General features: G+C 50.4%; 3 protein-coding genes and 1 pseudogene across 10 annotated transcripts; 3 read left to right on the top strand and 1 right to left on the bottom strand.

The window, feature by feature from the left end:
* The first annotated feature begins 2,133 nt into the window (after nt 1–2,133).
* Nucleotides 2,134–73,813, top strand: Abcc8 (ATP binding cassette subfamily C member 8). 7 transcript variants are annotated; one of them, XM_052762547.1, is made up of 39 exons: nt 2,135–2,348; nt 3,607–3,748; nt 7,811–7,932; nt 11,875–12,041; nt 14,560–14,802; nt 15,562–15,750; nt 23,146–23,310; nt 25,849–26,004; nt 28,697–28,831; nt 29,097–29,259; nt 39,420–39,460; nt 40,870–41,015; nt 42,044–42,149; nt 42,285–42,401; nt 42,755–42,830; nt 43,441–43,546; nt 53,046–53,075; nt 54,702–54,740; nt 55,637–55,735; nt 56,659–56,743; nt 57,431–57,511; nt 58,957–59,094; nt 60,382–60,507; nt 61,399–61,498; nt 62,074–62,315; nt 62,415–62,581; nt 63,576–63,645; nt 64,094–64,251; nt 66,061–66,153; nt 69,119–69,221; nt 69,919–70,032; nt 70,311–70,431; nt 70,535–70,665; nt 71,034–71,112; nt 71,313–71,421; nt 71,682–71,785; nt 72,445–72,578; nt 72,850–72,912; nt 73,580–73,813. In XM_052762547.1, the coding sequence occupies exons 1-39, from the start codon at nt 2,201–2,203 to the stop codon at nt 73,715–73,717; spliced, it is 4,746 nt and encodes a 1,581-aa protein (XP_052618507.1). In that variant the 5' UTR covers nt 2,135–2,200; the 3' UTR covers nt 73,718–73,813. The 7 variants fall into 7 exon arrangements, 6 of the variants coding, with proteins under 6 accessions (XP_052618508.1, XP_052618507.1, XP_052618506.1 ...); XM_052762546.1 differs by having other exon boundaries at nt 53,043–53,075; XM_052762548.1 differs by lacking the exon at nt 28,697–28,831 and having other exon boundaries at nt 2,134–2,348; nt 53,043–53,075.
* A 3,826-nt stretch (nt 73,814–77,639) lies between these two features.
* Nucleotides 77,640–85,926, top strand: Kcnj11 (potassium inwardly rectifying channel subfamily J member 11). 2 transcript variants are annotated; one of them, XM_052712289.1, is made up of 2 exons: nt 77,640–79,305; nt 82,920–85,926. In XM_052712289.1, the coding sequence occupies exon 1, from the start codon at nt 78,101–78,103 to the stop codon at nt 79,271–79,273; it is 1,173 nt and encodes a 390-aa protein (XP_052568249.1). In that variant the 5' UTR covers nt 77,640–78,100; the 3' UTR covers nt 79,274–79,305; nt 82,920–85,926. The 2 variants fall into 2 exon arrangements, with proteins under 2 accessions (XP_052568249.1, XP_052568247.1); XM_052712287.1 differs by lacking the exon at nt 82,920–85,926 and adding an exon at nt 82,628–82,913.
* A 3,679-nt stretch (nt 85,927–89,605) lies between these two features.
* On the top strand, nt 89,606–91,660 carry LOC128094117 (band 4.1-like protein 5; annotated as a pseudogene).
* Nucleotides 91,661–95,761: 4,101 nt separating this feature from the next.
* On the bottom strand, nt 95,762–104,033 carry LOC128125514 (natural cytotoxicity triggering receptor 3 ligand 1-like). Its single transcript, XM_052762980.1, has 6 exons — nt 103,694–104,033; nt 102,377–102,709; nt 100,952–101,296; nt 98,829–99,155; nt 96,605–96,695; nt 95,762–96,000 (listed from the first exon to the last, which is right to left on the bottom strand). The coding sequence occupies exons 2-6, from the start codon at nt 102,606–102,608 to the stop codon at nt 95,937–95,939; spliced, it is 1,059 nt and encodes a 352-aa protein (XP_052618940.1). The 5' UTR covers nt 102,609–102,709; nt 103,694–104,033; the 3' UTR covers nt 95,762–95,936.
* Between the last annotated feature and the right edge of the window lie 17,863 nt (nt 104,034–121,896).

Raw genomic sequence — 121,896 nt, 5'->3', positions numbered from 1 at the left:
CTTATGAGTGGTTATTAACCATGAAGTAAAGGATAACCATCTACAGACCCAGAGAAGCTAAGTAACGAGGAAGGCTCAAGGAGGGGATGCATGAATCCCACTGTGAAGTGGAAATAGAAAAGACATTGCCCGTGGATGGGGTGGTGGTGGTCTGAGTGGGGATTAGAACAGAGGGATCAGGTGGGGGAGGATGGAGGGAGAGAGTCCTGGGAGAGACAACTGGATTGAGGGAGGGCATCTCTGGGACAAGCTAGAAACCTAGTGTAATGGAAACTCTCAGGAATCTATATGAGAGTGACCCTAGCTAAGACTAGGGAGCCCATCTCCCACACTGCCTGGAGGGCCAGGACCCAGAGGCTGGATGGCCCAGAGACCTTGGTTAGAACCGAACATGACTGACAAAAAAAAAAAGTCAATGAAATGATTCCTAATGATATTCTTCTGTAATCATAGATTGGTGCCTACCCCAACTGCCATCAGAGAGGCTTCCTCCAGCAACTGATGGAAACAGATGCAGAGACTCACAGCCAAACATTAGGTGGAGCTCGGGGAATCCTTTTGAAGAGGGGAAGGATTGTAGGAGTCAGAGGGGTCAAAAACACCCAAGAAAACCCACAGAATCAATTAACCTGGCCTCCTAGGGGCTCACAGAGACTGAACTGCCAACCAGGGAGCCTGCATGACTGACCTAGGCCCTCTGCACATATGATACAGTTGTGTGGCTTGTTCTTGTGGGACTCCTAACAGTGGGAGCACGGGCTGTGTGACTCTGTTGTCTGCTTTGGGACCCTTTCCTCCTACTGGGTTGCCTCATCAGCCTTAATAGAAGAGGAGGTGCCTAGTCTTCCTGCAATTTGATCTGCCATGGCTGGTTGATATCCACGGGAGGCCTGCCCTTTTCTGAAGAAACAGAGGCGTGGAGGGGGGTAAAGAGAAGGGAGTTGGGAGGAACTGGGAGGAGGGGCAGGGACTGGGGTTGGGATGTAAAAAAGTAAGAAAATTTAAAAATAGGTATATTTCATAGGATTATAAAGATAAAAGATGAAGGCAGTTTTGCGTAATGTGTTTAGTACTTTGTAGTGTGTATTATGCATGTAAAATTGCCACTGTGTTTTGATGGGGGATTTTTTTTTCCAGGATGTCGGTTAGACACCCAAATCCATGGATGCTGAAGTCTCTTCTATAAAATAGCACTGTATTTGAATAAAACTTGTGAGTATATATATAATCACAAGGGCAGAGGAGCTGGATTTAAGGCTAGTTTCCCACTGGCTAGCAAGCAGATCTTGGGTCAGGGTGGAGCCCACAGAGACCCCAGCTTGTGCCTTGTTTTCATACTGACTCAAGGTCAGAGTCCGAGCTTGTTTCCCACCCTCACCCCAACAATAGGATTTTTTTGTCCAAAGGCGTGGTTACCAGATGTCTTGAGTACTGAAGAGGTGTTTACATTTGACTCTACTTCATTCATACCTTGAACCATGATGTCTTTGAAAGGGGGAGGTCTTTTTGCCCCCCTTGCTTTGGGTATATAAAGGCTGTGAGTAATAAACTCAGGAGTCTGTGGTACTGACCCAGAGCCCTCCCGAAGCTATCCTGTGTCGCTTTTTCTTCATCTACCTCTATATTTCATAGCTATCATTTCTCAATTCCACACACCAGCCCCCTTCAGAACCCTTCGATAGGACTCGACAGGTCAATCATGTAACCACCTTGTTTCATATTGGGGAAGATCTACAGGCTGTGAGGTTCCTCTGCGACCTCGCGCGCCCGACACTTGGAAAATTCCCAAGCACTCTCCTAAGTTCAAGTTGTTCACAGTTTCTCTGGACCGAAGCCGGTGCGGGCTTGTGCTACTCTGTTCCCATGGGGACCCCTCTGATCTCCGTACATCAATCGGAGCCTTGCTCGGGCAGATTTACTTTCGGGAATCCCAAATCCACGCACTCGGGGCTCACCCGGATCATCTTGGCTATGACTCCCACTCAGACCCCCCGGTGCCTGAGCACCCAGCGCACGTGCGCATTGGGTGAGACCCCACCCTCACCCCACCAGAGCAGCTGGCGGGGCGGGATGGGGCGGGGCCCCGCGGCAGGTGGGGGCGGGGCGGGGCGGGGCGGGCCGTGCAGGAGCGCTGGGAGCTGCGAGGCGGAGAGGCGCGGGAGGCGCGCGGAGCCCAGGCCGATCCCGTGCGCGCGCCGCCATGCCCTTGGCCTTCTGCGGCACCGAGAACCACTCGGCCGCCTACCGGGTGGACCAGGGCGTCCTCAACAACGGCTGCTTCGTGGACGCGCTCAACGTGGTGCCGCATGTCTTCCTGCTCTTCATCACCTTCCCCATCCTCTTCATCGGTGAGCGCGCGCCGCGGCGGAAGGCGGGAGGGCGCGCGGGGGAAGGGCGCGCGGCCGGGGGGGGGGATGCGCGGCCCCGGCGGTCCCGCACCGACTAGCTGGTCTCCCTAGGTCCTCTGCTCTGCGTCTCCACCCTTGTACCTTTCCCCCTCCCACCACCCCCATTCCTGAGCCCGCGCCAAACACGATGGGCACTCAACACTCTAGGGATCCCCAAGTTTGACCACCGTAAGGCCTGACCCGGGATGGGGCTCCGCACGATCGGGGAAGGTCGTGAGGGGGTTGGCCACACCCTCAGTGGCGCAGCGGCAGGAGCCGGGCCACCCCTTCCCTAGGCCCGCGCTGTCACCGCCACAGCTGGACTCAGACGGGAGCGCAGGCTGCAGCTGGGGAGGTTGGTGGTGAAGGCCCGCAAGCCCCGTGCTGTCCCAGCATGGCCGGACTGTGGGCAGAAACCTCTCCTGGGCTCGGGGTCTAGTGCACGCTGGGCTAGGAGATAGACTTTGGGTGCCGGTACCCCACCATCCCACAAAGCGTGAGTCTTCCGAGTGCAACTTCTCCAGGACTGTGGATCAGCTTGCACCGGATTTAGCAACCCCACCAGCGCACTTGCCAGAAAGTGGTCTACAAAGTTGGGCACAATCCTCTTCTCTCTGGTTCCCTTCTCTCCCAAGACCTTGACTTTCCCGGCCGATCAGCTCTGTTCACAGAGGCTATTAATGCAACTCCTCAACTGTTCATTTACTTTAATTAAGAGAAACAGCAAATCTTAAAAATTCTTTGGGGAAGAAAGTCGAGTGGCCATCAAACTGAATTAGTAAGAAGTTGCTGAACCGGGCTACCCTGGCAATCCCAGTTCTTGGGAGGTGGAGGCAGGGGGATCAGGGAGTTTAAGGTCATCCTCAGCTACATAGGAAGTTCAAGGCTGGTGTGGTCAACATTAGACCTTTTCTCAAACATAAAAAGCTGCTGTAGAAGGAAGTTGTTAGTTACTGACAAAGATAAATGATTAGCTAGAAATAGAAAGAAAATATGCAGTATATGCCCATGTGTGTATCGGAAATGAAACAGAATGGATAACCTGTCACACAAGAGGTCAGTGTGGCACCTGTTTAGGACGGTGCTGCGGGTCCTGGCTTTGTACTAAGACGTTAGTTGGTATGCTCAGCAGTGGGGAAGTAGGATTGGTATGCACTCACCCTGTCCCCACGGTGGACCTCCTCAGGTGGCCTTCCTACCTTCTGCATCTCTCCCGCAGGATGGGGCAGCCAGAGCTCCAAGGTGCACATTCACCACAGCACCTGGCTGCACTTCCCGGGGCACAACCTGCGCTGGGTCCTCACCTTCATCTTGCTCTTTGTCCTCGTGTGTGAGATCGCTGAGGGGATCCTGTCCGATGGGTAAGTGAGTGACTGAGGGCTGAGTGGATCTGCTCCACCAAGGAGACCCTGCCTGTGCCTGCTCCCACGCCTTACCCAAACCAGTACCATGGCTATTAGATCCCACAACCCTTTGCCTGGTGTGAACTGTGCCAGACCCTAGACACACACGAAACCCAGTCAGGAGGGTAAAGGGAATGCGGATTTCTGTACCAGTTTCCTGTAAACACCGTTCTAGAGCCTGTCAGGGTGCCCCAGCTGCTGTGGAAAATTCCTGGTCTTCCTCAAGTGACTGAAGTAAGTAAGAAGACAGTTAAGCATGTCACTTGTTCTTACTGAAGGCTTTTCCTCGGTTCTCATTCACTTACAAGATTCAGTCATGCATCTCTGGGCACTCCTGTTTGTCACATTCCAGTCCCGCTTGCCTCTACCCCCATTCTTCACCCCACACTCAACCCTTCCCCACCTCTCCTAGGGATCAGAGTGTATGCTCAAGTTTTGGTTTGCAAAGCTGTCAGAAAGACTCCGTGGATGTCTGGTGAGATCTTAGGTGTTGGTCCTTTTTGTATTCACAGGGCAGGGCACACAAAAGCTCTGCAGACATTTATTGAATCCCAGAAGGATAAATAAAATCATACCGCAAGGGCATGGTCTGGGAGGAGAGGAGAAGGCAGCATTAGACAGGTTCCCTGGTGGAGGGGGCTTTGGCGCTGAGCCCCGGAGGATGACAGGTATTGTGGCCATCAGAGGAAGGAGTTAAGGAGTGGGGAGACTATGGCACAGGAGCAAGAGGGACCAGGAACAGGTACGCTGGGCCTACGGCACAGGTGATCAGCATGATTTGGGCAGTCATGATTTGAGGCCCGGAGGAAAGCTGCGTGTGTGGAGATGGCCTTGGAACTGAGGCTAGCCATCAGGGGCAGGAGGAATGGAGAAGGCTAACGCAGTTGACATGTGGAAGGAGCCATGGGACTGAGGCTGAGAATCAGATCTGGGGCTCAAGAGGAGCGTTTGGATGGCAGACTGCCTGTCTGAGTTGGATATGACTCTCGGTTTTGAGCCCAAGAGAGACACCCTCAGCACAGCACTCCTGAGGGAGAGGCCAAGTGTGTGTTGGTCGAGTCAGAGGCAGACAAGTCGGAGGCTAGGTCAGGGATGACCGCAGTGGGAGATGCAGTGTGTCCCCATAAAGCGACAGAAGGGGATACGGGGCCGCCATCTTTAAGTCAGAACGGAGGAGTCAGTGAGCCTGAGGGACTGTTTCAGGAGCTGATGTCACAGTTGTGGGTGGACATTGGGCTGGAGCATCTGAGGTCTAGCTCATCTGAGCTGTAATTAGACAGTGTTCAACCCTGCAGCTGTCCCCAGGGGCAGGATTTCTGTCCTGCACCTCCTGCTCCTTAGTATCCATGCATCCAGATGTCCATACTAATGTCATGACTGGACTCCTGAAGGCCTTGGGTCCTACTGCTGATCGCAGCCTTCCAGACCAACAAGAAGGCATGCTTCTGCTTAAGTCGCCAGGGACCATTCTGTACCCCCTCCTCAGGACCCTTCCAAAGTGTCACTGAATACTGAGGAAAGGGACTTGTGAGCCCTTGGGTTATAATTGGCTGGGTGACAGGAAAATGCTCCACTGAAGAGGAGGGAGCCTTGGACAGTGCCAGCTGTGGGAACTGCATGTCACTCTGCCTTTCTGGACCTTGCCTTTTCTATCTATGAAATAAGTACTGGAGCCCTCACTTGCCTGTTTGGGGAGGGTGAAATGGGAAATGCACAGGGTCCAGAGCCCAGCCACAGAGCCTGGAGCAGAGGATGTATGCCCAGGACATGGGGATTGGAAGGAAGTAGCCCAGACACCCACTCTAGCTACTCTTTGCACCCCCACCATGCACCCCAGGCCCACTGCGTGTGTTTCCTCCAAGGCCTAAGGCATGTCTCTCGCTGGACACTGGGCTCCTGGTCTGTGGGGAGGACATCTCTGAGTCAGCAGGTGTGAGGAAGGGACAGATGGGTGAAGTCACAGACCTGCCCTGCGGCTCCCATTTCCCCACTGGCCTGTGGCATGTGGGGCCAGAGCTGGGTAAGACAACAGTCTTTAGCTGGGATCTGACTTAGGCTCAGCCACATTTAGTACTAACTGAGGCATCTTCAGTCTGTAGTGACGCTGCCTCCTCAGGGGCTTTTGCCTGTGCACGATCCTGTTAATTCAGAGCAGCCAAAGCACACAGGGTAATGAGAAGAGAGAGGAGGAAGCATATGGGGAGAGTGTTTCCCCAAATCACCAAACACCCGACAGATATAAAGAAAATTTGTACCCAATTTCTTTGCTATTTCATTCTGAATCACTCAGTAAAGCATTTAAGATCTATTATAACTGATACTGTGGCATAATTGTTCCAATTATAGTTAATATTAAATTCACTTCCACATTATTTCTAGTACAGAGACAAGAGTTCTGAGACCCCCTCTCCCCGGACAGTGATTGTCTGTCCTCTGCCCTTGGCCATTCGTACCTCCTCTCTTAGCAAGACCTTTTGCTGAGAATGTAAAGGCTGAAAGGACATCACTAAGCGCCTCATTTAACGAGAAATCTAGAAAATTACCTTTTCTGGTTGATTTTACAGTTTGGTAATCTGCAGGGACTCAGTCTTACTCCACCGTCTGCCACCCCTTCCTCATGAGCACAAAGTGGCTGCCCTGTGTCAAGTATCCCATAAGAAGGAAGGGGCAAGCTTGGAAAGGTGTGTTCCAGCCATGCCTCTTCCTTATGGGGGTCATGCTCTACAGACTTGATTTTAACACCTCAGTGGCCAGAATTGCGTGGCCACCCTCAGACCAACCCCTGGCAAAGGAGTATGGAATTGGTAGACCACTTAAGCTGGTCACCATCTATGTCTTAGGGGCTGGATAATTTGTGGTTCTTCGTCAAGCAGCAAGCGGAGGAGGCTGTTTGGTAAACAGCCCATGCTGCCTCCATGCCTGCACTTGGGCCCCTCCAGAGTCCCCAGACTCCTGGCGTGGTGCTCTTCTCCATATGGCGTGACTCCTCTGATAAACAAATATTTGTCCTTCAAAGCCCAACCTGGTTCCACACCCTCTGGGGAGCTTCCCCTGGTTGCCCACCCTCTCCTTTTCTCTCCCTCGGCCTTCAGGCCATCTGGAGCAGCCCTTCCGTGGACTGTTGAGTCAGATAGTATGGCTCTGGTCTTTGCCTGTGCTTAGCTTCTCCAGGGTAAGGGCACTTGGCCTGCTGGATCCAGCAGTAGTATAAGCAAGGACGTTACTGAGGCAGGAGGCTGAAATGGACCCTCTGGGGTGGAGAAGGTTCCAGCACTGCTGGTGTAGAATGAACAGGTTGGGCAGTGCTAGCGAGGTTGCTGGAGGCCCTGTTGCCTGGGCCTTGAGTGCTGCACTGGGCTAGGTCTTTCTGTTGCTGTCTGTAGGAAGAGCATGATCAGGAAAGCTAAGGCACCCCTCCACACTTCTTGGCTGAAGCTGAGGTCTGAGAGGAGACCCTGGCTCCAGGTGTGGATTGATTGTCACCGTACCCTCCTCCTGCCAGCACAGAGGCCTTTGTGAGTCAAAGCAGGAGGGCACCGTCTAGTAGTCTCTGCCCCCAGCCCAGAGGAGGAGGGCAAAGGCATGGTTTCAGGCATGTGACTTAGTCAATCTGTGCCTCAGTTCCCTTAGTTATAGAATAAAGTGACTGGGTGCCCACTTCGTGGGGGCTTCATTGAACAATTTTCTTTTCATCGGGTACTTAGATTCATGTTCAGCATGGGGCAGGTACTCAGCAAGCGTGGGTCGCCATCAGCATCATTAGTACAGTGCCTGCAGATACTGCCGGTGCTTACCTGTGTCACTCATGTTAAATGGGGCTGTTACTGAGTGAGTTGGAATGCACAGAATGTTTGGGATAGCATCTGGGAAGAACTACCAGCATATGGGCACCAGGCCGTGGTTATCCGAGGTCCTACTGTGTGCTGAGCAGTAAGCATAACAAGGCCTGTGCTGCTCTACTAGGTGCTGGCCACATCCACATCCTCTCTCTGATTTTCTCTCTTTCTTCTCCCATCACAGGGTGACAGAATCCCGCCACCTCCACTTGTACATGCCAGCTGGGATGGCGTTCATGGCTGCCGTCACCTCTGTGGTCTACTATCATAACATTGAGACCTCCAACTTCCCCAAGCTTTTGATCGGTAAGGATGGGGAGGGCCTTTCTTCCTTCAGCCAGCATTTACTGAGCACTCACTCAGGCTAGGAATCAGAAATAAAGAGAAGGTCTCTGCCTGCCTCCGTGGAGCTTGTGGTCTGGAGGAGGAGACAGACGGGCAGAGATGGTAAATTAACCAAGGAGCGGGTGCTGAGGATGCTGTGGGGGAAAGCAGGTTGGCTGCAGGGGGCAGAGTGGTGGGTGTGGTTGTCTGTGCAGGGTGCGCGGGGACACTCCAGGCAGAGTCAGCCTGCAGAGGTCGTCCGACCTGAACGTGCCTGGCAGTGAGGCCAGCACGGCCAAGCCCAGTGAGCAGGGCCACCTGTGGAAACCTGGACTCTGACCCCCAGGGGAAAGGTCACTGAGGTGGCCCCGAGGGGGAGGTAGGGGCAAGATGTGCATCAGGGTTTCAGGCGTGTTGGATTTGAGATGTCATTGGACTGTCAACTCCAGGGTCAAGTGTGCAGTTAGGTAAATCAGTTGGGTGTTTGGGGAAGGGTGGGGTGGCAGATGTGTTCAGCAGATGTGGGTTTATGGATGGCATTTAATGCCTGAGCCTGGATGAAGTCTCACGGGGAGCAGAGAAAGGCCTGTTGCTGGCTGACTCTTAGACACTCAGGAAGGAGTAACCGCTTGCAACTTCTGACATGAATGACTGGGGTTCCGGGCAGAAACAGCAGCCATGCTGCTTGCCCCTTACGGAGTGTGTAGCGTGGGCTGGGCTCTGTGCTCCACTGCCTCCCTGGTTTGTGTCACTAATGCCCACAGGAGCTCTGCTGGAGCTGGAGCTCCCCAATGTTGCCTGCAGATGTGAAACAGAAAGGTTTGAAACAGCACCAGCAAGCACTCATTGAGCGTTACTTACATGTCGAACTCCGTCCTGTCATATTAACTCAGTCCCATGGCAACCCTGTGAGGTGGTCCCATTGTTTCCCTCCACCACTCAGGGGTTGAGTGACTTGATCTGGTCTACCCAGCTACTCAGGGGGCATCACCAAGATCAAGCAGCTGAGCAGGCTTCTAGCTGCTTCTAAGGGTCCTCAAGCTGTGTTCTTGCCCCTAAAGTCTAAGTCTCGATCTGCCACTGTGTAGCCGACGGTCACCTGCAGTTGCAGTCTGTGGCCGGGCTGTGCCTCTGGTGGTGCCAGTAAGTCATTGAGACTCAAGAGTCACAGCCTGTAATAGACACTAGAATCTGGGGCTCTCTGTGCTCTGACAGGGACATGGCTGTCTTGTCTTCAGGCAGAGGACATTTTCCTAATATCTAGTCACAGGTCTGCCTTCCCATGGTAGATGTGATGCTCCATCGGGACCCTCCAGCTGTGTCCCTGCCCCAGGACTCCATGTGAATGAAGGAATATGCCTGGATTGGCATCCAGAAAGGTGGATGTTAGCTCCAAGCTTCAGAGAGCAGTGCCCTAGAGGACCCTCCCCATATAAGGAACCACCAGGGCCAGGCTAAGCAGAGTCTTGCAGATACTGCAGGCACCCGAAAGCTAGGATTTCCATTTTCCAGCAAGCACACGGTTCTGTCTTCCTAGCACAAATCACTATGGGTGTGTCCATACTTCCCAAGAAACCAGTGACTTCTCCACTTTCCTCAGCTCCCCCAGTTGGAGTTTTGCCCCCAGGAAAAGCTCTACAGCTCCAGAAATTTCTAGATCAGGCAAAAGGGGGTGCTGAGCTGTAGGGATAGAGGGCAGTTCATGGAAAAGCCAGCCCCCTTCGGAGGCCCGCATCCGGTCACAGGCCTGGAGTCCCACAAGAAGGTAAACCACGATACAGCTTAAACTATCCCATGAAATGTACTCCTGGGGCCCCAGAGGACACCAGAGAGAGACAAGAGAGGAGAATGGGCCTGCCAGAAAGGAGAGAAAGGTTTCAGGCCGAGCTGAGAGTGTGCACAGGTCCTGAGGAACAGAGACATAAATGGATCTGAGAAAGAACAGCTGGAGTGGGACGGCAGGAGGGATGGAGGCGGCATACAGGTATTGGTCCTTGCTCAGGACGGATGAGCAGTGGTATGCCTTTTGTCTTGGTTGTTGTTGTTACTGTCACTGCTACGTTGTTGCTTGTTCATTCTTATTTTTGTGACAAGGTCTCCCGATGTGGCCCTGACTGGCCTCAAACAAGGTTCTCTTGCCTCTTTTTGGGTTTTGTGTGTGTTGTATGTGTATAACATAGTATTGACCATGTTAGCCATGACATGTGCATTGCTGAGGGATTAAGAACATTTACACAGCCATGCAGCCAACACCACTGTCCATCTCCAGGACCTTCCACCTTCCCAAACCAAAGCGCTAAACTCAAGTCTCTGCCCCAGCAGGTGACCCTCTCATTCTGGACAAAAGATAGCCAATACACAGGAAATAACCCATACCAGGGGTGGCCTCCACCCGTAGATCCCCGTGGTCTGGAGACTAACACAGTGAGGGGCCGTCACCACAGTCCCGAGGGCCTTTCCCTCTCTCCTCTTGCCCACACTCAGTCCTGGCCACATGGTGAGGCCTGGTGTCTTGACCTGCTTCTCAGCCCACAACTAGGTCAAACAGATCTCATATTTTTCCCAAAGGGTGGCCGATGACTCGGGTGAAGGTCAGAGTGCGGGTCTCCTTTATCCACTGTGGCCTGGCTTGGGGGTGGGGGGCTGAAGCTGGCTTCACAGTAATATGACTCTCGGGACAAGGGGTGCTGGAGCTGCCCGCATCAACACCCTCTCGGGGCTACTTAACTAGCTGTGGTGGGGTTCGCTCTCACAAGCTCACAGTGACAAGTTGGCAGTTTAGGGGGAGGGTGAGAATTCAGGACAGAATCCACCCAGGGCTTCTGAAGCAGACTGCCCCAAATCTGAAATCCAGCCCTCATAAGAATGTCAACAGCTAATGCCCAAAGATCAGCCACGCTGCACACCAGGCTCCCTGTGCTAAATGCTTTCCACACACTGCTCCCTAACACCTTTGGGGGTGCTGTCACTGCCCCCCATGATGGATGAGGAAATTCAAGTCTAAGAGGGTTACAACTCCAGTGTGTTCGACCTTTTGACATTGCAATATGGTGTTGTCATCTACAAAATCTACACTTGAGGATTCTGCAGTGATTTACAAAACAAAAGCCATAGTGTTTAGGTAAGTTTGTGACTTTGTGTTGGGCTGCATTCACAGCTGTGAGTAAATCTGGGTGAGTCTGGCTTCAGGTCTCCACCTCTAATCACTGTACTGCACTGCCCCATGGTGCTAAACGTTGCTCTTTCTGTGTCCCCCATAGCCCCAGGCTTCCAGGCGAACACTACTGGGGTGCTGTGGGCTCTGGGCTGTGAGGATGGGAACCTGGATCCCCCTCACCTTCTAGCTATCACAAGCTGACGGTGAACATGCCTAATTCACTTCATCTCTATGGGCCTCAGTGTCCTTATCTAAATCAAACAGCCTGGATTGAATGATCGTTAAGATATTCCCAAACACATTGAGAAAATGTGTTTCAAGTGCCTGTAACTTAGTCAACTTGGAGAAGCTATTTTTCCTGTCCTCACTGTTCCTTGTCTGGCCTGTTGGACTCATGATATCAGTGTTTCTGAGCATGCCTGTCACAGTGTTGGAATGCCTGTTCTGAGTCTCAGAGGGACACTAGAGCCAGTTGTGGTGACTCACACTCGTAATCACAGTACTTGGGAAGAGGAGGCCAGAAAATTAGAAGTTCAAGGTCATTCTCAGATAACGTATGAGACTGTTTCAAGGGTCAGCCCATCGATTGGTTGATCACAGGGATAGTGTGATAGTCATACGTGCATACCCCCTTTATCAAAAATGTGTTTGAACATCCCCCCACGCCTCCTGAACATGCGTTCTGTCTTTTCCCACACGCTTGCGTGCTTGTGGAGGTGCACACGTGCCATGCTCAGGCATCCTCTCCTCCTCTCCGCCCTCCGCAGCTCTGCTCATCTACTGGACCTTGGCCTTCATCACTAAGACCATCAAGTTTGTCAAGTTCTACGACCACGCCATCGGCTTCTCTCAGCTACGCTTCTGCCTCACGGGGCTTCTGGTGATTCTGTATGGAATGTTGCTGCTTGTGGAGGTCAACGTCATCAGGGTGAGGGTAAGCAGGGAAGTGGGAAGTGTGGTGCTGACCCAGGTGTGCTTTGCCTGTGGGCGTTACCTGCCCTGGACAGGGCACTGGGACCATAGGTAGATTTCAGGGGAGCCGTTCCATCAGATCACAGCCCTCCACCCCGGGTGCCCAGAGAGAGGGGGAAGGACGAGGATGGGTTGACTCTCGGAGAGAAGAGGAAACATAAGGGACTGCTTTTCTCTGCTTTTGCTGGTGACGGGGACTCAGCAGAGCACTCATGAACGGGTAGAGCACAGGAATGAGTGCAGACCACTGCTCATGTGCCTTTTATGTTCTGTTTGGTTGGTGGTGCTTTGAGACAAGCTCTCACTATGTAGCCCAGGCTACCTTCGAACTTTCTATCCTCCTGCCTCAGCCTCCTGAGTGCCTGTGGAGGTGTGTCCTTTGCTTTGTCACCCTGTTTTCCTCCCCCCCTCTTGCTTCTCCACCTTAGAGTGGTACCTTCTCCTTGCCCTGACCCCATCCTCGCTTTCCCAGGTAACTCAAACGAACAGCCTACTTAACTCCCCATAGTATTTTTATTAATATGACATCGTCCACATCTATCTAAACAAATCCACTTAGTGGTTTCCCCTCAGCACACAGAAGCTAATGTGTTTTTCCCTTCAATATTTGCTTCATGAAAGTTGATCATAGTATATACTGTGTTACGTGTCATGCTCTTCTCGTCCAGTATTTCTTAGGACTCCCTCTGAGCTGCCTGAGATGCAAGTCCAGCCTCTTAGTGACTGCATAATATTCCACCATAGAGAAGGGCTGTAATTGGTGCAGCCATTGTTCAGTGGTGGACATTCACTTCACTACCGAATTCTTTTTCTTTTTTTTTTTTTTTTTTTTTTTTTTTTTTTTTGGTTTTTCGAGACAGGGTTTCTCTGTGTAGCTTTGCGCCTTTTCCTGGAACTCACTTGGTAGCCCAGGCTGGCCTCGAACTCACAGAGATCCGCCTGCCTCTGCCTCCCGAGTGCTGGGATTAAAGGCGTGCGCCACCACCGCCCAGCCGAATTCTTGACTTCACAGATAATGTTGTACTGAACATATTTCCCTCTCTGTGAATTGCCACTATTCTGTGGGAGAGACACCAAGGAAGGGAGTTGCTTAAGCAAAGGGCGTGTGCGTGCATTTTAAAGTGAAACCAGTACTATAGACTTCCAACCGTAAGGGGACAATCCTTTGCCTGCCCTCTGGCCCCTCACGGGGGGGGGGGGGGGGGGGGGGGGGGGGGGGGGGGGGGGTGGCGGCCCTTTCTCATTTGGGTCTTCCCCTGCTGCTGCAAAATGCTCTTGAAGCTGCCTGTCAGGCCCTTCTGCTTTTGGTTATGGTCCCCAGGAGAGCTGACCTCTGTACATTCCCTCCCACAGTGACCTGGGAAGTGCAACTCACTCCCTTAATAATGCGGTAGACAAGGTTTGCTAGCATATGCAGGAGGCAAGATTTGAATCGGGTCCACATGACTTCAGGCTCCACAAACTCTGTAGGTGTTAGTTACTTTTATTGTTGCTCTGACTGAGTAGCTAATAAAAGCATCTCGGGAAAGGGAGGATTTACTGTCGCTGTTTAAGGGTAGAGTCACTGTGGCAGGAAAAGCATGGTGGACAGGAGCGTGAATAGTCACACGGCATCCACAGTTAGGAGGCAGAGGGAGGTGAGTGCTGACTGGGGCCTAGCTCATCTCTCTTTCTCTCCCTCTTTCTAGGAGCACTTTAAATTTATAGTAGACATTTTTTAAAAAAAAATTAGCCAGGCACAGTGGCACACACTTTTAATCCCAGCACTTAGGAGGCAGAGGCAGGCAGATCTCTGTGAATGCCAGGTCTACATAGCCAAACAGAGCTACATAGCGAGGCTTTGTCTCAAGGAAATGTTTTTTAGTTGCATGCATGCATGTGTGTCTGGGGCTGGAGAGGGGCACTGTGTCCATGAGTGCGGGCGCCTTCAGAGACCGGCACATCCCCTGGAACTGGAGTCATAAACAGTTGCGAGCCACCCAGCTGTGTGCTCAGAACCAAACCGGAGTCCTCTGTAAGAGCAGAAGGGGCTCTGAACAGATGATTCCTCTCTCTAGCCCCTGTTTTCTCCTCTTCATTCAGTTGGAAGCACTGATCTTGGAATGATGCCACCCACATGTAGGGTGGATTTTCCTCCTCAATTAACCCAGTGTGGATGTGCCCTATAGCCACGCCCCGAGGCCTGTCTCCTAGGAGATGGGGACAGTAACCATCACTGTACACAACAGTGGTGACCCACCCCCACCCACCCACCCACCCCACACACACACACACACCCTCAGTTCTTCCCTAGCTCAGCTCAAAACCAGCCTCAATGAACAGCCACAACGCAAGGCCCTTTTCCTAGAGGCCATAGGTGGCCGCATCTCTTGGTGGTCAAGTATAGCCCATCACACCTAGACCCTTGCTGGGTGGTGGGGAAGGGGAGGTGTTACACTTGCCCACCCTCCATTCCTGCCCCATACCCATATGCCCCACAGAGGTACATCTTCTTCAAGACACCAAGGGAAGTAAAGCCCCCCGAGGACCTGCAGGATCTGGGTGTGCGCTTTCTACAGCCCTTTGTTAACCTGCTGTCAAAAGGGACCTATTGGTGGATGAATGCCTTCATCAAGACAGCCCACAAGAAGCCCATCGACCTGCGGGCCATCGGCAAGCTGCCCATCGCCATGAGAGCCCTCACCAACTATCAGCGACTCTGCGTGGCCTTCGACGCTCAGGCGGTCAGTGGGCCCAGCCACACCACCCATCGCCTGCCTTCCCATGGAGTTACAGCCAAGGATTTCAGCCTGTGGAGGGAAAGGGAAGGGCTCACCCTCAGTGGCACAGGAGAATACTAGGGCCAAATATTCATAGGAAGGTCATGGTTAGAATGGCCCTTACAGTTTAGATCAGCATGTCCAAAATGCTCACTATCTAAATGGGGAAACTGAGGCTTGGTAAGGGACATGGCTTTATGTGACTCTCCCATCCCCTGTACTCTTCATTTTAAAGTACAGTGGCTGAAGTGACGGGGGTTTCTACCCCGTGTGGAGGGCAAGGTATTGTCCTGGTCCCTACACTGTTTCTGCAGATTTGGCCAGGATGAGTTCAGCTGAGGCCTGAGACCTTCCATGCCCCGCCCAGAGCTCTGAACCCCCTATACCGTGTTCCTTCACTGTGTCTGCCGGCACTCAGGGAAACACTGAAACGTGGTCATGAGTGAACATAGAAGGTGCCAATCCATCAAGATGGTGCTGTGCTGATCACATGACCCCCTACCGGCACCGTGATTTGAAATGCCTGTAGCCTCAGTTTCCCCATTTGATCTGCCCTGTCATGCATTCATTGATACCGTGATTTACTACTGAAGTTTGCCTGTTCACAGACAGCATGGCCACAGGGTTTCCCCAGGCAGCAGGATCCAAGGGTGATGGGGAGGAGGGGCTCTCCATGGCTGATCCCTAACCGACTCTGACCTGGCTGTGGGACTCTCTTGGCAGCGGAAGGACACACAGAGCCCACAGGGTGCCCGGGCCATCTGGAGGGCTCTGTGCCATGCCTTTGGGAGACGCCTGATCCTCAGCAGCACGTTCCGCATCCTGGCTGACCTGCTGGGCTTCGCTGGGCCACTCTGTATCTTTGGGATCGTGGACCACCTGGGGAAGGAGAACCATGTCTTCCAGCCCAAGGTGGGCCATCCTTGGAGCAGGCCTAGGCACCCTCTGGAAGGTTGGCCCCACAACTGTCTTGTGTAGGTGTGCGTGTGAGTTTGAGAGGACATGTTAGCTGTGGCTGACTGGGGGCGGGGACTTTTCAGGAGCATCCACTGCTGGAAGAGGCTCTGTGTCCAGTCAGCAGAAATGCTGAGAGGAGGGCTTGTGCCCCAGGAGACTCACGGTGCCACAGATTGAGAATCCTAGCTATGTTCTGCAGGGGCATCTAGGATGGCTGCTGGTGGAGGAGAAGCCGTGCGGACCCCCGTGGCCACCCTCCTCTGCTCACGTGTCCACTACCCCAGTTCTAGTGACATAGTAGATTTTCCTCTCTCTTTGTTTCTTTCCCCAGTCTCTCTTGGTTTTTGGAGACAGAGTTTTATCTAGCCTGGGCTGACCTTAAACTCTCTATGTAGTGGGATTCCTCTTGAACTCCTCATCCTCCTGCCTCCACAGCTCCTAAAATGCTTGAGATTGAAGGTGTACACTGCTGTGCCTGGCCTGTTACAAAAGCTCTGTTACAGACCCAAGATACTGGAAACCCACTAGACTAGGTGATGCTCAGTGGTCCCTTCAGCTCAGAAGATTCCACAACTAAAATGTTTGTTCGGGACAAGAATCTCTGTGTGTGTGTGTATGTGTGTGTGTGTGTGTGTGTGTGTGTGTGTGTGTGTGTGTTATATTACATTAAAAATACAAAAGCAGAAGGGACCTATTAAGGATCACAGGGGACCACCAGGAGCAGGAAGAGGAGCAGAAGAGGGCGAAAGGATGAGTGTGAGCAAGTTACTATGATGTGTGATATAATGATGACTGATAATGTTACAATGAAATCCATTTTTTGTACACTAACTTAAAAACTAAATGTTAAAAAGGGTCTAAGGGGCTGGAGAGTGGGTCAGTAGTTAAGAGTGCCTGTTGCTCTTGCAGAGCTGAGTTTGGTTCCCAGCATGCCTGTTAGGTAGGTAGCTCACAGTCACCTTCAATTCCAGACACACACACACACACACACACACACACACACACACACACACACACACACACACTGAATCTGAAAGGGGTGTCAGAAGCCTCTTCTAGGAGTGTTTTTTCTCCATGTGGAGCAACATTGCCCACCTTGGGGACTGAAGGTACTTGATTCTCTGCAGCCACCTGGGTGAAGATGGCCACAGTGAGAAACTTCGTCCCCAGTGGGATGCTGCCCTGTAGAATCCCAGAGACAAGGCTGTTATAACATTTCAAGCACACACAGGCCCCAGTGACACTGAGAGTTAGGACTTCGGGCCCCTGACAGCTAGTGGTGCCCCGTATGAAATGTTCATTGTACCTGAGCTCTGACCTTGCAGAGAGCTGTTAATCCTCGGGAGTTATATAGTTTTCTCCAAACATAATTAGTCAGCTGAGTATTTCTGAGTTAGAAGTCCCAGACAGGCCAACTGCGGGTCTGACTTGCCCAGAATATGTTTATTGATCCTAATGTTCGATGGCCTTGGGCAGGGTTGTCGGGTCATGGAGACTTACGATCAAGATCATTAACAACAATGCCCACCTAGCAACCACTGGACACACATCTGGCTATGGGCAGGCATTTCCCATTTTCTTGTTTAATCCCTAAAGGAGCCTTTTGGCATGGGTAATGGGTGGTGGGCAATAGGTATATTGAGATATGATTCCCATGCCATGTAATTCATGCGGTAGACACTCCTAGTCCCATTTACAGATGAGAACCTGGTGCTGAATCAGGTTAAATAACTTTTCCCAGGGGCTCTCAGCCAGTTTCTAACACTGTGAGAATTTGAACCCTGCCGTCTCGCTCAGTAGTCTGGACTCTTAAGTCATGACCACTAAAATGATTATTACTGTCAAACTGTCACCCCGGCTCCAAGGATTGTGAGATCCAGTGATGGAGAAATCTAAACAGAATAGCTATGGCTACCTGTGACAGACGGTGAAAGCCAGGTGTGGTGGCACATGCCTGTAATCCCAGCTTTCAGGAAGCTGAGACAGGAGGGCGTCTGATGGGGATTGCACATGTGCTTCTCAGGTCTTAAACTAGCCGAGAGGCCACGCCCTAGGGCCTGGTACCCCAAGGTCATAGGTAGAAAGAACACCCACTAAGGTGTCAGCAAGTTTGAAGCCAGCCTGTGTTACATAGCAAGACCCTGTCCCCCGAGAGAAGGGCATTTCAATAGGACCTCAATAAATAAATTAGATTAGCCAGGTGGGGACAGTTCCTATGTATTAGGAGGTTGTTTCGTTTGGTTGGTTTTTTTGTTTTTGGTGTTTTGGGTTTTTGTTTTGTTTTGTTTTTTGCTTACTTAGCTTTTGATGTCTTTAGGGGCCTTTTCTGGCTATAAATACTTTTCCTTTTTTTATTACAGTGTGTGTGTGTGTGTGTGTGTGTGTGTGTGTGTGTGTGTGTGTGTGTGTGTGTACACAAATGTCATGCATGTGGGGGTCAGAGGACAGCTTGCTGGAATCAATTCTCTTCTACCACATGTGTTCTCCTCTCAACCACCTCATTGGTCTCTTTTCTGGCCTTTTGAGCCTCTGGCCTTTACCAGGAGAGAGCGAGAGATTATTTCTTGGCCTCCAGCAGTGACATCTCCAGCTTTAGTCTAGCCTTAGACAACCCCAGAATGCTCCACCTTCTCCATTCTGCATGTTATGGGGAAATCACCCAGGGCAGAGCCCCCATCCTCTTGGCTAACCATCCTCCTGTGTTTCCCCAAAAGTCTTCTTGGGGAAGGGGGAAAGTCTTCTAAGGAGAAAGCACCCCACAGAGATGGTGAGACCCGGCCCAAGAAGGTTGTTCTGGAACCTGCCTCCCTGTCTCAGCCTTCAGGCTGGCTGGGGTTTGTTGCCTTCCTGACGGAGTGCTCTTATCAGCGCGCAGATCCCTGGGACAGATGGCTCTGCCTCAGTGGCAGCAGGCATTATCAGATTTAATACTTGTTCCCTGCCGCCCAAATGCAATCAGCAAATTTCCGACATAGAAACGAGAGTTGAGAGTAAACACAGGCCTCAGCCTCTGGAACACTCTCTAGCTCTCCAGCCCAAGGTTGCCTACTGCAGCTTAATTCTCACTTGGGCACCAGAGCCCAGAAAATGTGGGAAGAGCTCATTTAGTTCAGTCATTTGTTCCCTCGCCTTGCCTCACAGCTCAATCCAAGAGCCAGTGTTGTTGGGGTCGTTAGGTTTGGGGCAAGAAGGAAGCTAGCTGCAGGGCTTCAGGCTGGCTGGACGAGGAAGCCCAGCCCATGTCCAGCCTGCTCCAGTCTGCAGAGCTGGCACCCACTGTTGACTCTGTCAGCAGCTGTCTGTCCTCTCTTTTCTTCTCGGACACACAATTGGCAAGGAGCAGAGCGCCTTCGGGGTCCAGAAGGATGAGCAATGTTGATTTGCTCCTTAGTCCGTAGCCCACAGAACCCGCTCGGAAGCTCCTGGCCCCCCTGTCTCTCTCTTCCCAGAGAAATCTGGGCTCGACCCAGGATCTATTTCTTTCCATCCCCGCTCTCTTGCCCAACCCCCGCGCCAATCTGTCACCTGCCAGGGATGCCACTGAGCTGGCTGGAGGGCGATGGAATTGGATTCATGAAGGGTGGCTGGTATCTGAAACCTGCCAGCACCACCCTGGGCTATCAGCTGAGCCGGGAAAAAAAGAGCAGCTGAGGTTGGATCCAAGGCCAAAGCTTTGACCCTTCTAGGCTACGGTGGGAAGAGCACGCAGGCTGGTTATGTGTGTTTCCAAACAAATTCTACAAAAAAATGGTTGGTGGTTGTGTGTGTAATATCCTCTTTCTTTCTCTCTTTCCTCCTCCTCCTCTTCCTCTCATTCTTACTCTCCTCTCCTCTCCCCCCTCCCTCCTCCCTGAGTGACCATATTTGCCGCTCTCACTCTTGGTGACACAATGATCGTTCATGTCTTGCTGGTTCTGTGGTGTGGGGATGTCAGTGTGTCAGTGGCCTCTTCATGACAATGTTCACAGAGTGCCTGAGGTGGCTGCTTTCGTATCACTGACTCTCCTGCTTTCCCACCCCCTCTGGAATCAGTCCTCTGTGCTCCCAGTGGCCTCCATTGCAGAACTCCACTGCCGGATGAGAACATGGGGCACGGAGAGCCTATGTACTGATCCATTTAAAAGAATAGTCTACGGCCGGAGAGATGGCTCCGTGGGTACAGGTGCTTGCTGCCAAGCCCAGTAGCTGGAACACACGTGGCTGAGGGAAAGAACTGGCGGCCCAAGCTGCTTCTGACCTCACTTGTAGACTGTGGCGCACATGCACCTGTATACCCGACCATGCACAGAATACATGAATTTAAATGTAGTTAGTTTAAAAAAAAAAAAAAAGAATATTAAGCATCAACTTCCAAAAAAAACTTCCCCAAGAGCTTGTGAAAACACAAGTCCAGCGCATAAAGCCTTCCAAAGCCCTTGTCTTCCATCAGCGGTGGCCCAGGTTTCTTCTCTCCTCCCACGGGTCTTTCACCCCCTCCCAGAGAGTCCTCTTTTGTTTGCTAGAGTTCAGCAGGGTCTCCTTTCTTAGGTCTCTTCTCTGGCCTGGTATCCATTTATTCCCTTTCTTCATTTTTTTGATACTGGGTTTCATGTTGCACAGGCTGGACCCGAACTCACTACATAGCAAAGGATGACTCTGAACTTCTGACCCCCGCCCCCACTGGAGTGCTGCACTGGATACTACAGAGGGCCCCACAGGCCTTGGTACCCACTTCTGCATAAGAACCTACGTGTTCTGGCTCCACCCCTTTGAAGCTGCCTTAAAAAGATGTCTAACCACAACGTACCTAACGACAGTGACGTACCTAACGACAATACTCTCGTTTTAACAGAGCACACATTCTTTATCTACAGCAATGTGATCTTTGGCCCTACAGAGTGTGTGTCTGGGGGATGGAGGGCTGAACTACAAAAGGGGAACCTGCTGCTTTGTTTAAGAATGTACAGATGTTGGCAAGTGCATTTGACAGGAAACACCCCTATCTGGCCACCATACGTGCTAAGTTGACTTTCCTGTTCTTGCGGTAGCCGAAGTCTATTCTGGTGGTTGTGACGTAGCAGGTCATGGCTCTCCATCATGGTGACCTGGGATCTTGGCTGCATAATGTTTCCATGAGTATCTCAGTGTCCCTAACAGTCCCTGTGGCTGAGCATTGCACAGCTTATGCAGCCTACCCATGGTGTAATTCAGAAATAAATACTGTTGTGTGCACAGGCATTACTTGGTTACTCTAGTAAGGATGATCCTGACAGTGTGCTTGGATTAAACTAATGGTTTCTGTTCTCCAGAGCTGGGCCTCTGAGACGATGCTGGGTTTAACAGTAAACTGCAAACAGCTCACTGTGCCTACATCTTTTGACCCAGAGCCAACCAAAGGGGCATATTTCCATCTGCTACAAGCTGCAAGTCTGTTTGTGACCACCAACTGTCAGAGTGTGACTCCAGGTCAGACGGCCCGATGAGATCTGGACAGTGGGTCTGGGGTAGCGTTTTAGCACCACACAGGTCCATGTTCACATGTTGCCTCTCACTAGCACATAGCCTTGTGCTGGCCACTTCGCCATGGTGAAACTCTTTCCACTGTGTGAAGCGGGGCCCCAGATGGTGCCTTGCTCACTGAGTGGCAGAATGGAGCGCTGTGCTTTCTGATGTCTTATCTCTCACCCTTCCAACCCATAAGGCTGCTGCTGCTGCCTCTAGTCATGTCTCCCCCCCCCCTTCCACCCTTCCCTCCGGTGGTTTCTCTAGTGTCACTAAGACTCGGGAGCTCTGGGTCTCAGCAAGGCCTTCCCTAGAACACCTCTTCCTTGGCTCCTGGGCCGGCGCTTCTCCTGTGGAGCTACGGAGAGGTGGCCGTGGGCAGGACCAGGCAGTTCCATGAGCCTCAAAGGTGGTAGAAAAGTCACCACAGATAGTCTAGACAGTAAGGTCTTCCACCATCTTGGCGCCTAAGCCAAGATTCAGGAACTCTTGATTCTCAGAAAAGACTCGCTGAGAGAGCTCTTCCCTTGTTGGCCTGATCACTGCCAAGGTCGTGATCTTGAGTTTGTCTTCGTTTTGTTCCCATCTCTGTGTGCCCTGCAGCACCTCCCACATCCTTCCAGATGTCCACGGTCAGGGCACAGTGTCAGAAAGGTGAGAGTTTTGTCTTCATGGGAAGATGGACGTGGCTGTGCTGGAGGGTGATGGCTCACCAAGTTCAAAGGTTTCCTGGGAGCCAGTGGGGCTGGATTTGGAAACAGGCATGCTGGTGTTCCCTGGTATCTTTAGCACAGAGGCAGAGTGTTTTTCCCTGATTATTATCTGGGTCTTGCTGGAGTTCAGAGAGGGTGACTTAATCTTAAAAGGAGGTCCTGGGAGTCCGAGGAACTGGGGCTCCTCATGCGTTCTTCTCAGCTGTTGTCAGCGCTTCGTTCCCATCATCCCCCGGGAACAGTCAGCACCAGCCACACACACACACACACACACACACACACACACACACACACACACACACACACACACCCTGGCCCAGAAGTCACGGCTCCTGCTCGGCAGATTGTTCATTCCATTTCTGAGGCAGAGAACACATCGTCCCATTTGCTGTAGCTGTTCTGTCTGGGCTCCGCCGTGATCTGCTCTGTTTGTTCTCATTCCGTTCAGAGTAAACTCCAGGGGCATGAAGGTAGAGATGCTGAGAGTCGTGTATGCCTCAGGTTAGAACTGAGCCTCCTTCTGTCCCGCCCTGGGAAGATGACAGAGGTAGAGGGGGCCTTTGCTGCAGAAGATTTGGCTGGATTTATTAGTCTAGGGGGTGTGTGTGTGTGTGTGTGTGTGTGTGTGTGTGTGTGTGATGCTGTATGTGTGGGTGAGTGTGCCACAGGATACTTGTGGAGGTCAGAGGACAACTTTCTGGAATTGGTTTTTGCCTTCCTCCTTTATGTGGGTTCCAGGGACCAAACTCAGGTCGCCAGGCTTTTCTTTATCCACTGAGCCACCTGATCAATTCTCTTATTTTCTGAGAGAGGATCTCATACTAAACCCAGCGCTTACTGATTCAGCTCCTGGCTGGCCAGCTAGCCCTTGGGACCCTTCTTCCCTGTCTCCCCAGTGCGGATTCCACACTGCTATGCCCGGCTTTTTTATGTTGGGTGCCCAGGACTGGACTCAGATCCTCAGGCTGGCACAGCTAGTACTCTACTAACTGAGCTGACCTCCCAGCTCCTCGCCCTGAGTGCTTCTTTACAAAGACTCCTACGGGCTTTGCAAACACAGAGCTTCCCCCCGTAATCCAACCATACAGCATGACCTGTGCTGACTGTGCCACTTTCCTGGCAGCAACAGCCACCACTGGCCTTCTCTCGCCCACAGACACAGTTTCTCGGGGTTTACTTCGTCTCGTCCCAAGAGTTCCTTGGCAATGCCTACGTCCTGGCCGTGCTTCTGTTCCTCGCCCTCCTGCTGCAGAGGACGTTCCTGCAAGCCTCGTACTATGTAGCCATCGAAACCGGGATTAACCTGAGAGGAGCGATCCAGGTACCGGGGTCACACCTGTTTGCCACTTTTGCGGCAGGCCTGCTTTACTCATTCTTGTAGATGAGAATAATTCTGCTGTGAGTTTATTCTTTATGCTCTTCCCTTGTTTAGAACAATGGTTAGTTGGCTGTGGAGCGGGAAGTGCAAAGTACCTTGGGGCTGGGATGGGGACTTGGAAGCCGTGGCAGCTCCAGTTCTGCCTTGGACTAGACTGATATAAGATGTCAGCTGCCCAGTCGTTGGTTCTTCTCTACCCTGGAAAATGGCAGGCATCACCAGTCAATCACCCATTCTCTCCTGCTAGGTACAGACCATGGCCTCAGAATCCTTCTCTAATTCTGGAGGTCTAGCAGATAGCATGCTTGAGATAGGCAAACATATCATAACAGATCAGCAAAACATCTAAGGTCCATTTGAACTCTCAAATCTAGGGTCTCCAAGGAGAGATTCATGACGTATAGGCCTAAGAATTGATTGGCAGGATGGTCAAAGCCAGAAAGGACTCAGCGTCGTGGAGGATGGTGTGATAAGAGCCATCCCAAGCCCCAGGGCTTCCAGGGAGACTTGAGCTCAGTGCTTGCATGGACAATCCTGGATGAGAACAGGTCGCATAGGATAAACGCCTGTCAGTGTTTCACACCCATCCAGAGCAGTGCAGCCCTATACACTCATCTGAGACCACATGTCCCTGGCTTGAAATTCTCTTTGTGCAAAGAGGAGAGTGAGATCAAGTACCAGTTCTGCCATCCCTGTTGATTTTCACAAAGCTGTACAAAATCCCAAAGCCGCCTCATCCATCAAAAGTGTTCTCTAGAAAGATTAGATGTTGGGATCATTTTCGGGAACACGGGCTGATCCTGTGAGAGCCATTCAGAAGCGAGGCCTGAAAGGGGCTGAACAGAAGAGGAAAGGACAGCTTAAACCGAGGCAGTACCAGAGGAAGCTCCAGTCATCGTGACAGTCTGTATTAACGATGCAGATGTGCAAATGACGCTGTCCAGCTTCAGTGGCTTTCCATGGAGAAAGCAGTGTGTGCTCGAGAATATCAGCAGATGTGAGAGGCGGGCACACCCATGACACACCGAGACCCTCTCAGGTTCACGGGGGACTCGGAGCTAAGAAGGACCAAACTGTCGCTCAGTTCTGAACCCCAGCCGTGGGTCCAGTCCCTCCAATGACAGGCCAGCTTGCGCCACCACAACCGATTTTGTGGTTGGATAGTCTTGTCATCGGGTCTGTTTTCTGTTTGTACATCATAAATCACACAGCAGCCCAGTATTTTCCAATTATTCTACAAGAGCCCTCAAATGGGTTTTTAATACACCAGCCTGTAATTTTTTTTATCCAACAGAATCTTTTACATTAATAAGAGAGATTAAATCATGTACCACAAAAAGGAAATGATAGCATTCGTTATGGAAACAAAGTAAAAATAAAAGATCTCTTTCCTTTAAGAGATTTCCAGAAAGTTACCTACAGAAAATGTGCCATTGTAGATGAGAACCTGTATGTAAGTCACTAAGCAAAATCCCTGAATTACACACACACACACACACACACACACACACACACACACACACACGCATGCACAGTTGGTTGTGATTTGAATCAGTGCTTTATTTAACGGATTACTCATGCCCGTGCTTCATTGAAAGTTGCTGGTTAGCCTTTAAAGCTTAATTTCACATAGCCAGGAAGTACATGGAAAGTGCATGAATTTGTCCAAAAATATCATTGCCATTATTTCCAGCCTCCCCCCTGCTGTATATAAACCCCAGAAAGACACAGAAGAGAGTCAGTGCTTTCCGAAAGCCCGACCCACAAACACAGGCAAGCTGAGCTCAACACAAAGATGATTAAAGGCTTTGCCACAGAAGTGTGGTGCGATTGTGTCCCAGAGCAGACGCCCTGCGGACATTGAAGACAGGACAGAATTCTTCCTTGTTCTGGAGCATGTAGCTTGAAAATCCAATCTTTCTGTATGGCGCTGACAACCAGCACATAGAGCTTTTGGGTCTGAGCCCAGAGGCAGCCATTACCCTCCATGCTGCCCTATGAGAGTTTTCAGGGTAGCTGGGTTTCGAGGGATGGTGCAGGCTGACTGACCCGGGTCTGCTGATGCTGACCCCTTGCTTTGTTCCAAGACTCTGTGATGGCGTGACTTGCCCCGGGGTGAGGTGACCCAACTAAAATGGGCTGATCCTCACTTCATCATTTTTATGTCCCTTAAATGTGTTCTGCACCGGTCCCCAGTAAATCAAGAATGCAAATAGATACGAAGACCTGCTTTTAAGATTTAGGAGCTAATTATGTCTTGTCCCCAAGGGAGGTCATGCTTGCTGGGGAAGTAGCTGCTTTGGCCTTGGATTCCTGCCTCTCGACTTACTTGATCTATGGTATCGATCATTGCCAAGTTGTGGCAGAGCTGTGCTAGGGCTCTGTAGAGATATCAGAGAGGCCTCTGGCCCCTCCCAGGTCTGGGGTGGTGATGGAGATGGTAATGAGGACAAATGTCAAGCACTCTGCTCTTCTTTCTAGACCAAGATTTATAATAAAATCATGCACCTGTCCACCTCCAACCTGTCAATGGGGGAAATGACTGCTGGGCAGATCTGCAACCTGGTGGCCATCGACACAAACCAGCTCATGTGGTTTTTCTTCTTATGCCCAAACCTTTGGGCTATGCCAGTCCAGGTATCAGATGGTGCTGGGGGAGCGCCTGTGTTGGGGGCGTAGGTATCAGGGGAGGGGAAGCTGGGAGGCAGTAGGACACAAACCGCTTGTGTCCATTCTGTGTCTGCCTGTGGGTCTTCTATCCCCCGGGGTCTGTCCATGTGGTGTACTGCTGGTTTCCCCAGGGCCCCATGCACTGCAGGCCATCTGGACAGCTCTCAGTGATCATAGAAGGTAGTATCATTAGGACATTGAAAGTGCAGCCAACTTTAAAGGACCCACAGAATAGTCATACAAGGAGCAGTTTTGTAAATACTAAAAGCTGTATGGTAGGGATTTGGAATGTCGCTCATTTGGTAGCATGATTACTTAGTACCTGGATTCAATCACCGGCAACTCATGAATCCGGGATGCTGGTGGAGGCAGAAGGATCAGATCCTCAGGGCCATCCTCAACTACAGAGCAAGTTCAAGGCCATTCTGTTGAAGTTATTTGACTTGGGGTCTTGTTTTGTTGCCCAGACTAGCCCCAAGGTCTTGAGTTCCTGTCATTTTCTGACTCAGCCTCCTGAGTACCTATGAGTTCTAGTACACAGCACCATCCTCAACTGATGGTCATTTTTAATTCATCAGAGACTGTGCCTTCATGCTTACAAAACTGTCCAGCACACAAGAAACGAGGGCTGGGATGTGACTCAGTGGTGGGATATATGCTTAGCATGCATGAGCTCTGGATTGGTTCCTGGCCACCACCCCCACCCCACACACAAATGATACAATCTTAACCTCATGGCAGGAGAGCCCACTGGGTTGGGGCCAGCATGCTGAACCAATGCCAGCCTGGTGACCCAGTGCACTTAGAGCCTTTTATGATACTGAAATTCACTCCTCTTCCGGGATTTTAATCTGTTTTAAAAATCATACACATTTTTAAAAATGACATTTTGGTGGACAGTGCTAGTGTATACTTTTGATCCTAGCATTTGGGAGTCTGAGGCAGGAGGATTGCCTCAAGTTTCAGGCCAGCTGAGCTGCAAAATGAGACCCTGGTGTTGGTGGAGGTGTATCTGGAGGCCCCTAAAAAAGAATCCTGGGTACCCTGGAAGTTTTCTCAGAGTCTGGCACAACCCCAGTGGCTGAAGGACAGAAACCCTGACTGCCTCCATGCAAGCACAGCTCGTGTAAGGATGAAGGGACGTGCCGGGCAGGATTCCCAGGAAAGAGTCAGTGGAGCTATCGAGTAGGAGGCTCATCTCTTAACGCGGCCCTCTGCCCACTGCTCTTAGTCAGTTAAGCACAGGGAGGGGACAGTGGTGGGGTCATTTCACAGCCTGTTACCTGCTAACGAAGGAGGCTGTCTGTGATTGATAGAAAGTGTAGTGCCCCCGCCTACGCCACCCTAGAACTGAGGCCGGGAGCCTCATGCCAGATTGGCACAGGGCTGGCAGACTGCAGGACCAAGCCAGGAGGACTTCCTTTTCTCTCTCTTTCAACTAAGGAGGCCAGCACGTCTGTTCTTCTAGAGTAAGCCATGCAGTTAAAGGTGCTTGTCTTTGACTACAGCCTGGAAGGCTGTTATCTGGGAGCTTTGGGGGGGAGGGGGGGACAGGCAAGAGAGATTTACATTTCTCATGAATAGTCATAAGGAGGCACCACTAGAAGCACACTGAGTTCTTATTTCAAAGGAAGCCTGTTAGGCTCCATCAAAATGGAAAGACACCAGACTCAGGGGTGGTGGCTTACACCTGCAATCCCAGCACTTGAGGAACTGAGCAGGACTCTCAAGTCCCAGGGAAGCCCAGGCTGTGTCACAAGACTGTTTCAAAACAACAGAAACGAGACCTGTCGTCCCAGCTACTTGGGAGACTGAGTCAAGAGGATTACAGGTGAAGGGCTAGCCTGGGTTACAGAGTGATTCGGCACCTGATCCCTACACAGATAACTTAGTGAGACCCTGTCTCAAAATTTTTTTTTTCTTTTTAATGGGTCGAGTGGAAGGGAACAGGAGAACATGCCTGGATAGCTCAGTGATGGAGCACTTGCCTGGCGTGTGAGAGGCCCCGAGTTCAATCCCCAGTAGCACAAAAGGGGTTGGGGTGGGTGGCGATGTACTTCAGCTGGTGGAGTGCTTGCCTAGCATACTGTGATCCTAGTACTCAGGTGGGTGGAGGCAGGAGGATCAGACCTCCAAGGCCATCTCCAGCTACACTGCCTGTTCAAGGCCAGTCTGGGATATATGAGACTCCGACTTTTGTTAAAAAAAAAACAAAACAAAACAAAAATTAAAAGGCAAGCCACCAGGACCATTAGTGCACAGCCCATTCCCAGCGCCTGTGCAGTTCTGCCTGGCATGGATGCCACAATTTTGCCCCTTTGCTCACGGGTAGCTTATTTTGAGTGAGACATCAATCTCAGCAAATAGAATAAATGGTTCTGTCTCATCTCAATTCTCAGACACTCCTTGGGAAAGCAGACTTAGAGAGGAAATGAGTCCTTCAGCTAGCTTTCTGGTAAATGCCCTTGGTTACCAGTGCAGAGTCTCAACTCTGTGTGTACCCAGTATATTGCTTTCCCATGCCTAGTCCTGCGCCCTACTCCATCCCCAAGGCATTTGAAAACTTCCCACTCTAAGGAACTGATGGTGGGGACGGTGCCAATGCCCTCTGACGAGGCAGCCCTGGAGCAAAGAGTTCATCTCCCGTCACATTCTCCAGATCATTGTGGGCGTGATCCTTCTCTACTACATCTTGGGGGTCAGTGCCTTGATTGGCGCAGCTGTCATCATCCTGCTGGCTCCTGTACAGTACTTTGTGGCCACCAAGCTCTCCCAGGCACAACGGAGCACCTTGGTGAGTGTCCCAGGATGTGCGTGTTCCATCTCTGCCTTTCCCCATGTCTACCTCCCTGGCCCTCATCTTAGTAGCCTCTTCCGTACACTCACGGTCCAGGTCCCAGTTTCTATGAAATGCGCTTAACAGACTGGCCAGGAACATATTTGTAGGGCAAGAGCTGGGCAGATGGCAAGGATATGGATTTGGTGCCTTCTCCTGGGCTGAGCTATGGCCACAGGGCCTCTCCCCTCTAAGACACCAACACCACCACTCCTGCCCCCAGGAATATTCTAATGAGAGGCTGAAACAGACCAATGAGATGCTCCGGGGCATCAAGCTGCTCAAGCTGTATGCGTGGGAGAACATCTTCTGCTCAAGGGTGGAGATGACGCGCAGGAAGGAGATGACCAGCCTCAGGGCCTTCGCTGTCTACACCTCCATCTCCAGTGAGTGCACCTGCCTGTAAGCCTCGGGTATCAGGCCTGGGTGATGGGCGGGTTACAGAAGCCAGAGGCCCCTTGACTGACTATGGTGGCTGAACTCCCAGAAATCAGTGTTCTTTAAAACATATTCATGCTGTATGCCTTTAATCCCAGCACTGGGGAGACAGAGGCAGGGAGATCTCTATGACTTCAAGGACAGCCTGGTCTACAGAGCGAGTTTCAGGACAGCCAGGGATACACATAGAGAAACCTTATCGCAGAAAAAAAAATTCCTTTTTGCTGGTTTTAAGCATGCCTATTTATGTGTGGGTATGTGAACATGAGTGCAGGTGCCGTTGGAAACCAGAGGCATGGATCTCCCTGGAGTTGGAGTTACAGGCAGTTGTGACCTGCTGGTTGTGGCTGGTAGGAACCAAACTGGGGTCCTCTTAAAGAGCAGTACATGCTCTTAACCATTGAACCCTTTTGCCAGCCCAGAAATCAGCATTTGTAATTCAGTTAAGCAAATGTGTGGGAGCCTGCCGTGTGCAGGGTTCTACACTACCTATTGTACACACCAGTGAGAAAGAAAGATGAGATCGTTCTTGACGGGCAGCAGAGAGTAAATGAATAGCAAGGGTTCCCGTTGTTCTCACAAGCACACCTGAAGCTACTGCTGTTTCAACCAGTGGCTGTGGCTCTGCAGTTACTGGCCCACATCTCAGGCGGCAGCCGGAGACTTACACATCCAGCTGCATCTGTCTCCTGCTGCTGCTGCCACCAAATACAGTTTTTAACTGAATCTCGGTTGTTCCATTTACCTCGGGAGTCAGAGGCTGGGGTGAAAACCTGTTAGCTCAGAGAGGTTGAGGAGTAACTGACTTCCCCCTTTGAAGGCATCACAGAAAGAGAGCGTCCTCCTCTGCCAAACCAAAAGAGACAGCCACACTCTCAGTCCCTCCCTACTACTTCCTGTGCATCTCTAGCCATCTTCCAGACCCCCTCTGACTCTCTGTGATCACTTTCTGTCAACTAGTTGCTGGCTCTGCCTCCTGACCCAAGGTTGATTTTATTTAATTAACGCAAATTCAAACTCTGGGTTCACAGTGTGATTGAACATCACAAAACAGATTTCCAATTCTTCTGAGCATGAAATTTTTTCAGAGTCAGAAGGAGCTGTCACTGCCCCAGTGAAGCCGTCAACTCTCTGGGGTATGCCAAGGAAAGGGCTAGCTATCTGCACAGAGCAGAAGTCCAAGCTAGCCTTTTCCTCTGTATAAAACCCTCTGGGTTTAGAGAGATACACATATGAAAAACACTTTACAGAATAGAGTGGTAGTGAGCTAATTAATAACAAAGAAGTTAAACTCCACAGGGGAAACTTCACCATCAGCGAGAATCAGCAGGTCCAAAAGCCCCCATAGGAGAGGGCTGTGGAGATTGCTCAGTGAAGTGCCTGCTGTGGCAGTGGGAGGACCTGAGTTTGACTTCCAGAACCCACAAAAAGCCAAGCACAATAGCACACGCCTGTAATCTCAGGACTACCCCTGTGTTGAGCTGGGAGGCAGCAGCCGGAGAATCCCTGAGCTGGTGAGCCTGCTAGATTACCATATGCAGTGGCAAGCAGGAGACCCTGTCAGAGACAAGGTGGAAGTTGAGAATTGACACTGGAGGTTGTCCTGTAACCTCTACACATGTACCACGGCATGTGCACACACACACACACACACACACACACACACACACACACACACACACACACACACTACACAAATACAAAACAACAGAATGCGTTAAGAGAGCCGGGTATGGGGACACACACCTGTAATCTCAGAACTTGGGAGGTACAGACAGGAAGATCATGAGTTCAAAGTCATCCTCAGCTACATAGTGAGTTTAAGGCCAGCCTGGGCTACTTGAAACCCTGTCTCAAAACAAAACTAGCAACAACAGCAGACAGACAGACAGATAAAAGAATTTTTCTCTCAATACCTTGAAATAATAAATTGAAAAAATGAAATCCAAATGATAATGAAGTTAGCATGTTTGATATGACTAAAGAGGTTTTTGTTTTTTTTTTTTAAGAATCAAAAGCAACAAAGCTACATAGGAGATTATCAGGGGAAGAAAACAAAGAACATTCTAGAAGTTAAAATTTTAGTTATTGAAGTTGACTCAGTGTACATTCTCCTGGCCAGAGGAGGGCTCATTGAGGTCAGGTGATCATGGGGCACTGGCCCAAGTTTGATTCAGAGCTGATGCTAATTCATTCTTCCATGGACTTACCCCATGGTGGTTGCTTTCACAACTCATTATTGGGATGTAGACATGTAGCCATTGGCAGACTCACTCTGCTTCCCTGACCTGTCCAAGTTAACACCCATTTTGGTAAGAAAGGCTCAGCCCCAGAGAGAAAAAGGAAGCAAGCAAGCAAGCAAACCAATTCAGTGTCCAGGTTGATCAAATTAATATGGCTGAAGAGAGAATTAGTGATTTAGAAGCTGTGTGGGGTGGTGAGTTGGGAGCAGTAATGGAGGACATGATGGGAGTGTCTCCTAGATAGACTCTTACAATAAGTCCATGTTCCTGGCATTTGTGCTGCCTAGGGGGAGGGCTTGATGGGGCCAGGTAGCCACCATCCATGGCAAGGAATGCTTAGCCGTGAGCAGCTCAGGTAGTCCCTACTCCCACCGTGTACCAGGTCTAGCTATACCTCAGACAGAGCCTGGTCCAGTCAGCAGTGGCTAGGTCATCTACCATAAATGATACGTATGTCTACATAGGAAGGCTTAAGACCCAGTTGTCTCAGAATAGAGCCATGGGCATGGCGGAGTTCCTGGTCTTTCCTTCGTCTTCACCCCCGACCCTCTGGGTTCTCCGAGCAGGTACTAGGCACTCCATGAGATGGAGACATTAGATCAGACCATCTAAAGAAGTCAGTGTCCCAGACCCAGGCCCACTTCTGCCTTGTCTCTGTTGGCTCTGCCCGCCTGCCCAGCCTGGAGCTAGTGTATTTCCATAGCTCTGCCCTGTGTACAGCGTGGTGAGTGATAAGGAAACAGGTACTGAGGAACAAGATGGGTAGGGAGGCTTTTCCCCCTAGGAGGCACCCTCTCCCAGCAACACTGTGGCTCACCATGGCTGCCATGGAGAGAAAGCAAGGAACTTGGAGTCACTGGGTCCCCAGAATTCCAAGTACAGTGGGCATCAAAGTAAAGGCAGCCTCAGTAAGTGCAGTTGAGGGCAGGTGGCAAGTGTATTTACTTGCTGGGTTCCAAACTGCAACATCTTAGGATGTCTGGTCCCAAGGCTAGTTCCTGACCGGCTGAAGCCCATCCAACAGGTGCTGTTTGTTGCTTCAGGCTCGTGGAAGATAAGCCATGGCTTTGGGACCCAGGGTCAGCAGGATTTGGGGAAAGAACTAGAAGGAGCAAAGGCCTTGGAGCCAAGAAGTCTTCCCAGAGCCCCGTACCTGTCCACGAGGCCTGAAGGGACAGGCAGAGCAACACAGGCTGGTCTCTGAAGGGGAGTGAGGAGGCAGCATTGTGATTATTTTCATTATGCATATGTATGGGCTACTACATGATGATTCAAGCATGCACACCCTGCGTGATGATTAAATCAGAGCTGCTAGCATTTCCATCTCTTTAAGCATTTTATCTGTAAATTTTGATTAACATAAAATAATCGTACATATTTATGAGAGACAGTTGAGGTTTCAGTGTGTGTTCAGAATGTGCATACATCAAACCAGGTCATTAATGTACCCACTTCCTATCACTGCTCATGTTAAGCTCTTTGGAGACACTCTCTAGGCATTCAGAAATATGTAAGAAGTTATTGTGAGCTGTAGCCCCCGAACTGTGCGCCCCAAAAGGCGGCAAGGGCAAGTTCTTTCTCATGTGGAAGCTTTGAAAAGCCAACCTTGAGGCTGGGGTGTAGAGCATCAGTGAAGCGTTAGCTTGACACACAAGCATGAGGACCTGAGTTTGATCCCCAGCACTCATAAAAAACAGCAGGTGGGGGCCTGTGCTTGTAAGCCCAGCGCTGCGGAGGCTGAGACAGGAGGTCCCCTAGGACAGCCGGACAGCCGGCCCGGCCTAATCGGCAAACCCAGGTCCCGTGTAAGGACCCTGTCTCAAACAAAACTAAACGGTGGGTGCCTCCCAAGGAACGGCACCTGGGGTTGGCCTCTGGCCTGCGTGTGCACGCACACACGCGCACACACACACACACACACACACACACACACACACGCACACACACACGCGCGCACACACACACACAGTCGGTCTCGATATGGAACAGTGATTGGGAACGGCAAAGAGAGGAGGCTATTGGAAGGTTGCATAAGGGTGTGAAAGCACAGCTGCCCGAGTGCGGCTCCCTGTCCTCAGCAGAGTGCCGAGAGCCCAGCGCTGTTTGCTTGGCGTATTTGTCCTGACTGGGGTGTCTCTTCTGAGAGGGTATGTCGGGTGGGCCCCCCCCCCCAGCTGCAGGCACATGCTTCCTGCTTCAGTTGAGGTCCCTCAGTTAGTTTGTCTTCCTGGACTCCCTGCTTCTCTTTCCAGGGATCAAGGCACAGGTCATTAGGCTGCGCTAATGGGAATCTCATGTTCTCGTCCCTGGCGCCAGCCATGGGGTCCTGGCAACATGAAAGAGTCCTGGCGTTGTGTTTCGAGATGGGGCCCAGCCTGGGCATGCTGGATGGATTTTCAGTCTGGTCGTATACACACGCTGTGGGCAGGCTGTGGGGCAGACATGATTCCTCCTGACACTTTGTGATGGTTTCACGGACAAGGTCATCAAGAGGTCTGGTGTCTTGGGCAGCAAGTGGGGCGGGGGCTAAAAGAGGCATGGGAACATCCACATGCCCAACTTTGCAGAGGAATGACAGAGGAGTCCCGCAGTCAGCCCCAGCCAAGATGCCACCACCTGTCTATGCTGAGCTTTGCTGAAGCCCTGAGCAGGAGGAAGGTGTGGGCAGGGTCTGCACAGTCTTCGGGGACATTGGCCATGAGTATCAGCTACGCACTTGTTGGAGCCACAGGGTCAGTTCCAGATGCCCGTCTTTTGTGTTACTCACTGGCCTTGTGCCTTGGTTTCTTTCAAGCGCTTATTGACTGGCACTGGGTGAGAAGGCACACGAGTCCCAGCCAGATGTTATGTATAGAGGAAGCCCACCAGGCAACAGTGCGGTGATTGACAAGACCAGAAGGGGCATTCTGGATGCCCACAAAGTTATGAGTTGTGCCCGACCTAGTCTTAAAGGTGGTGAGTGTCAGGGAATGCCTGTTGGAAGTGAAGCCCCTAGTGGTTCCCCAGGGTAAGCATGACTTGCCCGGATGAGGAAGGAACAGCCAGGCATTAAGACTTCGAGGTGAGGAACATGCTGGTGGAGTCCATCTCAAACTTCCTTTTACTAGGATGAGACCAAATCATAGAGCATGTGTCGTGTGTCAGAGCGCTGGGCTTGCCCCTGGGGCAGGGAGCTGTGGAAGGAGCTTAGGTAGACTGCAGATGTGATTGCAGTCTGTCAGTGCTCTGCTCAGGGCTCTGGACCCCAGACAGGCAATGTGACAGTCTCAGGCTGTGTCTTGAAAATTAAAAGGCCAGGAAATCAACTCAGCCACGTGTGAGGGCCGGGACAAGCGTGTGTCCACAGGGCATGGCATAGCTGTTCTCCACACTCCACACACTGCCTGTCTTCCTATCTTTTCTCTCTCTGGACTCCTCAGTGGAAGCCCTGAGGCTTTTGTTTTGTTTTGTTTATATCTTTGTCTTTTTGAGACCTTCTTACAACTGGCCTGGAACTTGTAGTGTAGCTGAGGATGGTCGTGAATCCTGACCCTCTCACTTCCACCTTCTGGGTTCTGGGGTTCCAGGTGTGCACCTCCACACCCAGCTCCTGGTCCCCTTCTTTCTCCAGCGCCTCTCCTTCGTTACCTGTTCTTTCTTCTGCCGATCAATGCGGCCACTGAGGGTCACTTGTGTGCACCCTGACCTGGTTTGGCAGAGGTTGGCTGAGGAGGAGAGTCCTCAGTTAGAGAGCCAAAGTCAGTCCTGCTGGGGCCTCCTAGTGCGCTTCTCCTGATGCCTCCAGCAGCAGGGTACCATGCCCCTGCCTTCCTCCACACTCTGCTGACTTTGCTGGCGTCAGACTAAAGGGAAAATAGCTCCCGTGCACATTTCCCTTCCTCCCAGCACAGCTTGCAACTAGGACAAGCTAAGTGCTCGCCCTCGGCCTTCCCTCCACAGGAGGCAGAGCTGGAGTTAACCAGGGAGCAATGGCCGCTGTGCCTCCCTAGCACTTGACTCCTAAAATATTTATGGCAACTTAGGAAATGAAAAGCTTCTGGTATTACAGTACCAGACTGGTGCCCACAAGGTCAAGCAGCGTTCCTTGGACAAAGCCCCGGAGCCAAGAGCTGGGTCTGCTCTGGTTTGGGTGGGTCTGTCATCTTCTTTACAGTGGGCGTGGGAAAGCTAGCACGAAGTTTGGCTCAGGACAAAGTAACGTTATTGAATTGAGTGAATAGCTCCTAAAGGATCTTTGTAAAACACCCATATCTGTACCATCGCAGATGGACTTCACCTTTACAGTGGCCTTTAAGGACTGGGCACATGAAATGAGTTTTACCCTAACAAGCTGGGTGTGGTGACACACACTTGCAATCCTAGTGCTTGGGAGGTAGAGGTGGGAAGTCCAGGAAAAGCCAGAAATCAGAAATCTCAATATCTCTCTCTCTCTCTCTCTCTCTCTCTCTCTCTCTCTCTCTCTCTCTCTCTCTCTCTCTCTCACTCTCACTCTCTCTCTCTCTCTCTCTCTCTCTCTCACACACACACACACACACACACACACACATACACACACACACACACACACACACACACACACACACAGTTCTAGTTTGCTTTTTGCTACTTTAAAAACTCCATGACCAAAAGCAAGCTAGGGAAAGAAAGGATATATTTTGCTTACACTTCCAGGTCACAGTTCATCATAGCAATGGCAGGGCAGGAACTCCAGCAAGAGCTTGAAGCAGGAACCATGGAGCAATGCTGTTTCCTAGCCTGCTCTCTCTACTCATGCTCTGCTAACATTTTCGCACAGCATGGGCCCATCAGCCTACGGATGGTGCTGCCCACAGTGGGCTGGGCCCTCTCATAGAAAACATCAGCCCAGACAGTCTTTCACGGAGAAGGCCACAGGACAGTTCTTCAGCGGAGGCTTCCTCTTCCTGGGTAACTAAAGATTGTGTCAGGTTGATAAGTAAAGCAAAGCAGGACACACACCATTCTGTAATCTCCGACTTCATGTGACATCATTCAGCCCATAGTTCAACACTCAAAATTTGGTGGTGTTGTGTTCTTTGGTCTTTGTCTTTTGATTTTTTTGTTTGTTTGTTTTTTGGGTTTTTTGTTTGTTTTATTTGGTTTTTCAAGACAGGGTTTCTCTGTGTAACAGCTCTGGCTGTCCTGGAACTCACTCTGTAGACCAGGCTGGCCTTGACCATAGAGATCCACCTGGCTCTGCCTCCCGAGGGCTGGGATTAAAAGCGTGTGCCACCACCGACCAGCTGTGTTTTATTTATTTATTTTTTTTCTAAAGCAGATCAAAGGGAATCACCCACTCTGTGTCAGAGTTAGAGAAAAATCTATTCTCCATGGTATTTCCCACCTCTTCTACGTAGACATTGTGGAATCCTGTAGAGCTGTGTGTGGCCCAGGAAAATGGGACCTCAGGTCTTCACCCCACCACAGCTGCCTGTCCTGCTGCCCCCCCCCGGTTGTCTGCCACACTCAGAGAGGGGCAGGGCCGCAGTCCTGGGCCCCCAGTCTGCAGCAGTGGTATCCCCAAGGGATCCACGTCCCTCCCACGGTGATGGGGTGATCTTCCTAGAGGCATTTGAAATACAGCAACCAATGATCCTGCTCCCCCAGCTCCCACACCAAAGGGGACCTAGGACCTCTTGCAGCAGACATCCTTCCAGGGGAGGGTGAGGGAACTGGGAAATCACATTCTCATCCTTCTGCCTCTCCTGCAACAGCCAGCACAGCGCAGAAATTAATTCTGTCACAAGCAGGCTCCACATTGCTGCATCAGCTCTGAAATGTTCGTTTTTAATTTATTTATAGCTTGTCTCATTCCTCAAAGGAGTCCAGGCGTCTCTAAAAATAAAGACAATAAAACAGAAAAATATACATATTTTAAAAATCATGACCATGGGAAACATGCATTAGAATAAAATACCAATTATCACACACTTTCTGCCTGCCAAGTGTCCCCCAGAGGTGTACGGCATCACTTACTAAAGTGGCCCCTCCTGCGGGAGGTTTCCAGGCTGCCTCATTCTGGGTGGCTTGTTACTCCAGCTGGAACTGTGTTTTGCGGTAATGGCGCAGGGGCTGGCACCACCTTGCTGATATCCTCTTGATCCATGCCCAGGGTCAGAAGGTAGGGACCTCTCTGTTGCTCCAGCTACGTGGAGCCAGATTGCTTGCTTTGCAAGCTGTGTCAACCCCCAATCCAAATCCCAGCCTACATTGGTGCTGTGAGGAGAGCCCAGCATGACAGGGAGGGCTCTTGGACTGGGGCAGGAGCTGGAAGGTGCTTCTGCCGCTGAGGCCTCCACATTAGTCTTTTATCTTGATGGACTGGAGAGGGTTTAGAGCTACGTGGCTGGTGACGGGCAAGGGTGCAGGACCGGCAGGTGTGTTTCCCCCTTTGCCCATTTCTCCCCAGCCAGTGATGGCTATGCCATACCCTATCCCAGACCCTCATACTGTGGAGGTAACCAGTAACGTTTCTACCACCTGAAAAGAAAAACCATAAATCAGGGTGGCAGTGTTGTGTGGGTGCATCTGGAGAGCAGCCCTGCCGTTGTTGGGAAGGGCAGTTGAAACACGGCCATAGTTAGTGCCGGTATCAGTTAAAGGCCTTTGAGTCTCACGGAAAGGTTAGCGCTGCCCAGGGGCTTCAGCTGTAATAGGGCACGGCCTTCTCTCCTTTCAGATGAGAAACTCCCTGGAAAGATGGAGATGTCTTTCCTACCTGCTTGATAACTCCCAGGAACTCATTTTCCTTCTCATCACACCAGGGGCTTCCTGGGAGAACAGGACTTGTCTTTCTTCTGAGGGGAGCCTTTAAGGGCAAAGACCATGCAAACCCTCCCACCAGGATGGGATTCTCTGCAGCAGTGGCCACACCTCCAGTGCATCTCTGCAGGAACTAGCTGCTGCAGGCTTCTTGCTGTAAGGGGACGGCCAGGCAGCTTCTGGACATCAGAGTTTTGAAGACTTTGCTATTTAGCGGACAGGACCATATATAATGGCTAAGCCTTTGGCTACAGCCCTGCCTCCTGGTCTTTGGGCTTTAGTCTGGGTGATTGCAGAATCAGCCTTTTCCCTACTGAGAGAATGGGAGGAGAGTGGATGAGGGCGCACTGTAAATTTAGTTAGTTAATGTGTGTGTGTGTGTGTGTGTGTGTGTGTGTGTGTGTGTGTGCGCGCGCGCGCACACACACACATGTACACACACATGCCATGGCATACATGTGGAAGCAAGCAGACAAACTGTGGGAATCTGTTCTCTTTTTTTACCCCGTGGGCTTCAGGGATGGAACTCAGGCTCTCAGTGTCGGTGGTAAGTGCCATTACCCACTAATCTCACCAGCCCCTGAGGCTGTACTTCTAACAAATGAGGAAGGCGCCACTACTCCAGATATCAGCTACCTAACCTGAGCATGGAATCCAAGCCTTAAGTCTAAGGAAGACCCTGATTTATGCTCAGTCTCCAGCGCCTTAGTCTGAAGGAGTTTGAAATCTGTCCCAAGAGCCATAGCAGACTAGGAAGCTTCTGCACCACACAGGGACGTGCGGGGGGCTCGTGGCAGAGGAAGAAGCAGCCTTTGGGGCCTCCTAAGACACAAGCTGCTTACCGCTCAGCCCTGAAGCCGTGCGCCAATCTTACCATGGGACTTCCTTCCCTGCTCCTTCACAGCACAGAAGCAGGGGCCGGGAGAAGGGGGACAAGAAGCCCTGGGGAAGCTGGGAAGGAGCTGCCAGTGCCCTCTCTGGAGATGCAGCCAGCAAGCTGGGCCTCCGCTCAGATGCGCCACCCTGGCCGCCGTCTTGTCCTCAGCTCCTTCCTCCCCTAACCTCACCCTGTGCTTCCTTCACAGTCTTCATGAACACGGCCATCCCCATTGCCGCCGTCCTCATCGTAAGTGGCCCTTCTCTTCTGCACTGGGCTGGGCAGGGACAGGTGGAGAGCCATCCAGGTCCCATCCTTTAGCACAAGGATCTCTCCAGAGTTGTGTCCAGGGGTGAGGGTGAACGTCGATGGACCCCTCCCTCCTCCACACAGACAGGGTCTGCCTCGGGTCCTGGGGGATACGAGACATAACACTTAGAGGAATGAGACTTTCTTTCAGAAATAGCTCATAGGGCCAGGTACGTGGCTCCCTTGGTAGAGTGCTTGTCCAGTATGCACGACGCCCCGAGCTCCAGGCCAGCCACCACATAAACCGGGCATGGTGGCATGCATAGTCTGTACTCCCAGCACTTAGGAGATAGAGGTAGGAGTATCAGTTCAGAGTCACTCTTGGCTACACAGTAAGTTCAAGGCCAGCCTGGGCTACATAAGACCCTGTCCCTAAAAGAGGGAGGAGGAGGACAAGGAAGAAGAGGAAGGGGGTGGCATGGTTTATTGAACTTTAAAATGGATACGTGTTCCTTGCAAACACATAAAAATGGAACACATATACTGTGGAAATGGCAGGAAAGTCGGGAAGAAGAGTAAAAACTGAGGTAAACCCCCACGCCCTGCTCGGCGTCTTCAGGGTGTTTCTTTCTCATCCTTTTTAAGCCGACGATATGTCACTTCTACAGAAATAGGACCGGGTTGCGTACACAGTTGTATAACCTGCTTTTTTGGATGTAGGAACATACCGTGCACAGCTCCCGTATCGTGGACTGTGCACCTTTGACCAAAGATGTGCTAAGGCTGAGCTGTGGAGGCAGGTCACACGCCCTACAGCAAGGCCCCCGGCCCCTGGAGCCGCACACCACTCCCACCTAGCCTCCCCTGGCGTCTGACCCTGGACTGAGGTTCTTTTAAAAGATACCGTTATTTCCCCTGAGGCCAGCATCCCTGAACGGCTCAGAGCGCACAGGCTGTCAGGCCTGCTTGGGAATTCATTTTCAATGTGATTTATTGAGCCCATTCCTGGCCTGTGCCCTGGGAACTGTGCTACAGAGCCAGTCAGGTAGCTGGGGGCAGACGCGGGAGGCGACGGCTTTGTAGCAACTATTTTTGTGTTTTCACTGGACTGAGGACTCAGGAAACTAGCACCCAGAATTCCAAGTGGAACAGGAGCAGATCCAACGCCAGGGCTCCTCCCTGCTTCCCCCTGACACAGAGGGGTGGGCCGGGGGATCAGCCCCACGCCTAGCGTGATTCCTGAATTTGCTGGGGACATTTTCATGAGGCAAGTGAGGAAGATGACTGTAACTGAAAGTTTCCTCACAGTCCCTGTCAGCTCTCCAGCTTCCTTTCCAGGGCCTTGGGGTTTCGGTGTGGGAGGGACCCACACCCCGAGTCACCCTCCCCTCCCTATGCCTTTACCACAGACCTTTGTGGGCCACGTCAGCTTCTTCAAAGAGTCGGACTTCTCGCCCTCAGTGGCCTTTGCCTCCCTCTCTCTCTTCCACATCCTGGTCACACCACTGTTCCTGCTGTCTAGCGTGGTTCGGTCCACTGTCAAAGCCCTAGTGAGGTAAGAGAAGGATCCAGGCAAGGACATTCCCAGGGCTGTCTGTCACAGGACACACCTCCCTGTGATCTGGGCCCCCTTTGAGCAGCTGTTATGGGAAAAGACTCTATGATGCTTATATAGCAATTAACGTGGCATCTGGTATACAGTACGTGCTCCCCAGACACTAGCTGTCGTGAATAACTGGTCTTCATCCCAACTAATCTTAACAGTAGCCAACCTTAACTGGAATGGTTTAACTAGTAAAACCCAGCACCAACCATCTTTCAGCCTTATCGTCCAACTGACCATCTTTAACATTAAACTTACCCAAACTAAACAAAGGTACCTCCAATCCAGACTACTACAGGTCACCTTTTTAAAAGAAGTCTTAGGGACTGTGCAGTGTTATTAGCTCAATGGTAGTGTGCTTCCTAGTATAGGCAAGCTTGGTTTCAGTCCCTGTCACTGGCGTGTGTGTGTGTGTGTGTGTGTGTGTGTGTGTGTGTGTGTGTGTAAGTGTGTGTAAAAGCTTGGGTGTGGTGGTGCACACCTGTAACCCCAGAACCTGGGAAGTAGAGGCAGGAGCACCAGGAATTCAAAGCTGTCCTTAGTAATACTCGTAAGTGTGAGGTTAACCTGGGCTGTTTAAGAACCTGCCTCAAAACAAATAATAGTAATAATAGTAATAATAATAATAATAATAATAACGGGGTAGTGGATGGAGAGGTGTTGATGACTCAGTGGGTGAAGGTGCTTGCTGTCAAACCTGGTGACCTGAGTTCAATCCCCAGGACCCACATGCTAGGAGAGACCCACTCCTTAAAGTTGTCTGTAGTCCCCATACCTCCCCAATCCTACAACACATCATAAATGAGTAAATGTGTTGGTTTAAACTCCTGGTAACATTTGCTGCTCAGTCCTGTGGAGTTTCCCACTGCTCAGCCCCCGGCAGCACAGCTGTTGTGGAGCACACTTGGGACCAGGCACTCACTAAGAGCTCTTTTCTCAGATCACACTTCCTCCTCTTCCCTCCCCTGCTTCCTCTGCAGCGTGCAAAAACTGAGTGAGTTCCTGTCCAGTGCAGAGATCCGTGAGGAGCAGTGTGCCCCCCGAGAGCCTGCACCCCAAGGCCAAGCCGGCAAGTACCAGGCAGTGGTAAGTGCCCAGCCTCCCCCTGCTACCCCTAACAGTTTCATCCAAGTCCTGAAGCTTGTGCCCAACTGCATTGGGCCCTCACATGCCCCCAGAAGGGGTCCAGCCCAGAGGCCCTCAACTCCTAACCATCCACAGCCCCTCAAGGTTGTGAACCGCAAACACCCAGCCCGGGAAGAGGTTCGCGACCTCTTAGGCCCACTGCAGAGGCTGACCCCCAGCATGGATGGGGATGCTGACAACTTCTGTGTCCAGGTGAGTCCTCAACCCTGAATTCACCACACACCCAGCCTCAGCACCATCTTCCAAAAGAAGCTTAACACCTCAAGACCAAGAACCTGGGTTCTGGGTCCTCTATCCAAAGCCCTCCCTCGCCCCCCGCCTGCTGAGAGGAATCCTGAGGCCAAGGATGTTTCCACTCCACTTAGCAGGGGAACTCCCTCCTTACTCCTATTAGGGTACCTCAGACAGGGATTAGTCCCCCACTGTCCTGCCCAGGAAAGCCCCAGGGGTTAGACCTTCCTGGGGGAGGGGAGACAAAGGTCACTCCACACTGAAACCCCTCTTGCCTTCCGTCCTCTTCTGCACCATGGGGGATGGACATGAAGATCATCGGCGGCTTCTTCACCTGGACCCCCGATGGAATCCCCACTCTGTCCAACATCACCATCCGTATCCCCCGAGGTATGGCCCAGCTCACTTCTCCAGATGTGCCCACCCCCATGTCCCAAACAGAGAGGAAAAGCCAAATCAGAGTTTGCTAAATACCTGCCCTCTGCTGCCTAGCTGGGCATTCTGAGGTCTGAATGCTAGACAGAAGTGGCTTATGCCCTCCAGGTGTCCATCCATTGACAGAAACCGGCTACACCCAAGGTCGGAGTAAGACAGTGACACTTTGATGTTAAACCATCTGTTGCCAGTGACATTTTCACAGGTGCCAGACTTGAGTAGTCTAGGAGTTTGTGTGGAAATGGAGGTTCTGGACATGGGCGTGTTCCCATCAGCCTGGTGGCAGAGGGTCGGAGTGGGAGCCAGGCTGGCGCTTTGGAGGACTACAAGGAGCTGGGCTAGCAGGGAGCACTGCAGGGAAGAAGTGGAGGATGTCGGAAGTGGAGGAAGGACCTGGGAACCCAGAGAAGGAAAAACTCGGGGGGCAGAGGGTGTCTTGGGCATTCCGGGTGGAGGAGGCGATGAGGGCCCCAGAGCCGAGTGCACATGTCCGTTGATTCTTCTGGGTGATAGTTGGCCAGCTCTACCCGGCCCCTCTCCCATCTGCTGCCCCCCATTCCCACAGGCCAGCTGACCATGATTGTGGGGCAGGTGGGCTGCGGCAAGTCCTCGCTCCTCCTCGCCACCCTGGGGGAGATGCAGAAGGTGTCAGGGGCTGTCTTCTGGAACAGGTAACATTGGCTCCTCTCCCTGCAGCCATCTCACTCTGTGGAGGATGCTCCATTCATCTATGGAGTGCCTCTGCGTCGAGTGGGCACTTAGTAAATGCTCTTGTTTCTTTCACATTGTCGTCATTCTTGCCCGTTCAGCCCTGGCTGTGTGATTGCCAGATACTTGGCACAGTTCCGTGCATGACTGATTTCCCTGAGTCCTCAGAAACATCAGAGTACTGTTACCAATTCTCGTTTTATAGACAAGACCTGTATTCGCCCTAATTCACACAACTAGCAAGAGGCAGAGCGGAGATTCAAACTCAGTTCTGCTCACTCTTAAATCTCATATTTCCTCTGTGCCAACTTTTGTTTCTGGTTTTTCATCAACAAAGCAGACTGGGCCATTCTGGGTGTGTGTGGAGGGCCCAGAGTAACCCAGACAAACACTGGTTTCCAAAGATCACTATCTTAATTAAAGAGCCAGAACCTTAGGCAGAGTCCTGCATGAATCTATTATTTATACCCACCTACTTCTAAAAGGCAGTGAAATTAGCTGCTGAGAGATGAATATCAAGTGGAATCTTTAATAGGCAGGAACGCTGAGATACGAAGAGGGTGGAGGGTGTACAGAACCTGAGCAGGAGACAGCTGCAGCCATCCGGCACAGCCTGGCCCTGTGCCTGCCATCACCAAGGGAAAGAGGCGCCCCAGCTGGGGTTCACAGCTCTTAATCGGGATAAGGGCTGCAGCCTATTCAGCAGGAGGGCCAGCTTGCCCTACAGGTCATTTTTTAAAGGAAATTACCCAAGATGACAGGTTTTGATAAGCCTGAGCATGGAACTGCCCAGACAGAAAGACTTTGGACATTGACTACAGGCTTCACACTGACTGCCTTTTTTTCCAAACCGTCCCTGAATGGTGTCCCCAGCAGTAACAAGTCTCCCTGCTTGGTGTTGCCGTGGGCTGGCAGGGGAGCCTTTGGGTTCCCTGACCGTCCTGTAAGCCTTGTAGTCCCCATGGGGACTGGATCCTGTTTGGAGCAGAAGTGTTCCTGCCTCTGTTCTCCATCCCACTGTGGGTCCCTGGGCGGTCCCCTGGGAAGCGCGGGGACTGATGTGAGTTCACTGTGCTGGCTTTGACAACAGCAGCTCCTCAAGGCTTCAGGTGAGGAGCCCTTGCCTGTTAGCCGTGTGTCTGTGACAAGTAGACAGGAGCCTCGGTGAACCGTGAGCTGAAGGATGCCAGTGTTTGTTGGGTCCCTGCTGTGGACCAGGCCCTTAGCAAGCGTGATCTCATCAAAGCCATTCAGTTCATATCAGTGGCAACTGAGGCTTAGGGAGTGTGGGTCACTTTCTCTTAGTGTATATATCAGAGCATGGCCACAGGCTTGGCCACTGCCTCAGGATAGAGTGTGCTGGGTCCTGTTCCCGGGAAATTATTCTCTAAATTCAGTGTTGGAGGCCATATGGGCCCAGTTTCTCCCCAGGGTAAACCTTTTCTAGAAGGGATTGCAGAGTTCAAACCTGGAGCTGCCCCTGGGGTTCCCTGGCCTGTGTCCCACACAGCACACAAGCTGAAATGCTCTGACGCTGGTTGTCACCTTCCTTTCTTCTCCTTCTCTCTATCCATTCCCCCCTCCCCCAACACACACACACACACACACACACACACACCATTACAGCCATCTCCCCTGATCACCAGGGGTTCCACTGGCTCCGCCCCACCTCTCCTCCACCAGATTCCAGTGCCTCTCTCCCTTCAGCAACCCTGCCCCAGCCACAGGGACCTCCATGAGGCAAGGAGCCTCTCCAGGGTGGCCAGGGCCACGTGCCACGCACTGACCAGGACATTCAGTGTCTGTCGGTTCCCTCGCCTTGAGAAGTAGATACTATTCTCCCCATTCAACAGATAAGAAACTGAAGTGAAGCAAGTTGCCCAGTTCTTGTCAGGGCAGAAGTAGAATGTGCATTCAGGTGGGCACCCGAGCTTCCACTGTGCTCTGAAAGGGTGTGAGAGCTTCGGGAAGAAGTACCATCTCATCTGATGACCCGAAAGTTAGCTGCCTCTTTACTGTCTCTCTGTCTCTGTCTCTGTCTCTGTCTCTGTCTCTGTCTCTCTCTCTCTCTCTCACACACACACACACACACACTACACACACACACACACACACACACACACACACACACACACAGCATGTGTGCAAACACACGCCCTTCACAGAGCCACTGCCTGAATCCTCAGACTTTGCACTCACCAAAACCCAGCTTCCTCAATGGATGTCCAGGCCCATTTGAGGGCTGGAGGAAGACTGAGGTGCCAAGATTCTTGTTCCTCCAGAATCCACCTTGCTCTCCTCCATGGGCTAGCTCCCTCCCAGGCATAACAGGTTAACCTGTAGCCATCTCTAGGTGGTTCTGAGAACCCATTCCTGGCTCAGTTCCAGCTCTGGCTTCTCCACACCAATACATCAGTCGATTCCACCTGTGACGCCAGACCATGTGCCCAGCAACAGGAATGCAGTGATAGTTCAGACTTGACTCCTGCTTGCAAGGGAAGGCCAGAAAAATCACTGTGACACCAGAGCACCCAGACAAGGAACTCTGTGGTCCATGGGGGGAAGGCCCTTGAGGATGAGTGTGGGCTCATCTAATGGAAAAGGCAGGGGAGGAAGAGGGAGGTGTCCCAGGTGAGGTTGCTGCCCAGGCAAAGCCTTGCTATGTTGAAGAGCATGGCTCTGGGTGCCTGGAGCACTGGGCATGTGGAATGTCGCAATGAGAGACTGATGGAGTGAACCTGACGTAGATTAGATGTACCAGGCTCAAGAAATAACACTGAGCTGAACGACTGTAGAAGTGCCTGCTGCTGATAAAGGATGATGGAGTACGGAGAGGGACCAGGGAGAAAGCCAGTTAGGAGCTCATTAAGATGGCTGCGAGAGGGAGTCTAAACTGACTCTGTAGGCTTCTGCTGTTTGTCCTGCAAAATCCTGGGTGCCCATGTCTCCATCTGGACACCTATATCAGGGCCGTAAGCTAAGAATGGGAGCTGTGTGTCGGATGCCTCTCGTTCCTGGGAGGAGATCCGAACTCATGATACTGGACCTCGGGTCTTCAGAGAGGTGATGAATTGCCAAGTGAGCCAAGAGCAAAATAGCTTTTGACCTAGAGACCTCTCCTGATAGTGCGTGCCTACAGCCAGAGGCGAGGACCTTGTCAGGACACACTTCCTTACTGGGGCCAAACCCTGGTGACCAGGCAGCCAGAAAGAGTTCCAGGGGGCACAAGACAGGAAGCTGGGAGATTAGGGAGGGGCAGTGTGGAGAACACTCTGGGGAGATGGTTGTTGGTACAACTGCTCATTTATTCCTGCAAGGACCAAATGAGCTAAGTATGGCTGAGCAGGCAGGAACAGATGCTCTGGGCCAAGCTGCTCGAGTTCAGATTTGATCTGTGTGTTTTGGAAAATTCCATAAGCGTTCTGTACCAGTTTCCCCTTTTAACCCATGGGGTTGATGAGCGGATTAACCTAGCATGTAGCAAGAGCCCTATAAATATTATGATAAACATTATTATTCAGCCATGGGCCTCCTTGCCAAGAACAAAATTCCCATACTGTACCCCAGCCTGTCTCCCAGGAGAGACCATAGTGAGCTGCCTGGAGACAAGAACCACATTTTATTTTTCTCCAAATCCATAGTCACTTTAGTAAATGAATTCATTTACAAATGAATGAACCAGGGACAGCTTGGGACTGTATTAATGTGTCTCTTTCCCACAAGCCTTTGTCCAAGTTGCTCCCTAACGAGAACTCAAAGCTTCTTCACCCACTTTGGGAAGGAGCCAGCCCTGTGACCACACCTTGCACTCTGTGCAGTGATCTGTATGTTTGGTTCTGGGCCCCTTAGGGTTCCTTGCTGTTCCCCCAGTGCCCAGTGCAGGATCCGGGGTGCTTCTCCCTGTAAGTATAGAGGAAGGAAGTCTGGCCTTTGCCCTCAAGAAACTCCAGGTAGACAGAGCTATGTAGAAGGAGCCCCAGGATGGGCGCCGAGACTCCATCAGCCGAGGCACATCAAAACTGGAGAGCTGTCCGGAGCAGACCTTGGTTCCGGGTCTCAGAGCCACGTGACTCCCACACATTCCCTTTCATGATTCATCAGCCTCTCCCTGGCTTCCTGACTCAATGAACTGTCAACCTGGGGATTTGCAAACTCCCGGTGTAATCTCCAAGAAGAAAACATGTTAATAAAAAAGTCAATATTAGCAGATACACTCAGGTACAATTTGTTTCCCAGGTAGTGAAAAATAAGGCCATTAGTCCCTAGCATGACTTCTAATGTCCCCAAAAAGTCATCAGGAAGTAGGCCCTAGGAAAGCACAGGGTGAGGAGAAGGTTCCCACCCCATGAGGAAGTGCAAATCTGGCTACCCCTGGCCACCTTCTCCCTACTGCCTGCCGAGGCACCCTCACGTGACCTCTCAGTGTGTCTGGCTGTGCCCAGTAAGGGTCCTCCTAACTCTGGGCCTTTTCAGAACCTTCTTGTCGATTTGTGGTGCTTGGCTCAGTTACCTGATTCCCATCCTTAGTCGTACCCAAGTGTGCTGAGGAGAGACTGGGGACTCAGGCGCCCCTGGGTCTCCCGGAGGCGGCCAGTGGACAAGAAGCTTGGAAAGGACCAGGCCGGTTTGGGGACCAGGTGGCATCTTTAGTTCTAACTGTGGCACTCCCTCGCTTTGTAACCTTGGGCGGGTGACATTGCCTTCCTGGAACTCAGTTTCCTCCTTTAAGGCAATGAGAAATACCCTGCCTTTTCTGTCTAAGAGATCTGGCCTTGGCACCAACTGCACAGGGAACCATGGGTGGGGTAATGCTTCAGGACAGTCACAGGCTTGCAGGAGGGAGGAACAGTGGACTGTGGAGGCTCTGAAGTCCTAACCTCAACCCGCCTCAGTTTCTCCTCTCCCCTTCTCATTCATTGCTGGGATCTTGAATGAATACGGAGCTGTTAGTTACTCTCCATCACTCTAGTCAGAATACCAGAGAAAACAATTTAAACGTAGTCAACAAATTCTTTGGGCTCATTGGTTATAGCCCTTTGGATCTCTGTGAGCTTGAGGCCAGCCTGGTCTACACAGCAAGTTCGGGGTCAGCCAGGGCCATATAGTGAGTGAGACTCTGCCTTTAAAACAAACAAACAAAGCCGGGCGGTGGTGGCGCACGCCTTTAATCCCAGCACTCGGGAGGCAGAGCCAGGCGGATCTCTGTGAGTTCGAGGCCAGCCTGGTCTCCAAAGCGAGTTCCAGGAAAGGCGCAAAGCTACACAGAGAAACCCTGTCTCGAAAAACCAAAAAAAAAAAAAAAAAAAAAAAAAAAAAAAAAAAAAAAAACAAACAAAATCCATAGCCCTTGGCTCAGGTGATTCCGGTGAGCCATACATTACGGCAGCTGAAGGGTGACAGCTTCATGGCTGACAGGAAGCAGGGGGTGGTGAAGAAGGCAGGAATGAGGTAGCCACAGGCTCCCACCCTGGTGGCCTGCTTCCCCCAGGTAGGTTCTGCTTCCAGCTAGGTTCCTCTCAGCTTCTCCAACCTCCCCAACAGTACGACCAAGCGGGGACCAGTGTTCAGCACTTGAGCCTGTGGGAAACATTTTATGTCCAGAACGACCCTGGGGTTTGAATCCTTGGCTGTGACACGCGAAGCCCCTTTACTGAGAGAAGTCCCTATTTCTTTACCACCGAGTGAGAAGGTGCAGACTGGGGCACTTGATTACCCTTCTGCCTGCAGTTTCTACCCTCCCCACCCCACACCACCCCGGCCCCGCTCCACCCCACCCCACACCACCCCGGCCCCTCATGCCCCTCCCTCCACGGCTCTGTGCTGTGCTAAGCCCCCTCACACACCACTGCCTGCACCTTCTCACTCCGTGGTACAGAAATAGGGACTTCTCTCAGTAAAGGGGCTTCGCGTGTCACAGCCGAGGATTCAAACCCTAGGGCCGTCTTCTTCCCACCTCTTCATTCTGCCTGTCTCCTCGTGCTCCATCCCTCTCTAAGACCCGACCATCCCATCCTTCCGTATCTGTGACTTGATCCTTCCCACCCCTCGAGGTTCAGCTTACCTAGCTTCTGTGAAATGTTGCTCGTTTCTTCTCTTCCAAATGACTTAAAAATTACATTTTCTGCCACATCTGCTCATGTGAGCCTCTGATCCCATATGCTAAAGGGAGGAGAATGGAAAATTCAAGGCCCCTGAGTTCAAGTGCGGTCTGGGCATCTCAGCAAGACCTCGCCTCAAAATGAAAGTAGGGAGGGGGCTGTAGCTCAGTAGTAGACCACTTACCTTACATCGTAAGGCCTGGATTCAATCCCTAGTACCACCCAAAACCTACATTGTGTAATTCCAAAAAGAGATTCTTTAAGGGCTGGGCTTCATTAATGGCTCAGCAGTTCGGAGTGTTTTCTGCTCTGGCAGAGGACCTGAATTTAGTTCCCCAACACCCACATTGGGAGGCTTACAACTCTAGTTCCAGAGGATCCTACACCCTCTTCTACACTTCCTAGGTACCCACACACATGTACACAGACACACAAATACACATAATTAAAAACAAAATGCTAAATGTACCTTAAATTAGGAAAGATGCACAAGTATAAAGATGAAAACATTGTACTATCTCATCTCCCCAAGTTTCCTGTCCTTTTCATTTTGTACATTTGGGTATGTGAGAAGTAAAATATCCCCGGCAGTGGGTAGCTCTGCCAATGCAATAAATCAGATCAGGCTGAATTAAAGTCCAGGTTTTAATCCGAGCAAAGCATTCTCGGGTGGTCTCAGGAGGAGGGGAAACCTCGAGAAGAAACCACGAGGTTGCTCCCGAGGAGGGGCCTTAAATACCCTCAGGGGGAGGAGCCTCTGCTTGGGGGGCCTCCTCAGGGGCGGGGTCTGGAGAGAGAGAGGAGGGCCTTCCACCTAAGCAGTGTCTTCTTCCTCAAGATTCTCTCGTACTTTACCTGGTGTCCTGTAACTCTCTGACTTCTGTCTGTCTGTCTGTCTGTCTGACTCATCCTTCAGACTGTGAGCTTTGTGTCTTGATGCAGCCTAGCATTCAAAGCGCAGGCAAGGAGAAGCAGAGTACCTCAGAGAGGACAGGAAAGAGCTTGCAGAGCAGTAGGAGTACTGTGGACTCCCAGTACCCGGGAGGCCGACACGTGGGCCCCAGAGTGGACAGCCAGGCTAGCTGCCTCAGTGAGCTCCAGCTTGTGGGTGTCTCTGTCTCCAAAACCAAGGTGGAGAGCGCCTGTGGAAGTCACTCTGTGTAGACCTCTGGCCTCTAACTGCATGCACCAACTTGTGCACATGCCTGCATGAACAAGTACAAACAAAACACACACACACACACACACACACACACACACACACACACACACACACACTCCAGCAGTCAGTGAGAGAACATGTTTGCCAAATGTATTATTCTTTACTTTTTAGCTTAAAATATATACACAGAGCCTTAGTAAGGTTCCCACTAGAAGCTTAGGGCTACATTAGAAAGAGGAAGTGAACCCATATTAGCACCCAGCTTCCCCTCTTTCTGACTCTGTCATGTGGAGCCTGTTCTATAACCCTGAGCCTCAGTATGCTCATCTGTATAATGGGAACAGGATGCAGTTGGAGGGTGAGACCAGAGTATGAGTGCAAACTCCTTGGCACTGTGCATGGGAATGGCCACTAACAAGAAACCTCCCTTCCTCTCTCTTCCCTGATGATCAATACTCCTGTTAACAAGCTCCATTTATTACAGATCTGTCATAGGCTAAGCACTGCGGGGGCTGGAAAAGATGCTCTTCCTGCCTTTAAATCCCACTGGGCACTCCAGGCTCGCTCAGGCGCTGATGGAGAGCAAGGCAGTCCATTAGGAGGGCTAATTGAGCAGCCGGGATCAAGATGAACCGAGTCAGGGCTAGAGGGTAGGCTGAGTCCTCGGGGATGCCATGGAGATGCAGACCGCATCCTTTGCTACTCTGGAGGAAATCTCCCAAGAGAAACTCATCTGGGCTGTGGCCACAGAGCAGGGATTTGTCGGCTCTGGTTTCTCTGTCCCGCGTTAGTGATCTGTCTGTGAATTGTCAATTGCAGCAATCTGGTGGCTAGAGACGTTAGGTTAGGCTGGGTTAGGAGGTGGCCGGGGACCGCAGAACCCACAGGAAAGGGCAGGGACTGGTGATGACAGACGTGTCGTGGCCTCATTTGGTCCTGCCCCAGAGCGGGACAGGTGCCTGTCAGGCTTTTGTCATTGTCTGGCTGTGTGACTTTGAACAAGTTACTTAGCCTCTCAGAGCCTCGATATATCTGCAAAATGGAGTTGAGAAATCAAAGCAAACTCCATGTAGTGGAAAGACAGCTCAGAAGTTAAGAGACTTGGCTGTTCTTCCAGAGGACCTAGGTTCAGTTCCCAGCACCCACATGGAGGCTCATATCTGTCACAGTCCACATCTGTGTGTTCTGGGGGATACAACACCCTCTTCTGACCTCGGGTTAGCAGGGATGCACATGGTAAACAGATTTACACACAGGCTAAATACCGATATATAAAAATAAACAATAAATAACAGAATAAATCTAAAAGAAATTAAGTGACCATTCTATTACAGTGCTTATCAGTACTTATAAAAAGCTCAATACACGATGGCTGTCTTCAGCATTATTAAAATAAGATAACTGGGTGTGGTGGGGCAGGCTACAGTACCTAGGTAGGTAGGCGGGAGCAGGGAGATCAGGAGTTCAAGGTCATCTTCAGCTACAGAGCAAAACTGAAGTCAGTCAGAGCTGCATGAGGCCCTGTCTAAAAGTACTACTGATGTAGTAATTGTGATCATAAACTCCTGCATGGATGCAGAGAAGGTGTTTTTCCCACATGTGTAGGTCACAAGTGCACATTTCATTGGTGGGAGCTGCTGCTGGAAGGTTGAGAGGTATTGAGCTGGGACAGGAGAAAGATCACAGGAAAACTTGGCCCCAAGATTCAGCTCACTGTTTTCCAAAGGCGCCTCTTACTGTGAGAGGACTCACCTCCCTGTACTGACAGGTTAAAGAAAACCTCGGGTTTAAACCACCTGCCATGCACATAGACGCTTTCTCCTTTTTAAAGACAGCTGCTCCACGTATTTCTAATCTGCTCTCGGATTCTGCAGTCTGAGACGCTCTGTATGCAGTGGTGGCAGCTGTGGAGAGTCATTCCCTCCCTGAGCTCAGTTGTCTTGGGTAAAATACACCTTGGTGCCCACCCAGCCTCGTGGCTGCCCCAGGTCAATGGCTGGAGCACCAGCTGAGCCTGTGCTGTTTGGAGGGTACTCAGCCCGGTGAGGAGATTGAGTTGAGTCAGTTCTGCATCAAGGAAGCCACCTGGGCCCCTGGAAAGGGCGGGAGGTGGGGGGAGTAGGGACTGCTTCTCCATGAAGCTCCAGTGTGATGGAAGGTGTGGGGAGTAACTGGTGTTCATCTTTCTCTTTGACCCAGCAGCCTTGCAGACAGCGAGGGAGAGGACCCCAGGTATCACCTCGGGACAGGGTTGGCGTGGGTGGGGTGGCGGGGCCTGTGGGTGAGAATGCTAAGTGTGAATCCAAGGTTGTGTGGTCACATGTTCTCAGAGGCACGAGGCTAAGCCATGCAGTCTCAATGAAGGCAAAACATGGTTTGCAGAGGGGAGAAAAAAACCTTAGACGTGACAATGCTTTGTACCCATCTAAGGGTCATGTACATGCACAGGTATCTGTCATCTGTGGTATCATAATACCGTGGTGAGAGGAGCATGGTGATGCACACCTTTATCCCAGCACTCAGGAGGCAGATATAGGTGGATTGCTGTGAGTTCAGGGCCAGCCTTGTCTACACAGTGAGTTCCAGGCCAACCAGGGCTACATGGTGAGAACCTGTCTCTAAAACAAACAACAACCACAACCAAAAAAAAGTCATAATGATTGTCACTGAAGTCAATAAACAGTTTCTTACAGAAGAAAAAAAAAATTGCCTGGTTCGAAGATGCAGCTCAGCTGGTAGTGTGCTTGCCCACCATGCCCAAGGTTCTGGGTTCAATCCCCAGAACCACATCAACCAGGTATGGTTTTGTATACCTGTGATCATATTGCTTAGGATCTAGAGGCAAGAAGATCAGAAGTTCAAGACCACCTACATAGGGAATTGGAGGCCAGCCTGGGCTACGTGAGACCCTACTGCCAAAAGTAAACAAACAAAGAAACAAAGTCATGTTAGTAGAGTCTAAACGTAGGTGTTTGCCAGGGGCCTGAGAGAGACAGAGGAAAGGGGTGTGACCACTGATCACACGAGGCTGGTTGAGGGGTGACCCTGTTCTGGAACTCGGTGGCAGTGCTGACTGACTGTAACCTTGAGGATAAACCAAAACCACCAAATAGTGTGTCGGGAGCCAGGGCTGGTGGTGCACTTGTAATCCCAGCACCTGGGAGATGAAGGCAGGAGGATCAGGAGTTCAAGGCCAGCCTAGAACACAATCTTTGCCTTTAAATTAAAAAAAAAAAACTAGTAGGAAACAAATAATTGGAAAAATATTTCTTGAAAGGCTGCAGGGATATAAGAAAAAAACCCTTGTCTATAAGGAGTAGAGGCAGGCATCCCTCACGCTACACAGAAAATTGAGTCGTGTTAAATATGCTCAATGAAGGTCTAGACATTCCAAAAGAAATGGGTGGGTAGAATGAGACAGCACAGCCTTCTCTCCTTCCCACGTGGTGCAGATTTTGTCAGCTGCCTGGCCCATCCTGGCTGTGGTCGGAACACCCTGCCCAGCTCAGCGCACCTCTGTTAGCCTGAGGCCTTGGCTTGCTCATTGGAACCTAGATTCAAGGCTGAGGCTAAAAAGTTCACCAGGGTACTCCTCTGATCCAGGGAGTTCCCCCCTCACATGGGTCCTCGTCCCCCTTGTCTCCCCCTTAAATGAACCAAGTACTGGGTCTCTTCACACACCGGCATGGTCAGGTAGTGCGGCTTGCCAGGCTCACCACATCTAGAGCCTCATGTGTGACTGCCGACTGGGTGCCCGGGCTTGCAGAAGCATGAGGTGGGGTTTGAAGGAGCTGGAACTCTCCACGGGGGGCCCAGCCCATGGTAGGGGTGCTGACCTGTGTCTTTCCCCCTCTGCAGCAGCCCAGAGCGGGAGACAGCGGCTGACTCGGACGTCAGGTACCTGTGCCTGACTGGCAGGCTTCCTCAAAGGGTCCAGGAGCTGTGGAGCCGGCGAGCCCTGGCAGCGGCTGCAGGTCCCAGGGCGAGCTCTGTGCTCCGCTGTGGCCCGGGAGTCACCATACCTCTGTATCTCACACTTGTTCATTCTCAGCAGCTTCTGGGGTGAAGGGGTGGGAAGGAGGGGCTTTGGAAACTACACCACACTGAGTGTGATTGCCTCAGCTCTGGTTCTGTAAAAATGTCCTCTCTGTGGGGTCCAGCAGCTGCTGAGGGAGTGGGAGCTGGGCTAAGGAATTGCTTGGTTTGGTGGCACTTGGGGATCCTCCCTGCCTCAGGGTTGAGGTGGGGCTGGTGAAGGCTGGTGTAGGGGGATGAGAGTCCTGTGTACATAGCCACCTGAGGCTTGGACTCTAGGGCTTCCGCTAGGCCTCAGAACACTGCTTGGTGTCCAGATGTAACCATGCCCGCAGAGGTTTTATCAGGTCTCTTCTGACCTGGGAGATTTTCCTCTGGAAGCCAATGTCATGGCGGCCCTCTCCTATTCTCCTTTCTAAATGAGCCAAGTCCCGGGTCTCCTCATATACCCATGTGGTCACACAGTAAAATTCCCAAGTCTGGCTATACCCAGACCCTCGTGTGTGGTTTCAGACTGGGTCCCTGAGATTAGAGGCACAGAGTGGGGTTGGAGGGAACTAGAAATCTTTTTAGGGGATTGAGACCATCAGAAAGAACATGACTTAGGTTACACAATACCCATTGCAGCTTTCTGTCATGTGGCCTGGCTATCTCGGGACATCCATCCCCTTGTCCCAGCTAAGCCATTGATTAGCCTGAGAGTTGCTCTGAGAATGAGCCCCAGGGAAGAGCCTCACCCTCACCACCAGCTCTTCTAGGAGCAGAGGCCCCGTGGCCTACGCATCTCAGAAACCATGGCTGCTAAATGCCACTGTGGAGGAGAACATCACCTTCGAGAGTCCCTTCAATAAGCAGCGGTAATAACCTCTGGGAGAGAGACTGGGGAGGGGTGGGTGTGTTCCCGGCCCTTGTGGACATCCTGGAGTCCAGCCAGTACCATCTAGTCCATCTGGAAAGGATCCAGATGTGCCTGGGTTCCAGCAGTCCCTTCCCCGTGTGTAAGAGGAGGGAGAGAGGAGGGCGAGGGGAGCGGGGCTGAGCTAGGCATGGTTAACCTTCTTGCAGTTCCCCACTACCAGGTCCAGTCCCCCCCCCCATACACACACACACCACAACGCTCCTTGATGACAGTCATCACTGGCATCCACTGACCACTTAGCAGTTCCTCGGAACGGTGCCAGGCTCTTTATATGTGTGCTTGTCACTGACACAGCAAGACTCTTATGCCCATTTTATGGATGAGAGAAGAGGCAAAGTTCTGAAGCGTAAATAACTTACCCGATTTGAAATGGGTGTCAAATCCAAAGCTGCCTAAGGACATGTGTCACCAAGAAACTCTAAAGTCTCCGTGGATGCTGGCTGGCACCTGGTCAGGCTAAGAGCTGGCCAGAGAAGAGAAGAGCGGGCTAGGCAAATATTTGATCAGCCATCATCATTACCACCTCCAAACAATCAGCAGTGGTTTTCCCAGATGGTACCCCAGCAGGAGCTCCGGCTGCAGCATTTCCCACCGCTCGGGGACCATAAGCCCCCTCTCTTCCCTCACTCAGCCTATTTGCTCCCACACAATTTCATCCTGCAAATATTTGACTTGCCCCAGGCTGTGTGAGCGCTGACCTTAGCTTTTTCATGCTCTCATGGTGTTTGCTTGCACAAGGCAGGAAGTGCATTAAAGTCATTGCTCACTGGGGCCCAGCAACCCACAGACTAATGACCGTACAAGGACTGAGGCCCGACTTTGATCAGGCTAGTAAGCTGACCCCCAGCCCTTACTCTCCAGGTACAAGATGGTCATCGAAGCCTGCTCCCTGCAGCCGGACATAGACATCCTGCCTCACGGAGACCAGACTCAGATTGGGGAACGGGTTAGTGGCAGCCCCCAATCCTGCTCTTTACCCATGTTCCCACTGTCCCCTGAGGTCCTTCTTAGGAAGAATGAATGATGAAATTGGACAGAGGAAAGGGCTGAAGAGCTTCCAGTAGTATGAAATTGTGATGACCATTGTCCTGTAATGTGTGACTTCTCTTGGTGAGACATAAAGAAATCTCTGTTCATACCAGATAGGGCACCAACACCAGGTCAAAAACCAGTTCCATCCAAGTCTGTCTTAGCCTGTGAGTCTATTGGAGTGAATTAAGGAAGTATGAGTGGCTCAGAGGCAGCTGTACCACCCAAAGCCCACTCCAGCATGGGTAATAACTCACAAAAGCTGCTCTCCTGCAGCGTCCTGCACACATCCTGCAATGTGGCCAGTTGGAGTCTCTCCTCTGTAGCAATTGCTTCTGCTGTTACAACCTTGGGTCTTGTAAGTTTCAGGAGCCTTCTGAACCTTGTGAGTCTTCCTTACTTCCTGAATACCATAAGGTTCCTTAGCTCCCTGAGTCTTAAAAGTCTCCTTTCTCCATCCAGGAGAGAAGGCTTCAGTTTGGAGGAATATTTACACAGCACCCTGGCTGATGGGAGAGGTCAGCCATCTCCTCATAGAGCCCCAAGTGCACACTGAGAGCCTGAAGGGCTGAGGGCATGATCTTCTCCTCTCCTTTGATGGCAGGGTATCAACTTGTCTGGTGGTCAGCGTCAGCGAATCAGTGTGGCCCGGGCCCTCTACCAGCACACCAATGTTGTCTTCCTGGTGAGTGTTCCAGCTGAAGTTTCCCTTGGGCCCTCGCCTCTGACTGCCTGGTTCCCTAACACTCATCATCATCATCATCATCAAACAACCTCCCTAACCAGGAACAAAGCTCTCTTGCTAGAGATACAAACCTTTATCTCACTTACAGAGAAACTGAGGCAGGCAAGAACAGTGCTGATAACCCATTATGGACTTCCCATTGAGCCTTCCAGTCACTTTGAGAGGAGGCAAGCTGTGGTTAGGACTACCTCGCTAAAGGACAAAGAGGCAGCCCCGACTGTCAGCATATAAGCACACGGAGTATGTGACACCATTATTCCTCTAGGGAACTCAAGTTGGCCTCCGAACCCTTCTCTACACAGCACTCTAGCCCTCGAACCCGAGATAAAACTTGTCCGCCTCATGCTGAGCTCTGCGTCCTGTGCCTTGGTTGATACCGAAGGATCTTAAGACCCAGCCCTTGACCTTGAAGATCTGAAGTTTGATTAGGGAGACCGACTCACATACATGCAAGAAATATAGCCGGTTCAGAGCTAAGCTGTGTGGCCCAGACCATGAGACAACTGTGATAGACAGCATGATCAGGGAGGGCTTCCTGGAAGAGAGCCTTGAGTCAATTAAACAAAATGGAAGTGGGGCATTTAGATAAAGACACAAGCAACCTCAGATCTCTGATCCTGGCTTTATTCTGTCCCCCGACCCCAGAACACACACAGCTCTCCTCTCCAGTGATGCTTCATGTGTAAGTTTTAGACCTGACACACACTCAGCAATTTAGGAAGTTCTAGGTCATCCAAGGTGTCACCTGATATTTAAACAGCTGTGGATAAGAGTCCAGTGGCTTCTTTCCTCCATTCATTAAATGCATCGGTAACAGGCACGGGCTCGGGGTATGAGGTCCTGGGGGCCTTGCAGGCAGGGGTATACAGATGATCAGATCTGGCTTTGCACAGGATTGTCCATGGGACAGAGAGGGTGGGACACAGGAGTTAATGGGGGCAAGACCCAGAAGGACTCGTGCTTGGGTGAGTGGAAAGCAGTTCACCACGCAGAAGGCAGAACAGTGTGTCCCACAGAAGGAACAGCTCGGGCAAAGACTAGGATGACAGGCTCATTGGCAACCTGGGATGGAGGGAGCTTGGGAAGGACAGGCGAGAAGTGGCGCTAAAAAGCGCGGCTGAGCAGACTAGAGAGGCCTGGGGCACTGTGCTGAGGAGTCCAGGCTTTGTAGGAGATGGGTAGTCATGGATGGGCTCAGGACCAGAAGTGAACTGATAAGGTCTGTTTAAGGGTGGTAAGACATTTGAGCCCCGGAGAAGTTAGGTGGGTTGTCCAAGGCCACAAAGCTAACTGGTATCCGTCCCTAGATCAGCTTTGATAGAACTCTGGAGACTTCTGCTCACCTCCACCTATTCCCCACACACCTTTTCTGTCATCTTTCTCAGGATGACCCTTTCTCAGCTTTGGATATCCATCTGAGTGACCACCTGATGCAGGCCGGCATCCTTGAGCTGCTCCGGGATGACAAGAGGACAGTAGTCCTGGTGACGCACAAGCTACAGTACCTACCTCATGCAGACTGGGTAGGGACCGCAAGGGAACAGGCTGTGGAGTGGTGTCTCTGTGTGCGCGCACGCGTGTGCGTGTGTGTGTGTGTGTGTGTGTGTGTGTGTGTGTGTGTGCACGTGTGCGTGTGTGTGTGTGTGTGTGTGTGCGTGTGCGTGTGTGTGATCTTCAACAGAATCAGTCATATGACCCAGCAGCAATGGCTGATGGCCACAGAGCACAAGACACCAGCCCTGGGTGGTTTGGTGTAGGCTAGGAAATACTTACAGTCCAGAGACTTGGTGCCCCCTGGGCCTGCAGACATTCCCTGCCTGGCTTGGTTCCCTTCTGGTGTACCCTAGGCTAGCCTTGCCCAGCCAGCTTCCGTTGGCTGTGGATGCTCCTGTTTAGATGGGAGAGCCGATTCCCCAGGCCGTTGGCCCTCAGGGGTGAGCAGAGTGGAGCCTCAGTCAGATGCAGAGGGATCAGTGGCCATAGTCCTGCAGACAACACTCCCATAGAACATGGTGTTGTGAACACCATGCTGACTGACCTCCCCACCCTGGTCTTCAATAGGTAGGACATAGTTACTCTCCATCTCACTGGGAGTCACTTAATGGTAAGATAAAGATAATGGACCACCTGCCTACTCCTATATCAAAAATTTCCTGGACAGCAGCCACAATCTGAAACCCTCTCTGAGCTTCAAGGTTGAGCCAAATAGGCCTGTTAATTAATTTCTCTCTAAATAAACCTTCCTTGTAGAATGAGAGCCTCTTCCACTATGAAAAAGACAAAAGAAAAAATCTGAAAGCTATTAAAACAGACAAAACGGCTTCAGAAAGCAACGTGGTTGTGGTTGAGAACAATCCTGAGTCCAGTAAGGCAGACATGGAGGTGCCTGTTCCTTGAGGTACCTGTGCACAGGACCCCAGTATGGGATGGGTGCCAGTTAAAGCTGGCTCTACTTAATGGTGCCATTGGGTGCTTCAAATACAGAGTTTGCTGGACTCCAAAAGGGCACAGCCACCCCTGCTTAGATTAACAAGCATGCTACCACAATCGATAGAACCTGCCATCAGGAACAGCTCAGGATAGCATACAGTTGGCCTGCTCGGCGTCTGGAAACTGAGGCTGGTGGGGTCCTGTGGGTACCCTGCCAATCCTGGCCAAGGTACACTCGTTAGCTCCGCAAAGGCACCCTCTGAGAAAGATGTTGGTGTGGGTGGGTTACCAGACTGTGTAGTGCTGTGGATCAAGGTGGCCATCCCTCGGTCTCAGACTCCTCTAAGCTAGCTAAACCTATTTTGTGGCCGCCTTGGCAGATCATTGCTATGAAGGACGGCACCATTCAGAGGGAGGGGACACTCAAGGACTTCCAGAGGTCTGAGTGCCAGCTCTTTGAGCATTGGAAGACCCTCATGAACCGGCAAGACCAGGAGCTGGAGAAGGTGAGAATCGGGGGGCCAGAAAGCCGTCACTAGATAGGTTTACTAGACTCTGAACTCACAGGCCTGCCTGTCCTCGCCACCCCCAGGAAGTCTCCAAAAGGACAGGTGTAGGGTTGTCTTCAACTTGCTCTACCAGGGCAGACCTGTCACCTGTGCATGGACCCAGGACAGAAATCAGCTGTACACAGATGTTCAGATGCCATTTAGCTGAAAGGCTCCAGAAAACCAGCTCGGACTAGCTAAACAAAGGAAAAGGTGGGGGGGGCGGGTGGTAAGGAATCGTTGGTTCATGAAACCAGAAAGGCCCAGGAGAGCTGTGGCTGCATTCGTCACGGCACCACCACCAGGATTCTGTGTCCGTCTCTGCCCACTGCTCTCCAGTCAGCCCCAACCTCACAGCAGCAGCAGCAGCACTGTATCAGCAGCCCTGGGCTTCCCTTCTCGTTCGTCCAGTCCTGGGCTCACCCTGATTGGCTCGTTACAGCGGGGATGGCGGAATGGGAGGGTTAGCCAGGCCAGGGTCAAGTGTCCACCTGAGATGCTTGCATCTCAGAGGCCAAGAACGGGAGAATCAGGTGTGGTGGTGTGCACCTGTAATCCTAGACTGGGGAGTATGAAGAGGATGAAGCAGGGGGGTGGAGAGTTCAGGGCTGCTCTAGGCTACATAGACTTCTTCACACACACAAAGAATATCCCCCTCTGAGATAATGGGGTGCTGTTGGTTAATAAAGAGAATAAATTAATTCTGGAAAGATGAGCATGTGTCCGTGTGTCCCCTCCCCAGGGTAGAGACAACCTGTACGCCAGTCTTCGCTAGAGTAGTTGCTCCCAACCTCTCCTTCCCCACAAGCACTCCCTGAAGACACTGGCCAGGCTCCGTCTGTCTTTCAGGAGACAGTCATGGAGAGGAAAGCCTCAGAGCCATCTCAGGGCCTGCCCCGTGCCATGTCCTCCAAAGATGGCTTTCTACTGGATGAGGAAGAGGAGGAAGGTATGGACCACCAGCCTGGGAGTTCAGTTAACACCCACAATGAGCTACTTCCTTTTTGCTGTGTCAAAATCCCTGACAAGAAGCAACCTTGTTAAAGGTTTGTTGAGGCCTGCAGGTCTAGAGATATAGTCCGTCACAGCTATAGTCCGTCCCGGCGAGAAAGTCGTGGCGACAGGAGTGAGGCTGATGGTCACATTGTGTCCACAGTCAGGAAGCAGAGAGCCATGAATGTTCAGCTCGATTTCTCCTTTGTATTCAGTTTAGGATTGCAGCTCATGGAATGGCACCACACACAGTGGGCAGGTCTTCCCACCTCCGTTAACCTATTGTAGATAGTCCCTCCCAGTTTGCCAAGTGGCTTGTCTTACCGACGATTCCGGTTGACGGTATTAACCATCACACACAGAGAGATGGAAGCCCAGGGTTCTGGGCGTGGTGGGGTAGTGTGGTTTGATTAAGCATCCTTCTTTTCTCTACATGCTTTCCCATCTCTCAGTGGGAATAAGCTGTCCCCTGGTTCACCTGCAGAGGGTTGTGATCTGGGAAGCTACAGGGTGGGTTCTTGCGACCTACAGAGGAGGCGGCCGAGAGCGAGGAAGACGACAACCTATCGTCGGTGCTGCATCAGCGAGCCAAGATCCCGTGGCGAGCCTGCACCAAGTATTTGTCCTCTGCTGGCATTCTGCTCCTGTCCCTGCTCGTCTTCTCCCAGCTCTTCAAGCACATGGTCTTGGTGGCCATCGATTATTGGCTGGCCAAGTGGACTGACAGTGCCCTGGTCCTGAGCCCTGCTGCCAGGAACTGTTCCCTCAGCCAGGTAGGACTGCAGCCTCCCGCAGGGCTGGCCGAGAGGAGGAGGAGGGAGGGCTGAGCCCACATGCAGCCCAGGGACCCTCTCACTCTTCCCCCCGCTTAGGAATGTGCCCTGGACCAATCTGTCTATGCCATGGTCTTCACCGTGCTCTGCAGCCTGGGCATCGTGCTGTGCCTTGTCACCTCTGTCACTGTGGAGTGGACGGGACTGAAGGTGGCCAAGAGGCTGCACCGCAGCCTGCTCAACCGCATCATCCTGGCCCCCATGAGGTACACCAGACTCGACCATACCAGGGTACATACCAGGGCAGGTCACTGTGCTTTGAGTCCAAAATCCCCCATCTGTAAGATGAGCACAGGTGACCTCTGTCACAGGCTTGTGGGGTGACTTCAAGTCAGTGTGTGTAGAAGTGTCCTTATGAACGAAGCAGGGAGAACTGACATTTAATCAGCAGACCTTGTGAGTATTTTTACATGATTGGCTCACCCGATGGTCACATCAGCCCTCCACATGAGCATCTGCAGGTTTCAGGTAAAGGTTAATTCCCTTCCCTAGGTGGTGTAATCTGTCCATCTCAGCCCACAGGTTCCTCAGTCTCCCCTCCCCCTTAGATGTTCGAATTGCCCTAGTGAGATGGAGCAGAACCCTAAACGTGGCAGGTGTCGAGAACCTATGACATCACACCTGACTGACCGGCACCACATAGGCGTAGTGGTTACCTGGTCTCATGGCTTCCGGACCTCCGGTACCCTACTTCATAGCTGCCCCTGCCTGGCTACACTTGCACTCCCAGCCCTGTCTCTGTCTGTGGCCTGTGGACGTGGCAGCCTTGTTGGCTTATCCTCTGTTTGCCCCCAGTCTGCAGTTTAGAAGCTCTCTGGTTGGGTTGGGCCGACTCTAGGTCACAGCCAGAGTGCTGACAGGCAGCGTAGCCTCTCACTGCCAGCCAGTTGACAGGCTGTCCCCAGGGACCTCTTCTCCTGGGAGAGGACTCTGTGTCCCGAGGGAACAGTGGCCAAGTGAGTCAGGCTGAGGAGGGTATCAGCAATCACCTGTGGGTGAGGGAGGCGAAATAAAAGCCAACACCATTTTGAGAAGCTGTAGGAATTCTCAAGGACAGAAGTCAGATATTTACAGACCCACAAAGGCAACTGCTCCTAGGAAACCAGACGCACAGAAGGTTCTAGAGACATTTCAATCAAATAGCTGCCCTCATCCATGAACAAACTAAATTAATAAATAATGGTTCTGCTTGCCTCTTAGGTTCTTTGAGACCACACCCCTGGGGAGTATCCTCAACAGATTTTCATCTGACTGTAACACCATTGACCAGGTACCGACTGTGCATGCTTTCTCTGGGACCCCGGGGCTTTTCCTCTCAGATGCTGGCCTCTGTGCAGATGATCAGAGCCCAGTGTCCCCGTGTGGGAACCCAGTGTCCCTATCTGACGGACACTGCCCCAGGGTCTGGGGCCTCCCTTGAGAGCTTCCTAAGTCTGAAAGGAAACCAGGTCTTTCTGGCTTCCATTCAGGATTCCCCTAGCTCATTCAGAAAGGTTCCAAGATACTCTCAGTATTCACTTGGGTCAGCCTATCTCCTTGGTTGACTTATCTTACTGGATGGTGAGAAAGCAGAGTCTTGAGTCCTGCTCTCGGAGAGCTTGCAGGGGAGCTGGACAGATACACTATGAGCCCGCAATCAAATCAGAGACAGACATGGCGGCAAACCGTTTAATACAGAAATGTCCCCGCTGTCGTCCCCACCCCCACTGCCTCCTCAGCACATCCCGTCCACGCTGGAGTGTCTGAGCCGGTCCACCCTGCTCTGTGTCTCTGCCCTGGCTGTCATCTCCTACGTCACGCCTGTGTTCCTCGTGGCCCTCCTACCTCTAGCTGTCGTGTGCTACTTCATCCAGAAGTACTTCCGAGTGGCATCCAGGTGACAGCAGCATTCCTAGTCTGGCGGGTGGAGGTGTGGGGACAGGGACAGGAGGTCCTTTACGGTGGCGGTTTGGGACCCTCGCCAGAACCATCATCATAAAAGTGATAGAGACGTGTTTTCCCAGAGTCGGAAACAGAAATAACCAATAGCAATGGAGGCAGCGCCTCTCCTAGCATACCATCTGTCAGCATACGCTCCGCAGTTCCTATCTCAATTGTTTCCTTGGGAGATGTGGTCAGGAGTGGAATTGCTGGGGTCGGGTAAATGCACATTTATGCTCTTCATTCATTTGTCCTGAATGCTCCCCGTGAGAACCATGTGATCCCAGGGGTCATGCTGACTTAGAAATCAGGCTGGTCTCTGATGGGGGACGTGTGATGGACTGGGGCTCCTGCAGTCACTCTCATGGGTCATATCTGCCCTTGTGAGGTTAGGACACACCGCACACATGCACACACCCATCTTTCCTACTCAGAGTATTCTAGAATATTCTCTAGAGAGTTCTTCCTCAGAGTGATTCTGTTAAACTCATTGATTCAAAAAATTAGAATGAAAACTTAAAAGGCCCTCTAGGCCACAATTACTCACACTGCCAATTACAACCATCATTGAATCAATATCCTGATTCATAATTAGCGTGTTAAAAACAGTGAGGTATAACAGTGAGGTAGATTAGGAGAGGGGCGGATAGAGCACTTGACTACCATGCTCCAGGCATTGGATTTCATTCCCAACACCATAAAAAATTTGTAAGCATATGTATGTATACGTGTTTGCAGACACATACATGTGTATGTATATGCACATTCTGTTTTGATCTATAACATAAATTATCAGACAATATTTATAACAAGCATCTCTGTGAACTCTTTGCTTTGGTCATGTAAGCATGTGTACTTACTTGTGATACAAGGTGTACTTTTTTTACTTCAGGCAATGTTCATAAAAGTTAAGTACTTTTCACAAGTACATATAGTTGATAAGAAACAAGAGTCAAAATACTGCTTGGCAACAATAATCATTATGTTTAAATGCATTTTTTACCCTAATCACTTGCCCATAAGAATCAGCATTGATATAAATGGCTTTGTGTCTGAATGACCCAGAATTTCTGACCACCCAGGGGGGACATTCTGCATTGGCACTAGCAAAATGACAGTGTCTTCCCAAACATCATACCGTACTGTGCACTCGAGGTGTTGCTACACGCTGTAGTACAAACTGTCCCAAAAAGTTCACCTCTCTACCAAGGAAGACATGTTCGCCCCATTCCTGATACCTGGCTCTTGAAATAGTGTCTAGGGAAGCTGCTTCTTGTGTCCCAGCTGGCCTACCTGGCATGTGATGCCTGGCCGTAGGGAGCAGGAGGCCCCTTGTTGCCATGGAGACCTCTAGCCTCCTCTCCCCACCCAGGAACTAAATGTTTAGATCCTTGCCCAGGATGCCCTGGGGCCTGTCGTGGTTCTCAGGAAACAAGGAATTGAGACAGTCAAATCTGGCCTTTCTATTCCTTTGGCTAGCTGCCCCATATTCAGGGTGTCCACCTGTGAAGTGGAATCGGCACCCTCGCCCCTCAGCTCAGGGCCCGGGTGATGGGACCTGGGCTTCGAGGGCTCTGTTGAAGCAGTCTACATGAACATCTTTGTTGTCCACAGTAGCGTGATGGGGCCATCCCATCATCACTCTCAGCAAGTGAGAAACTGAGGCTGAAAGAGACGAGGCTGCCCAGCCTGGTGGCCGTAGCTGCACCCCTGCCAAGGCTGGGTGCAAACTGCCCCTCTAAACACCCACTGTCGTCCGTCACAGGGACCTGCAGCAGCTGGATGACACGACGCAGCTCCCTCTGCTCTCACACTTCGCTGAAACTGTGGAAGGACTCACCACCATCCGTGCCTTCAGGTACAAGCCCAGAGCCCCCCCCCCCCAACACAGGAGTGGGGTGGGGTTGACCTCGGGGTCACAGGTCGCGAGACTCAAGTCGAAGGACCCTACTTAGGAAGGCCCAGAGCATACCCGTCTAAATCACGGTATTGTGATTTAGGCAATGTCCTTTAGCAGGGACAGGCCGTGCGGACTCCAGTGTAGAATTCCAGCCTTGCAGACAAGCTGTAGGCCTCTATACGCAGGCAGGACCTGACTCACCAGCTTGGGACGAATCTGGCCACACTGCAACGGCCCTTACACCTGAAGCCAGCCCTGAGGCCCTGTGTTCTGCCACCAAACACTGTGCTGAGTGCCATGTCTGTCCACTCGGCACTGTGACCCTCAGTGCTGAGCGTGATGGGGAAACTGAGACACCGAGCAGTCACCTGACGTCTCCAGGAAATGCCCCACAAACCCCAGCTTTGAGTCCACTCACCATCTGACACACTGAGCTCCACTGGTGCTGGACCAGTCAGTGCCAGGCACTGGAGATGTGTCCCGTGGGCTGCAGCCCCAGAGGCATTTACAGTCCCCACAGGCCATGCGACCACTGCTCTACCAGACATGGGGACGCAGGCTTTGGGAGCACTGAAGGAATCGGCTAGGGAAGGATCTTAGAGGAACTGTTACAGAACTGTGACTTAGGACACCCACCCAGGGGAATTTCCTGAAAGTTCAGGGTCCCTGGCACCGCCTCACCACACTGAGTGGTGGTATTGGGTTGGGAGCATCTGAGGCTCTCAGGGACTAGGGAAGACCCTTGTTCCTCACAACCAAGCAGTGTTTGGGTCTCCCGGAGCCTCTGTCCCCTCTTCCAGCCAGACCAGAGACCCCTGGCCACACAGCTTGGCCCTCATCCCCGAGCCTCACCCAGAGGGTAACAACAGATTATTTTTAGAACAGCACAGCTGCATGACAATAGCCATGTGACACTAAGCCCTGAGTCAGGAGCAACCCTAGGACTTAAGGACTGCTGAGGGTCCAAGACCTTCATCTCTTCACCTCCCAGGATGTCCAAGATCCGCCCTGGGTGGGGTGCCCCGGGCTTTTGCTCCTAAGACAAGTGTGACTGTGGGAATTCACCTCTCAGATGTCGTCTGAGGAGAGCAGAAGAGAGCTGTGCCCTAGGCCAGGCTGCATTCCCTGGATACCCCACACCCCTCACAAGCCTGCGCATCTCCACACAGAAGCCCCAAAGCCCGCCACAGGGCTCCAGACTCGGCTCCCAGCCGAGTTGCTTCACCTTTGGGCCTAGCCTCGGCTCTAAGTTTTAAAACTGGTGTCCAGAAGCCCTTGGACTGAGCTCTGGCACCACAGACTGGCTTTTATACGTGGGCTAGACTTCTGAGCAGATTCCAGCACTGTCACAGCCTCAGACCAAGGCCAGGGCTCGGACTGAGCCTGTGGCCAGCCACGGACCTGCTGCCTAGTCCACACCCTGCTCATCGTGCCAAATGATTCCTGATTTTGAACTGAAGACTTTTAATCACTGCTGTATGTGTCTGATTTGCTGGCTGTAGCCCACAAGTCTACCCCGGTGGACGCTAACTAGCATAACTTCACACTGGTGGAGTGCCAAGGGCTAAATACTGCACTAACAGTCATCCTCACAATAGCCACGTGACTTAGGTGTGGACTTAAAACCCAGGCTGCTCTGCCCTGGGCAGTGGTGTCAAGACAGCTTTTCATTGTTTGTCATCAAATAAGCACTTCTTGGGCCCGCAAAGCAAAAGCCAAGTCTGGAGGAAGTGACTGAGAAGCCCAGCCCAACTACCTGCCTCAGAGGAGGCAGGTCAGTACAGAGTGATGCAGGCTGGGACAGGGCCAGCAGCGTTTCCACAGTGCCCTGCACTGGGCTTGGTGTGGCTCAGAGGCCTGCAGTCCACGTTGAACATCAATGTCCCCTCAATGTTGGCCCATGAAGAAACCTTGATTCTGTCCTGATGCTCATGGGGTTTGGATGCCAGTCTGGGTTTACACTGCTATGGAGCTCTTTCCCAGTCCTCAGGCACAGCTGTCACCTGCCTGACTTCCCTGTCATGCACACAGGCCCTCAGACCCCCATACCCTCCTCCTCACCTTCCCTCAGGCACACGTGCACACACACACACACACACACACACATACACATCAACATGCGCTTCCCCAAATCCTCATGCCAAGATTCACACTCACCTCAGACCTGTCGCCCACCCACACATATCCACAACTTGGCTGTGCAATGCACACTCCCCCACCCCTCAGAAGTGCACTTTATCATCCTCAGATGCGTGTCCTCTGCCCGGAAATAATTTCAGTAGAACCAACAGTTTCGGGAGTAAACGCATGTCCAACAAGGCATGGGGGCCCCTCTGAGTCTCTGAGTTTGGTTGTCAAGACCCTTTGCTCATCATTAAACAAGTACTTCTAGGTCTGAAGGAGGTGGCCACTGGGGGGAAGGGAGGAGCCAGGAAAGGTGTCTCTGAGGAGAGAGCGGTTAAGGTCAGGCCTGAGAGTTGAGAAGGGACCAGATTTGTAAAGATCAAGAGAGAAAGCTTCCATCATGTGATAAAAGGAACCTGAGTCAAAGCTTGGGGTGGGAGATGTTGCCATGAACCCTGACCAGGCTGAGGGGGCTGCGGCATAGTGGCGGCAGGAGATGAAGCTGACTATGACTGGCCCCTGCCACGGAGGTGCTTCTCAATCCTGGATGCCATTGATGTTCTCGGCAGGGACACACTCTGTGATTTTGAAAGAATAAGCTGTCTACCCGTAGAGAGAAATACAGGACACCTGTTAGGGATCTGACGTACTCCAGTGGGCCAGGAGCAGGAGAGAGGTGGACAGAGGCAGGGACCGCATGTGAGGTCAACCTAAGAGCTGGCCTGTTGGGGCTGCTGAGAGCCCTCTGTAAGTGAGGAGAGTCCCCACCTGGTTCCGTCACATCTTGTTCACCCTCCAGGTATGAGGCCCGGTTCCAGCAGAAGCTTCTAGAATATACTGACTCCAACAACATCGCCTCCCTCTTCCTCACGGCAGCCAACAGGTGGCTGGAAGTCCGCATGGCAAGTGCCGTCCCACCCTGGGACTGGGGTTCTGTTAGGAACGTGGAGCTGGAACAAGGGGCAGACACAGATGAAGAGTAGAAGAGGGGTAGCTGATAGTGGGGACCCAGAGCCTTCCTGTTCCCCAGCCCTGGTGGCCCTCCCCATCTAACCTGTTTCTTCACCCCGAGTATCCCAGAGGTGTTCCGGGAACAAGGGCAGTGGAAGCCTGCAAGATGTAGACATTAAGGACAGTGGCGGTTGGGACTGGAGATGGAGCTCGCTTCGGAGAGTGCTTGCCTAAGCATGCACAAAGCCCTGGGTTCAATCCCACACCATGTTTGTACTCCCAGCACTCTGGGGATAGCAGCTGAAGGCCACAAAGTTTAAGGCCCACCTGTGTGCTATAAGATCCTGTCAGAAGGGGGGTGGCTGGCAAGTGTGTGCCTTCAGTGGGCCGTGTGACGGCACAGGTGGAGGATCGTTAGGGCCGGGGGCGAGACACGCTTCCTCAGGAAGTAAGGCGCACAGCGTAACCTTGGAGCGAACATCAGCTCCTGGGCCTCAGCTCCCACCAGCTCCTCGTGTGTCTGCTCTGTGAGTGTGGAGCTGGGGCTCAGGCTGGCTGAGCTGCTCTCTGCCCCAAGGGTGAGGCAGAATGAGAGGCACCTATGGCTTGGACCCACAACAGCCCAGGCCAGCTGCTGTCCTTCCTCAGGAGTACATCGGAGCGTGTGTGGTGCTCATCGCGGCTGCCACCTCCATCTCCAACTCTCTGCACAGGGAGCTCTCTGCCGGCCTGGTGGGCCTGGGCCTCACCTATGCCTTGATGGTGAGCGGCCGTGGGCTGGGGCACCCAGGGCACTGTCCTCAACTGAGATGTGGGAGAGATGGTGCGCATCCACCTAGGCTTTGCTGGATGTGGTGGGTGGGGAGCCGTTGGCTTTGTAGCCTCTCGTGGCTCCAGGTTGCCACTGTGCTCAGGCAGTTGGTGGGCAGCGAAAGGCTTCCAGGGGCTCCTCATCCTCCTGAGAGTAAGGAGAGTCATCTGGGAGGCCAAGGGGGAAGTGGCGACCACTGAGCAGCTGTGACCAGCTGGCCCCCCCGTAGGTCTCCAACTACCTCAACTGGATGGTGAGGAACCTGGCGGACATGGAGATCCAACTGGGAGCTGTGAAGCGGATCCACGCACTCCTGAAAACCGAGGCAGAGAACTATGAGGGCCTCCTGGGTGAGAGCCTGCAGAGACTATCTCCAGAGTCGGGAGGTGGCCTTTCTGGGCGCTAGAAGTGGCCTACGCCTGGTGGCTGACCCCCATGGGGCCTGTCCCTCAGCACCGTCGTTGATCCCCAAGAACTGGCCAGACCAAGGGAAGATCCAAATTCAGAACCTGAGTGTGCGCTATGACAGCTCCCTGAAGCCTGTGCTGAAGCACGTCAATGCCCTCATCTCCCCAGGACAGAAGGTCAGCTGGGGTGGGAGCCCACGGGTGGGCAACAGTTCGGTCCTCTTCCTACCCTCAGGCCCACCCACCCCAGAAGCAGACATCTAGGACTTGGTTTAGGGGCTTTGTCAGGCCGCTTCCCTGCAGGGGACCCGTGGCTCTCCCTGCTGCGTTTCCTGGAGCTTCAGAGCAGAGGTCTCCGGCAGAGAGAGAGGCTGTGCAGCACTGTCCAGCACTCTGAATCCTGTGCTCACACCCCTCCTCACAGCCCACCTCTGACCCGCGCTGTGACCCCCACACCAGTACACACCCCAGGGCCACAGCGCTGTGACCTCCCACATCCATGCGTACCCCAGGGCCACAGGGTGCATCTGCTTCTCTGCTTCCAGATTGGGATCTGCGGCCGCACAGGCAGCGGGAAGTCCTCCTTCTCTCTGGCCTTTTTCCGAATGGTGGATATGTTTGAAGGTGATTTGTGTGTTAGCTGCCACGCATGTACGTATGTATGTGCCCACAGCCACCAGGCAAGACCTCAGCCCTGGCCTCTGGTTGGGAATGTCACAGGAAACCCCGTGACCGTCATTGCATTTCTGTATCCTCGCTGGGATCTTGTCCCAGCACCACTCCCACCCTGGTGGCACTTGACCTATGACATCATCACCATACAGGGCGCATCATCATCGATGGCATTGACATCGCCAAGCTGCCGCTGCACACACTACGCTCTCGCCTGTCCATCATCCTACAGGACCCCGTCCTCTTCAGTGGCACCATCCGGTGAGAGCCTGCACTCTCGACCCGGGCCAGCTTTGAGCACAGATGGGGAGGTCTCAGAGGAAGGTCACCTTCACAGTCTTCTTCGCTAGGTTGCAGCAGGCACTTGTGGGTCCCCCACCCCACCCCCCGCGCCAGCTCTTCCGAGTGCTCCACTGGCTGCCGCCTCCTCAGTGTGCCCTTCCCAGCACGCTTCCACAAGCCCTGCCCTGTGGGTGGAGGCAGAACCCTGCTCCCTGAGGGCTCCCTCTGCCTCCCCCCAGATTCAACCTGGACCCAGAGAAGAAATGCTCAGACAGCACCCTGTGGGAGGCTCTGGAGATCGCCCAGCTGAAGCTGGTGGTGAAGGCGCTGCCCGGAGGCCTGGGTGACTGATCCTCGCACCAGATGGGTTTGGCGGGGCAGGCTTCCCACCCATAGCTAAGACGAGCCCCGAGTTTGGAGCCCCACATCTAGCTAGAACTCAGTGACGGTGTAGTCCCGCCTTTCACCATGCAGGGTTCAGAGGTCAAAACAGTTTGCCTCTGGTCACACAACTCACCTAGCTCAGAGTCTGGCACAGAGGGACGTTCAGGGTCCCTGGGAGATAGATTGCAGGTCCCCCACACCACAGTGTATCTTCAGGCCTGCCCTGGGGGAGTCATAGTGGACACAGCTACAAGACATTCATCGTACAGCCTATGGAGAAGATGCTGCTCCAGTCCAGGGTCAGTCAGAGCCATGGGGTAGGCACGGGGGGGGGGGGGGGCGGGGCTAGACCAGCTTTGACATCACTGGTTCATCCTCTGGCCCAGGCTTCACCAGGATTGCCCAGGGCCCCAGAAGTGCACAGCACCAGGATGGCCACCGCATGTTGTTTCCATGCAAATGGAAGCCCTGTTGTATCAGATACCTCATTCCTGCACACACACTGACAGCCACACACGTGGGCCCTGTGCATCTACCCCCTTACAACTCACAAGCCACGGACTACTCTACTCACAGCCAGAATTAACTGGGCCCTGCCCCTCCTGTGTCTGCTTCCAGATGCCATCATCACAGAAGGAGGGGAGAATTTTAGCCAGGGCCAGAGGCAGCTGTTCTGCCTAGCTCGGGCCTTTGTGAGGAAGACGAGCATCTTCATCATGGACGAAGCAACTGCCTCCATCGACATGGCTACGGTTGGTCCTGGGCCGGCAGGTCAGGGAGCAGTTGGTATAGAGTTGGTCTTAAGCCTCAGGTTGACAGTCACATCAAGGGTTATGTGGCAAAGGCAAGTCCAGCCCTTGAGTGTCGAGAGCCCGGTCAGTCCTCTGGGACTAGAGCCAGAGAGAAGCTGGGCGTAGAGCTAGGAGCTGGGGTGGATGGGAGCTGGGCCCCGTGTTCCCAGAACCATCCCCAACCCCATCCACGGAGCAGATGAGCCACCAACTACCTCCCTCCCCCTGACAGGAAAACATCCTCCAGAAGGTGGTGATGACGGCCTTCGCAGACCGCACGGTGGTCACCATCGCGGTAAGGGGCCATTGGCTAGTGTGTGGAGGAAAGCTCACCTCTGGGGCCAGCGGACTGATTGCTGTAGGCAGGAAAAGATCCGAGAGTACTCACGACAGGGACTCTAGAGGGTGGCAGGAGGGCAGAGCAGAATTTTGAGGTGTCTAGAGAGTTACACCTTTACTTGCCTCATGACTTGCCCCAATTTCTCTGGATTCCAAGATACATCCTTCCCTAAAACCCTGTGAGCTAGGCTGGGGGCTGCTTCTCATTGAAAGTGGGAGCCTGGGGAAAGAGTCTCTAAGTCTTAAAGCCTGGTGATCGGGGCAGAGCTAAAGCTTGATCCAGGAGAGAAGGGTAGAGGCTTTGGGGCCCAGCCACCCCAGGTTGGAACCGGCACCTCAGACAGGACACAGCCGGGCTGTGAAGAGTGCTTTCCTGCAGATACGGAGCCAGTCCCCAGCACCGCAGGGATGGGGTGTGGTGGTGGCCCTGTAATCCTGGCACTCGGGAAGGGCGAGCAGAGTTCAAGCTTGTCCTTGACTATATAGTTAGCCTCCAGTCTGTCAGGGCTCCAAGAAAAGAAGTGGAGAGTGGGGCAGAGTCACGAATCTCCTCGAGGCTTGGGGAGCACAGGGCTCCTCGGCCCTCCTGCCACCACGCTAAGCAGCCCCTCATACCCACCCAGCATCGTGTGCACACCATCCTAAGTGCAGACCTGGTGATGGTCCTGAAGAGAGGTGCTATCCTGGAGTTTGACAAGCCGGAGACGCTTCTCAGCCAGAAGGACAGCGTGTTCGCCTCCTTTGTCCGTGCGGACAAGTGACTTGCCGGCGCCAAAGTGCCACCCCACACATCACTTGCTTGCCTAGGATTTCTAACTGTAAATCACTTGTAAATAAATTAATTCTTTGCTACTGGAGGCCCTGGCTCTGTAGAAGGGGCAGTGGTGCCCTGTGAGTGCAGGGAACCAGCCTGCCTTTGGAACCAAGCAAACGTGAAGAAGCCGTGTGAAGAGAGGCAAAACCGTGTTCCTGACCTGTGGCAGGCAGCTCCAGCTGCCGTAACACAATGCCATAGTCTGGGTGGCTTTTCACAGCAAAAATGTGTTTCTCCCTGTCCTGGAGGCTGAGAGTCAAAATCAAGGTGTTGGCTGCTTTGGTTTTTCCTGTGTCCTCACCGCCTCTCAGTCCCCCTCCCCCCTCTCCACACCCCTCTGTGTTTTCCTCTAAGTCACTAGTCATATTGGATTAGCTCCCACTCACACCCTCCCTGAACCTTAATTACCTCCTCATGGGCCCTGGCCCCCAATAAATGTAGCTGGGGACTGCCTCCTGTGAATTCAGGGATGGAATTCAGTCCACAGCAAGGGTGGTAATGACTCAGTGACGGCCCCATCAGAGAAAGGAGCAGGTCTCCATCCAGCTGGGACTCTGTCCTGCTCGCCTGGGTTATAATCGTGGGGTCTGGCACCCAGCATCTCCACTAACAGGAACTCACCATGGCTTAAACAAGAACATGAATCCGCTGTGGTATATATGACTGACCAGAAGTGACCAGGAGGAATGCTACTCCCGGTTCCTGACATCAGGATGGTGCCTCCATTTCTGAATCCCACTTCCTTTCTCTCTGTCTGGTGACAGATGACTAGTAGTAGCTTTAGCTTGCATCCTGTCCTGGAGCAACCAGGAGGAAAAGGAGGTTTTCTTTCCCAATACTCCAATACAGTCCTAGCACCGGATCTCAGTGGCCCACCTGCTCATACCCCCACCCCCACCCAGTCATCTGGCAGAGGTCTGGAATACTCCGCTGGTTAGGCCTGGACCTCATTCTACTATCTCCGCCTCCCTCCTCCACCCCACAAGCACTCGGAAGTGGGAGGAGGGTGGTCGCTGAGCAGTCCCTGTACAAGTCAGCCAGGTGGTGGGCCAGAGATGCCAGGGACCAGAGGCACCAGGAGACCAAAACAACAGCTTGTCCCAACCCTGTTTGTGTCAGGGGACGGGAATGGAACCCTCTCCACCAAGAAATGGCAGGTGCTCATTTACATATCATTTGGCTATAAGCTGTGTACTGTCTACAGTACTGTCTGGGGTATGAGACCCTGGGGTTGCAGGAGGGCCAGAGCACCATAAGATAAGGGAAAGTTCACCAGTCACCGGAGGGAGCCCAGCACAGGAGCCAGAGGAACTCAAGGGAGTGCTCAGCCTGGCAGGCTGCCTGGGAAAGGCAGGATTCGTGTTGGAAGTAGGAGGGAAGAAATTAGATAATCAGAAAGACAGAGGGGTGGAGAGAAAGGCAGGGATCCTGCAGCAAGAGTGAAGGAATGACGGGAAGTGGGTGTGCCGAGTGGTTCATGTGGGGGTGTGGAGGGGATACGGGCAGTAGGGAGGCACCGAAGACCCTTAATGTTAGGACCGTGCGTGTGGGATGGGCCTCTGGGGGAAAGGACTTGACAAGGACAGTGTGGGGAGGTGGCTGTGAGCGATGGGGAATCAGACAGGATGCTGAGCCCTTTGGACAAGACACCCAGCCTCCTCCTCCTGGGGCAGCGACTAGCTAAGGCCATACTGAAGGACAGGGCCTGCCTTTCCAGCCCTAAGTTGCCTCTGTGGGCCCAGCAGGTCCTTCCACTCTGGACTTCCAGGAACAGACACAGGGAGGGTTAAGGGACTCTGCCCTGCCAGGGAAGGACTCCACACCCTAAGGAAGCAGCAGAAGAAGAGCATGCCCAAGGCCATCCTGGTCCAAATTCCTCCATCATGATCCAATTGGCGGTCCACCAACTCAGACTTGTATCTGCACCGTGTGGCCCGTCTCCGGTCACTGTTATCAGAACAGGCTCTTGCACATGTCAATCAAAGCCTGCCTCTGCTCTGCTCTATCCTGGTATTACCCGTGGGCCAAGCAAACCTACCAGTCATTCCTCCTTTACCCCCAGGGACTTCTGCAAAGATGTCCAAAATCCCTGGAGCCCTCCCATGGTCCTTTTTTGATGGCTAAAAGTTGAAGTGGCCTCAGAGATTTCTTGTGTAACTGTGTCCTTGAACTTCTGTTCTCTACTCAACTTGTTTTATGTTCCCTGCCTTAGGCACAAGGCCCATGACTGTAGTAGTGACCTCACTCCCTCTTTGTAGCAGGGTCCATTCAACCTATAGGTGATTTGGAGAGAAGGAAGGACAACTCTCTCTGAAAGTCCTCTACTCAGTGTGAAAATGTTCCATGGTGGCCCGAATTCCCGGTACCACTATCACTCTAGCCCCTGCCTCAAGCCCTCACTCAAGCTACACAGGGGGCAGGGGTTTGTCTCAAAGGATCTGAGCCCCAGAGCAGGCCATTACATTACAGGTGGCCCAGCAACCTTCAGGGGCCACTCTAGGGTAGCATCTGCGATGGAAACCTCAACACTGTTCTTGACAATAACCTGGGCCACCCACTCTGTGCCCAAGCTAGCCCTAAAATGGCTGCTCAGGCCCAGATCCCCCCCCACACACACCCCAGGGCTAAAGAGGACGAAATCAGGGTGAAGCCATACAGAGTGCAAAGTGAATGCTGGCAGAACCGATCCTCTTAAAATTCAGGGGTGGCAGACAGGGCCTTGTTCTGCACCGCAATCCCAGCACTCTGGATGTGGAGGCAGGAGGATCAGAAGTTCAAGGTCATCCTCTGCTACATAGCACCTTGAAGCCACCCTGGGCTATAAGAAATCCTGTCTCAAATAGGTAAACAGGCAAATAAATAAATAGACAGATGATGGATAAACAGACAGGCAGATAGATAGATAGATAAATGTAGCAGCAAGAATAACCCCCAAATGGAAGAATTGTCAGTTGAGAAGTCCTGAGGCTACCCTGGGCTACAAGAAATCCTGTCTCAAGGATAGATAGATAGATAGATAGATAGATAGATAGATAGATAGATAGATAGATAGACAAATGTAGGGTCAAGAATAACCCCCAAATGGAAGAATCGCCAGTTGAGCAGTCCTGAGGCTAATGTTTTATCTCACCAGCCCCAGGATCGATGGTGAAACCTCTCACTGCCTACTTTCCCTGGGAATCGAGTGCTGCGTGAGAGGCAGGTATGACCCAACTACGGACCGGGGGAAATAGAAGTCAGGGATCCAGCGGCTGCTGAGCCGGACATAGAGAATTTCACAAAAGGAACTTCTTGGGAGCCATCCATTTGAAGAAAGCCCTATAGCGGGGCTGAGGATGACAGCAGGCGAGGGTGGGACCAGAGTCCTCTGTGGGCGGGGCTTACGGCCAGGCCCGCCCCAGTCGTCCGCTCGGGAGGCCATCGGGCGCCCCCTGGCGGCGGAGGCTGCACTTGCTCCCGGGAGCCCCCCGCCCGCAGCCTCCCACCCCCACCGCGCACGGGTCGGCGCCCGAGGACCGTCGCACACACAGACACACGCCCGGGAAGCCGGCCGGGAGTGAGCACCGGAGTGGGAGGGGGCAGGGAGGTGGCCGCGGCTTGAGCAGCAGGAGCAGGTGCGGCGGCGACAGGCGGGGCGGGGACGCAGCGGTGGGGACCGCGGGGCGGGCGGCAGGGCAGCAGGGAGGCCGCGACCCGGAGCCAGCGGGGCCTGGGCGGCGGGGGGCGAGGGGATCCCCAGCGCAGCCGGTTGCGGGGTGACTCGAAGGGCGCGGGATCCCAAGGAGACAGAGAGGACGAGAGCTGGAGAAGCATCCGGAGAGCGGCGGGGGCGCTAGGGGAGGGGTGGGTGGGAAATCCGGGACACACCTGGAGGGGAGACTGGGTCAAGAAGTGAAGCTGGGGCTTGGGGGGCGGACAGGGCGGGCAGAGTGGGTGAGGCCGGAGATCAGCGGGGATCGAGTGAGGGCTGGTGAACTGGAAGACCCGGAGGTGATAAGTTCTGAGGTATTTTGAGAAGAAAGGCTGGACCAGGGAAAGGGAGTTCAGAGGAGGTCCAGGGGTGGTGGTAGATAGCTGAGCCGGGATCCAGGGCCAGGCAGAGCGCAGGCTGGGTTGGGGGCTCAGTAAGCATTGAGCAGGTGGAGCCGGCTTCTGAAGCTGGTGTAAAGGAGAAGCAGGATCCGGCTGGGGGCATATCAGGCGAAGGTTGGTCCAAGTTTAGGGTAGCCCGAGGAGAGAGCTCTAAGAGGGGGGTCCCACAGAGAGGCCGTAGGCCAAGTCAGCGCAGTGCCCCCCATGGGAGAAGCCCCTTCCTGGGGCCAACGGAGCCATGCTGTCCCGAAAGGGCATTATCCCTGAGGAATATGTGCTGACCCGGCTGGCAGAGGACCCTACAGAGCCCAGGTACCGTGCTCGGGAGAGGAGGGCCCGCTTCGTGTCCAAGAAAGGCAACTGCAACGTCGCCCACAAGAACATTCGAGAGCAGGGCCGCTTCCTGCAGGATGTGTTCACCACGCTGGTGGACCTCAAGTGGCCCCACACGCTGCTCATCTTCACCATGTCCTTCCTGTGCAGCTGGCTGCTGTTCGCCATGGTCTGGTGGCTCATCGCCTTCTCCCACGGCGACCTGGCCCCCGGAGAGGGCACCGCTGTGCCCTGCGTCACGAGCATCCACTCCTTTTCATCCGCCTTCCTCTTCTCCATCGAGGTTCAGGTGACCATTGGTTTCGGTGGGCGCATGGTGACGGAAGAATGTCCCCTGGCCATCCTTATTCTCATCGTGCAGAATATCGTAGGGCTAATGATCAACGCCATCATGCTGGGCTGCATCTTCATGAAGACAGCCCAGGCCCATCGGAGAGCAGAAACCCTGATCTTCAGCAAGCATGCTGTGATCACCCTGCGCCATGGCCGCCTCTGCTTCATGCTTCGCGTGGGGGACCTCCGAAAGAGCATGATCATCAGCGCCACCATCCACATGCAGGTGGTGCGCAAGACCACCAGCCCCGAGGGTGAGGTCGTGCCTCTCCACCAGGTGGACATCCCCATGGAGAATGGCGTGGGTGGTAACAGCATCTTCCTGGTGGCCCCGCTCATCATCTACCACGTCATCGACTCCAACAGCCCTCTCTACGACCTGGCTCCTAGTGACCTGCACCACCACCAAGACCTGGAGATCATTGTCATCCTGGAAGGCGTGGTAGAAACCACAGGCATTACCACCCAGGCCCGCACCTCCTACCTAGCTGACGAGATTCTGTGGGGGCAACGCTTCGTCCCCATTGTGGCCGAGGAGGACGGCCGCTATTCTGTGGACTACTCCAAATTTGGTAACACCGTTAAAGTGCCCACACCACTCTGTACAGCTCGCCAGCTTGATGAGGACCGCAGCCTGCTGGATGCCCTGACCCTCGCCTCTGCGCGAGGGCCCCTGCGCAAGCGCAGTGTGGCTGTGGCGAAGGCCAAGCCCAAGTTTAGCATCTCTCCGGATTCCCTGTCCTGAGTTTGCGGTCCCTCAGGCCCCTACTCACTTAGGTGAGCACATGGAGAGTAAAGTATGGTATGTAGAGTGGATGGGGTGCGAGCCCCTCGGCCAGGTGAGGGTCTGGTGTGAGACAAGACCCTCCTGGCTCAACCTCCCTGCTGCTGGGTGCCTGGGGTGTTACAAGGCACTTGTCACCATGCTATTTCTGGTCCCAGCAGGAGCCTGTACCGGGTTATTTTTATTCCTGCTCCTCCCAGGCCCGGCTCAGGACCGGCTTTCCCCTGTCTCCCTGCCCACTGTTGCGGAGGCTAGAGAAGGTTCAGGGCTCCTAAAGCTAAGGTCTCAAAGCCAGTCTTGGGCCTTCGTGATTCACCCTGCCACAGCAGACAGGTAACTGGGGAAAAGCAACCCCCGAGTTGGGCGTCTACTGCTGTTTCTGTAGCCACTAAGAAATACCTGGCCAGCCTCCAGCTCTGTTCATGCTTTGTCAAAGTGATAGCTGAAGAATCCTGCCAGTCAGGGGAGGAGGTCGGTGTCAGAGCATGGGAGCCGAGGGCCGCACAGACAGGCCGGATATGTTTGCTAGGCTCCCCTCACAGGGCAGACTTGTGCCAGAAGGGGACAAAGCTGCAGAAAAATGACAGGGGACACGAGGTGTCCCTGTCCTTCAGCCTCGACTCCAGCCTTCTGCCTCATATTGTCGCCACCCTGAGAAGCTGGGAATTGGGGTGCTGGGCAAACACTGAGGTGCCTGGTTGAGAGGCTGAGAAGGGGCCTGTGCCTGCCATACAAAACTCACTTCAGGCAAAACTCTGCTCCTGGCTCCCCATGGGTAGCTGTGAGTCACTTTGTCTGGAGGATGTTGGTGGGTAGGGATGGCTTGTCTCCGTTGCTAGAAAAAGAAATACTGGAAAGTTCAGTGATGAGTGAAGAGAGGTCCCCGAGGCAGAGGCCCTTGGGCTTGACATGAGCCTGGATTCTCAGAGCAGTGCCGTATGTCCTTGCCCAGAACTCCACTGCCCCATTGTCAATAAAGCCTCCTGTCTGTGACCTGAACTCTGGGCTTTTCTTGTGGGGAGGCAGTGGGCAGGATGCTGGAAAAAACAGGGCACTGCCAGCATCTGCCACCTGACGTAGCCCTGGCAGGGAGGACAGGCACGCTGGCTCTTCTCCCCTTGCCTCAGGAGGACTCCATCCTTCCCCCTCAGGTTTTTCCCTTTACTAACTAACTCTCAGTCTGTCTGGCTGTCTCAGCCATTTGACCTCCAGCAGACATCATAGGCGAGGGCCTGGCCTCCCTCCTGACACTCTGCTGTAAGGCTGCGGTACCCATGGGGAGGGGCAGGGAGGTCGTGGGCTCTAACTAGGGTATTGTTTGGCTCAAATCCTGACTCCAGGCGTACAGCTCTGAGACTCAGGTGTCTCCTCCATGTTAATAGGCCCTACCTCATTGAGTCGGGAGCAGGTGAAAGCACATGTAACATGCTTCAGAAGTGCCTGGTCTATAACAAGTACTCAATAAATGTTAACTGTTGTGATTGCTGCTGAACTCACCACGTGATGGGAAAACTCACTAAACCTACTGTAAGAAACCTATTGTTTCTCCGCCTGGTCTCACTCCCTGCGTGGCGCCCCTCCCAGCTCACACCCGGACTGCGGGACTGGTCTCCTTGTCTCTGCCCCCCTCAGTACAGTCCACCTGCTGGTCACCTGCCCCACAGCCACCCAAGTGGCCTGAGAAGGGTTGTGATCATTCACTACTGTGTGCAGTATTTTTTAGCTCCCTATCTCCTCATCACGGGTGGCCTCCTCTGCTGATATCCATAAAACCCCAGGCCAGTGGTTCTCCTTGACGGTCCCTGGAGAGAGATGCCCTTCTCTGCTCGATGCCATGGGCCGACTTCTTTGCCTGTGTTTAAGGGTCTGCCTCCCCATCCCTAAGTTCATGTCTCCTCGAGGTCAATGCCAAGTCGGCATCTGGGACCCAGTGACTGCTCCGGGAAAGAATGAGTGGTGGATGGATGGTCTGTGCACATGACCACAAACAGGGCTACAGTTACAGTGACATTAAAGATGGCTGCCCCTAGGTCAGGGAGGGTCTGCCGCAGGAGGCTCCAAAGGCAGGCATCTGACCTCTAAACTACCCTCCCCTTGCCCTCCTCCATTCACACACAGACCGCAGCGCTGATTCCCTCTTAGCAGAACTGACTGCTTCCAATTTAGAGAGGGAGTAAAGGTTTAAAAAAGAAAAACCCTCAGAATCTCCTTAGGGCTGGGGGCAACGAACCAGGTGCAGCGTCCCTTCTGGGACTCAGTTTAGCTATCCCGAAGGCCATGGGGAGGAGCTGGAGTCACTAATAAAATCTGCTGAGTAGCAGCATCCGTCCGGTCGGGGGAGTCCCTTCCTCCCAACTCCCAGATAAACCACCGGTGATAGCCTGAAGCCCGTAGGAATGAGGCTATGGTGCCACCTGCTGGTCACAGAGATCTACAAGCGCTCAGATCTGACTTCCACTGTGAGAGTCCAAACCTTAAAATTTAGTGATGGTGGCGCACGCCTTTAATCCCCGCACTTGGAAGGCAGAGCCAGGTGGATCTCTGTGAGTTCGAGACCAGCCTGGTCTACACAAAGAGACCCAGAATAGGAATCAAAACTACACAGAGAAAACCTGTCTTGAAAAACAAAACCAAAACAAACAAACAAACAAATTGGCTCAGAGAGGAACTAGAAAATTCAAGTCTTGAAGACATAGCCAGACTTCAAGAATTAGACAGAAAATGTGCTCAGGGAAGCCTGGAACTCCCAGATTTGAAAGCAGCAGCAGGGCCACTTTGTTAAGCGACAGTCTCGGTTATTTCCAAAATACCCATGCCATCACAGGGACCTCACTGGCCTTTGATCCGCTTGCATGGAGACCCTCTCTCTTCTCGGCCTTTGGGTCTACTGTGTGCCAAGCCAAGCGGTAATAGTGCAGCCTGGTCCCCAGCTCATCAAGTGTGTCACATGTCCAGAGCATCAGGTCTCAGTTGCGCAGGGGAGGGAAGCCAGGCTGCTCTCTTCCTCTTGGGGACTGTTCGTTGGTCTGAAAATGAACTGGCAAAGTATACTGGGAACCCATCCAGGCCTGACACTGGGGATTGACATCTGCAGCGGGTGTCCCTTCTGAGATGACACCCAGGCTTACACAGCACCCACTCTCCCCCCGCAGGTGGCCTCTTCCCAGTTTTATCCTTCTCTTGAGTTCCTTCTTGACATCTTCCCGGGGAGCTTGCTGCCACCAGGGGGACGCGTCTGTGGCTCCCCACAGGTCTCAGGGTCCCCAGATTTCCAAGGTCACAGTGTCTTACAGTTGGTTTTACCCATGCATGCAGGTGACTGAGAAAGAAGACGTGAATTCTGCACATTAGCCGTGTCTCCACGTCCCCAGACTCCTGCAGGTCTGAAGAACCAGAGTTCTATTCCTGCTCCAAAGGAGTGTGAGAGGCGGAACAGTGGAGAGCAGAGGCAGGAACCAGGAGAGGAATTGAGACTGGCAGCCTCTCTACCTGGGGCACTGCATGCCCTCCATTCTCCTCCCAGTCTTGGAGGCCCCGTTCTGAAGTGAATGAGGAGCAGGGTACCTGAGTCCAGGTGTGACTCCTGCCTCACCTTGATTCTTCCCAGGTCCTGGTGGTCGTGAACTGGATGTTGGATCCCAGGTCAGGCCCTGCTCAGACCCTGCTCATTTCAGTCTCCCTGCCTCAGAAGCTTGGTGCCTCTGCGGTCCTCACTGCTGCAGAAATTAGACAAGCGATCCGCTTCGATGCCTTAGTTCTGACTCCCTCAAAAGTGTGCTGGGTCCCCCCAGAAGCTGAGGGCTGCCGGTGACCATCCCATGCAAAAGACACACAGCAGCCAGGGACAAGCAGCCTGCAACTACATCCTATGGTCTACTTATGCGACATGGGACCTTGTTCCTTTCTCAGAAATAAGAGGAACCCCGCTCTGTCTCTTCACACTCCTAATCAGGCTGTCTGTCTGTCTATGGCATTAGTAGCCCACTGATAACTCTTTTCCTTGGAAGTGCATCCTGACCCAGGGCCTCACAGAGACCATGCGTATCTACCCCCATGACCCACTTGAGGAGCAGACTGTACAGGTCAACGCCAGCAGCTCTTCCACTTTGGGCTCAAGGAAACTCTCTTGTGTTAGCTCTGAGCCTCCCCAGCATGAAGCCATCTCATTTGCTGCAGTGTGAGCATGCCTCAAACTCCTCCCAGACCATCTTCCTGCAGCCAAAGCCAACCAGAATCGGGATAGCTCTACCTGCCTGCTCTTTATTTCCAACTGGCCAATTCCAGCTCTGGTCAGATGGCGTTATAACTCGGAGGGGAGGGGAGGTATATCATGGTAACTAAGAGAGAACCAAACACCTGCCATACACTTGCAGGACAGTTTGTTTTGGGTTCACTTTCTGCCATAACCTTAGTTTCCCATCTGTCTTGGGGGGGGGAGCATGAAAACTATCCAAGTTCTTCCTCTACAGTGTGCCCTCATGAGAAGCCATCCAGAGACCGATTTGAAATCAGTTGAAAAACTCTTCTCCGCCCTCTCCAGGTAAAAACTACCACTGTCCATCTTGAGGTAGTCAGGACTGAGCCAAATCTTTCCATGGAGTTCTTCGGTCTCTGCTGTATGGCTTTGGGCCCTCAGCAAAACAGCTACCGAGATGGAGTCGGAAGTACAAGTGCTTCAGGGGTGCTTCTCTGGAAGACACAGAGGAGGACAAGCAGGAGGGGAGGCCTTCAGCTCACAGTACAGGCTGGCGAACGGAGGAGGAAGGAACTAGGAGAGATTGAGTGGGAAGAGCCTCGAGCTACAGTAACACTTGGAGAGAGACTCCTGCTGTACTCAGGTGAGGCTGTTCAGGAAGAGCACATTAGCTGAAATGCTGCCCGGGCCTGAAGCTCCTTGGAAGGATCTCAGCTGACTACAGTGCCCAGGGTAGGAACTTCCTGAATGGGGACCTTGGCTTTGCCCTCTCCTGTCACATTCCTCTTGGTCAGCTTCCTGAGAGACTGTATACGTCAGTTTTTGCTATGTAACAAGCAAACCTAACGGAGGCTCTATAGAATCAGTATTTCTCAAGGAAAAAAATGCTCCTGAAACTCATATGGAAATACTAAAGATCCAGAAAAGCCAAAACAATCCTGAACAAAAGAGTAATGCTGGAGGAATCATCATATCTGATTTCATATTGCACCATAGAGTCACAGAAAGAAAAAAAAAGCCAGCAAGCTATTGGCATACCTAGACAGATGGGACAGGACAGAGGGCCCGGAAATGAGCCCACACAGCCACAGTACCTGATTCCCAACAGACGCACCACAGGGACATGCAGAAGAAAAGACAGACTCCAGCAAACGACCTGGGGAAACTGGATATCCACGTGTAGAGGGACGGATGTGAGAGTCATCTCTGTCTCTCGCGCTGCACACAAAGCAACTGACAACTCATAGAAGACTTCAATGTGGGAAACTGGAAGTCCTAGAGGGAAGCATCTCAAGGGAATGGCACAGACCAAGATGATCTGCCAAGACTTCAGGGCCTGCCAGCGACATCAATAACTGGAAGTGGAGTATGTCCATCTGAAAGTCTTCTGCACGGCAGGGAAACAACACTGCTGTGGGATGGTCTTTCTGTACGCTGTGAATATGTGTTGCTATGATTGGTTAATAAAGAAGCTTCTCTGGCCTATGGTGAGTCAGCTTATAGCCAGGCAGGAAATCCAAGAGAGAGACAAGAAGAAGAAAGGCAGAGGTGGAGAAGACTCCAGCCACCGCCAAAGGAGCAACAAGATGCTAGCAGACTGGTAATGTCACGGCCACATGGCAACAGATAGATTAATAGGAATGGGTTAATTTAAGATGAAAGAGCTAGCTAGCCAGAAGTTTGAGTCATAGGCCATATAGTTTATGAATAATATAAGCCTCTGTGTGTTTACTGGGGACCACGCGGCTATGGGACATGGGTGGGAGAGATTTGTCCCGACCGCGGGGCCAGGCAGGACTGGAGAAACTTACAGCTACACAACACCATGAAAACAGCCTGTGGAATGAGGGGAAATCTTTGCAGCCAGTCATCTGACAGGGGATTAATATGCAGAACACATGAAGAACCCCAAAAGTATAATCAGAAGAACAAGCACTCCTTTCAATAATGCACAAATCAGCAGAATAACCAGTTCTCACGTGGAGTGCACAACAGGCATGTGACTCATGACTGCAGTCTTAGCATTTGGAGGTTGAGGCTAGCCTGGGCTACAGGATGAGGCTGCATCTCGAGACCTAAACAACAACCACAACAGGCATGTGACTCATGACTGCAATCTTAGCATTTGGAGGTTGAGGCTAGCCTGGGCTACAGGGTGAGGCTGCATCTCAAGACCTAAACAACAACCACAACAACATCGCAAATCACCAATACATAAGAAAAATGGGGTCAGTGAGATGACTCAATGGATAATGGTGCCTGCCACCAAGCCTCACAACTTAAGTTTGGTCCTTAGGACCCATCTTGTGGGAGGTGAACACTAAGTCCTTCAAGTGGCCCTCTGACCTTCACACGCATGCCATGATATGTACACACCCACGTGTATACACAAATAAATGTAATTTAAGAATTTCTAATATACGGAAAATGTTCAGAATGTTTCTGTCAGGAAAATGCAAATCAAATAACCAAGATCACATCTTGCCCCATCTTGGTCACAACGGCTGTCACCAGACTTCATAGTTGTGGTGACTAGTCTTGGTTGTCAACTTGACCATATCTGGAATTAACTAAAACCCCCAAATGGAGGGGCACACCTGTGAGGGACTTTTGCTTCATTTAAAGATCTACTTCTAATCCAGATCTTTGAGGTGGGAAGCCACATCTTTTATTCAGGTCTTTTGAGCTGAATAACCCACATCTACTCTGGGCCACACCATCCACTGGAAGCCTGTATAAGGACGTAGAAGAAGGAAGCTTTGCTTTGTGCCTACTTGCTCTTGCCTCAGTAGCAAGTCTATTCTTCCACTGGCAAGAAAGCCTACTTGTTTGGGATTACAGTGTATCTGAAGTTCAGGTGAGACATCTAACCTCGGGGACTGAAGAACTACTGGATTCTTGAATCATCTATTCATAGGCAGCCATTGTTGGATTAGCTGGACTACAGCCTGTAAGCCATTCTAATAAATCCCCTTCATTCATATATATATATATATATATATATATATATATATATATATATATATATATATATATATATATTCCTATATATGGGGAGGGAGAGAGAGATTCATTCTGTAAGTTCTGTTACTCTAGAGAATCTGACTAATACAGTAGTGCACTGTGTAATCTCAGTGTTTGGGAGGCAGATCAAGAGTTCCAGGTCATTTTCAGCTATAGAACAAGACTGAAGCCAATCTGGGCTACATGTCACCCTATCTTAAGAAATAAAAAGAAAGAAGGGGAGGGAGGGAAATAGGAAGGAAGGAAAGAAGGGAGGAAGGAAGGAAGGAAGGAAGGGAGGGAGGGAGGAAAATATTGAGGATAGTGGATAGGAATCTGATGCAGCCACTGTGGAAATCCGTATGAAATTCCTTAAAAAATAGAACAAACAAACAAAACCTGAAAGTAGAACTACCATAGGATCCAGCTGTACAATCCCTGGTCAAAGGAATCCAAGCCATCATAAGATTATCTACTACCCCTACACCACATCCCTATCTACTGCTGCACTATTCAAAACAGTCGACTTACAGAATCACACAGGGTGCTCGTTAGTGGAGATAGGATAAAGGGATGATGGTACAGGGGCTGGAGGGATGGATCAGTAGTTAAGAACACTGGCTGCTCTTCCAGGTGAGTTCTGAAGTCCTTCATTTAATCACACTTGCCCACAAAGCCACATTCCCAGTTTGCACATGTGTGGGTCACAGTTCCATCCATACAGGACTTATCTCCCTTGTGAGGCTGGCCCACCTTCCCCCCCCCTTTTTTTTTAAATTCCTAGAACTTACTGTGTTCTCAGCCCAGTCCCTCAGAGATGTGGGGTCTCGGATAGCCCCCCTGGAGAGTCAGGCAGGAATAGGTGGTATTAGTGTCTTGCTGGAGCTCTTCCTGACAAAGGGAAGAAAATTAACTGACACTCTATCCCTTCTCTGAATTGTGGTCAAGCTCCTACCCTGTGCCCTCGGTGTTGAAAAAGGCAGATAATGACAAGTGACAGAGACTGTGAACTCCCATGAGGCAGCATTGACCTGGGGTCCTGTCCTCCAAGGCTGAAGCCATAAGCATTTCTGTGAAGAGCTGATCAGATCAAGTTTAAGAAGTGAATCTCAGTCTGTAGTGTGGAAGCCAGGCATCATCACCTCTAATCTCTGTGGTAACCGGGAGGTACAGACAAGCACTCCCTGGGAAGAAAAAAGCAGCGGGCTGTGTGACTGCCCCTGGGAATGCTGGGAACACGATCTTTCTCTGGGACAAATTCCCAGGCCCTTTGGCTCTGTGACTGTTGTGTTAGCAGTTTGCAAACTGCAGTCTTGTGTTGTCTTCAAGCTTGTCCTTTGCCTTAGAAAATTACAAGGGGCTGGAGCTAAAGCTTAGCGGTACCGGGTGGCCACAGGCCCAAGGCCCAATCCCCAGCACCACCAGAAAAAGAAAAAGGAAATTATAGCAAATATATGAATTTTCACAATTTTAAGACATTTAAAATGAACATACATAAACACTGACCAGAGCATTCCAAACAAGGACCAAGTTAGAGGAATCGTTGTACATTCATGATGAGGATAACAAATCCTGCAAACCATCCCCATGTGGAGTTCGGCACAGTGACATCAGAATCTGAACACCGAGGAGAACCGAAGATTCTTTAGAGGGAGGGAAGGGAAGGGAGAGATGTTGTGATTGAAATGACACCCGCGAACAACAAGAACGGATTCATTAGAGAAAAAAAAAGAAACCAGAAAAAGATTGAAGGTCCGTCCCCATCTCTCTGCAGAACCAATCCAGGCACAAAATTCTGTTATAGTCAAGTTTCCATATTTAGGCCAAATTGCTTCATTTTCTAACTTGTTCTGTGGCCAAACCAGATAACAAACACAGACAAATTTGTATTTCTATACATCTTTTGCTTTAAAGTGGCCCCAATTCCTTAAAATGCAGCAAAAGGCAAGTTCTCAGGAATAGATGTTTAATTCTCCCAAGCTTTTTGTTTGCCCTTGTGTTTGCTTATGTGTGGAAGAAAAAGAAAAAGATAAAGAGACAAGGCATCAGGGAAGAGGCTCAGGATTTTCGCCCCACTTCTGAGTCCCCCACCTGAAGCAGGCACTGTAGGACCCTCCAATAAATAGCCACTGCTAGTGTGGTCTGGGATCCACATTATCTGGGGAGCACTCCCCTCAGCTGTCCTCTGGTCAGTTCCCAACACTGTGTCTTGGGGTTTTCCTGCAGAGTTCAAGGGGACTGAAGACTGAGAAAACAACCTCTACATCTGTCTTCCCGCTGAGCCAATGAAGTGCCTTCGAACCCAGAAGCAGTGTGTGGTTTGTTAGGCTTTCCTGTGAGTCAGATAAGCATGATGGGGACAGCCCTATCCCGCCTGAAACCTCCATCCCATAGAGCTGGAGAGAACCATGCCGCTTACCTTCTGGGTCTTTAAAGATTGGGTGTTTGCGAAAGGATTGATTGCTGCTTCGTGAGATCAGGAGTTCTGGGTCAATGAAGGCTTGCTTTACCTCAGTGGGCTCTTTGGCAGCTCTCTTGGCTGTAAGACAAAGGCTGTGCTGGATAGTTTTATGTCAACTTGTCACTAGCTAAAGTCATCTGAAAGGACTGAGACACGTCCTCCACTCAAGCCAAATGGGCACCTCTCCCCAGGGATCAAATGCTAGTCATTGTGGTCTCTGTAGTACACGGTCTTTACTACCACCACCACCACCACCATCACCATCACCATCACCACCACCTCCACCACCACCATCACCACCATCACCACCACCATCACCACCACCTCCACCACCACCATCACCACCACCTCCACCACCACAACCACCACCACCATCACCACCACCATCACCACCACCACCATCACCACCACACCACCACCACACCACCACCACCACCACCACCACCACCACCACCACCACCACCACCATCACCACCATCACCACCATCACCACCACCACCATCACCACCACCACCACCTCCACCACCACCATCACCACCACCACCTCCACCACCACCACCACCACACCACCACCACCTCCACCACCACCACCACACCACCACCACCACCACCACCTCCACCACCAACACCACCTCCACCACCACCACCTCCACCACCATCCCAAGCACAGTGGCAGAAATGGTGAATGCTTGGCTCCCGGTCTATTGTGTGAACATGCCGAGAAGGAGCGACTCGAGAGGCACAGGGTGCTGCACACACATTCCTGCAGCCGGAGACGCCAAGTCCATCATCACATGCAGGCTGTCCCTTGTGGTTAGTGGGGACTTGCCAAAAAGAGCCAAAGGGCAAGAGCTGTTTGATCAAATTATGTATCATCTGGACTTGATGGAAAGTTGAGTCTGAGATTCATGGATCCAGCCCAAGTAGCACATTGGTACAAAAAGTGCCAAAAAGCAAGTGAAAAATGGTTCACCCTATTGTCTTCATCTTTGAGTTAAGTTTTATTCCTCGAAACCAAATAATCTTCGTGAGGAGCTAACCCGGTATTTATTTGTTCTTCAGTTAAAACTAGATATTCTCAGAGGGAAATTACTGTCCCTGTGGTACAGGAGTTCAGTTGGCAGCTTATAATCTGCAAGCTGAACTTGGTGACTATGAATGCACTAAACATAGTCCTGGACTCATCTCTGAGTTCAGGTTTGTGCCTATTCAGACTGAAGAGATGGAATTGGCTATTTTTTTTTTTTTTGAGAAATGGGAGGAATACAGAGGTCAGACTCCAGCACAAACTGAAACAAATTATCTGCAGAAAGCCAACTAGACAGCAATATATGGAGTTGATATGCATGTGCTCAAGGCTAGAGATGGGAATGACCAGTTTGGAACTAAGTCCAACAGGAGTCCTTGTTTTTGAAGGAGAAACCAAAATCAACTTATTTTTCTGGCCCAAGATAACCAGATTGAATTTTAAGAATAAGTTAACTCCAGTGGTTGTGGAAGCTGATGATCAGGGCGCAGAGCAAGAGCATGCCTTTGTCTTCAGACTGGTTCATCCAAAGCTTGCAAACACTTAGAGAAACGCTCTGTAGAGGACTACGCCCTCCTCTGCCTCCAAGGACCTGTCCAAAAGAGTTCTCATCGATCAGGATTCATTGGACTAGGATCATGATTTAGATGTAGTGGAAAAACAGAGTAGTGGACCGCAACTAACAAAGCAAGAAGGTCAGGCTCCTTTGCAAGAAGGGCCAGAAAGTGATACCCCCAACAGCCCCTACAGATGAGAGCAAGCACAACAGAACCTGAAGATCTTGGTGTGCATAATGCTTCAACCCAGAATAATGACTCCCAGCAGGCTTGGGATGCAAGGTCTCCTGAGCCCGTGACTCCTTCCTCATCCTCTGGTCCTCTGCGGGTGGAGAGAGAGAACCTTCCACAGAATTCTGAGCAGACCAACACGACAGGAAATGACTCTCTGCTACCAGTGACCACTGTCAATGTGGCAGAAACCAGGGGAACACAAGGACCTTGCCCCCACCCCGGACTGCACACAGAAACTACACTGACTTTGTCCATGAGCACAGTTTGAAGAATGCAGGAGCCCATCATAATGCTCGTTTTTCTGGTCCTGCAGCCATGACCGAGATATAAGCTACACCTTTTAGGCCATGGAACTCTGTCACCGGGGTTGACAATGTATTTTGTGGTGTTTACAGAGGATTGATTCCATTAGGAGTGTTGGAGAGAATGTGTTTCATACTGAGCCACTAGCTCCACAGTGCTGTGGCTGACTTCCGTGAAGAGAACTTGGAGAAGCTGTAAGCTGCCACTGACAGTGGCAGGTTGCTGTGTTGAAAGGGTGTGCATGCCACTATGGCCTTGGGAAGGGTTTCCATAACTTTAGCATTGAACACATCACTCGGAACATCTCTCAGGAGGCTTGTGTTTATGATAAACTATCAGCTGTCATCCGACCATGTGCCATGCAAGGAAACAGAGTTTTAAAGAATAAGACACAAAGAGCACACCCAAAAGGTGTCCAGTCATGGTACACCAGCCTATTGTGGTGCTGTATTAACCCTGTTCTCACATACGGCTTTCTAAAGTGACCCATGCCTTAATTTCACTAAGAATCTGTGGTTTTAATAAAAAGTTACTATATTTTTTTTAATAAACATGTTTTGTTACCTCAGGTCTAGAGATTGCAATCACAGTATGATTCTTGTAGAGAGATAAGTCTAAATGACTTCTCTGGGTGGTTAACAGATAGTTAACTAAATGGTTACATTACTAGTGATGGTTATACTGAATGCAAAATGGAAAGCTTTCTTAGATCATTGCTCTTTTCTTTCTCATTGAAGATCCTTGACAGATCACCCGGGTTGTAACACCCTCATAATCTGGCTTTATACAGCCTTTAAAAGGAAGGAAGGAAGGAAGGAAGGAAGGAAGGAAGGAGGGAGGGAGGGAGGGAGGGAGGGAGGGAGGGAGGGAGGGAGGGAGGGAGGGGGAGGGAGGGAGGGAGGGAGGAAGGAAGGAAGAAAGATGCCTCTGTAAGATCAAGCTGTAGGCAAGCCTGTAGGCATTTTCTTAATTAGTGATTGATGGAAGCAGGCCCAGCCCACTGTGGGTAGGGCCATCCCTGGCTGGTGGCCCTGGGTTCTACAAGAAAGCAGACTGAGCAAGCCAGGAAGCAGCACTCCTCCATGGCCTCTGCATCAGCTCTTGTCTCCAGGTTCCTGCTCTGTTTGAGTTCCTGTCCTGACTTCCTTCAGTGATGAACAGTGACATGGAAGTGTGAGCCAAACAAACCCCTTCCTCTCTGAGCTGCTTGGGTTATGGCAGTTTGTCACAGCAAGAGAATCCCTGACTAAGATAGAGGCTTGCGACGTCTGGAGAGTCAGCCTCATAATGATGTCCCCCAGAAAGGCCGACTAGTGCCCAATTTGACCCAGGGACAGCATGGCTGGCTCCCAGGATTGTGGGAAGTTCTGTATGGCAAATGTGTTGCTGATTGGTCAATAAATAAAACACTGATTGGCCATTGGCTAGGCAGGAAGTGTAGGCGGGACAAGGAGGAGAATAAAGCTGGGAAGTGGAAGGCTGAGTCAGAGAGACACTGCCAGCCGCCATGATGACAAACAGCATGTGAAGATGCCGGTAAGCCACGAGCCACGTGGCAAGGTATAGATTAATGGAAATGAATTAATTTAAGCTATAAGAACAGTTAGCAAGAAGTCTGCCACGGCCATACAGTTTGTAACCAATATAAGTCTCTGTGTTTACTTGGTCGGGTCTGAGCTTCTGTGGGACTGGCGGGTGAGAGAGATTTGTCCTGACTGTGGGCCAGGCAGGAAAACTCTAGCGACACAGGATTGTGGGTCCTGACAGAAAACAGAAGAAACAAAGAAACCAAAGTAGCATGCAGGCCCATAGGGGGTTCACCCACAAAGTTCCAAAGTATCCACCACAAAAGATGCCTGTGGCCGTGGTGTGGAGACAGCCCAGAACTGTCCCCAGCAGCACGAGGCATTCTTTAATCTTTTGGAGACCTTGACTCAGGTACAGCTGGATTCTTAACTTTGCCACAGAAAATTCAGATTCTGACTTCACCGAAGAAAAGAATTTCAAAATGAACCATTGCAAAGGATATTTAGAGTTTATTATAAAGAGATTTTGCTATACATTTCAACACAATTATTGAGAAAAGGCACTTGGGAGAAAGCAAAAAAAAAAAAATCATAGCCCATGGTTGAGGGCTTCCCAGAGAACGCCTCCCTTCGTTGGCTTTACAATACTAATACATAGAGTTTACTATTTATCTTATTCGTTTGAGACGGTGTCTCATTGTGTCGGCCTGGAACCCACTATGTGGATCAAGCTGGCCTCAAACTCACAGACATCTGCCTCCAGGTGCTAGATTAAAGCTGTGCAATGCCATGTCTGGCTTACACAAAGAATTCAGATGACTTTGGAAGCCACTGTCCCCAAAGGGTAGCCCCTGAGGTGCACCTGGCACCGGACAGGTCTAGGTTGCAGAGATACGGGCAGTTAGCTGCCTCAGACAGCACCATTACCAGTTCTAGTTTGGAGGACGTTAACTTCCTGTTCTCCTAAGCTTTGCATCTTAGAAGGCTTATGTAACACAACAGGACCCAGCACCAATCCCCATCATTGCACAGAAATCCCTTCTCTGTAATTCACCATCTATTAGTGAAGAATAACTTAAGACCCTTTGGCCAGCAGGACAACAGTTCTACACTGTAAAATTGTAAGGACTCTCACGATTTTAGAGCTGTGTCCACAAACAGACCCTTCCTCTGCAGTGCAAGTGCATCTCATACATACATAACAAAACACTTATTTCAAGGCAAACAGAGGTAGACACGGGCTTCACATAGCAGGGTTGTGCTTGCCAAGTCTTTCCTTGGTCTTGATACATTTCATATAAAAGAGAGCAACCATGGGTCACTTGGCTTTGTAAACTGTTGAACAATACATCAAGTTCAGATACCCAGCTTTATAAATTCCTAGTCACAGATACTAAAAATCCTTGCTTACAAATAGGTCATTTTAAGACATCAACATAAGCAGTATACTGGTGGCACTGTTGGGGTCTCTCATGCATGCGTCACTTGCACATCGGGAGACTTTGGTGTTTCCTTCCTATCTCTACTCCACACTCCTTGTTTTATTGTTTCTGTGCATGATGGGAAGGGCATGCCATGGAGAGTGTGTGGAGGTCAAAGGGTAACTAGACAAAGTTGGCTCTCTCCCTCCACCTTTACTTGTGTTCTAGGAATGGAACTCAGGGGCCCAGGCTGAGCCATCTTACTGGTCCTGACATTCCTTCTATTTGCCTCGATTACAGACAGACAGACAGACAGACAGACAATAGATAAACAGATAGATATAAATAATTGTTTGCTTCTCTGGTCATACTGCTCTAGCTAAGACTCCAAGAAGTATATTGTATAAGGGTGGAGAAAGTGGACACCCTCTCTCCAGCCTGAGTAAAAAAAAAGTGATTTTCTTTCCTGACCTCCACATCTACGGGTAAGCTCACACACATGCAATAAATAAATAAATAACGAATGTTTAAAAAAAACAACCTTCCTTTCTTGTTATGTCTCCATCCAGTTTTGTTCTGATGCTAATGCTGGGCTTGTAAGAGAGTTTGGCAGTGGTCTTTCCTCTCTTCGGAGGGGCTGGTGATAGCACTTCATTGAAGATCTGGTAGCTTTTACCAGTGAATCTGTCAGGGCCTGAACACTGCTTTGTTTGGTGATGTTGTTGTTTATCATTATTATTATCATTATCACTAGTATTATTACAACATCAACCTCACTGCTCCTAACAGATCTGTTTAAATCATTTATCTCACCTGGGTATAATTGTGGTAGATCATATACACAAAGTAATTCATCTAATACTTTAAAATTTTCTAATTTAGTGAAATATCTACTTTTAAAGAATGTCCTGGTGCTCCCTGAGTTTCTGAATGGCTCCTTTCTTACCTCTGGCTTTATTAGGTGAGGCTTTGCTATCCAGTTAGCTGGGGTTTGTAGATCAGATTTACAAATTTTGTAATTTTTCATTTCCATTTGATCAGTCCCTGCCCTGATCTTAACTCTTCCCCACTACAGATCTGGGGTTTGGCTTGAGCTTGTTTTTCAAGGCCCTGCGGTGTATCATTAAGTTATTTATCTTAGTAGGCACTTGGAGCTGGAAACGTCCCCCGCAGACCATTTTCACTGGCAGCTGTGGCACACTGTGTTTTCATGACTAAGTGTCTCACGTAGAAAATAATCCTAAAAATGCATCTTTAAAAACTGCAGCTTAAGTTTTCTTAGCAAATGCCATGAAGTCAAGGGACTGCCTGCCCACTTGTGGGGGACACAGAAGGGCGAAGTAAAGACAGAGGGATGGCTGTGTGAGGATTCAGGTCGAGTCACTCACTGCCTTTGTGCCCCTTCACTTAAGGGTTCCTGTAAGATGACAAGCAGCACCTAGATCAGATTAGAGAAGGACAAGAATAAAAGAAGCCATCAGTGCCCAAGAAACACTTCCATAAAACCTTACGCACAGGCTTCCCATTGGCTCAGCCCCAACTAGGGAAATAACTTCCGGAAAACAGCTGGTCTGTGTTGTATCAGCAGCCTTTCTTTTCTCCTTCTTCTTCTTCTTCTTCTTCTTCTTCTTCTTCTTCTTCTTCTTCTTCTTCTTCTTCTTCTTCTTCTTCTTCTTCTCCTCCTCCTCCTCCTCCTCCTCCTCCTCCTCCTCCTCCTCCTCCTCCTCCTTCTTCTTCCAACAGACTTATTTCTGTATTATCTTTCTGCGTTTGTGTGCGTGCCTACATGAGTTTATGTTCACCATAGGTGTACATGATCCTGCGGAGATGAGATGTTTTCAACGGGCTGTGAGCCACCATGTAGGTGCTGGGCCCTCTTCAAGAGCATCAGGTACTCCTAACTGCTGAGCATCTCTGCAGCGTAGAAGTCCTTATTTTCTTGTCTGACTCTCCCACTGCTCCTGATGCAGTACAAAGAGAAGCATTAGCCTTGCATACATTGTGCCTTGGCAGGCCCATGAGTAATAAAGATCCACTTGACTTCCTAGAATCTTCTAACCAGCACATTTACACTGGGTCCTGAGCCTCTAAAGCAGCTGCATCATTCTCTTTCTTTGGATGATAGCTGAAAATCTAATTTAGAAACATCTAGGGGAATTAGAAATTCTTGGTCACCCCACTGAAAACTTATGGTCAGTTAGCCCACTAAGGTGTTAACAAACATGAGCAATGAGGGAACTGGCTCCCTCAGCTAAGGGTTTTTGTGTGACTGAACACTACAGTCCACTCATAGTTCAAAGCCCTGGTCTCAACTGATAAGGTCAGATGCAATTCACAGTGAAAGTCGTATCCCGTGGACAGGCAGAGACTCCACAGCCCTTCTCCACAGAGTCACGGATAAGAGACCAGACAGGGAAACTCTTTCCTAAACTAACATCAGAAAACAACACACAGTATCCCAGCACCCATCCCCAGACCTCCCTGATAGTGTCTGGTGACTGTGATCACAAACACCTGAAGCCAAGTTCTAGCCACAGGCCTGTGCTTTGTCTTACTGGTTCTTACCATCTCCAGAGGCAATAAACTATCACCAAAGCCAAAACCAAAGCCAGGAGAACACAGGGACCAACAATGGTAAAGTATATCTCCACAGGTCCTGGAGAGAGAGGAGAGAGAGGATGTTATGATGGTTAATATTGTCAGCTTGACCGGACTGAGAATCACCTATCAGACAGTCCTCTGTGCAGTCTGTGAAAGGTTATCTACACTAGGTTAACAGAGGTAGGAGGACACACTTTAACTGTGGCTGACGTTGTCCCACGGGTCAGGACTCAGCAAGCAGGAGGAAGCAAGCCGAGCGCTCAGCGTCCTCCGTGTCCTGACTGCACACACGCTGTGGCCACCTGCTGCCGTCATCTTCTTGCCTTGACGGACGGCACCCTTGATCGGTAAGCCAAGAATAAGCCCTTTCTTCAGCGAGTTGCCTTTGTCGGAGTATTTTACGACAACAACCAGAAGAGTAGCAAACACTGGTGAGGGCCCAAGACTACAGAGGACCGGTGTTACAGTCTGTGTGGCTGATGTCAAGTCTCACCAGAGATCCCCACCAGGCCTCTGTCATGGATTAGCAACACCATTGCTATCACTCAGGTCCTCAGCCATCGGAGTGTTTAGCACAGCACAGTATGACATCTGGCATGGCGGTGCACACCTGGGAGCCCAGCCTTAGGGGTTCATGAGTTCAAGTCAGCTGGGCTGTAGATTGAAACCCTGCCTCAAAAAAGGAAGGAAGGAATGAACGAACGAACAAATGAAGGAATGAACGAAGGAACAAATGAAGGAACGAACGAACGAAGGGAGTGGAGATGTAGCTCCACTGTGGAGTGCATGTCCAGCATGCACCAAGCCCTGGGTTCAAGGCCCAGCACCGTGTAAATCGGGCGTAGTGACATATGACTATAACTCTAGCCTTCTGGAAGTAGAAGTTGGAAGATCAAGCGTGCAGGGTCATCCTAGACACCATTGCAAATTCAAGGCCAGCCTGAGCAACGTTAGACCCTGTATCAAAAGAAAGGAGGGTCTACGTGATGACTCACTGAGTTGAGGTGGTTCACTGCGACCCACTTAAGGAGGGAACTGACTTCATAAAGCTGTTCTCTGATGGCCGCACAAGCACCATTGTGCACACCCCACATATACAATACACAAACTTGTAAAAGAAAGGAAGGGAGGGAGGAAAGAGAGAAAGAGAAGGGGAAATGAAGGAGAAAGGGAAAAGAGTATGTGAGAGATAAAATAAGGTCTGAGTAATATCAAAGACCATACGTCACACACAGCTTTATGGGTTCCAGACTACATCATATAACTCATCCACCCAAACCAAAGTGCATATTCAATACACCAGCATATTTAAGCTGCATCCACACATGCTTCTAGTCCTTACTCTAAGAACAGCTCAACTGGCACAGCCGCCCCCCCCCTCTGTCTCTCTCTCTCTCTGTGTCTCTCTCTCTACACACACACACACACACACACACACACACACACACACACACACACACACACACAGAGTTCTATTCAGTCCTTACCTTCTTTATTCCTCTCAGTTCAGGAAGATGTGTTTGATCAGCAAGGTCATCCCCACCAAACACGAGAGCCACAGTCAGGGCAGCCCAGGATACGAACTCAAGCACCCCACCCTACCAGATGAGCAAAACCGCAGTGGCTGTGCTAGCCTATGAGTATGGTACACCTGTAGGAAGCCTTAGCCATCATCAAGACCACCCTCTACGGCTCCCTCATCTTGATACACAGCCCACAGACTACCTATTGGATTGAAACATCTAACAGCATCTGAGGGAGGCCCATAACCTAACTGGAAAGGGTGCTGGCACAACTGGTCTCTGGCCGATGGTAGTCTCTCATTCTCAGAGGATGATGCTGGCCCCGGTCTCCAAGGAGCTGGCAAGCTGCCTGTCATGGGAACACCCAGACTCTGAAGGTGTTCTGAGCTGACAAACAGCCCTGATGGCCCTATCTGCCGCCGCCACCCCCCCCCCCCCCCCCCCCCCCCCCCGCAACCCCTGCATCTACCTCTAGGCCATCAGCCCAGGACCTAAATCTGGACTGCTGACTCTGGGGTCTGAGATGAACTAGATCTAGTTTGTTCTCCTTCGGCCCCAAATTTCCTCTCCTTCCCCAGCAAAGATCCTAGACTTCTCCAATCCTCTCAAAGATCCCAAACTTCCAGTCACATGTCCTCAAGTGCGGGGAGCAGGGGGATGCTTACTTTTCTCAGGCAGCATAACACTGAGCCTCTTGGAGTCAAGTAAGGATTTGTGTGACACCACACAGAAGAAGGTATTGCCATGGTCTTCCAGGGCTGGTCTCAGGGCCAAGGAGCTGGTAACACTGAAGGTTCCATCATCATTCCTCACAGTGGGACCAGTGACTATGCCCTCAGTAATGGCTTGGAAGTGGGGGTCATTCAGGGTGCTCTTCCCCCACTTTACGTCAAAGGCTTCTGGGTAGAACCCATCCAGCTTGCATATAACGTGCTGTTCTTCACCATTTCTCTCTGTAGCTGGTTTCACAAACAATTTCATGGCCGGGGAAGCTGCCAGAGAAAAGAACCACCATTTGGCCAGGGCCAACCACCGGTTTCTCTCCTCACACCACACTGAATGGCTTCTACCTCAGCAATGAGTTTGGGGACCCCCAGTTTACCACACCAGACTGGGAGCTCCCTGGAGGTAGACAGAGAAGATCTTACTGGTATGTTTGACCCCTGGGCAAACGCTGGAGATGGGTGACTGAACCCATTCAGACTCTGCCTAATCAACTATTCTGGGTATGCCGTGACCCCGTTTGCACAGCAATTTTGTCAAGCAGAGTTTATGACGCCAGTGTCAGACATTTTTCAGATTCTGAGAAAGCACTGGAGTGTAGCCATAGTGGACACTGATTCTTTGCATGTTTGCCTTGGAAATGACCCATCCAGGTTAAAGAGATCCTGCAGGAAGATGCAGTCACCCTGGACCTAGTCAGAGGTGCGAAAGCACCTCCCAGGAAATGTCCCTAAGGAAAGCTGCTGTGATACTGTAACAGGACAGACAAATGAGGCATGGGGGGGGGGGGATACAATCTGCAGCACCAGCGCGTAGGAGATGGAGGCGCGAGGGTCAGACCGCAAGGCCATCTGTAGCTATATAGCAAATCCTGGTCAGCCTAGGCTACCTGAAACCACTTTCCAAAAAGCCAAATAAGGAAATAATGTCAGGTCATAAACTATTAAGGAAAAATTGTGTTAGGATTAGTGAAAATTCAACACTTCTGTGTAGAAGTTGTCAACGTAAAATGATAAGCAAGACTTCAAGAACATATTTTGTGAAATATATATATATATATATATATATATATATATATATATATATATATATATATATATATGAAATAAAGGTCTTCTATCCAAAATATACAAAGGGGACTCAGCCACACAGCAAGTTCAGAGCCACCCTCCGGGGGTACATGAAACTATCTCCAAACAAACAAACAAACATACTGTGCCACTGAGGCTAACTAATACCCAAATGCACAACACCCTGGCAGTGGGAAATGGCTAACGACACTGGCCTAAGTAACTGCAGGTGAATGCAGCGGGATTGAAGGCAGAAGCGGCCACAGACACACACTCTGGTAAGGCTGGTTTGAGCCGCAGGCAGAACAATTCTGCTTCTGTTCAAGCCACCTTTCAGCAACTTAGTGAGACCCCATCCCGTTTGACTCGTGGGAAAATTTCACTCCAAAGATACTCAGTGTTTGGTCCAGTCTCTCAGGTTGGGAGCAGCAAAGCTGAATCTGAGTTGAGATCTGTGGAGGCCAGCCTGGCACCGAGCTCCTCTCCCAGGCCCCTTCCGGAGGCACCTCTTCGGTGAAGATGGACGGTGCACGTAACAGGTGGAGTACGTAACTACTAAGGCTGCCGTTGGAGAGCAGGCTCCTCACAGACTCTTCCCTACAACTCCTAGGTAGATTATCTTTCCCTCTGAGCACAGGAAAGGACACTGAAGTTCAGAGTGACTGGCAAGTTGCTAAAGGTTGTCAAACTGTTTTGGTTTTGTTTAGTTGGAGCAGGAATGGGGGTTGGAGCCAGAGTCTGGCAAACACTTTACAATCAAACTATATACATCTCCACACAAAATGTGAACCACAGATGGCCTTAGATTCAAGATCCTCCTGCCTCATCCTCTTTAGTATTTGCCTTCTGGCATGGGTTGCAGTGGACAGAACTGAAAACCATGGCCCCCGACTCCTTCGCCCATGTCCTAACCCCCGGCTCTGCTTGGCCATCCACACATTCACCACTAGCCTCAGCACCATCGGAACTACCGGGCACTTCCGTCAAGGACTCACCCACAACATCTAGCCTGGTCGTTCCCTCTGCCTTTTGAGGGGTGACCACCAGCTTGCATCGGTACTCTCCTGCTTCACTCAGCTCGATCCTGGGCAGAAGGAGTGAGGCATCGCCCCGTTCCAGCCCCAACAATGACACATTGGCTCCAGGTCGGATCGCCTCCCGGTGACTTCCATAAAACTGATATACGGAGGTCTCAGATTCATTCCACTCTTTCTTCCGAGACCAGATGATTCCCACAGTCGTGATGTCCAGGCAGGGTGACCCCGGGATTTTGCAGAGTACAGTGACATTATCGTGTAAGAAAACCATCTGTCTCTCTTCGGTCTTCACTTCCAGCCCACCTAGGGCAACACAAGAGCTCAGTTACAGGAGGCTCCCGGTACCCAGTCCCTGGGATGCAATGGACAGCCCTTGGTATAGCCTTGAATAGCTCACACCAGCTCTCACTCAAGGGCCCTTGTTAATCCAGTTAGACCCCCCAGCCCTGTCCTTTCTTGACAAGCTTGTCTTGGCTGTTAGAGATCTCTGTGCATTTTACAATTAGATAATTAATTTTTAACTAAAAAATTACATTTATTGAGGGGGGCATCTATAGAGAGGTCGGAGAACACTTGTGGAAGTGAGTTCTCTCCTTAAACCATGTGGGCTCCAGGCAGCAAACTCATCAGGCTCCATCTGCCAAATCATCTCATCGGTCCCAACTGATCAGTTTCCCCAAAGAGGTCTGATAAGAGTCACACCTCAGCTGTGGATCCATTTGGGTGTATAACACAGATGTTATATTTTCAGCGAGCGTGTCTGGTGATGTGCTAAGCACTGAATTCTTCATCCTTCCCAAATGTGCATGTTGATGGTGAAATCCCACCCCCCCACACACACTGGGACAGCATTGAGCAGTGAGGACTTTGGGAGATGGTCATGGCGTGAGGTTTCCGCCTCCTGAGTGGGATTAGAGCCACTGCTGAGTGTGAAAGCTGCAAGATCTCCGCTATGATGGACAGAACAGGAAGTTATCCTAGAGCTGAACCAGCCAGTGCCTTACCTTAGCTTCTCAAGCTACAGAACTAAGACCCTTAGTACATCCCCACGAGACGAAAACTATCCCTCCCCATCTCCGCCAGAACTTCGGTAAAGACGCCTGGATGAAACAAAGGTAGCTTTTCTCCAACGCTGCCCCAGTTCCCACATCATGGGTGAAGTAGGAAGGCACCAAGAGGGATGCAGGCAGGGCAAACTGCGCACTGAGGGTCTTCAGAGCACATCTGAGCAACCAGTCAGTATATCTGCACTATGACAAGAGGCAGGGTAAGGGACAGCAGGCCACCACCACACTAAGTGGGACGGACCCCCAGCGGAGCCCACCAGGGATAGCAGGAGCTACAGCAGCCTCCCCGTCCCTTCCCATTCCATCCGCATCCTACCTGCCACGGGCATGTACCACAGAAGCAATAATAGCATCCTCAGCAAGCCAGTCACCCATGAGGAGCCCACAGCGCTGGACGGGACTGGCTTGCTCTGCCCTCCATGTTTGTTGGGCGGTTCTAGGTTGCAGCCAAGTAGGGAAGAGCTATGACGGCAGACAGCAGTATGGCATGGCCCCTTGTAGTTCACGTGTGCACTCTCTGGACCCCTCTGGCAGCTCTGTGAAGTCATCTTGTCTTGAGCAGCAGGACATGCACTTCCACCAGCTGAGTAGTGCAGCAGGGGAGGCCCCCTCAGAGCATGGTGGGCCCCACACAAGAGCACCTGGAAGTCTGTCACAGAAAACAAGTTCAGAACCAGTCCGTGAGTTTCTTAAGCAGAAAGACAAGACGCACTTGAAGAGACAAGCGTCCAGGCTCGGACAGGTGCCTCAGCTATATGTGTGGCGGGGCCTTTGAAGGTGTGTAATCAGTAATTACCCTTAGGCTTTAAGAATAAGATGGGATGCCACACTCCCACGCCTTCTCTACCAAGTGCAGTCTTGGAAGATAACTAAGCTCAGCTGGACAGTGTCTGCTTAGGCGGCAGGTCCCCAGCACGAGGTGAGGTGACTCATGCCTCTGATGTTAGCCCCGGGGCCATGAAGGCAGGAGGAACAGGGGCTCCAGCGCCAAGGGATACATGAGACCCCACCTTAAAAAAAAAAAAGCTTTTAAGGAAACAAGCTCAGAGCATCAGGAGTTTGAGTCTGTGTCACCCACACATCTGGCACAGACTGCCAGTCCCAGAAGGACAATCCATTCTAAGACATTCCTCAGCAAAATAATATCCTCCCCATCATCCAGATATGCGCCTCAGCCAGATGCCCAACCCGATAAGAATCGGTAACTTCATTTTCAGCGATTACAGCTCTCTCCTTTCCCTCCGGCCCCAGGTTCCCTTCTCCAGAACTCAACTCTTAGAAAATCATTTCCTTCTCTGTCCGTCCTTCCTCTCTTTCTCTTAGATCGTCCCCTCTCTTCCCTGCCCCCGCCCCCCCCGCGCGCGCGCCCGCCTTCTCCCTCTCTCTCTCCCCCCCCCCCACCCCCCTCTCCCGATCGAGCGCGGATGTCCTCTGAGGCTGACGACAAGTGTACACAAGCTTCTGGACCCCAACTCGGAAGACAGACCTGCCTTCCCCTGGATCTGCCCCCACCAGTTACCATGACCATTCCCATCAAGGCTCTGGGCAGGTTTCCTCCCTCTGTGGAGTCCCGAAGTTACAGAAAGAGACTTTTTTCCAAAGAGACTTTTCCGTTTCACTCACCAACACTTACCAAATCTGTCTCTTCGGTCCACAGATCTTCTAGAAATTACAAGAGGCAAGCCCACTCCAGAGGACCGCCATCCGGACCTTGCGGGGTTTGTCTCCCCTGAGAAGCTGGCGCTCCTGGGCACCCGGAGCCGGTGCTGCGGCCGCAGAAGCGCCGCCTCCCACTCCGGGCCCAGGAACCAGACCTGCCGGCGATCCCTGCGCAGCGTCCTCCAATCAGTGGTTTGAGGAGAACCTGCGGTGCCGCGGCAGAAGCACGCGCTCACACACCCCAACACACCCGGCTCTCTGGGGGGTGCAAGGGACACACCCTCCCTCTGCGGGGTGCAAGGGACACACCCTCCCTCTGCCCCGTTGAGAGGGATGGGGCGGTGCAGAAAGGAGGGGGACGAGGCTTAGGGGGCGGGGGGCGGTGCAGAAAGGACCGGACAGGGCGGGGCGGAGCGGGGTACAGTGCAGAAAGGACCGGACGGGGCGGGGCAGAGCGGGGTACAGTGCAGAAAGGACCGGACGCGGCATGGGGGCGGGGGGCGGTGCAGAAAGGACGGGGCGGAGACCGTGCTTACATTACTAGAGGCCAGAGCTCTACAAGTTTGGCAGTGACAGCAGCAGCACGGTCCCTTAGTTTTCCTTGCTTTCTTGACAGACTAAGGAAGGCTCTTTCCCGCCTCTCCCAGCTTGGGGCGGCCCAGGCCTGCTGGACTCCTGGCTGCACCCTCCAGTCTCTGCCCCCTTAGCTTGTCCTCTGCGTCGGTCTCCTTTCTCCCTGTTTTTCTTCACATCTATCATTGGAAGTGGGACCAATCGTCCCTGGGTCTCTGAAATCCTTTCTGGAATCACATTTGCAAAGATCGTGTAAGACATGAGGGCACTCTCCCAATTTACACATTAGTGGGGTCACCATCCAGACCATACAGTGTTTGTCTCCCCTGAGAAGCTGGCCCACCTCGGCTCCAGTCTTCCCAGAACGTACTGAGTTTCAGCTGTCCTCCACTGGCCTGGGGCTGTGGATGCCACTGGGGCATTTGGGAGTTTAGGGTACTAATACCTTGGTGATGCTCTTACTGGCACAGGGAAAAAGTGAACTCTTACCCCTCCCTTCTCTGAGTTATGGCCATGTTCCTACCCTGTGGGCTTGCTGCCTCCGCACTGTGTTATATGGTGTAGCCCGCCCCCTGCTAAGCAGACAGTATCTAACAACAACGAAAGGGCCCATCTTCCAGCTTGGCTTTGCTTCAGGCTAAAACTGACCAGAACTGACAATAAGGTGAATTGTTCCTCAGGAATAGACAGCAATGGATATCAGTCTTGGGACATGGAAGCCAGGGATCCCTGTTCTCTACTCTCTGTGGTTAATTTAGAGCCACAGACAAGCATGCCAGGAAACCACTCTTCTGCGCTACCAGAAAGGTCCCGTGAATGACCTTCCTTGGGAATTCTGGAGGCAGACTCTCACCTGTACAGGTCCACTCAGGCCCTTCTGCTCTATACTTTGTTTGCGGTTTGCAAAGTGCATTTTTTCAACATTGTCCAGTTTGTCTTTTTCCTCACAAGGAGCTGTGGATAAAGCTTAATAGTAGAACGCTTACATTGCAGGGCAAGGCCCTGGGTTCCATTCCCAACAGTGCTAAAAAAATAAAGAAAAAGATGGTCTGAGGAGATGGCTCAGGGTGTAAAGCCTGAGGACCAGAGTTCAGATGCCCAGCACCCACATAAAAGCCAGACATGAGTAGAGGCCCACCTGTCATCCCAGCATGCTAGCAGCGGAGACAGAGGATCTCAGGAGCAAGCTGGCTTGCTAGACTAGTTGAACTGATCAGCTCTAGGATCAGCAAGTGATCCTGCCTCTTCAAATAATGTAGAGAATCATTGAAGAACATAACAACCTCTGCTTCCACAATGTACCCACATACGTACATGTACCCACCCACACCCATGCAATGTTTATAAACACATGTAAAAATCAGAAAGGAAATTATAACAAATATACATTTTCCTGATTTTAATATAATTTCAAATGAACATATACAAACATTAATTCGAACAATATTTTCCAACAAGTACTATGCTGGGAGAATTGTAACATCCATACAAAGAATTCAAATTAACAAAATATTAACAAATATTATATAAAGTCTCTATATCTTGAAATCCAATTACTGATTTATAATTTTAAAAATAGTCCAAAGATTGCGGGGTGGTGGTGGTGGTGGTGGTGATGATGATGGTGGTCGTGTACGCCTTTAATCCCGGCACTAGGGATGCAGAGGCAGGTGGATCTCTGTGAACTCAAGGCCAACCTGGTCTACAGAGTGAGTTCCAAGACTATATGTAGAGAAACTCTTTCTAGAAAAAACAAAAAATAAAAAAATAAAGTCCAAAGATCAAAATAAACCAAGAGAATTAAATCTCATTTCTAGGCTAATGGAATTTTTGTTTTCAAATTTAAAATTAAGAAAAAATTTTGCTGAGCGGTGGTGGTGCACGCCTTTAATCCCAGCACTTGGGAGACAGAGTCAGGAGGATCTCTGTAAATTCAAGGCCAGCCTGGTCTACAGAGTGAGATCCAGGACAGGAACCAAAACTACACAGAGAAACCCTGTCTCGAAAAAATAAAAACAAAAAAAAAAAAAAAAGAAAAAATTTCTAGTTACATGTTTACAAAGGTTTGTCTTAGGGTTTCTATTGTGTGAAGAGATACCATTACCACAACAACTCTTTTTTTTTTAAGATTTATTTATTTAATTATGTATACAGTGTTCTGCTTACATGTATACCTGTAGGCCAGAAGAGGGTGCCAGGTCTCAATACAGATGTTTTTGAGCCACCACGTGATTGCTGGGAATTGAACTCAGGACCTCTGAAAGAACAGCCAGTGCTCTTAACCACTGAGCCATCTCTCCAGCCCTGCTGCAACTCTTATAAAGGAAAGCATTTAATTGGGTGGCTTACAGTTCCAGAGATTTAGTCCGTTTTCATCATGGTGGGACAAGGTGGCAGGCAGGCAGACATGGTGCTAGAGAAGGAGCCAAGAGCAGAGAAGGAGCTACATCTGGATCCTACAGGCAACAGGAAGTGAACTGAGACACTGGGTGTGGCTTGAGCATGTATGAGACCTCAAAGCCCTTCCTCCACAGCGACACACTTCCTTCAACAAGGCCATACCTACTCCAACAAAACCACACCTCCCAATAGCGCCATTCCCTGAGCTTACAGGGGTCAATTACATTCAAACTACCAAAGGTTATATATTTAATTCAACATTTAGATTGAATTTTTTTGAAATTACCACAAAGAAAGGTAGTAATAAATAGTGGTTTTTAAAACATTGACTTTCAAAGAAGATGTGTAATGGGAATCGTGATGCACACTTGTAATCTTAGCATTAGGAAGTTGAGGCAGGAGGATCAGGAATTAAAGGTAATCCTTGACTACAAAGGAAGTTCGGGGCCAGCCTGGGCTACATGGGGCCCTGACTCAAAAAAACAAAAAAGTATGAACTGTACTAAATGTGTTCTACACACAACAAATATTAATGAAACATCACTATGCAGATCTAGCCATTAGCTTTCTTCATTAAAAGGAAAAACAATAATGAAAATTTTTTTAACTCCAAAAGACATTTTTTTCTGAAGACACTGAGTGGTTTTCTATTCAAAACTATTTTAGAGCCAGACACAGTAGCACACACCTTTAATCCCAGTACTCAGAGGCAGGCAGATCTCTGTGAATTCAAGGCCAGCCTGGTCTACATAGTGAGTTCCAGGACATCCTGTCTAAAAAAATAAATCAAAGCTATTTGGGGCATAAGCTTACATACAACACACATACCCCACTCGAAACATAAGATATGATCTTTTACTCAGCAATATATAAAATTTACTGTCCAGATATTATGTTTAGAGTTAGAAAGCTTCTCAGTTCTGTTGTGCCCACATCACAAGACCCCCATGCAAGACCACCACAAAGCCAATATCTGATGCAAACACACAGAGGGTTTTTTTTTTTTTAATAAGCAAGCCCGAGGCTTGGTCCGTATTCCAAACACATAGCAGGTGGAGGAGGAAGGCCCCGAGCACTCACTTTAAGGGGTTTATATAGGAAAGGTTTACATCCAGAGAGTTACATATCTTGGGATTGGACGAGGGGGCTAGGGGTGAGGTAGTTCTTTGAAGTTACTGGCTGAACTATAAGCATGAGGTTACTGATGGCTCACAGGATTCAGGGTATCTACAGAGACATAATTTTTTTTTACTCCCTATGTCCTGCTTTTGCTGAACCCAGGATATATACATTCAGATTTATTGTTTCAGCCTTATCTTCCCATGAGTTCAACTTCTGGTCAGTTCTAAAACTGCTGGTCAGCAAATACCTTTGGGAGGGGGGAGCATCTCTCAAGATGGCTACTGATTTTTCCCTTTCATTCCCTCCTCTCCTAGTAACTTGAGAACACCCAATCATGGGTTGTCAATTCCTAGGTTGCAAATTTCTGTCTTGAGTCAGATGGCCCATTTTTATATCTTGGTTGAGGATCTCATATTGAGTTTGAGTCCTTTGCACCATTAATTTGATGGTCCCCAACCTTTCTTTGATGATTTGCATCAGCTTGTTGAGGCCATCTCATACTTTGGTCATAGAATCCTTAACCAGCCCGGAGTGTTCTACATAAAAACATCATTTCTCTCCCAGGGCTACACATAGTCCCCCTTGTCGTAAGAATTGGAGGCTTATCCCTAGCCTATTCTGTAACATGACCTCAGAAAGCAAGATGAGGGATTCTAGCATCATCGGTTTAGTGGCATCCAAACAGGAATTATTATTTAGTTAAACATCAATGACATAAAAGCCAGCAGTAATTAGCAGAAGCAAAAGGGCCAAAAGCCCTGTGATGGCTGACAGAGTTCCTTATCCTGAAGGAACTTGGAAATGAGAATAGGGACCAGTTATTATTTTATCTCAGGTTCCCTATGATAGAAAATTTTCTTTGATCTAACATTCCAGAGGGGAATAAGGATGACATTTTTGCTTTTGTAATTACTTCCTGCTGATGTTGGGACATTATTTTCAGGGTCCTAGAAAGCCAGAATGTTAGTCAAAAGCAAGGAGAGGATTTAGAAGCATCTGGTTCATTGACCAGGTGAAGAAGGTCCATATCAGCTTTCAGCAAGTCCACATGTCACAGGTTGAAGTCAGCAGCCGATGCCTGAATGTGTCTGCCAGCCAAATGGAAGCCCACTGAAGCAGATATAGACTAGAGACAAAAGTTAACTTATTTGGAATTTTTAGGCCCACAGCCTTAGTAAATATATTAGTGTTATCAATCAGTAGTGAAATACATATTGTAGAAAAAGCAGGTAACAGGTATCTGTCTATAAATCTATATTCAGAAGATAACCAAAAGAAATCCAAAATCTTGAGCTCATAATCCAAACAATAAGTAGTCATTGCTCTATTAGCTTGTCAAAACTCTATTAATGTTAAATTCTGAACTTACTAAGTTTTAATGCAATGACAGTATGGTCTTCAATTAATTAATGCATTGATCAATGAATTAATAAGGTGACTGCACCCTTGTGGAAGACTCTGGTTGCCTGATGTTTCTAAGCTGACAAAGCTACAGCTAACCCAGTCATCAAAGATCTGAGAAGGATAAATTTTATCTGAGTGTAGACTTCCAAATCTATTAAAAAATGACAGAAGCTATCCATTGCCCAGACTGCATTCATCCCAGGCTCCTGTAGTCTTAATATGTTGGCAGAATAGGTGTCAGGACAGCATCAGTCTTGGCTGTCAGGCCCATAACGTGAAATTTTCCCTGCGGAGGAGCAACTTTGGGAAAAACTGACCTTATCTTGTCAGTGTCTCATTTGTCCATTCTGGGCCAGATCCCTGGCAGCAGGTGTTGAGGTGGGGCATCTTGCCCAGTGGTCAGTGTTGTCAACAGTTTAGGTAGCTTCCTCTTGTTGTTGTTCTATATCTTCCTTGGGAGTTAATGCTGGGAGCTGGGAGTCTCTGTTTGTTGTAGTAAGCTAGTAAGCTTTTTATTAAATAATTTAAATGCCACATTCATCAGATCTTTGACAGGTTTGAGAACCATTATCTATTAAATACATCTGAGCCAAAAAAATCTAGGCTAATCTTGAAAACATCTCTAAGTTTGGTAACAATAACCAGGCCAATTTGTTATCCTGTAGATATATTAGTCAAATGGACCTCTCAGGTTCTGTTTTATTTATTTCTTATAGCTTATAATTAAATAAGAATTAACAGTTTATGCTTTAAACTAGTATCTGGATAGCCAGATGACTAGTATTAACTTGTGTTCCTTAACATAGAGAACATGTAAACTCAGACATTTAAAACTGAACATACATATGGACATATTTTTATCCATATCTACAGAGTAGATAGACATTTTTAAAACTGTAAACCTTTGGAGTCTCAGTGTAACAGCAGAATAGCAAGAGAAAGAAATCCAAAACATGTTTTATTTTTTGTTTGTCTCAAATCATTTTTATCATTACTTAAGTCTTTTTATCCTTAGACCTTTATAACTTTTTACATATTTTAATAACTTGCATTTTATATATTTTTTTCTTTCCAGAACATTTTTTATATTCCCATACCTAAAACCTTTATATCTTAGACCCCATATAAACATTACTTATATTTAAACCTCATAATTTATTTAAACTTTAAAATTTAAATATTTAAAGTTTTAAAGTTAAACTCTAAAAATTTTTGTATTTTAAACTACTTTCTCAGACCCAAAAATCATTTATCTAAACTTTCATCCTCATATCTCAGGCATTTATATTTGTATAAAAACATTATATCCTAAAATATCTTTTTTCTATTTAATTCATTGAGCTATCCTCTACTTGGAATTTGATAGTTTTTTTTTTTCTTATCTTAACCAATAATAATTTATAATCAAATCTCTTAAATGATGGCAAGTGTTTGTAACCCATTGAACTCAAATGACCAAAATCTATGTATTTTTTTCCCTGTGGAAACAAAAGCATAATTTTTAAAACCTCATGTATCTTTAACATTTTTTAAGCCTTACCAGGACAGAGAAGGGTTAAGATGGGAAGCTAATGAGGAACTTGGCTTAGGAAGGGAGGGGGATTTAGATTCAGAGTGTGCAGGCAGTAAACTTCCCACCGCCCTAGCTCCCCAATCTCTGCCTGTCTGTAGAGAGTGTGCATTTTCACCCTCTGTGAGAGCCACAGGAGCCTCTCCTGCAGGCTAACACCAGCTCTGTCTGTCCTGTTCCAAGCTCCCACGAGGGAGGCCTCAGCCCACTCAGATTCTCCTGCCCAGTCTGCCCATGTGTGGGAGCCCTGCTTTCTGGGAACTCACCTCCCTGCTCAGGGAGAGCCCTGTTGGACCCAGAGAAGCCCCGACTTTTCAGGACCAGGAGTGATGAACACTCAGCCACTCAGCACCTCTCCCTGCTGGTCTGGTGGCAATAAGGGAAGTTAGTAGACAAAAACAAGTAACATTTACATAGGCATAGGTCCCGGGAAGGCCAGAGGTGAAAAGGTTGATTTTCGCCTTGATCAAGGGGAACAGTAGCTTATGGGAAAGGCAACTTCACCAGGATCAGTTTATGTGTGTGTGTGTGCGTGTGTGTGTGTGTGTGTGTGTGTGTGTGTGTGTGTGTATGTTTTTCTTCTCTGCCTCTGTACAACATCACAGCCCTTCACAGACAGCTCAACTCCCCCCCCCTCCCCCCCGCAACCCGCGAGTGTCTGCAGGAACCACGGGAGCTCTTCCTCAGCCAGCACAGAGGTTCCCTCTGAAGGCCAACTAAACATTGCTAGAGGCCCATTCTGCACTGCAAAAGGTGACAAACTTCCCCTTGTGAATCAATCATTCTACTGCGAGCAGTGGCTCCCACATCCTTCCGGTATGCTGGGCAAAGATCTAGGGGAGAAAGGGGAGACTGTCCCATAGCATCCATCTTAGTCAACAATAAGAACAATTAACATGCTACACACAAAACCAAGAGCACATCAAAACAAACTTGGCCCCAAGAGACAACCAACAAAGTTCCAAAAACAATGACAGCCTGATGTGCTCTGTGGGGAGCGACCCTCCAGGCTCAGTCACACCAAAAACCATCCAGACTCCAGGCTCTCTGTCCTCAACTAAACAGACTGGGAGTGGGGAATGGGGGGGGTTTCCACATCCCCGTTAAAGGGGAACCCGGGATGAGCCCCCAAATGTGCAAGACCCCCAAGCAAGACCACCACAGAGTCAATATCTGATGCAAACACACAGAGGTTTTCTTTTAATAAGCAAGCCTGGGGCTTGGTCCATATTCCAAATACTCAACACAGCAGGTGGAGGAGGACGGCCCTGAACACTCATTTTAAGGGGTTTATATTGTGAGACCCTTACTCTATTCCCTAAGATGAAGAAGAAGGCTTAGACAAAAATATCTTAATATAGATAGACCCAGGCCAGTTTCAAGCTTCCAGAAATGATGGTGCCAGCCCCAGGAACTTAAAAGTACAGCCATCTGGTAGCAACTAATTAACAAAAGAGTGCCCCAAATGCCGGACAAAAGCCAGGCCATTTGGCGGTGACTGATCAACCATGGCGCTGGATGTTCCAACGCCAGAGATGGCACTTCTCAACTCCAGAGATGGGCTGTAAAAGTTCTAACAGAACAAACGGACAAACTAAAATAACACGGAGGCCCGGGAAGATTTAGCCAGTTAGAATTGTACCGGTACTAACGCCCCCACAACCTGGAGGGACTCGTGGTTTTCACCTTTAAAAAGCCAGCCTCACAGAGAAAGAGCAACTCCTCCCTGCCTCACTGCGAGTGAGTGCTTGAGATGAGTTCCCTGTCACACGACTTGTAACGGAAATAAACCTTGCTTTTGCATTCTGGACATCCTTGGTCTTTGGTGGTCTCTCTGGGGTGTTTTTGGCATAACAATATAGGAAAGGTTTACATCCAGAGAGTTACATATCTTGGGATTGGACAAGGGGGCTAGGGGTGAGGCAGTTCTTTGAAGTTACTGCTGAACTATAAGCATGAGGTTACTGATGGCTAACAGGATGCATGATATCTACAGAGACATACATTTTTTTACTTCCTATGTCCTGCTTTTGCTGAACCCAGGATATATACATTCAGATTTATTGTTCCAGTCCTATTTTCCCATAAGTTCAATTTCTGGTCAGTTGAGTCCATTACTCCCCATACCCTGTTTTGCCAAGTCCAGGATATATAGATTTATTATTCCACCTTATCTTCCCATGTGCTCAACTTCTGGTCAGTTCTAAAACTGCTGGTCAGCAAATACCTTTGTAGGGGGAGCATCTCTCAAGATGGCTACTGATTTTTCCCTTTCAACTTCCATGTGTGGGGACATAATGCGAGAAATCCACAGAGTCTGCTTAAAGGGTAAAGGAATTTATTAGGAAAGGAAAACTCACTAGACAGAACAGAGGAATTGTCACAGGATCCTGGAAGGCTGAGGTACAGTCCCAGGCTGTTCCTGACGCCTGAGTCAGTCCCTGAGTCCAAGACCATGAGGCCTTAAGGGTAGCCCTGAGGCCATGCCCCAGGGGCAGGTACTTCAAGGTCATAGGCAGGTAGAACCTGCTACATCTCTAGGGCTGCATTTTAGAGTCGTAGATAGAACAGATATCCACTACAGGGACATGTCCTGGATGGTTTTGGAAAAGGAGAAAAATATTAACAGTTAGAGATTGTGAGAGAAGGACCCATGTTCTCAGGCTCCTGATGAGCCACTCAAGCTTGTGACCGCTAACCCCTGACAGGAGAGCTGCGCCATCTTGCATCCCTCAGCGCTCTCCAGTGACTAAGGAGGCACACTGGGAGCGCAGGTACGCAGTGCCCATAGAGGTGGACAGTGGATCCTGCAGAGGGAGAAAGTGAGCGCTCAGATCATCCAGGAGAAGTAGTGAAGTAACAGTCCTCCAGGAATAATACAGCAGTAATAATATAGTAATGATATATAATGTATAATATAGGAATAATAATATGGTTTTTTTTGAGATAGGGTTTCTCTGTGTAGCTTTGTGCCTTTCCTGGAACTCACTCTGTAGACCAGGCTGGCCTCAAGGTCACAGAGATCCACCTGACTCTGCCTCCCGAGTGCTGGGATTAAAGGTGTACGCCACCATTGCCCAGCAAGTATGCTTATTTTTTAAGGGTATTATTAAAGAAAGTATTTCAAATAAAGGCCCCAAAATCTCGGAATGTAGCTCAGTAGTAGAGTATTTGCCTAGAATCTTCAAGGTCCTAGGTTCAATTCCCAGCACAATAAAATAAAAATAAAAAAGTTGAAGATAGGACATTCCGCAGAGTTCAATTGCCATGCATTTGCCCAAAGTAGGCTTAGTGGGTCACAGGGGGCATGGAGAGTAAGGGATTGTCACTTAAAGTTCGGGTCAGCATTGCTCCCTTAAGGTAGCAGGCCAATGTATCTCATCTAAATCCATTCTCTTATTATAATTTTAGAAGTAGCTTAATAACTAAATAAGCCAAGAAGAATTAAAACTAATCCTTGGGCTATAGAATTTTTGTTTTTACAAAATTTAAAATTAAGAGAACATTCTCAGGGGCTAGGGTGATGGCTGGGTAGGTAAAGTACTTCCTGCACAGGTCTCCAGCATGCACATAATGGGCTGGGTGTGGCAGTGCATACCTGTGATCTCAGTGCTGGGAGGTGGAGTCAGGAGGATCCCAGAGGCTCACCAGACAGACAGACAGACAGACAGACAGACAGACTAGGTAATCTGCCTGGTGCCCAAAGTCCAGAAGAGGTACCTGTGGAGGCCGGAAAGGGGTGTGTGATTTCTGCAATTAGGTACAGTTGGAGTTGCAGACTCCAGTTGTGAGCTGCTGTGTGGATGCTGGAAAGGAACCAGATCATCAGCCACAGCCAGCTCTTAACTGCTGAACCACGTCTCCAGCCCACTCACTCCATTTAAATGTTGGAATCATTAAGGACACGGTAGCAAATATCTGTGATCCCAGCACTTGGGAAGCAAAGGCAGGGAGAGCCGGTGTTCTAAGTTATCCTTGGCTACAGAGCAGATGTGAGGCTTTGTCCAAGAAAGGAAAGAAGGGAGGGAGGGAGGGAAGGGGAAGGAGGGGAGAAGTAAAAATAAACAACAAAAGGGAAAAAAAGGCATTGGGAGTAGTGAGGCAATCACTCGGGAGGCAGAGGCAGGAGGACCAAGAACTATATAGTGAGTTCAAGGTCAGCCTTGGCTACAGGAGACTGTGGGAAGCCAGACTGACCCAAAATGTTCTCAGAGGCCCTGATGACAGGACAAAGGTCCTTGTCCAGGACCAGACTTGGCAAGGCTGGTCTGAGGCTGGGGCCAGGGCCTCAGATAAGTCAGGGTTCTGGTTTCTGAGGACCAACTCTTCCCTCTGGGCTGTGGTCATCTATCCCAATGCCACTGTGTCTGCGGCATCCTGCGCTTGCCTTCTGGCTTAGCTCTCTGCTGACCTTGGCCTGCAAATAGTATATATGCCGCTGTGCTTCTGAATAAACTGGCTTGACGTAAGTCATCCGCTTCCACAAGACCTCCTGGTCTCAGCTATTGCTCTTGCCTTCTCTGTTTCTCATCTCTGGTCCTCCCACTCAACACCTGGCCATTCAGGACCCTTATTCCTGCAGGTTCAGGTCAGGAGACCCTGTCTTAAAATAAACAAAGGAATCAATATTTTAGGGCTCTAAATAAACACGTATAAAGTAGTAACTCCAAGCAAAAAGGGTAAAAAGTAAGGCAACCCAAGTATGAACTGAAGGACCCAGTGCCATGGTGGACCATAATAAGATGACCAAAACTATATACCTATTTCTCATCCCACACAGGAGAATTTCACATGAAGAGATGGATTCAACTTCACTGCATACATACTGACACCACTAAAACTGAACGTTTTAAATGGACCAAAGTTGAACAAAAATAATGTGTTAAACACAATGATTCATGGGAGCTGGCAAAGAGGACAGATGGATTTTTTTCCCCTCTTTCATTTTCAAATCATTTGAAAGTCATAACTTTGAAATTATGCAAATGATAAATCACTACTTATGAAAAATTCTATGGAGTAGTAAAATGATAAGAATCATAAAATAAATATTTTAACACCTTGCTATATATCTATTCATGAGCCTGGAAAGGCTTGGAAAATGCCTTTTCTTTTTTTTTTTTTTTTTTTTTGGTTTTTCGAGACAGGGTTTCTCTGTGTAGCTTTGCACCTTTCCTGGAACTCACTTGGTAGCCCAGGCTGGCCTCGAACTCACAGAGATCCGCCTGGCTCTGCCTCCCGAGTGCTGGGATTAAGGGCGTGCGCCACCACCGCCTGGCGGAAAATACCATTATTAATAAAGATAAAAGTAGTCAATCAAACTTGCACAGCAGAATCACCTGCTGAAGTGGCCATTCTCACTGATCCCTGCAGCTCGATCTCACTGGCGGTACTCAATACCATGTTACAAAGGAGCTTTCCAGTGGACTTTGTGATGAAAAGGAGACAGGAAAATAGGTTAGACTGTGAAAGGTTGGTGGGGCAGAAGTGCTCACTGTCACCTGAACTTGAACATGAGAAACCAGCCAGCAGTGCTACCCAGAGTCAGTTTGCTGTATGGTGAAAGAAAAATGAAAAAAAAAAGGAAGGACATGACTACTCCTAGGTATGGTGGAGGAGGAGGTTTATTGTTGTCTTAGTTTGAGTTTCTATTGTTGTGAAGAGACACCATGACCGTGGCAACTTATAATGGAAAACATTTACTGGTACTGGCTTACTGTTTCAGTGGTTTGGTCCATTATCATCATGGCAGGAAGCACGGTGGCATGCAGGCAGACGTGGTGCTGAGAGGTAGCTGAGAGTTCTACACCTGGATCCTGGATCCACAAGTAGCAAGAAGAGAATGCCACACTGGGACTGGCTTGAGCATGTGAGACCTCAAACACGCCCCCAGTGACACACTTCCTCCAACAAGTTCACACCTCCTAATAGTGCCACTCCCTATGGGCCTATAGAGACCATTTTCATTCAAACCACCACAATTGTTAAAGCTAAAAGGGAGAGCAGAGCCAGAGGCAGGGATATCTGGGAGAGTCCATGGTGGACATGACCCTGAGTTGGGCCATGTGGGGAGAAGGGAGAGTGGAAAGGAGAGAGCCAGACCAATAGGCCAGGAGAGTAAAGGGTAGATCAAAAAAGAGCCAGGTAACCCCAAATGGGATGCTGGGAGAACCTGGTGGCCAGATCTGCTTTGATATGTTAAATAGGCATCTCAGTTTGCCATTTGACCCAGGTTTGAGACCTAACATCTAATCTTTTTCATTGATAATAAATGATAAGGGGCAACACAATCTTTTCTATGACTACTTCTTGTTGACATTGGGACATCACTGTTAAGGACCCAAGAGAGCTGGAATGCAGGCTAAAGTGGAAGAGCAGGCTGTTTCATTTTCTGTGAGACCATCTGGGGCTAGGAAAGTTCAGGCCTTGTTGGAGCATTCTATGAGGCTAGACCACCTGGGGCTAGTCACTTTGGAGCTGTCTAGGACTCAAAGGCTCAGGCTGGTTGGAAATTCCATCAGAATCACCTAGGGCTGGTGAGTTTGGAGCAGTTTGCAGTCTTTAATTGATTGGAAATACACTGGAACAGATACATATTAGGGACAGAAGTTAAAGCTAAAGAGTTTGGGGGAAATTTCTATTGTAGCATGAATCTTAAAGGTACTTACTAATAAAATCAAACCTGAGGCCAGTTATTGGGGTGAATGCTGGAAGATCAGAGAAGCAGAACAAGCCACAGTTACCTCACCTCGCCAGTTCCTCAACTGATCCTGTTTCCTCAGACTGGAAGCCTCTGAGTCCTTATCCAAATGAATCTCAGATGAACTGCTTCTCAAAAGCCTGAATGCTTAACCATCCTAGTTCCTGGTTTTCATGCCTTATATACCTTTCTGCTTTCTATCATTACTTCCTGGGATTAAAGGAGTGAGTCACCATGCCTGGCTATTTCCAGTGTGGCCTTGAACTCACAGAGATCCATGCCTCCAGAAAGCTAGGCTTAAAGGTGTGAGTGCCACTATTTTCTAGCCTCTGTATCTAGTGGCTGTTCTGTTCTCTGACCCCAGATAAGTTTATTAGGGTGCCCAATATTTTGGGGAACACAATACCATCACATTCCATCTTGGGTATATATTTGAAACTTCCAGGTCCATGGTTCTATTGTTGGGAGAGGGGGTACCAAGACCAGGGGAGAGAGAGAATGAGAGAATGCACTCTCAGTAATAGGCAGGTGGGGAAACAGGCTGTTGATTGACAGTACTTGTCTGATGTCCATTTGACCTGTGAGAAATGGATCCACATGGATTCCTTGAAGTTTACATGCATTTTTTTAAGTTTATAAAAAGAGATAAAAATTTTAGATATGTTAACATTACTGTTGTTTGTAATCTGTACTGAAATCCACATTGTAGAAAAGGCAGTAGATTTGTGAGTCATAATAAAAGTTTGGGAACTCAAAAATGATTTGGGGTTAAAAGCACCTGTGAGTTTACCTCCTTTCAGAATCTGGTAGCAAGGTAAACTGTTTGTCTTTCTCAGCTGGAGACCTAGTAGCTCTAGGAAAGTGAGGCCTGAGGCCTAATTTTTACATATGAGGAGAAGGCAGTTGTAGCCTTTGGAGGAGGAGCTGGCATGCTTGCTGCTGTTAAAGCTACAGTTAGCCATCAATATCATCAGAGATCTGAGAAGGATAAATTATAGCAGGAGGTATAATCTAAATAGTATATGCATCAACGAAGATGACAGAAACTTACCCAATACCCAGATGGTTGCCCTAGGCTCCCATGGTGTCGATGACTTCATTGGGGACAGTGGTCAGTCTTCAGTTGTCACATAGAGCAGCATTGGCCTTCAACTGCCAGATCCAGGTCTGAGAGATGTTCCTGTGGAGAAGGAACTTGGGAAAACTGACCTAACTGTGACCAGGCAGAGTCAACCCAACAACTTGGGCAGACACCTGGTGGCAAGTGAGTCATGGGGCAGTTCAGATATGTTAGCATTACCATTGTTTGTATTCTGTACTGAAATCCTCATCATAGAAAAGTGGTTAGTGTTACCACGGTTCAGGTGGAGTCATCATGCCCCGTATATCTTCTTTGGAGACCTTAGGGTTCCCTGTCTATTATGGGAAGCTTTTTTTATGAAACATTTTAATTCAGCAGATCTTTAAAGAGTTTGAAGACCAGCTATTTATTAACTATACATGATTTTAAGCTTAACCTTGAAAACACATTAAGATTTCTTAATGATAGCAGTTTAAGTTAGTAGCTTTTATTAAGACTAGGATTTTACAGATTTATCCCTGTTCATTTTCAGCTTTAAAACTTTGAGTTGAAGATTTAATTGAAGATCCTCCAGCATCAAAATAAAACATTACACCACAAATACAGTTCATAGGGAGACTGGAAACTTTTCCAACCCATTTATAGTACATCATTACAGAATATCACAATGTTTTGTATGACTTAGTTTGTCCAAATAGCTAAAGCATAACAAAACAAGCAAAGACAAAGATACTAGACAAATATTACTATAAACCTGAGTAGACCTTGGGACTTTATGAATCTTATTTATCAAACAAATGTTGTTTCTTATCTAAATTTTCTAGAAGCTAGGTGTTGAACAGTTAACAAAGATATAAGCACTTAGGTGTGAATCTCTAGCTTTTGTCAATCTGAGTAGACCTTTATAACCTTAAATTTTTATCATCATACAAAAACCCATACCAATCCAAAATATTTTAGAGACCTCTTGTTTCCTTAGTCTAAAGAGAGATACAATGATAAACTAAGGGCTCAGTAGGACTGAGAAGTTTTATAGATGTTGCCTCAGCTGTTTTATACCGTGTGGTCATCTTGATGGCAAAGTTATATGGCACGTACTCTTTAACCTTAGTAAGATGACTGCCAGTCACATGGCTGCTTCCATCCTGATGAGGTCATCAACCAACATGGTTGGTATTTTAAAACACCTGTTTTCCTAGTAGACCTATTTTTTAAATGAGAGTTGAATTCAAGTTATATATACAGTATATTCTAAACAAGAGATGAATCACATATATAGTATGTTATAGCAAATTTAGATTACCCAGTTGTCCCGACCAGCGGGATCTTCAGCAGAGACCCTAGAAGGGGGAATGGCGAATGAAAGGGACAAGAGACACAAAGAACTGACAGCAAGACAGTATTCTGATCAAGCTGCAAAATTTTATTTTTCTCAGATGGGTTTTATAGTAAGCAGACCAGGAAACTTTCTTTGGGAAAAGATCAGGGGACTGCTGAGTTCCAAGCAACCCAATCAAGCAACCCAACCACAAAACATTGTTACTAATGGTCAGTGTAGCAGAAAGATAAAGAAATGTTAAGGTATTTTCTAACAACTCAGGACTTGTCCAGGCATGTCAAAAATTTCTGGTTAGTGGCTCAGCTCAGTTCCGGAGAACAGAAACTTAACTCAGGCAGGCAATGTGGCATGGCTCTTACAATTGTCCTAGGCACCCATGTATAGATTTTAAATTATAAGTCTTATGTTATAAGTTTAAAGCCAAATTTTGTGACAGATTTTATAGATTTTTTTTAAACCATACCCAATGAATTTACAAATTCTCAGACAGAGTTTACAGCATAGGTTTAAGAGATTTTTTTTTTTTTTTTTTGAGAGCAGGGCTCAGAGAAATTGTAGAGAGAAAAGATTTTTCAGAGTGGGAAGTAGAACCTTATGAGAGACTTTGGAAGTGTAGAGCAGAGGAGGGTTAGATATAAGACATTTGAGACGATTTATTTGTGGCTGGCAGGCGTCACGATTTGTATTTGGAAGTCAAGTGTGCCGATTTTCGGCCCTTGATCTGTACTGAGGCCAAGCTGTTTGTCATCCAGGCAGGGAGAGGGGACGGAAAATGAAACTGCACCGGAGAGAAGTTCGATAAGCTACAAGAGAGAGCACAGGAGGCTCAGACAGGGCTTAGAGGGGCTGCAGGACAGCAGCAGGAGCTGAGCAGAGCGCTGGATGGGCTTGAGGAAGCTGCACTGCAGGCGGGAGCCTAGAGATAGCGTAGTGGGACTGCAGACCCTAGGGGAGGCAAGAGAAGTAGCAGAGGTGGATAAAGGGGCCTTGTGACAAGAATCTCCATCCAGGGCGTCCCCAAGCAGAATGGGAAACTTGTTAAAAAAAAACATTCCAAATCACACAGGAAAGGAATCCCCTCCCACGTGACTGGGACTCAAGCAGGGTGAGAGGAGCCCCAGGCACACCAGTGTGGCTTCTGAAGTAATGCAGACAAAGCAGGCGGCTGGGATGACCCTTATCCAGAAGAGGGAGATGAGAGCAGGGGGAAGGGAGACAGTAAGTGTCTTTAGTAGAGATATCCAGATAGCTGTAGCAGGTCAGAGCCAAGAGATGGGAGGCAAGGGCCCAGGCGGGCGCCTGGAGGGTGTGGAAGGCTCTAGGAACCAGAGAGTCACTTACGACACAGACAAGGAAAGGACTGTGGAGGGCAGAAGCAGCTGAGAAGGCAGACTCTAGAATTTGGGGTCAAATTTGACAGATGGCTGAAGCCAGCAGAAACAAATGACCCATACATACCTCAGGAGAGTCAGAACAGAGGCGTGGTTCGGATTGGCTGAGTTCCTTGGAAGGGAACTCATATATGCCAGTCCCAGGTTTCAGCACCAGATGAATGAAAAAAAGAAAGAAAAAAGGAAAGGCGTGGCTGTTCCTAGGTGTGGTGGAGGAGAAGGTTTATCGTAGATAAAAGGGAGCGTGTAGCCAGAGGCAGAGACATCTGGGAGAGTCCAGAGTGGACATGACTCTGAGCCAGGCTATGTGAGGAGAAGGGGGAGGGGAGAGGGGAAGCCAGACCAAGAGGCCAGGAGAGTAAAGGGTAGACAAAAAGAGCCAGGTAACCAAAATGGCTAGCTTACATAGAGAAGGGCAGCCCAGTCCCTGGGCTGGAGAAGGTTAGGATAGGGAGTAGGGTATGCCAGCTGTCTTAGTCAGGGTTTCTGTCGCTGTGAAGAGACACAATGACCATGGCAACTTTTATAAAGAAAACATTTAATTGGGCCTGGCTTACAGTTCAAAGGTTCAGTCTGTTATCATCACGGCAGGGAGCA

The sequence above is a fragment of the Peromyscus californicus genome, unplaced genomic scaffold (assembly GCF_007827085.1).
Source record: "Peromyscus californicus insignis strain IS unplaced genomic scaffold, ASM782708v3 Scaffold_4__1_contigs__length_199733344, whole genome shotgun sequence".
Classification (NCBI taxonomy): Eukaryota; Metazoa; Chordata; class Mammalia; order Rodentia; family Cricetidae; genus Peromyscus; species Peromyscus californicus.
The sequence above is the reverse complement of the archived record's forward strand: the minus strand, read 5'-3'. Positions and strand labels throughout refer to the sequence as shown.

Coding starts and splice junctions, on each gene's coding strand:
- Kcnj11 (XM_052712289.1), top strand. CDS start 78,101: ATGCTGTCCCGAAAGGGCATTATCCCTGAGGAATATGTGCTGACCCGG.
- Abcc8 (XM_052762546.1), top strand. CDS start 2,201: ATGCCCTTGGCCTTCTGCGGCACCGAGAACCACTCGGCCGCCTACCGG. Junction 56,744..57,430: donor AGACTCAGATTGGGGAACGG/GTTAGTGGCAGC, acceptor CTTTGATGGCAG/GGTATCAACTTGTCTGGTGG. Junction 64,252..66,060: donor TACTTCCGAGTGGCATCCAG/GTGACAGCAGCA, acceptor CGTCCGTCACAG/GGACCTGCAGCAGCTGGATG.
- LOC128125514 (XM_052762980.1), bottom strand. CDS start 102,608: ATGACTTCACAGAGCTGCCAGAGGGGTCCAGAGAGTGCACACGTGAAC. Junction 101,297..102,376: donor GTGGTACATGCCCGTGGCAG/GTAGGATGCGGA, acceptor GTGTTGCCCTAG/GTGGGCTGGAAGTGAAGACC. Junction 96,001..96,604: donor GTTTATTGCCTCTGGAGATG/GTAAGAACCAGT, acceptor GTACTGCATCAG/GAGCAGTGGGAGAGTCAGAC.